The sequence below is a fragment of the Psammomys obesus genome, unplaced genomic scaffold (assembly GCF_907164565.1).
Source record: "Psammomys obesus unplaced genomic scaffold, mPsaObe1.curated_primary_1811, whole genome shotgun sequence".
Lineage (NCBI taxonomy): Eukaryota > Metazoa > Chordata > Mammalia > Rodentia > Muridae > Psammomys > Psammomys obesus.
This window is the reverse complement of record NW_026590405.1, coordinates 4818312-4940207: the sequence shown is the minus strand read 5'-3', so window position 1 is coordinate 4940207 and position 121896 is coordinate 4818312. Positions and strand designations below refer to the sequence as shown.

At 53.3% G+C, this 121896-nt stretch overlaps 5 protein-coding genes and 1 long non-coding RNA gene across 19 annotated transcripts in view; 4 read left to right on the top strand and 2 right to left on the bottom strand.

Moving 5' to 3' along the window:
• Positions 1 to 4832: 4832 nt before the first annotated feature.
• On the bottom strand, positions 4833 to 20256 carry Ppil1 (peptidylprolyl isomerase like 1). 2 transcript variants are annotated; one of them, XM_055607274.1, is made up of 4 exons: positions 20100 to 20256; positions 18008 to 18162; positions 6272 to 6340; positions 4833 to 5758 (listed from the first exon to the last, which is right to left on the bottom strand). In XM_055607274.1, exons 1-4 carry the CDS (start codon positions 20153 to 20155, stop codon positions 5538 to 5540), a joined length of 501 nt encoding a protein of 166 aa, XP_055463249.1. In that variant the 5' UTR covers positions 20156 to 20256; the 3' UTR covers positions 4833 to 5537. The 2 variants fall into 2 exon arrangements, with proteins under 2 accessions (XP_055463249.1, XP_055463250.1); XM_055607275.1 differs by lacking the exon at positions 20100 to 20256 and adding an exon at positions 19990 to 20089.
• A 99-nt stretch (positions 20257 to 20355) lies between these two features.
• Positions 20356 to 24644, top strand: LOC129676738 (uncharacterized). Of its 2 annotated transcripts, XR_008720111.1 has the most exons (5): positions 20873 to 21337; positions 21439 to 21557; positions 23364 to 23952; positions 24117 to 24294; positions 24440 to 24644. It is a non-coding gene; the product is annotated as an uncharacterized LOC129676738 (long non-coding RNA). The 2 variants fall into 2 exon arrangements; XR_008720112.1 differs by lacking the exons at positions 20873 to 21337; positions 21439 to 21557 and adding an exon at positions 20356 to 20751.
• A 516-nt stretch (positions 24645 to 25160) lies between these two features.
• CUNH6orf89 (chromosome unknown C6orf89 homolog) lies at positions 25161 to 56718 on the top strand. Of its 4 annotated transcripts, none has more exons than XM_055607272.1 (8): positions 25161 to 25267; positions 38293 to 38500; positions 38890 to 39097; positions 48724 to 48878; positions 48989 to 49128; positions 51390 to 51519; positions 53563 to 53686; positions 56551 to 56718. In XM_055607272.1, coding segments are annotated over exons 1-8 (1062 nt in total). In that variant the 5' UTR covers positions 25161 to 25265; the 3' UTR covers positions 56646 to 56718. The 4 variants fall into 4 exon arrangements, with proteins under 4 accessions (XP_055463247.1, XP_055463246.1, XP_055463248.1 ...); XM_055607271.1 differs by lacking the exon at positions 25161 to 25267 and adding an exon at positions 25320 to 25840; XM_055607273.1 differs by lacking the exon at positions 25161 to 25267 and adding an exon at positions 29784 to 29863.
• A 19164-nt stretch (positions 56719 to 75882) lies between these two features.
• Pi16 (peptidase inhibitor 16) lies at positions 75883 to 82964 on the top strand. 4 transcript variants are annotated; one of them, XM_055607129.1, is made up of 7 exons: positions 75883 to 76058; positions 78361 to 78585; positions 80513 to 80622; positions 80706 to 80794; positions 81215 to 81883; positions 82067 to 82200; positions 82525 to 82964. In XM_055607129.1, exons 1-6 carry the CDS (start codon positions 75885 to 75887, stop codon positions 82174 to 82176), a joined length of 1377 nt encoding a protein of 458 aa, XP_055463104.1. In that variant the 5' UTR covers positions 75883 to 75884; the 3' UTR covers positions 82177 to 82200; positions 82525 to 82964. The 4 variants fall into 4 exon arrangements, with proteins under 4 accessions (XP_055463104.1, XP_055463105.1, XP_055463103.1 ...); XM_055607130.1 differs by having other exon boundaries at positions 81215 to 81313; positions 82067 to 82964; XM_055607128.1 differs by having other exon boundaries at positions 82067 to 82964.
• Positions 82965 to 85812: 2848 nt separating this feature from the next.
• Mtch1 (mitochondrial carrier 1) lies at positions 85813 to 100167 on the bottom strand. Of its 4 annotated transcripts, none has more exons than XM_055607024.1 (12): positions 99812 to 100167; positions 95745 to 95829; positions 93494 to 93600; positions 93124 to 93201; positions 92847 to 92904; positions 92567 to 92618; positions 91495 to 91554; positions 89398 to 89542; positions 87691 to 87741; positions 87496 to 87563; positions 87275 to 87350; positions 85813 to 86507 (listed from the first exon to the last, which is right to left on the bottom strand). In XM_055607024.1, the coding sequence occupies exons 1-12, from the start codon at positions 100130 to 100132 to the stop codon at positions 86436 to 86438; spliced, it is 1173 nt and encodes a 390-aa protein (XP_055462999.1). In that variant the 5' UTR covers positions 100133 to 100167; the 3' UTR covers positions 85813 to 86435. The 4 variants fall into 4 exon arrangements, with proteins under 4 accessions (XP_055462999.1, XP_055463000.1, XP_055463001.1 ...); XM_055607025.1 differs by having other exon boundaries at positions 87691 to 87738; XM_055607026.1 differs by having other exon boundaries at positions 89449 to 89542.
• Positions 100168 to 111622: 11455 nt separating this feature from the next.
• Fgd2 (FYVE, RhoGEF and PH domain containing 2) overlaps positions 111623 to 121896 on the top strand; it is a 14971-nt gene continuing 4697 nt past the window's right edge. Inside the window, exons 1-12 of one of the 3 annotated variants that reach the window (XM_055607134.1) lie at positions 111623 to 111975; positions 114422 to 114635; positions 115292 to 115372; positions 115843 to 115991; positions 117095 to 117251; positions 117416 to 117521; positions 117999 to 118057; positions 118241 to 118387; positions 118774 to 118866; positions 120886 to 120965; positions 121063 to 121093; positions 121451 to 121543. In XM_055607134.1, coding sequence (XP_055463109.1) covers positions 111908 to 111975; positions 114422 to 114635; positions 115292 to 115372; positions 115843 to 115991; positions 117095 to 117251; positions 117416 to 117521; positions 117999 to 118057; positions 118241 to 118387; positions 118774 to 118866; positions 120886 to 120965; positions 121063 to 121093; positions 121451 to 121543 — 1278 coding nt within the window. In that variant the 5' untranslated portion in view covers positions 111623 to 111907. Of the gene's footprint in view, positions 111976 to 114421; positions 114636 to 115291; positions 115373 to 115842; positions 115992 to 117094; positions 117252 to 117382; positions 117522 to 117998; positions 118058 to 118240; positions 118388 to 118773; positions 118867 to 120885; positions 120966 to 121062; positions 121094 to 121450; positions 121544 to 121896 lie in introns of all 3 variants that reach the window. The other 2 variants (XM_055607133.1, XM_055607132.1) reach the window with 2 other exon arrangements.

Here is a 121896-nt window from a genome sequence, read left to right as displayed (position 1 = left end):
TGCTGCTCTGGGTTCAATCCCTCAGCATCCATAGTTGTCACCTGACACCCCCCCACACACACACACACATACTACATAGACAGACAGACAGACGGATGGATAGATCACAGGTATATAGACCATTGGGGCTTAGCACGAGTGTGGGCCTCTCACTTTGCAGGTAACCTGAGGCTAGGGAACGCCCTCCCACAGCCAAATCTGCCTCAAACCCTGTTCTTTTTCTGAGCTACAGGGAGGAGGAAGCAAAGGATTCTCACTCACGCACACACGTGTATTTCCAGTGTGCAGAGGGAGAAAGCACACCATCGAGGAAGGGAATTTTGCCATCCTGCATTGGGGGTCCAATGGAGCCGGGCAGTACCGCCTCCTACCCCCTGAGCCCACCAACCAAGTCCCTCCTCACTCCTCCTCCCCAAAAGGGAGCCGCACAAACAAAGCCTTGAGGACTGAGCACGGCTGAAGACAACGGCTGGGCTGAAGACAACGGCTGAAGACAACCGTGAACTCTGATTCCCTCTCCTTCCAGGCCGACTGGAATGGTCACTTTCCCTGTCAGTTAATGAGGAAGGAGAGACACGCCTACCCCTCCCCACCCCCCGCCTGGACCAGGTACACAGGGCTCAGCTCTTAATGGAGCTTGGCCGGAGCCTCACGGAGAGGAAAGTGTTTTCCACCGGCTGAGCTGAGTGGTGCGGCCATTGCACTTCTGACCTAATAAACACAGTGATTAGGGTCACGTGGGTCCTGGGCCCTGGCAGCCGGCTTCTGGGGATGGGCTCGTGGCGGCGAAGCAGGCAGGGTGGATGTCCCCTCCTGCGAAGTCAACCTCCCCCTCTATGTATCAAGGGTGGGGACAACTGAAAAAGAGCCAAGACCACGGCCAGAAGTCCCCAAGTCTGTTCCTAAGCTGGCAGCCTTGGGCCCATTATCCCATCTGCTCAGTCACTCTGCTGGGCTTTGTTCTGTTTGCTCATTCAGAATGGGTGTAATAAGCCCAGCTCAGAGGCAGGTGGTGGTCCAGGAATTCTGAGTTCGAGGGCAGCCTGATCTACTGAGAGTTCCAGGATAGCCAGGGCTACAGAGAAACCCTGTCTCCAAAAATAAACAAAAACCAAACCAAACCAACCAACCAACCAACGACAACAAAAAGCCCAGAAATACACAAACTGAACTGTTTTCTCAAGTGAAGTTATTTCCTGGCTGATGTCAGGGAGGGACCCAGATTACCACAGAAAGAATGGCTTCCCTGCTCAGGAAAAGACTAAACAGAGAGCAGAAGCCAGCAAGCTCTTTAGCTCAGGTGTGCACACGGCCTGGCCCAGGCTCCTTCAACCCGGGCATGGGAGCAGCTGCCTAGCTCAGGTGACAGAAGACATCTCAACCCACATGGCTCTCTAGGCTTCCTCTGCTGGGCTCAGTGCTGGTCAGTTGTAATCTGAGCTGCTCAGGAGCGGCTGGTTTGGCTAAGTCATGAAAGGTGTGTCTGCCTCCTGGAGCAGCTGCCAGGCTCAGCTGTATTAACAGTGGCCTCTAGCGGCCTCTAGTGGCAGACTCCCAGAACAGCATGCTAAACGCCAGCTTGGCAGCTGGAAGAATTCTCTAACTGACCTACATTCAGACTTGAAGCTGGAAAGGCCTGTCTTAGCCTGATGATCAAGGAAACTAAATTCTAGGTGTCACGTGGTTCTCCGAGGTGACACAAAGTCCTCGCACTCCTGGATCCGCACATTTTGCCTTGTGGCTTCAGACAGGGGGATCTTAAAGATTTATTGTTTTAACTCGAGTGTGCCTGTGTGGGTTTGTGTGCACCCTGTGAGCGCAGAAGCAGCTGGAGACCAGAAGAGGACGTCCGATGCCCTGGCGTTGACTGGGGTCACAGGCAGTCGTGAGTCACTGCGTTGGAATGCTGTTCCTTTCTAAGAGAAGAGGGCGCTCTTCACCACCCAGCCCTCTCTCCCATCCACACAGGACTCTCATTTTCTTTTGCCCCCGGAGGCAGGGATCTGTCTCACTCTGCAGGCCAGGCTGGTCTTGGACTTGCCACCGCAGGTTTGGAAGGACAGACACAATCTCTCCACGAGACCAAAGCGGCCTTACCGGCCATACTTGCCTCTGCACTTTGCCCATCCTAGGGAACAGACGACACAGAGTGCTTCTGGGCAGGAAGCGCCCAGCTCGAGCAGATGTGCTTGCCAATGCTTCCTCCTCCACACCCTGCAGCGTGGTGCCAGGGGCCTCGGGGAGCCTCAGACTGGCTTGAGGATCGGGGGTAGAAGCCATTTGCCGTTTGTGGGAAAAGCTATTTTGACATACTCTGCAGACACAATCCAAAAATAAATGAAGCCAAGGCCTTCCAGAGGGCTGAGTAGAAAAGGCTTTGCTGTCACGCCAACCAAAGCCAGGGTCTGTGGCTCTGGGCGCAGCTACTCCTGCCAACGAGCCTCCATCTTTTCCTGATGGGGGAGATTTCATTTGATTCACTCAGCAGTAACCTCAAGACCTTACACAGGTGTGGGAAGACAGCAGGGAATGAGAATACGACCAGGCCTCCCTCTGAGGTCAGTGCAGGGAGGGGGGAGCTGTGAGGGCAGACAGGCCTAGAGAAGCAGGGGTTAGGAGGGAGGGGTATGGTTGGTGGTAGGGTTCTGGCCCAGAAAATGGGAGGTTCTGGGTTCTACCCACACTGGAAAGGAACGAACATGAATGAACACACACACACACACACACACGGCTGAAGAGGTATGTAGTGGCTTTAAGGTCCACTGGTACTAGAAGCTGGTTTTTAAACGTTTCCAGTACCAGATCCTGCTGTGAATACACATTCTGCCATAAGCAGTAGTGTGATCATGACTGCCGTGAGTTCAAGGCCATCCTCTGACTCCAATTTTGGCTAGGAGGATCCCAAGTTCGAGGTCATTCCCAGCTACAGAGAGTTAAGGGCTGCCTGGGATACATGAGAACCTGTTGCAAACCACAAGAACCCCAAGACAAGGGCCAGGCGTGGTGGCACACCCCTGTAATCCCAGTATTCTGGGAGCCCGAGGCCAGCCTGGTCTACCAAGTGAGTCCAAGATAGCCAAGGCTACCCAGAGAAACCCTGACTTGGGGATCGGGGAGGAAGAACCTCAAGACATGTTTCCAGGCGGCTTCCTAGGCACCCTATGGTCCCAGAGCCCTCCCTTCACTGCCCCTTGCCCTACTGACTGCTCCACGTCGGGCACTGTGGAGCTCACACAGCAGCCAAGGTGCTCAACTCAGCCTGGGCTTTCTCTTCTCCCCGGGCCAGGAGAGGCAGGGGAGGGTCTAGGAGGCAGACCATGGGGTCACGGACCTGCTCACCCTGGCTGTGGCATCCGGACCAGCGGTCACCATCTCCAGGGGACTGAACGAGGGCAGAGAGGCGGCTCGCCCAGGCCGGGGTATGTGGCACCCCGCTCTGGACGTTCATTTGAAGGCTTATCTACTCCCAACCTCAAACCGTCTCTCCAAGTCTAGATCCTACCCACCGACGGCTGCCTCTCTCCTGTCCTTTGCTGAGCCCCGGAAGTCCCACAGCCACCTTCATTGCTCTCTGAAGGTCCCTTCTCCTCCGCCTACAGTGGGACTGGGCTACCTGTGGCCCGCTGTCACAGCAAGGGTCTGGGGGCTCCTCACCCTGACGGTGTGACAGCTAATTGTGCTGCCCTGTTACACAGGCTCCCTCCCGTCCATGGAGACCGGGTGTCTGTACCTCAGGCTTCCTAGCAATCACTAGAAATCGTGAAACCCTTGGCCTCCCTCTTTTGAGGTTTTGTGCTATACGGAAACAGGCCTGTGCAATTTTCAGGGCTTGCTGGTGGGTTTTCCTTTTTCTTTACTACTGAGCGAGTATTTTCCTAGTTTCTGTTCTCTGATCCATGTAAATAAGATCCTTACGCGTTTAATACGGTGCATTAGCCCTGGACCTTGGAAAGGTCGAGCCTTTCCTGGACCTATATAGTTGCTAACTTCTGTACACTGCTAGGTGCCTTTTTCTCATCGCTGAGAGAAGAGCTTGAAAGTGAAGACCTGTGGAACAGAACGTTGGTCACTTCCCAAAATAAACACACAATGACACAGGCACTTGGCTGCCTTGGGCCCACAGCAGCATAGGAGTGGACCTCCAACTTCAGGGGATGACTGTGTCCCCGGCATAGGCCCTGGTCATAGCTAGTCAGCTTGACACACGGGAGGAAACCTCAACCGAGGAACTGCTTTCTTCTGGCCTGTGAAGCGGTTTCTTGATTGCTGGCTGATAAGGAGGGCGCAGCCCACTGTGGGTGCCGGTCTGGGGCAGCGGGCCTGGGTTCTCTAAGAGAAGGAGCTGAGCAAGCCAGCGGGCAGGGTCTCTCCGTGGTCTCGGCTGCAGCTCTGGCCTGAGTTGCCCTGTCCTCCTGCCCTGCCCTGTCTTCCCTGGGTGGTGGCCTGTGGGCTGAAGAGGAAATCAACCCTTTCCTCTCCAGGTTCTCGAGGCGGCTGAAGAGCAGCTAGAGCGCAGCCAGCTCACCCTCTCCCTCAGAGCGCTAGCACACATCACCTGAGGCTTTCTTTGCTTCTACCTCTTTCAAGCAGGGGCTGATCTTGCTCAGGGGAGGCCGGGTGGAGGTCCTCAACCCCAGCAATGTGGCAGCCCCACTCACCCAAGCGGATGTGGCACTGCAAGCCTTCATCCCAGCACCTGAGGTTCAGTCACTTTCAGAATTGATGGTCTGTATGTATGGAAAGTTAAGGCCAGCAGGTGCTGCCCAGTGACACCCTGTGTCAAAAAAAAAATAAAGCCAATAATCTAGAACAATACCAGATCACAGCAGGGATTTCACCAGCAACAATGCTTTACTGTGGAAATCTCCATGTTTACATAGGTACCAACACCCTTCCTCTCACCCCGACCACCCTGCAAATCCAAAAAGATTAAAAAAAAAAAAAAAAAAAAAAAAAAAAAACTGAATTATGTCATGTATAAAAAGCTCTTGCCTACTTTTTCCAAAGCCCTAGGAGTGTCACCTCCTGTGGGAGCTCGTGCAGGCCTGGCCTTGTACTCACTAGACCGCTGCTCCCTCCCTGGGTCTGTGTGTCTGTGTGTGTGTGGGGGGGGATAGGCACTGCTCTGCTTCCCTTCAGAGATTCACGGCTCCATCATTTCACATTTTCATTCCCCACTCGACACCTTCTCAGCAACTTGCTTGTTGGATGCATTTTTCCTTTGGCAAAAACCCAACATGGCTTTGCGTGGGCTGTTCAGTGTCAGCGGCAGCGTGGCTGCTCAGGCTCTGGAAGGGAAACAGGGAGAGCTGTGTGCGTATTCCTGGAAGTGCGCACTGGAGGCTGGAAGGGGCTGTGCAGTTAATGCGCCTCATCGGCGCTGCCAGCTTTTCAAGTCTGTGACCATTGGCCAGAATACAAATGTTCCCAAAGACGACCCTTCTGCTTCAGAGGAGGTGTGCAAGAAGCACATGGCACTCGAGGTCATCCGGAAGATGGCTGACGAGGACCTGGGTGTGCCCGAGACAGCATCACATCTACCCAGAAGGGTATGCCTTAAGGATCTTCACGTCATCCACGGGACGGTCCTGGGAGTTTGTTTCCACCATGCCCACTCGATTCACCATTCCTATACCCTGGCATACTCGGCCAAAAATGGTATGTTTGCCATCCAGCCACTGGGTGGGGGCCAGGGTTACAAAGAACTGGCTGCCATTGGTGTCTGGCCCTGCATTGGCCATTGCGAGAATCCCAGCCCCTGAGGAGATAAGAGAGAAAAGCATGAACAACGGCCCCTGGCGCCAGCTGAGTGCCAACGCTGTCGGTGGACGCAGGGGACTGCACGCCCTCTCTGTCACCAACCAGGACGCCAGCACCCCTTCCCAGGTGCACGGCGGCCTCGCCTCGACCACCCCAATGGCCTCCGCCTCCATCTCCCCAGTCTCATGTGTTGCTCCTCACTAACCCTGGCCAGCACCTCTCACTCCTCTCCAGAGCGAGGCCTTACTTTGCTCTGAGAAAGCTCCAGACTGCCTTTCCTTCATGACACTTCACACGTGGGTAGACTCCAGAACACAGACCAGTGCTCAGAACTGCCAAGGACTCTCAAGAGGCGCTGTTTTCTTTCATCTGCCAGGGCGCTTGTGGCGCCACGCTGGGCAGCTGTCTGGCAGCACGCCATGGTGTCAGGCACTCACCTTGAATCACAGCCAAATGAGCGAGCTTCAGTATCACCCCCTCCCCTGCCCAGCCAGCCAGATTACACACTCACCAGTGAACTTCAGGTCCGGATGAAGCTCGTCTTCAAACTGTTTGCCGTAGATAGACGCGCCGCCTCGACCTGCCCAACCAGAAGACAAGCAGTGAGCCAGCCGACCTCAGCCCAAGACGAACAGCCTGAGGTCAAAGGACTTTCCAGAGTACAGGGATGGAAGAGGCGGCGGGCGCCTCAGCCCCCAGGAAGGCACATCACAATGTTCGGGCTGTGGCTTCACTCGGGTAAGACAATACCATCTGCTTGTTAAATCAACGTTCACCGTCTACATGCAGGAAGCCAGGACGGTATCCCAAGGGGCAGTGGTACCAGCACGACCCTACAGAGATCCTCCCCTCGTGACTGGCAGGGAACACATTTCTCAGGGCTTTGGCGAGAGTGCTCAGGCCCTCAGCCCAGCGCCAGCACAGACACCACTGACCAACACACTCGTCCCTGCTGTGCTCAGCTCCTGTCCACAAATCCTACCGACCCACCTCTCCAGGCACCTGCTGCACAGGATCCCAGGTGGCTGTTGCCTCCCCTCGGGCAGGTGATGGTCAGGAAGAGCTACCAGCTTAGGGAGGAAGGGACGGTGCTGAGAGACAGGCACAGTGGAACATGATCACACTTGCAGAGTGCACGGAGAAGATGGGGGGGGCGTTTAAAGGGAACACAGAGACTGGGGCCTGCTGGCACCACCACCAGGTCCAGTGTGGTCAGGGCGGTGCCAGGTGCTTAGGCTCCAGCAGGTTCCCTGGCACATAAACGAACGTGGACATGAAAGCCCACACTGTAATTCCTGCATTCAGGAGGCTGAGGCAAGAGGCTGGAGCTCAAGACTAACCTGAGTTACATTGTCTCAGAGAAAAGGAAGAAAATGTGGTGTTCACACAGGAGAAACTGACAGGAGGCAGGCTCTCATGAGTGCTTACAGACTACACAGGCCTGGCTGAGCTACTGGCTTGTCCACGCTGAGCGGCCATGACCAGACATGAGAGTATGTGAGCTGTGCCTCTGAGTCTACGTGCAGCAGAAACCAGGCGGGAAGTAGGGTCTGCCCTCCCCAAGCAGCCTGCTATAAAGGAGCAGGCTACAGCACGTGTCGGTCTGGCTGCCCCAGGACCACGGCTACTGTGTGTGTGTTCGCTGGATTTTAGTTTGTTCTTTTTTGAGACAGGGTCTCACGGTGTAACTGGTTTCTGCCTCCTGAGTGCTGGGTTCAAGGGAATGCACCACGACACCCAGCTTTGTTTTTAAGTCCTTTTCTTCCCCCCTCAGGTGCAAAAAACCCTGTTCTCACACCAAGAGGAAGGGGCAGGAAGAGCCAGCGAGTCAGGGGAAGCCTCCCACCTGGGCCAGTCTCGCTCCACTTCCGGAAGCGAGGGAGCTAAACCCCACTACGTACAGGCTCATCCTGAGAGCGGCAGCCCTCAGGGCATCCCACAGCTCTATAGTCCTCAGTGCTCCCCAACTCGCCTCCTCAGCCCAGAATGAGGTGCTCTACCCACAACATGGCGTGCCACGTTGATAAAACTAGCCAGCACAGGAGCCTGAAAGCTGCCACATCAATGCCACCGCAAACATTAAGATACGGGCTAGTCAAGGGTCAGCGACACAGTGGAGACTTTAAATAACCAAGGAAGGAAGGGGGCAGGGCGAGGCCATTGTAATCACTAGGCATCTTGGGAACTACTAGCTGGGTCTTCCAGAACACCGTTCACTCAGAGCTCGCTCTCCTTTCACCACCCAGTTCAACTCAGACGTTTGCAGAAAAGTCCCGCCGGACACCCCCGAGCAGACACTGCTGCGGGAACGTGGAGCAGGGGAAAGGTGGCCAGACAGGGAAGAGCGAGTATCCTGCAGACACCGATCAGCAGAAGAGCAGGTTCCTGCAGACACCGATCAGCAGCCATAGCCCTGCACAGCCTCCACAGGCTGCGGCTGGCCTAGAGCAGACGGTCCCTGGGCCCAGACTGCTGACCGGACCACACGCTTCTGGCCTCTGTGAAACATGTATCCAACATACAGATTTGACACACACAAAAGACAAAACAAAACAAAACAAAAAACCCATAACAAACTTCAACAAACCTGACCAAGAAACACACAAGCCAAATCACTTCAAGATGCTAGCCCTGCGTCACCAGCATCCTCTCCCAAGGAGATCTCTGTGAGTTATAGGACAGCCTGGTCTACAGAGCAAGTTCCAGGACAGACAGGGCCGCACAGAGAAACCCTGTCTCAAAAACAAACAAACAAACAAACAAACAAACAAACGAACAAACAAACAAATAAGAAGGCTGAAGGCCCAGATGCCGGAGGCCAGGACACTGGTATAAGTTCCTGGACTGTGTGCTACAGTTTATTCGTAAGCCTCAATGGACAGAGAACTTCACCATCTGCTTGCCAAGACCACCCGAAAGACTACCTTACAACCACAACAGCCCACTGGCCCTAAGCTCTGGACCCGTGGCATTCTGGACTAGTTCTGGCCTCACTTGTGGCCAGCTGTAACTCATGTATAATAAATCCTCTTTCTCACTGTCTCAGCTGAAGAACCAAAATCACCAAATAGAGCTATCTCCAAGACTCTCCAGCATCTTCCTCAGCTCCCCCAGTCCCTGAGAGGAACAGGCTGAAGGGCGACACGCGAAGCACAGGCCTACACAACGGTTACTGTGCTGGTGTAACCTGCCCCCATCCTTCCTGTGACAGGCAGCAGCCCGTAAGGAGGACCACATGGGTACTTGACACCACGTCTGATGACCAACAAAAGCCTCTCCTCTCCTGGTGACAAAACCTCCAACAGACACCTCTGGTCACTGTCCCCTGGGCATTCCCAGCCCTTTCTCCCCACCTTCCCTGGCCTCAAAGACAGCTGCTTCGCGGCCAGCTGAGGCGATGGCCCAGTTCTGTCTTACAACACGCACAAGCTTGCTAGGTCATGCCTTCAAGAAGCCAGCGCTTTCAGCATCACACAGACAGCCCTCTCCTTTGCATTTCCCCATAGTCTTTTCTCATCTTCCTTCAAAGGCAGCTGCAGCCCTCTTGCAAGCATAAGACACAAGTCCAAGATCAAAGGCCAAAAGCTAAAAGTGGCACAGAGAAAGATACCTCATGCTCGGCCCTCAACAACTGTGCCAGGAAGTGAGGCAGTGGAAACAACAGCTTCCCCCCAGGGGTGCTTTACATTGTGGGAGAAACAACCCAGCCACGACGGCCGCTACATTTGTCAGAGCCCAAAGCACTACCCGACGAAACACTTAGTGACAGCAGGACAGACTATCTCAGAAGTCGTGTAGGTAGCAGGAAGAAGCACAGAAGCTATCAGGGATGCTGAGCCCACTAACCAAGAAGGCCATGTGCCTCCCAGGGGGCAGCAGATACAGTGAGAGTGGCCAGCAGTCAGCCTGGCCTGGTCCCCTCCTCCACCACTCCTGGCTCTCCTTGCTCTTCAGGTGGCCTGCTTATTTCAGAACTCGGGGTCCTTCCTCCCTGACAACTCCCAACTTCCTCTTGTCACTGATGCTCCCTATGAGCCACTGTCAGATTACCCAGCACCATGTACCCAAGGCCTCAGACGTAAGGAAGCCGGCAGTGACAGCTGTCCTGTCCAGCCTTCCCCTTCCTGCCAGCACTTCATTAATATTTCCTAGTACTACTACTCAGAAGAAAGACCCAGCTCCACAGTCCCTCTATGTCCTGTGTCCCCTTCACAGGATCGCTGAGACTAGCAGTTGACAGGAAGCACCATCCTCATTCCATCCTGATGACCACGCGCGCGCGCGCGCACACACACACACACACACACACACACACACACACACACGTACCCTGGCTGCACCGAGCCCTCAGGCTGCCCTCGGTCCCCAGCAGCCTCTCACAGCTGGTGTCACCCTTCTCCAAGACGTCCCAGTATCCCCCCTCCCTGGCAGCTCCTTCTCCTCTGGCACCGTCTTTCCCAGGGGACCGGCCTATGGTGCCCAGGGACCACACTCTTCCCCTCCAGTTCTCTCCCCTGTAAACCTCTGAACATGGCTGAGTGTCTGTGTCCTGGGAATCACACTAACCCTGGTCTGAACTACAGCCGTCCAGCTCGGCCATCCGAGCCCCTGAATCCCAGCCCTGCGCCCGTCTCCCACAGGCGGCTTCTTCACGTAGCATCTGGAGGCTCCTACCCTGCCCTGCTTGAAATCCTCCGTGTGCATTTCCCCACACTTAGGACTCAGTCCACACCGCCGTCCTGGAGGACAGTCTGTGCTATCATCCCTCACCCCCTGCCTCACTGGCTCCACTGTCCTGGCAAGCATCGGCTCTAAGGCCTCTGACTCTGTGTCCTGCCCCAACCCTGGTACTCAGAGCTCTACTCAGCTTTATCAGAGGTCTTCCATCCATCCATGCCCTACCCCAAACAGCACCACTCCACCCTCTAGCCCAGTGGTTTTCAACAGGGGTTGGCTGTGGCCCCGGGGACACCGGTTAATGTCAGACACAGTTCTGGTTATCATAACTGAAGGGTCTACTATCTAGCGGGCAGATGCCAGGCCAGGCCGGCTGCTAAACCTCCTCCAATGCCAGTCCAGCCCACATCAGCAGTACCTAGCCTCAACTGATAACGCCAAGGTGGGGACACCCTGCCGTCTCCCCTACAGCCACCATTTCCAAGTCACCTGACAGTATACACGGAATGGCTCACCTTCCATCTTATTAGGGCTTTCTCCCTGCAGGCTCCAGCCTGGAGCAGCCAGATGGAGGCATCTGGCAGGTTCCTGTGAAATGCTAAGTAAATTAACCATAAAAATAATCTTCCGAACTGTTTCTGTGCCAAGCCTTTACCAACACGAGCTCACTTAGCTGTCGCCATAACCCTGGGAGGAATGGACAGCCATGCTCCCCACCTGGCGATAAACGCTCTGCAAAGTTACCTAACCTGCATGTGTGACAAGTGACTACGTGAGGCCAGGACTCCTGTCTAAGCACACTGGGGCGCCCATGGCCACCTGGTACCTGGACGTGACCCCACTTTGCCACGGACCCCAGCTGGACTCAGCTTCTCGGGTATTGTTCCTCTTACCCTGGTCACAAGCATCCCTAGTGCCAAATTAATTCTGATCACGCTGGATCAACCTGCACCCTTGGTTGGTGGGATCTGCATTAACTGGCCCCATCTCCTGACCCACACCTTTCCCCACTGGTGAGCAATCTGCCCACACTGCTCCTCTCCTATTCCCTATACAAGCAGCTCAGAGATGTGTGACTCCTGAGGCCTCAGAGTCATTCAGCTACCATCTCAAGAGTGACCGGCTGGAGGGGTTGCCACACGACGGTGAAGCAGAGAAGCCGCTGGCCCCCAGGACAGCAGGCTCTCCTCCACGCTTCCCTGCAGAAGGCTTAAGGGTTAAATTCTACAGTCCCCTCAAGGCCATCCCCAGGTCTCCTCCCAGTAGGCCCACTCCATCGGACCAGGCCTCCCGAGTTACCCAGCCTGCGAAATACACAGACCGCAGGCTGCCAGCACAGAGCTGCACATTCATGAGCTCAGCACCCTCCCGTTTCTTAAAACAGCTTCTTTCCTGTGGAGCCGGGACCTCCGTGAGGAGAGACTATGCCCCAGCGTCCATGCTTCACAGGCCTGGAACAGCACAGGACACCCGGCTAAGCGAGCAAAATTAACAATGGCTTGCTGTTCCACAAAACAAATTACAGGGGTTCCCAGGGCTCCAAAGACAGATGAAGGGAGGAGGCTGCTCGGCAGAGACCATGTGCAATCAATCAAGGCCAAGAGCAGAGCAAGATGAGCTGGGGGGGAGGGGGCTTGTCAGGGTGTCGGGTTCCGGGTGGAGGTGAGCCAGGGTGAGCGGAACAGACAGAAGGCACACAGGAAGCTAAGGATGAGGAAAGGTGGGCGGTGGGGAGATGGTCAGAGGGAGGTACAGGGAGCCAGAGGGCCTCTGAACCGAGATTGCATCTGCCAAGGATGGGTGCGAGAGCAGCCATGCCAAGAAAGGCTCCTGAGAAAGGCAGGAAGAAAGGCAGGAAGTGGAGCTGGAGAAGAAACACCCAACCTGCTGAGAACTCACCTACCTGCCTACCTGAGACATCTAACAAAACCTGTCTCTCCGCTGGCTGGCAGGCGCAATCTACTGGGGGCGGAGGGGGGAGTTCCTGCTTGCTTTTCTCACAGGCCTGCTGGCAGGCTGCGCAAACATTTGTTATACTTGAGGCTGTGGCTTTATTGGAAATCTTTGGAGTGCTTCAATTTCATTAAAAGTACGTCATGGAAATGTGACATTAGGAAAGACGGCAAAGCAACTGCAGAGACCCGGGAGACACTGAAGCAGCAGGTGACCTCTGAGGGACTCCCAGATACCTGAGCATGGGCTCTCGGCGCAGCCTTACAGGTTACAGATTAAAGGTCATTTCATTACAGAAATGAAAGGGAGAAGTGGGGCATGGTGGTGCACACCTGTAATCCTAGAGCTTGGGAGGAAGAAGCAAGTGATCTCTGTGAGTTCAAGGCCAGCCTTTCTACAAAGTGAGTTCCAGGAAGATCAAGCTACACAGTGAAACCCTGTTTAAAAAAAAAAGGGGGGTGGTCAGGAAGGAAGGGCAGACATAAATATCAGCATCGAGCCGGCCCTGCTTCAAGACTCATTGAAACGAACACATCACAAAGATTTTTTAAAGGCAAAACTAAAGGGAGACAAAGAGCCGGCTCGATGCTGATATGCTGAGTGGTGCACACACTCAGCATTCAGGAGGCAGAGGGAGGCAGCGAGTTCCAGGCCAGCCAGGGCTACACTGTGAGACCCTGTAAGTAACGGAAACATATTTGTTTCATTCTGAAGAACTGGCCAAGGAAAGAAAGGCTCTCCCTCACTGCCTGCGAGTCCCACAGGCTGCAGTTCTCAACAGCCAACAGAGGGCGCCAGCGAGCAGCCCAAGGGCAGAAGCCCACACACAGCACGGACGGACGGTGTGGCAAAGCTGTCTGCTGTCCAGTGGGGTACTTGGGAGATGAGGCGGGGCCTGAGGAACCCTGGGACAGAATTCATTGGAATCTGGGAAGACAGGAGAGAAGCTAGCCTTCTCACGAGGAGCTCCCCAATTCCTCCTGAGCTGAGATGCAGTAGAGAGCCAGCAACCTTGAACTCCCAGTGGAAAAGACACATGGCCCCAGACAAATGTGAATAAAAACGACAGGAATCTGCTCACGTTGTACCTGAACAAAACAAGGTAGGGGCACATAGGTGCGGGTACCAGCATCCACAGAAATGGCACGGGGAGCACGGGACAGAGCACAGCAAATGAAGAACAGCAGGAGAGGAGGAGGGGCGGCGACAGCTCTGAGGCCCTCCAGAAATGAAGGGCTTTGCAGAGGCCAGACACAAGATGGGGAACACAGTGAGAAGACACAGCTGGGCTGGGGGCACAAATTGGAACCCAAATGACACTAATAAGGAGCAGACACAGCTGCTGAACAGCGAAAACTTTAGAACACAGTCTGAAAGGGTTTCAGCGAAGGCAGGGAAAAGGAAAACAAACCATCTCTCTAACCGCAGGAAATGACAGATAAGGAAGAGGAAGGGCCCAGCACAGAGGCTTCCTGAACACAGCAAGCTTGACCACAGGCGACCAGGGGTGCTCCCACAGGCGTCTTTTGACTCACTGGACTGGAGGGGAGCACATCTGGATTTCCTGAAACCATGTTCAAACTAGAAGGCAGTGACCAGAATTTTCTAAAAAAGATCCGAAGAGATGAATTCAGCCCAGTATAATACTATACCTACTCACGGTTCTTTAACCACAAAGGCAATAGGCAGGAACAGGAACAAACCCCAAAACATACCACCCTCAGTCCCCGCAATAGAAAGCAAGAGGCGGAACCCTGGCCAGGGAGCCGGTGCCGCGGCAGAGAAAGGGCTTGCCGAGCTCAGTCAAAACAACTGACGTGGTGGTGTGCAGCTGTGATGGCAATACTCCCACAGCAGGATGGGACACAGACACCAAGAATCTGCTAGAGGCTTCCAGGCCAGCTAGACTGGAGTAGGCTATTGCTCAATCTAGAAGATGAGGACCAACTCCAGAGGAGTCCTCGGACTCCACCATGAACACTAACACGCACCTGCGCGCGCAGGCCCTCAGCCCTTGTTAAAATAACTGAGTGGTTGAGCACCAAACCCACCCAAATATAGACCCCACAGGTTTGTTTTGGATGCAGATGGGAAAACAAGAAAAGTAACAACAAAACAGGGTGTGAGGAAACGTGGCTCAGAGGTCAAGAGCACTTGCTGCTCTTCCAGGACCTGGGTTCAGTTCCCAGCACCCACCTCAGGGACTCACATCAGCCTATAACTCGGGTTCCAGGGGCTCTGACGCCCTTTCCCGCCTGTGAGCACGGCACTCTTGTGGTGCACACACACACACACTCAGGGACACACACATGTACCCATTTAAAAAAGAAGAAGAAACCTTTGGGACTGGAGAAGTGTCTCCGTCGCTAAGAGCACCGATGCTCCTCCAGAGGACCTGGGTTTGGTTCCCAGCACTCACATGGCAGCTCACAGCCGTCTGTAACTGCAGTTCCAGGGGATCCGGTGCCCTCCTCTGGCCTCACGAGCACCAGCGTGCACATGGTGCAGAAACATATACACAGGCAAAACTCATACACATAAAATAATAATTTTTAAAAGTTACCATGAATAAATAAAATTTTTTAACCTTTATAAAATGTAGCATGGCGCTGGGCACAGTGGCGCATACCTGTAATCCCAGAACTCAGGGAGGCAGAGACAGGCGGATCTCTGAGTTTGAGGCCAGCCTGGTCTACAAAGCAAATCCAGGTCAGGACTACACAGAGAAACCCTGTCTCAAAAAACCAAACCAAACCAGAACAAACCAGAACAAAATTGAAGGTGGAAGAATAAAAATGAAAAGAAATTTGTAATTACTAACTGCCTCATATTTCATAACAGGAAGTCAGTTTTTCTGTTAAATATACACAGAATTAAACATAACACAAACCTAATTCTTTTTTTTGTTTGTTTTGTAGCCCTAGCTGTTCTGAGCTCTACAGACCAGGCTGGCCTGGAACTCAGAGATCCGCCAGCCCCTGCCTCGGGAGAGCTGGGATTAAAGGCGTGAGCAGTCACACCCCATTCTTTTGAACCTTTCCACTTAGCTAGTTATTGATCCAACCTAGCTTTAGTGTAGTACCTAAACGCCCTCTAGAGAGGCCTCCTGACGTGAGCACTGTTCTTTTCTGAGAGGTGGAATGGAGGACAAGCCAAAAAGCAAAGAAATCTTCAGGATCTGTGTTTCTGAGCTTCCCTCCCACCTTCCTACATTTTGCTTTCCTGAAATAAGTTCAGGCACCGGGAAAACTGAATGTCTCCAGCCATGAAGGGCATCCGAGGGTAACAACAGTCAGGATGAGAAAACCAGGCCTGTTTAAGAGCCAGAATTAGCAGGGAAAAAGCAAGCTGAGCAAAGGTTCTTGAGAGGGTAAGTGTTCTACCAGATCCACCAAGAAAGCCCTTCCCCTGCCTGCATGGTGGCACACCTGTGACCCCAGCACCCTAAAGACAGAGGCTAGGGTTCAGAATACTTCAAAGCCATCATTGGTTACACAGTGAGTCAAGGCAAGCCTGGGCTACACAAGACCCTGCCTTACAAAAGAGGGGTGCTGTCTGAGTCAGGAAAGTGCCTGATGTGGAAGCTTAGAGACTGGAGTTGGGGTCTTGGCACCCATGGGAAGAGCCAGGAATAATGGCACATTTCCATCACCCTAGCACAGGGAGGACAGAGAGATGGATTCCTGGAGCTCCCTGGCCAGCCCATACCAGCCAAAGCACCAGGTTTAGTGAGAAACTCCCTTAAAAGTGGTGTGCAATCCAGGAAGACACCAGATGTCAACCTCTGACCTCCACACACATGCACATACATGAAGACATGCAACCCCCACCCCAACAAACAACAAATGCCAGCTAAGTGTCCGTGACTCCCAGTTCGCCTCTGTCAGATCTCCCTGTAACTCCACATTCATTTCCAACTACTGACTCCCTGTCATCCTGAAAGACTGAAGAAAGACTGAAGAACCCTACAAAGACCAAGCTCTTGACTTCCTGTTCCAGATCTGGCCCTCACTCCACACGAGGCTCAGCCTTCCTCCTTTCCTCACAAGCCAAACAAACGCCTCACAAAAACCCTTGCCCATCTCCGCTCATACCGTCTGTTCAGTTTGTCAGCAAATCTTCACCACAAGTATTGCTGGGCTGGGACGCACGGACAGACAGACAGACACACACACACACACACGTGCAGTGGCTGCCAGCACGTGAACAGGGCCTGGGGTACATGCTTGCACTCCCATTGTGGGAGCAGGGGACAGGACATCTCACGATGTTATCATCAGCCTACTTCTAGTCTGGATGGGGATGGTAGAGTCTCCCTGTTCGGGGCTACATTCTTCTTTTTTTTTTTTCAATCTTTTTGTTAGGTTTGTTTGTTTGTTTGTTTTTTTTCCAGACGGTGTTTCTCTGTGTAGCCCTGGCTGTGTTGAACTTGCTCTGTAGACCAGGCTGGCCCATGTCTCCCAAGTGCTGGGATTCAAAGCTTGTGCCACCACCACCCGGCCTGGGCCTGCCTTCTTTCCTTTTCATCTACCCTCCTAGCAGCAGGCGGAGACCTCTGACAGCGCAGGCAAGATCCCGCTACTGTCCTCAAGCAGAGCAGTGGCTGTGGGCCTGCTCAGGACGGCCAGACTTCTTCCTTCTGTGGTCTACACAGGCTCCTGCCTCGTGCAGCCATGAGCTCTGCTCCCAGCGTCAAGGTTCCAGCTGCCTTTCCAGCCAGATCTCAGCTCCCACAGCAGCACACCATGGAGGCTTCTGGCTTTTCTACAGCTGCCCCCATGCCCGCCTCCACTTGTTTCAGGGCAGCTTTGCCTCTCTGCTCACAGCTACATCCCTAGAGCTTAGTCCGGGACATAAGGCAGGGCTCACATCTGTCAAATGGACAAGTTACAATAAAGGAACCTGAAGCTTTATTCTCTAAGACCCGGGACTGTCTTTTTTTTTTTTTTTTTTAATCTCTCTCACTTCTGACGGATGCAACTCCAGCAGTTATCACTTGCTTTTAATGAATAGCACAGACAGCTAGGAAACTATCATGCTCAGGTGCGACCACTATTCTCCAGTCGGTGACATGTGGCTCTGAGGAAGGTAGGAACTGTCAGCACAATCAGTGAACCAGAGCAGTGTGCGCCTGTAACCCAGCACATGCGAGGTAGAGGCAGGAGGATCAGGAGTTCAACCCGGGCTACCTTGATACCCTGGCAGTGGTGGTGCTCAGGCGTGCATGCGTGCATGCGCGTGCGCGTGCGTATGTATGTGTGTGTGTGTGTGTGTGTGTGTGTGTGTGTGTGTGCGCGCGCGCTCTCTCTCTCTCTCTCTCGTACTGCAAACACAGCTCAATAGGCAGAGGGCTTGTCCAGTGTACTTGAAGCCCTGGCTTCAATCGCCAGCACTACAAAAGCTGAGCAGCACACAGAAATCCCAGCCTGAGGAAGTGAGGGGGTGAAGATCAGAGGATTAGATCGCTCTTGGTGAGTAGGAGGCTAGCCTGGGCTAGGAGACCCTGTCTCAAAAACAAAAACAAACTAGATCCAGCAAACCGAAAAGCAAGCTGCAGCTGCTTTGCCCTCCAGTTCCGACAGTGAGGCGGAAGATGTGTGTGCCGGCTAAACTGTACCTGTCCCTGTCGGGTCACCGCCTTGGATCATGAAGTCCTTGATGATCCTGTGGAATTTGGTGCCGTTGTAGTAGCCCCGCCGAGCCAGCTCTGCAAAGTTCTTGCAGGTCTTTGGGGCGTGCTTCCAGTACAGCTCCAGAACAATGATCCCCATGCTGCAGTGGAACAGATAGCAGAGACGAGTCAGCAAGGTGAGGGCGTGCAGGAGTGGGGACAGACAGCAGTCAGCAAGGTGAGGGCATGCAGGAGTAGGGACAGACAGCAGGGCCAGTCAGCAAGGTCAGGGCACACAGCTGGGAGGGGCTGCTTGGACTCCTGCTGTTCAACCCTGTGAGGCATCTAACTGTGACCGGAGTACTCAGAAGGAAACAACCCACAAAGCAACAAGGCTACGGCCAGTCACCTGGGTGTGACATGCATGACAGCTTCTGGTGGGTGCTCTAAGCAAGACAACCACAGACCAACCAGAAAACCTAAGAGCGTATACTGATGCTCTGAGACCAACCCCAAATACGGAAAAAGACCTCCCGTGTTATCTATGGATGTAATGAGAGGACATTAAAGTGTGAGGAGTTTATGCACAATTGCAGCAGTCTGGGGGTGTGGAGGCGGCATAGAACTATATCACCTGTTAAAACAACACTTAAATAGAAAAATAAAAAGCAGTTTGCATGTTAAGGAGAGGGTCAAACAAGAGCTGGAGATGATTCGTCGTTAAGAGCATGTACTGCATGCTCAGCTCCCAGCAGGCATGTCAGGAGGCTCACAACCACTTGTGCCTCCAGCTCCAGGGTTTCCAACATCTCTGGCCTCTGCACTCACGCCCACACATCCACACATGATTAAAAATCAAATCTAAAGAGAATGGGTAAAACAAATGCCAAGGCTGGTTATCTCAAGTGTCTGCACATACCAAGTATGAGTGCCTTTAAAAAAAAAAAACTTATTTTTTATTTTATGTGCATTGGTGTGAGGGCGTCGGGTCCCCTGGAGTTACAGACAGTTGTGAGCTGCCGTGGGGGTGCATGGGAATTGAACCCAGGTCCTCTGGAAGAACAGCCAGTGCTCTTAGCGGCTGAGCCCTCTCTCCAGCTCCCAGTATGAGCGCTTTTATTCTTACCCCTAGTACCTTTAAGGATAAGACAGAAGCAAGAGGCAAGACACCATCACCCACTGAGCTCTGGGGATGGGAGGACTGAGTTGTTGAGTCTGTATGGCCCTGATTCGGGGGCCCAGCAATGTGAGCTGGGTGCAATGCCTGCACTCAGGAGGCAGAATGAGGCTAAAGTCAGTAGGCCGTCTGCCCAGGCTCCAAGCAAGGTTCCCTCCACTCCCTGTGAAACTCGGGTTCCAGGTGGAGCTGTAAAACGTGGCATTTCTCTGCTAAAACCGGGCAATGCCTTCACGATAGGAGCCACCGGCAATATTAAAGTGAATGCAATCACGCACACCACAGACATGGCAGCTCAGGGCCCATACCCTCGCTAAGCATTCTATCCCAGCCCAGACCTTGAACGTCTGATCCTCCTGCTTCCATCGCCAGAGCGCTAGGATCGCAAGCATGTGCCGACCACACCGAGTGTGTGCGGTGCTGGAGACGGACCTCGGGGGACTCAGGCGCGCTAAGCCAATCCTTGAATGGTGGGGGAAGTAAATCTTCCCCTACTCTCAACGCAGTTTGATCAGACAGCCCTGCCACTTGTCCCGTAGTGTTTACGCGTCCGTCTCCTTCACCGTGATAGACCCTTTTCTCTAGATCCGTGTCTCAAAAGTCCAGGTCCTACGTGCATGGCTTGCGGACTCAACGCACACTTACTCAGAGTGAGTGAGTGAGTGAGTGAGTGAGTGAGTGAGTGAGTGAGTGAGTGAATGAGAGGATTTAAATGAACTAATGAACGGCATGGAGAAAGGACAGCGGACAGAAGTCGCTGAGGTCTCCCGCGATGCTGGTGGGGCTCCCCTGAGGTCCCTTCAGAACTCACAGGCACTCCCGGCCGCAGCTCTGTGCGGTCCGCAGCTCTGGCCTCTCTCAGCCTGGCCGCTGCGGCACGAACCCGCGTCTCCTTGGACAGTCCACCCCCGCGACCCTCACCTAGTCTCCAGGTAGACGTTGGGCGGCTGCCAGGTGTCAGGGGGAATCGCCGCCATGCCGAACGAGGGTATCCCCCTAGCAATCACTACTTCCGGTGGCGTTCACTGGGGACCGGTTCCCGGTGCGCACACTTCCGGTTCCCGCCAAGCTGCCCGTTTGGGTGTTGGGATTTAGGACGCTGGGACAAGGAAGATGAAGGACCCTTCTTGCGAGGGCGGGAAGGGGGTTGCAGCACGAAATACCCGGTGCAGACCCCCAGACGAATGCAAGAGCCTTCGGCGGCGTTTCGCGCGATGCTCCGGAACGGTGATTGGTCTGTTTAGGCACGGGAGGCGGGAACAACCTTCTTCGCTCTGATTGGAGGGGTGTCCAATCAGCGAAGAATTTCTTAGTTCCCTGACCTGGATGGTTCAGAAACGAGCCACGCTGCTTATTGTATATCCCTGGCCGTCCTGATAGACAGGACACCGTGTAGACCAGGCTGGTCTCGAACTCACACAGATCCTCCCGCTCTGCCTCCCGAGTGCTGGGATTTAAGGCGTGCACCACCACGCCCAGCGCACTTTCTTATTTCATGTATTCCATAAAGCAATCCTGTAGATGATAGCAGTCCTGTTTTTCAGATGTGAAAACTGAAACTGAGACCCAGCAGGTAAGTGCCGCGTGGCAAACCTGATCCTCCAAGACTCCAAAAGCAAGGACGGTGTGGAAAGAGGGAAAGAAGGGCAGGAAGAGAATGACAAGGCTTAAAATGACTGCTCCAGGAAGTGGTAGTCCACGCCTTTAATCCCAGCGTTCAGGAGGCAGAGGCAGGCAGATCTCAGAGTTCGAGGCCAGTCTGGTCTACAGAGTGAATACCCATACAAAATGCCAGGCGGGCATGCATCTGTGGCCCCAGCACCAGGGAAGCAGAAACCCATGGATCCATGGAGCTGGTTGGCCTTCCAGTCTAGCCTCAACAGCTGCCTCCGAGATCAGTGGGCCAGGAGGGAAATGTTCGTTGTATGTTAAACATCCCATAATTAAGAACAAAGAAGTAGGTAAATATTTACATTGCTTCTTCAATTCTAAGATGAATTCTCCCTCCCAGCCACCCACTTCCTGCTCAGCAAGGCAAAAACAAAGCAAATGTAAACCCTAACAATCTTTGTTTCCCCAGAAAATTGTGCAAGAGATACTACAGATAGGAAATCTGAACTTTTAGCATGCTCAGGACTTACAAGCCCAACAAAGATGGGGTAAGAGCTTTTGGGGGAGCTCTCCCATCAAAGGCTAGAGAAACAAAAGTGGCTTTTTAATATTACAGTGTGTGTGTCTGTGTCTGGGTTTGAATGTGCAGCTCGGGCACAGGAGCCTACAGACCTGAAGAGCATGTCAGATTCCCCAGAACTGGAGTTACATGCAGTTTTGAGCCGGCACCTGGTGTTAGAAACAGAATGTGGTTCCTCCACAAAAGGAGTGAGTGCTTTTAACACCCAAGCTATCTCTCCACCCCTAAGAATGATGTTTTTCATGATGAAGGAAAATGATCAAAAACAGTCTCGTGGGCGGGGAGATGGCTCAGAGGGTAAGGGTGCCTGCTGCCAAGCCTGACCAACCTGAGCTCAACCTGGGACCTTCACTGCGGAAGAAGTGACACCCCTAAGATGCACACACACCATACACCATGCTGAAGGTCAGAGCACTTGCCCAGCATGCTAGGAGTTGACACTAAACCATCAAAGCAGCCAGCTTCCGCAGCCTGAAATCATAGGTGCTTTGTATCATTTTTTTTTTTTTTTTAAGTTTTTGAAAGTGTCCTGACACATTTTTAAAGTGTGGTGTGTTCAGTGTGTTCTACAACTGTGTTATATTAAGTCAAGCCAGTGTCAGCTTAAAAATCCAGTGTCGAGTCAGGCTCCCGGCTCAGCATCGCACGCAGCCCTTTCTGACCCCCAGCCTACACGGTGCACTGTGTGAGCCTACCCCAAAGCCTCCCCTGTGTTTGTGAGGCTGGGTGAGCCGTCGGTGTGGCTGAGCCACTCCTCACACTTCAGCAGGCCTTCAGGGGCCTTCTCAGAGATTTTAGGGGCCAGGTGTACAAGCTGCTTCATAATTAGACACTCTTGTCCCTTCCTCCTCCCTTCCTTTGTCTGGCCCCTCTTTCCTTACTGCCTTCTTTTCCCTCCTCCTTGGGCATGGCTTACTTTTCAGGCTTCCTCACAGCTACTCTCCCTTGGGAAGAACATAGCAGCACCCTTGGGCTTGAGTCTGCCTGTTTCCAAGTGCCTTTCTTTCTCCCTCAATTCTCATGGCCTAAGTCATTAAAAATAGCGTTACGAAAATCTCTGACTCTGCTTTAAGTTAGTTAGTCCTGAACAGTCTCTGTGGTATCCAACTCTTGACTCCTGTAGCTTGCCTACGTCACGGTCCCTAAAAGATTAACGGGCCAACTTGGACAGTTCAAGGAGACATTGTAGATCCAGGTCTCTGTTGCTTTCACCTCTGCCATCTTGGAGGCTCATTTCTGGGTCCATCTAGAGCAGCATGGATGAGTATCCCTGACCACTGCTTGGCTGATCTGCCCTGTTCAATGCATGGTCGCTTGGTTTCTTTGCTTTTGTTCTTCTGGGCAAATCAGTTAATGTTTACTGGGTGCCAAAAAGGTAGAAATCCCCTAGACTCATCCATATCCTGTTCCTAGCTCAGAGAGAACAGTATATGGCCTTTCTTTGAGGACATCTTCATTAAGGGTGACCCCCCTAGATTTCCTAAAATTTCCACCATCTTGTCTCCAAGAGAGCAGCCAGAGGTACAATGGAAAGAACCTGCCTTGCTCTAGTAAACACCAAGGGAGCTACTACTCCCCAAAGCAGCCGAATTTGGATCCAAAAGACATTAAGAGTGGTCACTTCTGCACTCTCTCTTGGCCCTAAGTTTTGTTTTGTTTTGAGGCGTGTTTTCTCTGTGTAAGCCTTGGCTGTCCTCCCTTTGTAGACCAGGCTGGCCTCGAACTCACAACTCAAATTGATCCACAAGCCTCTGCCTCCCCAAGCTCTGGGATTACAGGTGTGCCGTCTCCAGGGATGCTTACAAACCAGGATAACAGCCTGAGCTTTTGTGACCATCAATGGATGAGTTAATGGCACTGGACGGCCTGCTGAGCCTGCTCTAGGAAGGGCTCCACAGCCTACACTAGGACAGGCAGATGAGGCCCAATCCAAGCATCTATTTTTATCTCTTTCTTTTGCCCAACCCCTCTGCTTTTGGTTGTTTTTGTTCTAGACACACATGCTAGCATGGGAAGGTAGCTGAGCTTAAAAGAGTGACGGCCTAAAGAGACGAGAGGAAATCATCTGGAAGGCATTTCCTCCTCTGCTACTGAGCTGTGGGGCCAGAAAAAGCTACTGCCTGCGTCTGCATGACTAGCCTCGTGTTCTGTGTGGATGAGCATCTGAACCTTAAGCCTTATCATCAGCCAGCTTAGGCGCCAAGGCCTTGGCTCCACGGGAAGCTCCCTACCAGGATTCTAGGAAAGTGCACGCCTTTTCAGAAGGGCACATTTAAGAGCAAGGATCGCTCTAGTGCTCTGCACATGTCTACACACGAGTCTACACGTGCTTGTGGTTTTATCTAGTTTCCTTGGTACCAAACTGGCTTAGAATTAAGTGCTAACGTAAGTTAAAAATCTTAAATTAATCCAGATTGTTTTTAGTTCACAGTGGAACTGGAATTCATTTTTTTTTTCAGATTTATTTTCATATGTATGTGTTCCACGTGCATGTATGTGTTCCACATGTGTGCCCGGTGCTCAGGGAGGTCAGAGGAGGACATCCGAGCCCCTGGAACTGGAGTTACAGACAGTTTTAAGCCGGTATGTGAGTGCTGGGAACTGAACCCCGGTCGTCTGCAAGAGCAGTCAGTGTTCCTCACTGCTGAGCCATCTCTTCAGCTTATGTAACTGTTATCTATCTATGTATCTATGGTCTGTCTATTTATTTATTTATTGGGTTTTTGAGACCGGGTTTCTCTTTGTAGCTTTGGCTGGCCTGGACTCACTCTGTAGACCAGGCTGGCCTCGAACTCACCGAGATCCACCTGCCTCTGCCTCCCAAGGCGCTGGGATTACAGGCCTGAGCCACTGGGCTCAGCTGGCACTGTAATTCGAGGAGTGAAAAGAAAAAGCCGGCTCTAACAGTGTCAGCTAAGGCGGCAGGTAATAACTGGGGTTGAGAGACATTTAATTGTGTCTGTCCCGGGGAGAGCACAGGGTTGCCTGATGGCTTGCCTGACTCCGCCTCACAGTCACAGTGCCTTTGATCGTGTGGCATCAGGCCTGAGGCCCAGTGCTTTATTTGCAGGTCCCATGCAGAAATCAGTTAAAGGACGGGGCCTGAGAGATGGCTCGGCTGTTGAGAGCCCTTGGAAGCTGCTCTTCCGAAGGATTGGCATTCAGTTCCCAGAACCTGCTCGCAACTGTGTGTAAGCCCAGTTCCATGGCAGCCGGGTGCCTCTGGCCTGAGGAAACACGCGCACGCCCGCGTGGAGAAACGCATGAACATAATTAAAAAGAGTAAATACAAATGCATGTGTTTTTAAAGTTCTAACGTTACAGGCAGTTCGCACTGAGGAAGGTGACATCAGACGCTGACTGCCGCTCCTTCTCTGTGAGAGAAATCTCCAAGTTAGCTAGCTAGCTCCATAAACCCGTTTGGCTGGTACAAGGTTAAATGTTGTGAGAATGCTTAAGTTACAGTAGAATTGCTGAAGCAGTTTCGTGAGAGTTCAGAGCTTAGCAGTGCCTACCACAGAATTAGCGGGCAGTAGATACAAACGAGCAAGCCGAGTTTAAAGGTGAGTGATTTGAATCTGGACCCCCCCCCCCCCAAAAAAAAGGAGAGCGAGACCTCAAGGACTGAGAAGGCGCAGTAGTGCGATGCAGGCGCCAGGGGGCGCCAGGGCACCAGCTTTCCCGATACCGCGAGAGTTGCCCCAGCCCTGCGCCCTCGCCCGATCTGTTTCGGAGCGTGGGGCGCCAAGAGCTTTTCCTTTGTGTTCGGGCCCGGCCTTCGGCCTGAGAATCGCTTCCGGGTCGGGGCGCCGGAAGTGGGAAGTTGTTAGCCCGTCCTCCTCGCCCGGCGGCTTGTGTCCCCAAGGCGGGAGGAGCCCGAGAGGGCGCGGGCCCGCATGTGAGTGACTGGGGCCCGAGGCCGGGAGGGGGGAGGCCGGCTGCCGGCCGCGGCCGCCACAGCCTCGCGCAGCCCTGGCTCGCCGCTGCCGCCGTCCCCACCTTGCCCCTCCGCCCCCGCCCCTCTGCGAGAGCCTCCGGCCGCTCTGCTGACCGACGACCTCCCCCGGCCGCTCCCTCGGGGGATCCTCCCTTCTGACATCTTTCGGAGGCTCCGCGGAGGAGAGGGAAACGAGGTCCGCCTCTGCTTGAACTCGGTTCGCAGGCGTCGCGGCCGTGTCCGAAAGCCCCGACCCCGCTCGTCACCTTGTCACGGATGCCTTAGCATCACGAGAGTCCATCCCTGACGCCTTCTTAGATATCTTTACCTAACTGTTAAGGAGGAAATCTTTTTATTTATTTATTTTTAACGTGGACTGAACGTGATAAACGTGGCGTCTCAGATTTCAGAGAGGAACGTGTCTTGGTGTACTGACCTGAGTAAAAGAACTGTTTGCAATCGCCTGTCAGTCCAAGAAAATCACGTGCTGGTGTTTCATCGCAGTTTAAGACTTAACCTTGCAGGCCACATGTCGTGAGTATGCCGTGACAGAAGCATAAAGGGACACGTTTGTCTTTTCCTAATGTCAGACTTTATCATTGGCTGCAGTTTTGCTAAGGATTCAAGATTTCCCTTGACAACTGGCCATTACCAAAAATAGATTATATCCTTCCAACGCTCATTGATGATATTAAGTCTCACGTGACAGTACACATCCCACAGTAATTATGGGTCTATATGGGCTATTGACTTTACACAAGGGCCAAAGAGGCCACAGCAGCGTTCAGAGAAGCCCTACATGAGAATGGCTCAGATGTGAAGAGAAAGACGAGTGTTCAGATAAGGCGTGAAAGCCGCAGAGCGCAGGGATGTCAGAGCTAGGCCTCCGAGTTGAGGGGAGCTTCCGGAAGGAAGTGGAAAATCCAGAAGGGCAAACAGGTGGCCACATCAACAGTGTCGGGAGGGGATCTGGCCAGGCTTGAGCTGCAGGGACAGGTAGGAGTTCCCTGCTGTCAGCCTTTCATGAACACATTCGTGGACAAATGACAGGTCACAGGGGGCTGTTGCTGTTACAATTTTAGAAGTCTTTCTTTTCCTGGGGTCCAAGTGAGGGTATTAGATCTTTGCCTCACCCTAGTGAATCTCATAAGTTGTTTTTGTCTAGCGTATCTGGTGATGGTTGTCCTGATAGGAGTTCAGTACACTCACGTGCTCATAGGGTCCTAATTCATTTTGATAAGTTAAAGTTTGCTTTTTACTTTTAGAAGTAAGTGATTTGTTGGGCCGTGCTGTGTGACGGGTGCACATGTGCCTGCCTCTGCCTTTTCACTTAAAATAGATCCAAATGCTGCTTATAAAATGGAGTCACCTAGCGCAAGGCACAGCTGAAAACTGCTGTTTCACACAGTGTGTAGGAACCCATAACAAGCTACACAGCCTGATTGCAACCTCACAGTTTGTCATGACCTAAAAGCCCGCATGACCTTGGTGTTGGATGTTCTCTTAGTCATCACGGACCTGCTAGTAGAGGCTACTCCTGCACAGCTAGTATTCTGATCCTTCTCGCTGTTCATTTGGTAGTTCCCAGCATGGACCTTTTTACAGCCTTTCTTGCTCTCTCTCGCTTGGTTAGTTTGAAGTTGAGTTGTTTCAGTTTCTCTCTTAAGAACACGCTGGAAATGTGGACGGGGCTCAGTGGTAAAGTGCTGGGCTAGCATGTGCAAGGCCCGGTGTCCAGTTCCCGGTCCTGAAAGGAAACAAAACAGATTAAATACTTAGGAAGGCATGGTGATGGATGCCTTCCCAGTGTTTGGAAGATATGCAGGATCAGGAGTTCAAGGCCAGCCTAGACTACATGAAACTATATCTCAAAACAAAACAACCCACCTAAGCCCTCCAAGCATACATCTGTATGTATAGCACAGGCGTGTGTTTGTGTAGAAGAGTTCACTTAGCTGTCCTGCGGTTTGGGCTGAATGTTCACATGCCCCAACTTGTTTACCACAAAGAACCACGCCCAGGTCCTCTGAAATAGCAGTTATCACGCTTAATTACTGAGCCATCTCTGAAGGCTGCATTTTCTCCATTATCCTTTTGTCTGCTTGGAAACTGCTTTTTTTTTTTTTTTTTTTTTTTGCCTTGAAACAGTTTTTGTGACCCCGCTTGAGCCCCTGTCCTCCCGATCTGCGCTCTAACACACAAAAAAGGTGACGGTGCTGGCTTCCAAGCCTGCCACTCACTAACCCTCAGCAGATGGACACACTCCACAAGGGAGTGCAATGAACAAACCACGAGATACACAGTGCTCAGTGGATCCTTTCTGTGACTTGTCCCTTCACCAGATTCTTAGGTTTTTGGGGTTTTTTTTTTTTTTTTTTTGAGTGTGTTGTTATTTTCTCTATTAAAAAAAAAAAAAAACTTTTAAAGTTATTATTATGTGCATTCATTTTACCTGAATGTGTATCTGTGTGAGGGTGCCAGGTCCCTTGGAACTGGAGTTATAACAGTTGTGAGCTGCCCTATGGGTGCTGGGAATTGAACCCGGGTCCTCTGGAAGATCAGGCAGTGCTCTTAACTGCTGAGCCATCTCTCTAGCCCAGGTTATTAGTATTAATTCTTAATTCCTATGAATGTTTGTGACTCTGAGTGTGTGCAGCACATACGTGCGAGAGGCCAGAAGAGGGCGCCAGGTCCCCTGGGATGGGTTGGAGGTGGCGTCATAGGCAGTTGTGAGTTGTCATGTGGGTACTGAGGACCAAACCCAGGCCCTCTGAACTATCAGTAAGTGCTCTTAATCACTGAGCCATCTCTGCGACCTACATTTTTCTCCATTTATGTGCTTTGAAGAACTTGCAGTGTATTGTGGGAGAGGGAAGAGGAAGTACAAAGTAGTAGAGTTGTGCAAGGTTCAGAGGACAAAGTCCGGGTTGAGGGCTTAGAGTTAATGTATTTGACGAATCACTGGAAAATAGGCTGTTTAGAAAGAGGAAATGATGTGCACAAAGGCAGATAGCCATGAGATAGCATGGTGGTGGAGAAGACCAGGGAAGGTTAATGGGAAAATGAGATGCATCGAGAAGGTGGTGACCGGGTCGTAGCAGGCTACAGCAAGTAGCTTAGACTTCTTTTTGTAACAATTTTTTTTGGGGGGTGGGGGTGTTTGAGACAGGGTTTCTCTGTATAGCCCTGGCTGTCTGGACTCGCTTGGTAGACCAGGCTGGTCTCGAACTCACAGAGATCCACCTGCCTCTTCTGGGGTTACAGGCGTGTGCCAACATAACCGGCTTAACAATTACTATTAAGTACTTGATTTACTTGGGTATTGGAACAAATTTTACATATACATTGTATAATCCTCAACTGGAGTAGTTATAATTACCCCCCCTTTTTTTGAGACAGGTTTTAATGTAGTCCAGGCTAACCTCAAACTTGCTATATCGCTGAATTCCTGACTAATTTCTGAGTGCTGGAATATTATCCCTATTTTATAAATGAAAAGTTCTAAGGTTTAAGCAGGTATCGCTAAATAGAGAAAGCTAGGTAGTCCAGCTCCTTCCAGCTCTAGTTCCTGTGTTGTTAGACTGTGCCCGGTAGAGCATCAGGCATCTTGACTGGTGCCTAAACCCGACCTGCTGTGCTTCAGAACAATAGCCTGTGAATAGGAAGGTTAGGCTGGAAGTACAGAGACGGACTCTAGCTCTGTGATGAGCCAGTAGAAAAAAATTAATTACTCACTTTTTTTTTAGAATAAAGTATCTGTCTTATAACCCTGGTTGGCCTGGAGCTCACTGTGTACATGATGCTGGGCGCAGACTTGCAGAGCTCTTCCTGCATCTGCTGCCAAGTGATGGGGCTTTGGATAGCTCACCTGCATCAGAAGGATTCAGTGGGGATTTCAGTGGTTGAAGGAGGCAGAAAGGAAAGTTTTAATTGAAGTTCAGAGGACTAGGGTCTTCATTTAAAAAAAGAAAGAGAGGGCCTGAGAGACAGCTCAGCAGGCGAAAGCACCCACCAGCAAGTCTGCTGACCTGAGCTCCGTCCCTGGGGCCCATCTGTAGGAGAGCAGAGCCGACTTCCATGTCAGAACACGTACACATAAGAAAGCCAACATCTGAAAAGTAAGTGGATGGAAGAGGGCGCTCACAGGGAAAGACAGGTGCAGTTCTGGACACTTCCACAGTGAGAAACTCGAGTTAGTCCGCTGGGCAAATAAGGGGCTGGCTCTTGAGCGCTGTAAAGAACTGTGGGCTGAAAAAGATTGGAGGCTCGTTAATAGCTGCGGTTGAAGTCATGGAGGGAATGGGAAGGTCAAGGACAGCTGGTGCCTGTTAATCTCTGGTGTGAGAATGAGACAGTTATGCCAAGACTGAGAGGACTGAGGGGAGAATGGCAGCAAGGCCAGGTGCTTCTCAGAGGTCAGATAAAGCAGCCACTGGAAAACGCCCTTCGGACTTGGCACCAGGAGAGCCTGGTGACTGGTGAGCGCCGGCCTAGTCGAGTGGGAGCGCAGGGATATGATTCAGCAGGTCAGTGAAGGGGTGGAGGCCTGAGAAGACGGTAAGTGAGGCTAGCCCCTCCTGGATCTGGCTCTGAAGGGAGGGGCAGAGAGCTGGAGCCGCACAACTCCGGAAGGGACAGAATTTTTTTTTTTTTTTTAATGGTTGGGACAGGAAAAAGCAAGGCTTGGAGAAGAGAGAGGTAAGTTCAAAGATGTGCAGACTTCTGCAAGGTCAGAAGCAAAATAAGTCAAACTAGGAATGTTCTGCGTTGATAGGTCAGAGCCAGCCGACAAGGCTATCCAAGGTCTTGGATCTGTAAAAAGGTATGGTGTGTGTTTATGTGTGTGTGTGTGCGCGAAAGAGAGAATAGAGATTTGATTACATACTGAGTATTAGGTAATGTCAGAGAATTAGTAATTTTAGTGGGAATGTTAGTAAAAGCATATCCGTTGTCACATGAGAAAGTCTTACGTGATGCTGAAATATTTAGAGGTAATCTAATAATGTGTCACAGTTAACATCAAATGAATCTGATAGAAACAAAGCGAAGCATGGTAGCACACACCTTTAATCGCAGCACCCGGGAAGTACGGGCAGTGGATCTCTGTAAGTTCAAAGCCACCTGGTGTGCAGAATTACTTCCTAGACACCAGGGCTTCACAAAGAAACCCTGTATTGAAAAACCAGGAAGGAAGAGAGAAAGGGAGGGAGGAAGGAAGTCAGAAAGAGCACAGATGTGGCCAGTGTTGACAGCAGGCAGGTCTAAGTGAACACTGTGTAGACGTTCACTGTTCTTTCCATTTTCCAGAAGTTTAAAATCTTTCAGAATAGTTTGGGGAAAATACAGAATTGAGGTGTCCATGTGGCGGTTTTTCCTTAGTTAGGGAGGGGTAGATCTGCCAAGAGTGAAGAAATGCTTTAAAAGCTCAAGTCTTGCTGGAGGGATGGATCAGCAGCTAAGAGCTTGCTCCGCCAGAGCTCCTGAGTTCAGTTCCCACACCCACATGGTGGCTCACAACCATCTATAACCATAGTCCCATGGGATTGCCTTCTTCTGGTGTGCAAATGTACATACAGACAAAACAGCCGTATGCATAAATAAATAAATCTTAAAACAAAAAACAAAAACAACTCAAGTCTTGCCACACAGGGGCATAGAAAGAGGATCATTAGATCATATGATAGTGTGCAAAAAAGGTAAATTTTTCTTGATTGTAATATTTTTATAGTGTTAAACTACTTTCTTGGATTTTCCTAGCCCCTACAATTCCCGTTTCACGGTTTGGTTCTGTGTTTACTAGTTCACATTAGTCATGTAAGTGGTACCGTGGAGTATTTTTTACATGACTTAGTTTACTAAGCATTTTCTTTTCAAAGATGAAGTAGTTTTTGTGTTTCTGTCCACCTTCTCCTTGACTAGTGTAGCTCTACTAGCCCATGAGTGGGCTTTAGGGTGCTCCAGTCCCTGTCATTGTGAAGAATGTTGCGGTCACCCTGGGCGTGCAGGCATCTCCTCAGAGCGGCTTCTCACTTCCTTTGAGGAAGTACCCACACTTGGGATGCTGACAGCCCTGTTGTTTATTTCCAACACGTCTGTGTTATTTTCTGCTCTCATGCTTACCAACAGTAAAAGCTTAGTGTTATAAATTTTAAACACTTACAGTCTTAAATTATTACTGTTTTGAATCACATAAATCATTTTAATGTTTTACCAGTTATTTTCCCTTAAGTGTGTTGAGTTTTTCTTGATAGCTATTTGTTTGTTTGTTTGTTTGTTTGTTTGAGGCAAGGTCTCTATGTAGTTCTAGCTGTCCTGGAACTCAATATGGAGACCAAGCTGGCCTCAAACCCATAGAGATCTTACTGTCTCTGCCACCCAAATGCTGGGATTAAAGTCATTCACCACTATGCCTGGCTCCTGGTAGTTTTGAATTACAATCTAACGGATGTGCTGTCAGGCATGAGAACCTTGGGGTGACGCTGGGTGGAGTGTATCCGTGGAGAGTGTGCACCCACACCCCACAGCTAACGAGGGAACTAAGCAGGAGAAAGACTGCCTCCGGATAGTGCTCATCTTAGCAGGGCTGTGTGCTTTAGAGAAACGGGTCAGTATTGCGCCTTAGAGTTGCTGGCGCTGCCACAGCTGCTCACGTCACGGCACCGGAGGGACCAGTGCAAAAGTGACGGATACATTTCTGCTCTCTTAGCTGCTCCTCTGCTGTCAACAAATTTGTTTGGCTTTTATGTGCAACTTATTTTCTTTTATATAGGGGTGTGTGTACACACTGTATTCGTGTAGTGCCCACAGCAGTCAGAACAGGGTGTGAACTTCCCTGGAATTGGAGTTACAGGTGGTCATGAGCCATGTTGTGGGTTCTGGGAACCAAACCTCAGCAGGAGTCCCAAGTGTCCTTAATTGCTGAGCTAGCTCTCCAGCCCCTGTTTGTTTATTTTTTGAATCAGGATCTTATGTAGCCCAAGATGGCCCTGAACTGTAATTAGCTGAGATTGGCCTGGAACTCCTGATCTACCTGCATCCCAGTTCTAGGATTATGGGACAATGTCACCATACTCAGCTCTTCCAAAAACTGTTTGCTGACAAGTTCTGCCCTGGCAGTTCCAGGAGCCAAGCACCCATTCTGCTTCCACAGGAACTGAGGCCAGGTGGAGCTATGGGGACCATCTCCTCAGAGCTGCCCTGCTTCTGTTCGTAAAGAACCCTCTGTGAACCAGCACCCTTGCTCACCCTGACAGGCCTCTCTTGAAGGCGTTTCTTGGAGGGTTTTGTTTCTGTGGGCAAGATTGTTTTTCTTTGTGGGGGACTGCCTGGGCCCTGTGTGGTGTTGGCTCTACCCAGTAGATGCCAATAATTTCTACAGTAACAACAAACAAATAGACCCCGCCCAGACCTTCAGACATCACCAGATGCTACAAAGAGCGGGGTCACTCTTGGTTGAGAGACGCTGCCTTCAAGCTTTTAAACAGGGTGTGCCTTTGTTACTTACGTTTCTTTTATAGTGCTGGGGCTTGAACCAAGGGCTCCTCTGCCGAACCACTGCTCCCAAGTGTGCTTTTTTTAAAAAAAGATTTTATTTATTTTATGTATATGAATGCTCTGTCTGCATGTACACCTGCACAACAAAAGAGGGCACCAGATCTCATTATAGATGGTTGTGAGCCACCATGTGGTTGCTGGGAATTGAACTGAGGACCTCTGGATGAGCAGCCAGTGCTCTTAACTGCTGAGCCATCTCCTCAGCCCCGCAAGTGTGCTTTTACTCAGCAGAGAGGTATGAGAGCTCCACACCCAAAGCCTGTGGGAACTCAGTACTGTACTCTCTCCATCCACAGCTCTCAAGCCTGCAATCTGGAAATGCTCATTGGACAGTTGCAGAAACGAGCAGTGCTATGTTTTCAGCATGCTGAGTAGCACGGGGCAGAGTCTGCCGGGGCAGAGTCACCCTTGTGTGCGTGCCCACCACCTACTCTTTGATAACTAAGCAGTTACCGAAGTTAGCCCTTCTTAAGGCCGTCACCAAAGTTAGCCCTTCCTAAGGCAGTTACCATGTCTGTGTCCTCCACCTCATGTGGTCTGTGTAGGCAGCTCACAGACTCATGAGAAGGGTAAGTACAAGCCATTTGAGAGTGAGACTAGGTTCCTCTGGCTTATTATTAAGAGTGTGCTGTCATTGTTCTATTTCATCCTTACTTATTGTTGTTATTTTACTGTGCTTAATTTGTAAGTTAAACTTACTCAAGGTGTGCATGAGGAAAACCTTGTATGTCTAAGAGTTCAGTACAATGTAGTTTCAGGCTTGCACTGGGGGTCTGAAAACATCTCCCCATCACTAATGGAGGACAACTGTATGTCCAGGGCAGGACAGAGGCATTGGCCTCTAACTCCCCTGGTGACCCTGCCTATGTCTTGGCAGGGTTAAAACACTGTTAAAGAGTCAAGCTCATTCTTCTCAACTTCTCTCCAAGGCAAAGCTCCTTTCTGCCAGGCTGGCCCCTCTTTCTGGAGGTAAATAGATTGTCTGTCATCAGCCTCAGCTGATTGCAGTCATTCTGCTCATGCCCAGGGCCTAGCTGTGACTTTGTGTTTCATGTTTTTAAGTGGGCAAGTTTGTTGTCTGATTAACATATCCAGCTAATATTCTCAAAGTCTCCAGTCTAGACAGAAAAACACTGTCTCTGGAGTTACTGGTCACAGAAGAATCTTATGATGTTATCATATTACTCTCTTTGGCATGCATGCTAGGGGTTGGCCCAGAGCCTGTTCTTGTTCACTGCTCTGAACCCCCAGACCCTCACCCTGTGTCACCACAGCAGCCACTGGACTGCATGACACACCACGGCTGTCTTTCCTTCACAGCTCTCATTCCCTTTGTGCCCAGTGATGCTCCAGAAGAGTACCAGTAGATGTTTTAAGATTATGGAATCATTACAGAGATCACTTCACTTACTGTTCTTGGAAATGTTCCTTTCTTAGGGGAAGGTTTTATGTATTCCAGGCTGGCCTTGAACTTGCATTGTAGCCAGAATGACCTAGAACTACCTGCACTTCCCAAGTGCTCTTTCTCGTAGCTTTGGGTTTGGAACCCAGGACTTTTTGCATACCGAGAAATTGCTCTATTGACTGAGCTACATCCTCAGCCCCCAGTCCTCCCCAGTTGTGCTGGGGTCACAAGGCTTGTGCTACCAATACCTGGCATGGAAACACTACATCTTGATTTATTTAGTTTATCCGTAGAGTGGCTCTTAATGCTTTATAGTCCCTTCTGATTAATGGCTTTATGGACAGAGTGAGGGCCACATGCAGCTGGTTGGCTCAGATACATCTTTCCCTCACCCAGAAATTAAGACATTCACCTGGGTAAACTTCAGATGGTGGTTGTATTCTGCACATGCTAATCAATGGTTTACAGCTAGAGACACATGCAGTAAGAGCCTCTGTTGTAGAGCAGGCATGGTGGTGCATGCCTTTAAAACATCTTTATTTTAGAATGTTTCATTTATAGTGTATGTGGGTGTTTTGCCTGTGTGCCTGTCTGTGTATTATATGCATGCAGTGTTGTCAAAGGCCAGAGAGGGCAGCAGGTCCCCTGGGACTGAAGTTAACTGATGGTTGTGAGCAGGCATGGAGTGCTATGAATCAAACCCAGGTCCTCTGGAGGAGAAGCCAGTGCTTTTAGTCACCAGGCAGTCACTCCAGCCCTCATACATGCCTTTGGTCCCACACAGAGACAGGAGGCTCTCCGTGAGCTCCAGCCCCGCCAGGGCTGTATAAGCCTAGACTGTGTATGAGCTGAGGATTAACTGATCCTCCTGCTTTCACCTTGCAGCCGTGTGGCACCATGCCCAGGTTTATTCAGTGCTAAGGAATGAACCAAGGGCTAGGCAAGCAGTCTGCCAACTAGCTCCATCCCCAGCCCTGTAGATCTTTAAGAGAAGCCTTTTATAATATGTTTTGCCAATCCTCGGCCAGTTTATCGTTCTGTTTGTCACCAAGTATATGCAGATGTTTATTATGTGCAACAGATACAGACCTCTGTTAAGAACATGTGCCCTGTATGTGCCCTGTCCTCATAGGCTTCAGAGGCCTGTGGCTGGACAATAGGAGACAGAGCGTAGTATAGACTAATAAATGCTACAATAGAGCTAAGTTCTAATCCATAAATACATATTAGCCTTTATTAAGATAAAGTTTACTGTGGGGTGGTGGTAGCACAGGCCTCTAATTCCTGAACTACAGATGAGTTCCAGGACAGCTAGGGCTACACAGAGAAACCCTGTCTCTAAAAAAACAAAAACAAGTCCAGTGTCTGCACTATTTTACATCCCTACAGGTAATGTACTGATTTTTTTTAATGTACTGATTTTTTAAAGTTCATATTTCATTCCCAAATAATTATAACTTTGAAACTCACTAAAGTGAGTTTTGTTTCTGTTTTATTAAAAATAAAAATAAGAATAAAAATGGGCTTCCCTATAAAGTCCAGGCTGGTGTGGAACTTGTGTAGCCCAGCCCAGGCTGACTTGAATCTTAATGTCCCTCCCTTAGCATTCTATGGACTAGGATTAAAAGCACTCAAAGGCAGCCAGGTGTGGTGGCTCATGACTTTAATCCCAGCACTCAGGAAGGCAGAGGCAGGCAGATCTCTGAGGTTGAGGCCAGTCTGGTCCCCAAAGTGAGTTCCAGGACAGCCAGGGCTACACAGAAAAACCCTGTCTCTAAAAACAAAACAACAGCAAAAACATTCAAAGGCTGAGGCAGAAGGATCAGTGAGAGAGTGCTTGACTTCATACATGAGGCCTTAGGTTCAGTCTCCAGCATTGCATAATGCCCAGGCAATAGTGTCTTCAGCTAATGGCAGTGGGCCAACAGGATATCCACACAAAAATAAATTTGAAGTGGTCCAGATAAACTAAAATTACAAACCTCTTAGAAGAAAACATAAAGAAAAGCCTTTGTTGCACTGGAGAAGTGGCTCAGTGGTTAAGAGCACTGGATTCTCCTCCAGAGGACTGGGCTTCCATTCCCAGCACCCACACAGGCTCACAACTGTCTATAACTCCAGTCACAGGGGATCTGACGCCACCCTCTGGCCTCTGAGGGCACCATGCACACACAGGGTGCACAGACACACGTGTAGACAAAACGCCTACATACATAAAATAACTTTGAAAATCAAGACGCCTCTGTGATGCTGAGCTAGGCCCCTAAGTGAGGGGCTTCCTGAGTGCAAGCAGCGAAGGAGAAGGAGACGTTGGGCTTCTGTGGAGTTTAAAAGCTGTGCTGCAGAGGTGCCGTCAAGAGAGTGAAGTGGGGTGGAAGGGGGCTCGTACAGAGGACCAAGGTCAGCTCCCAGCACCTAGGCTCTACAGTGCTAAGCTCCCGGCCTCTACACCCACCTGCATGCATGCACATGCATGCGCCTGCGCTCACAGCACAGATGTAACTAAAAAAGCAAAGGCACAAAAGGAAGTCCCTTAGGACCTGGTATGGCGGTGCACACCCGGGGATTGGAGTGCAAGGGCAGCCTTTGCTACCCATCAGGTTTAAGGCTCGAGGACAGCCTTTGCTGCACATCAAGTTTGGGGCCTGGGTTCCACGAGACCTTTTTCAGACAGACAGACAGATAGAATGTTTTTAAAAGAGGAAGAAAAAAGAAAATGAAATGGAGGTAGGCCTTTGGTCCAACTCTAGTTCTGCCAACAGAACTAGGGCTAGCTCTAGAAGTCTGAAGGAAATGTGTACAGTGTCTGATAAGGGCCTATTGTCCAGGACAGAGAACACTGAAAATTCCGACAAACTAAGTAATGAGACAGCCCAATAGAAGTGCACAAAAAAGGGCTGGAGAGATGACTAAGCGTTTAAGAGCACTGGCTATTCTTCCAAAGGACCCAAGTTTAATTCCCAGCACCCATACGGCAGCTCACAACTGTCGTAACTCCAGTTCCAGGGGATCTGACACCCTAACACAGACATACATGCAAGTGAAACACTGATGCACATAAAAATAAATAAATTAAAGAAAGGCACAAAAGAACCAGGCGTGGTGGCGCACGCCTTTAATCCCAGTGCTGAGGGAGGCAGAGCCAGGTGGATCTCTGAGTTCAAGGCCAGCCTGGTCTACAAAGCGAGTCCAGGACAGCCAGGGCTACCCAGAGAAACCCTGTCTCTAAAAACAAATAAATAAACAAAAACCACCACCAACAACAAAAATGTACAAAAGACAGCCCTTCCTGCAGAGAAGGGCTTCAGAGAAATGCAGGTCAGGACCAGTGAGCCGCCACTGCCCATCCCTGGCACGTCTCTGTTCTGAAGTCAGATGGGCGGGGTAGAGCTCCCTCACTGCTCGTCTACCGAGCCACCCTCCGGGGGCAGCATCTTCCTGGACTCCACTGTATCAGTGCTTCTCAGGGTTAGACACACTTAGGGCTGAAGTGCGCAGATAAGAGGACCCTCTGCGTTTAAGGGGTGGGGAGGCCCTAAGCACTGTTCCCAAATGAAAATATTGAGGGCATTTAACTAAAACTTTTTTTTTTTTTTTGAGTCTAGGTCTTTCTGTGTAGCCCAGGCTGGCCTTGAATTCACTCAGATCCACCTGCCTCTCCCCGTTGAGTGCCAGGATTGAAGGCGTGCATGCCGCACACAGCCTAGCTAATTGACATTTTGTGACTCATGCACAGACTGACCCAGTGGCCTGTCACTGAAGAGATTAAGTCAAGAGAACCATGCAGGCCCCAGGACTGTAACGCCGTGAGCAGCATAGCAAGAAATGGTCTCAACATGGAAGAGCAGTCTGAAAGTACTGCACACACGCAGCTCAACAGTCATTACATGCGCTTTGTATTTGGTAGAAACGTGTGTGATGTGGTTTGGGAGGAAAACCAAACAATTTGTTCTCTCAGAGAGTTGAAAGGCAGTAGCCTTGTGCAGGAAGAACTTTAAAGAAAACATCGCTTTGCTTTTGTTCTCAGGGACTTCATTTTGGAAGACATGGATCTTGCTGCTAATGAGATCAGCATCTATGAGAAACTTTCAGAGACTGTTGATTTGGTGAGACAGACAGGCCATCAGTGTGGAATGTCAGAGAAGGCAATCGAAAAGTTTGTCAGACAGCTGCTGGAAAAGAATGAGCCTCAAAGAGGACCACCCCAGTACCCTCTCCTGCTAGCCGTGTATAAGGTAACGTGCTGCTTGGAGAGCCCACCTCAGGCACTTCCTCGTCCCTTCCAGTCACTGCTGGCCAGTCTCAGTCCTGAACTGGACTTTTCTAGTATGAACTGATCGCTGCTGCTCTGGTGTGTTACCAGGAAATGTGACTGTTGTCGGCTGGCACTGAGTGAAAGCTGTGTCTCCATAGTGGAGGTAGCATCTGGTTGTGGGGTGGACTTTGTGGGCCTCAGAGTTCTCGAGCTTTAAATGCCTTTGGAGGTGCAGGCAAATGGCTTGTTTAGGAAGTGGGCTAGCTCTAGCTACACTGGACATAGCCAAGAGGCTCGTTTTTCTCCTCAGTGGTATGGGAATTTCTTTGTTGGGGCAACTCTTAACGTCACTCTCGTCTTTCCTTCCAGGTCCTCCTAACTCTGGGATTAATCTTGTTCACTGCCTACTTTGTAATTCAACCTTTTAGCTCATTAGCACCTGAGCCAGTGCTTTCTGGAGCTCACACCTGGCGCTCGCTCATCCATCATATTCGGCTGATGTCCTTGCCCATTACCAAGAAGTATATGCCAGAGAATAAGGGCATTCCTCTGCGAGAGGAGGACAAGCCCTTACCAGGTTAGGAAATGCGGTGTTTGATTTGTTTTCTTTGAGATAGGACCTCATGTCGCTGAGCCTGTCCTAGAACTTGATTTATGTCTCAGGCTGGCCTGAGACCCATCGGTGCTGGGATTATAGGCATGTGCCACGCTGCCACCTGAAATCCAGTTCTCTTGACAGTATTTGATGGAAAAGGATTATTGGGTCTAATAAGAGACACGTTCCCAGTGCTGTATGGTGTGTCACAGCCCGTACTAAAACTGTGGGATGGGATGAGTTGGTTTGTTCATATTTTACAGACAGGGAAACGAGGCCCAGAGAAGCATGTCTGTGAGGCCACGTTCAAGTTCTTTAATGTTAGGGCACCACGTTAGGGGTGGCTGTCCACAGTGCCTGCCCTCTCTGCTTAGGGTCTTCCCCTGTGTTCTCTGCCCGTGGTGGAGAGCTCTAGCCAGGTCTGTGCACCACTGTTGTCCTGTTGAGCTGGTGTTTGCCGCTCTGCCGCCTTTCTCTGTCTCAGCGCCACGGATGGAGTGCTCCAGGGTGTGACAGTTTGGCCAGCACAGCGAGTTCAAGAGACACTTCAGCCTCACAGATGTGAGGAGGCTTCTGGGAAACAGTGCAGTGTGGCCACTCCAGACATTCTTGTTGAAGAGTAGAGGGATGCTGTCCAGGGAAATGAGTCCTGTGTTCTCTCCCCCTCCTCTTCCCTTTCTCCTCCTCCAGGCTGGAGAGACGGCACTGTGAGCAGTCTATGCTAGACCTTCTGCTGAGCTTACTCCCAAACCCCTTTCTAAGTTTTGAGAAAAATGTATTTATTAGTGTCATGTGCATCGTGTGTGTGTGTGTTACAGGCACACGTGTGCCACAGCACTCACATGTGCAGGACAGATGAACCTTTCCGGATTGGTTCTCTCCTTTTGACTGGGTTCTGGGGATTGAATTTAAGGTGTCAGACTTGCCTGGCAAGTGCTCGCACACAGTGACCCATCCAGCTGCCCAAGCTCTGTTTTTGGTTTTGTTTGCTTTCCTTTCTTTCTTTCTTTCTTTCTTTCTTTCTTTCTTTCTTTCTTTCTTTCTTTCTTTCTTTCTCTCTTTTTTTTTATTGTGTGTGTGTTAATAATCTCATTTGTCCACATTTTTAATAACTTTGTTCTGAAACCTTTAGAATCTAGGATAAGTTTTAAAAATGTTTTCAGAGAAAAAAAACTTGACTAGTGTAAGCTAACTTTTATAAAATCATAGTGTCTTAAGCCCTACTTTATCAGTCATAAAAATCGCCTCTTGGATTAGTCACCTTTGAAGCTTTCTGTGTACATTTGAGGAAGTTATGAATTGATTTCCCAAATTATATCAAAACCAGAGGAAGGGAACATTGTATGATAAGAACTCTGCACCATGACTTTTTTGTCTGTGGGGATTTATTTTTAAACTGACCAGAAATATCCTGTTTACTTATTGCCATACAGTTGAATACAAATTTCCAGTACCACAGTTAACAATTCCATTTGAAAATGTTGACACAACTTTCACAAATTGACATTTCCTCTCACAAGTTTCTGACATACAAGAATTTAGATATTACTGAAAACATTGACACAAAAGGTACTTGCGGCTGCCAGGCAGTAGTGACGCGACCTTTCATCCCAGCACAGGCAGAGGCTGTGACTTCAAAGCCAGCCTGGTCTACAGAATGAGTTCCAGGACAGCCAGGGCTACACAGAACCCCACCCCTCCCCCAAAAAGATACTTGTGGCTGTCTGCACAGGGTGACCCCAGCATCATCCCATCATAAATGAGGAGGTGCTCCTGAGGCCCCGCCCCACCCTGAGGGGCGCTGGAACTTAACTGCTGCTGGGCAGGGGGAGCATTTCCTCCGTGGGGTAGTCACTGCTGCCCGCGCTCCAGTAAATGACCCCACCTGTGCTCACACAGACAGCCTGATTGGACTCAGTGGACAGTTCTCAGTCAAGACACACATGGGCAGTGCAGGGCCTGGGCTGACCCTCACACAGAAGCTGGGTCTTTACGCACACTGATGCTCTCTGCATTCTACACCTTCAAAGGAAGGAAGGCACGGATCCAGCATCACTGAGGAGTTTGGGGAATGGCAGGCCCTTCATTGCTTCAGAACCAAGGAATTAACAAGACTTAAGAAATACTCAGATTTGAAAAGCCTTTTTTCTTGTGGTATGGAGATCGTTCTTGGAGCCTTGTTGGTGCTAGGCGAGTCCTACCACCAAGCTACTCTGAGCCCTGCCTTGCTCTCCCACTTGCAGAATATGCTCACCTTCTGAGACAAGAACTCTGACAAGTACCTCCTGGGTGCCAGGCCTTGTGCTATAGATTCCATGCCTTCACAGCCCCTCATAAGTGTATCCACCTCAGAATGAGGAAAGTGCTGTGCTGACTGACTAACTTGCCGAAAGCAGGAGAGAAGTGTCTCAGGCCAAGCTCAGCCTGATTTTTGACATTTCAAACAGTGGGCTGAGCCCATCCCTGGGGAGAACGTGGAAGACAGGTTGTGAACTTTACCGAGCACGTTTCTGTCCGTTCCCAGGGTGGCCTCGCCTTGCTGCTGCAGCCTGGAATGGCGGCAGCCACAGGCTGGGCAGAAATTAGAAGCAGCATTTTATAGAGCTGAAGGCAGGTTCTGAGCCAGGGTGGCTTGGTTCCCTGGCTGCTGCTGCTGCTGCTGTTTTCCCAGATAGGATTTTCCTTACTGGCATGGCCTCCTGCCATTACTACAGAGAGCACATCAGACAAAACCTTCGTAGGGATGGAGGCCCAGCCAGAGTCTGGCCATTCCTGTACTGTTGGGATACTGTGGAGGATGAACCTGTGCCTCCGTGCTCCATCACAACCCATGGCTGAGTCCTCCTCAGCGGTCTCAGGGCTGTGTAGAAAGCAAAAGTAGCTCTTCCGCTTAACAACCTGTGTTACCCAGTCCTCGAGATTCCTCTCCCTCATCGGTCTGCTCACTTTGCTAGCCATGAGGCCAGCCACCTGCTCTGCTCCTGCAGGGGCCTCTCAAGGCTGTTTTAGGAGAGATTAGCCCAGTCTCAGTTGATGAGACTCTTGGCTTAAGTTTTCCCGATCTCCAAAAACATTTTCACTAGGAAGATACGTAACGGATATGAAGTCAAGGTAGAGACATAAGATTTTGTTTTTAAGGAAAGTACTCTTGGGCTGACAAATTAGCGCAGAGGGTAAAGATGCCTGCCTTGTGAGCCTGTCAACCTGAGTTTGGTCCCCAGAGCCCACATGAAGGTGGAAGGAGAGAGCTGACTCCATAGAGTTGCTCTCTGGCCTCCACGTGCTGTCTGTGGCAAGCATGCCCACACGGGGTCATGCATACACCCAGAGACAGGAAGGAAGGAAGGAAGGAAGGAAGGAAGGAAGGAAGGAAGGAAGGAAACAGGGTTTCTCTGTATATCCTTAGTTGTGCTGGAACTCACTCTGTAGACCGGGCTGCCCTTGAACTCACAGAGATTTGCTTGCCTCTGCCTCCTGAGTGCTAGGATTAAAGGCGTGCATCACCCTTGCCTGACTCAATATACATGAAAGACTGAGAAGCAATTAAAACATTTTCTGTTTCATCTTGGTTTGTTTGTTTGTTTTGAGACAGGGGTTCTCAGTGTATATTTATTTGACCTGTGTAGACTAGGCTAGCCTTGAACTCAGATCTACCAGCCTCTGCCTCCTGAATGCTATGATTAAAGGCATGTGTCACCATGCCTGACTGAAACTTTCCTTTAAAATAAAAACACTCTGCGGCTGGAGAGCTAGCTTACTTACTTGATAAAACACTTGCCCTGTAAGTGTGAGGACCTGCCTTCGCTACATGGATCTTATGGCAGAAAAGCCTGGCATGATGGCACACGTTTATAAAACTGGGGGTGCTGGGGTGGGTGGGAGCCTGGACTCAGTGGCCGCCGGTCTGGTCTGTGTGGTGTGTCTGAGGATGACTCCGGAGGCTGAGCTCGGGTGTCTTCTGTCCTCCATACACATGCGCATGTATTACAGGCACACCTACACACATAGGCGCTCATTCAAATGAAAAGCCCTCCTTCTTAGTGCTAGGGTCGGGTCCGGGGCTTAGCCTTCCCCCAGCCCTAAAAATAGATACTTTAAAAATAGGTTCTCGGGCTGGAGAGAGGGCTCAGAGGTTAAGAGCACTGCTTGCTCTTCCAGAGGTCCTGAGTTCAATTCCCAGCAACCACATGGTGGCTAACGACCATCTATGATGAGATCTGCTGCCCTTTTCTGGCATTCAGGTGTACATGCAGACAGAACACTGTATACATAATAAAATAAGTAAATCTTAAAAAAAAAAATAGGTTCTCACTATATTTCCAGGATGATTTTCATGATATTCTTTGTTTGTTTTGCTTTCAAGACAGGGTTTCTCTGTGTGTAGCCCTGGCTGTCCTGGACTCCCTTTGTTGACCATGCTGACCTCAAACTCACATCAATCCTCCTGCCTCTGCCTCCTGAGTGCTGGGACTAATGGCATTCCCTCCTACCCCCTCTCCCCCCTCTGCTGCCCCCCCCCCCCCACCTGCCCACTAATCTTTATTATACTTTTGCCTTAGCCTCCTCCTAAGTTCTAGGATTACCACAGGCTTGTACCACCACAGTTGGCCCCAAAACGACCTTTATTACACAAGTATATGCATATATATGATTCCTTCTTGGGTCATGTGTACATAAAAAAACTTTACATGTACACTGTTCCTTAGATACACTATTCTTTTCTAATGCCACCGAAACCCAGCATGGCTCAAAGCAACACAAATTATCCTGGAAATCCTGGGAGCTAGGATCCTGAAATGAAGTGTTGGTAGGGCTGTGTTCCCTCCAGAGGCCCGTGGCACCCCTCTAGCTGCTGGTGGTCAGTAGCACCTCTCCCTTCTCTTGCTTGTGGTCCCACTCACTGTCTGCCTCCATCCTCGCGTGCTGTCTTTCCTCTGTGGTTTTGTGTGTCCTCTCCTCTTGTAAGGGCATCGTTCAGATTGGCTTCAGGGCCACTCTATCTGCAAAGGAAGATACTGTCTCCGAGTCCAGACAGGATGGGGCTGCTGTTCAACCCATTGTATTTTGAGGGATTTTTTGTTTTGTACCATCCTATAATTTAGTCTCCAGATTTTCTCTCGCTTCTACAATGTGAGGTGTCTATGCACTTAACCTCTATGTCTGTGTGTCTATATAGACACAGAAATAAATGTGCATGAAAGATCCCCGGAGGGTATCTTTCGTCAGAGAGACCCCCTCCCAAGGATCAACGAGGCCATTCGGATGCAAACAGCAAGAGGCTTTTATTTTGATACTCGGGTACCCGGGGCAAAAAGTCATTCGGAAGACTTCTGCGCCCCCTAGATGGGAAGCTGGGGTTTTTATAGGGTTTTAGAGGCAGAAGCACTGGTACAGAAACGAGAGGGCATGGTTACAGGGGGCTGATTGGTACGTTTACACGAGACCACAATTTGCGTCAAAGTTTGGCAGGGGCACCAAGATTCCAGGAACTGGGTGGTCAAGGGGGGTAGGATGACCCCTTGACGTGGCCCGACACCTGTTATTTTGTTTTTCCCTATCTTAGCTGAAACAGTCTCACAGATATCTATGAGAGTGATTAACACAAACTGTTTTTAGTATGACTGGGGCACCCTGACCACAGATATCCCAAGTGGGTGACACAGCTAGGATTTCTCAGTAATTTTCCAGTTTCTCATCTGGCCTTCAGAGTTTTACAAAACAGTGGTGTCTCACAAAATGGCATTAGCTATGTTTAACTTAGTGTGAGGCTGGGGTCTTTCAGTGCACTCTTGTTCCTGCGCTGTGTGACCCGCAGCCAGGCGTAACTCTGTCCCCGCACCTGGAGGCTGAGACACAAGTTTTACAAGTTTAAGGCTAGGGCAGTCTGGGCTATGTGGTAAGATTCTCTCTCTCTCTCTCTCTCTCTCTCTCTCTCTCTCTGGGCTATGTGGTAAGATTCTCTCTCTCTCTCTCTCTGTGTGCGTGTGTGTGTGTGTGCGCGCGTGTGCGCGCGCGTGCGAGAACAGTGTACATTTGAAGATCAGAGAACAACTTTCTGGAGCCGGTTCTCTCCTACACATGGCATCCAGGGATTGAACTCCAGTTATCAAGCTTGTGACAGAACCACTTTTAACGCCAAGCCATCTCAGCAACCTAAGACATTGTCTTTAAAACCTAAACAGGCCAGGCATGGTGGTGCACACCTTTAATCCAAGCACTGGAGAGACAGATCTCTGTGAGATCAAGGCCAGCCTGTTCTGTATAGCGAGTTCCAGGCCATCCAGGGCTCATTGTACAACCATGTCTCTAAAAGTAGAAGGGAGGGTGTTGTTGCAGATGGCTTTAATCTCAGTACTTGGGAGGTGGAGGCAGGTGGATCTCTGAATTCAAAACCAGCTTGGTCTACATAATGAGTTCTAGGACAGCCAGGGCTTCATAGAGGGATCCTTTCTCAAAAGAAAACAAACAAACAAATGCTAGAGAGATGGCTCAGGAGTTAAGAGCATTTGCTGCTCTGCCAGAGGACCTATGTTCAATTCCCAGCACCCACCTAGCTGTTCACAACCTCTGTAACTTTAGTTCCAGGGGATCTGTCACTCTTTTCTGACCTCTTCAGAAACCTGGCATGCAAATAGTACCCAAACATACATGCAGGCAACACGCCATACAAGTAAAATAAATACAGTAATAATATAATAAAAATCATGTCCTATCTTTTTCTCAACTTATTCCTTAAACTTCATCATTTATATCTTTAAGTAACCTGGAATATACTTCTGTGTATATTGAAAGATTAGAGGTCAGATTACTTTCTTGCAGATAGTAATCCCTGCTCCTTTTAAAAAAAGGTTTATTTTTATGTGCATTGGCTTTCTGCCTGCATGTTTACCTGTGCAAGGTGCCAAATCCGCTGGAACTGGACTTAGGATTGTGAGCTACCATGTTGGTGCTGGGAACCAGACGCCTCTAGAATTGCTGCTAGTGCTCAGCTGCTGAGCCACCTCTCCAGCCCCGAGATTCCTGCTCCTCAAATGTTTTCGGAGTCACCCACCTGTCCACAGATTTAGAAACAGACCCACACATGCGCAGGGGTGCTCCATTCCCACATTCTCTTTGTGCCTTAGCTTCTTGCCTGAGGGGTGTTTTCTCCACTTGCAGGAGACACGTGGCTCTGTTATGCTGTTGAAAGCTGTGAGCTTTAACAGCAACAGCCCATGCTCATCATCTGTAAGATGCTTCTCACCCACACTGGGTTAGTGTGTTGACGCATCGTCACTAGAGGACCCGCAGGGCTCTGCAGTAGTTTTATGGTTAGTGTATAACTGTGTTGTGTCTGCTCCTGTTTTCTTTATTCAATACATGATATTCACTTATTAATGCTTCAGGCAGCAGCATTTTTATTCATGCTTGCATAAAAGTTATCAACATAATTTCTTTGCAAGGCGCCACATACAGCCTTCCAGTACCTAGGAAGACTGGACAACACTTCTGGATCACACTTGAGATTTTAAACAATAATAAACTTCAGTTTCTTGAGCAGTCTTGAGTTCAAAGCAAAATCACCAGGGCAAAGTACAACAGGTTCTCACACGGCCTCTGTCACCACACATGTGCTGCCTCCCTGGCACCCCGGTGTGATGTGTGACGTAAGAGCGGAGCATCTCCAGGGCTGTCTGCACCGGGATTCCCTGCCCAGGCCCAGAGGCGCCGAGAGCACCGTAAAGTCAGTGGCTTCTGTCCCCAGCATGGCATTGACTGTCAGGAACGTAACACGCGTATTTACTACTGTCTTGTATATAAATGCTTTAGTCCTTCCCCCTTGGTAAGTTCTTGTTTGTTATTATGAATCAGGTCATTTTTCCACTTTGGCTTCAGCTGATCTCATGGCTAGACGAGTAAGAAAGCTGTTGACTCTCGTTTGTTTTTGGTTTTTTGATATGGGGTTTCTCTGTGTAACAACCTTGGCTGCTGGGATTAAAGGCCTTTAATCTTTTTTAAGGTGAGGCCTTGCTCTGTGGTCTAGCCTCAAACTCACAATCCTCTTGCCTCAGCCTTCCAAGAGGCTGCTAAGTTGTCCATGCTGAAGTGTGACCTCGTGTACTGACGCTGTGTCCAGCCCTGTTAGTACCGGGGCGCCGCTTAGACTTAGGGGCAGCACCCAGGCTTTCTCTTGGTTCCCAAGTCTCTCAGTGTCCCATGAGTGTCTCCTTGCCAAAGCATCCTCGCCAAAGCCTCTTCACCCAGGTATCACCCCATAATAAAACCTAACAGGGCACAGGCCTAGACTAGAGTGGAGTGCCTGCCTAGCAGGCTCACATCTCAGGAGGTTCCATCCCCAACACCCCCAAACCAAACAAGCCCCAAGTTACAGTTAAAAGTTCATTGCTGCTGCTAGCCACCAACCATCTGTACAGATTAGAAGATCCCCTCTTCCTGACACTCAGCTCTCACCTTGAGAAGATTTTCATAATTAACTGATTCTGACAAAATGGCATTACTGTAGAACAAGTCCGCAGTGTAGAGCTCAGCGTGAGGAGATCGGCAGACCTCCCACAGTGGTGCTCCCCAGACACTGACGGTGCCAGCCCTTGCTGATGCCAGGGAATGCCATGAGACTCTGGCCGCATCTTCCTCACTACCCTTGCAGTCCACGCTTTTCCAGACTGCCACGCCCCTGACTTCTCAGTACACTCACTTCTCATTAGTTGTTCCTTGTCCAACAAAGGTTAAAGCCCAAATATAACCAGGCCTTCCTCCTACTGGCCCCTCTCAGGACATCTTAGTCACAACCTAGAATAACCTTCCTAAAACATCAGAAACCAGTGCTCGAAAGCCTCTGACCGCCCCCGTGGGGGCAGCCAGGCGTGCGTGAAGCCCTTGCGGCCTTTGCCACCTTCCGCTGCAGCTCTGCCCCCGCCGCCCCTGCTGTAACTCTAGTGCTCTTTCCATCTCCTCGGGTGCCTGGGGAATGCCTTATGCACTAGCTCGCATGCAGCGTCTGTTCCGAGAGACAGAAAGGAAGCCTCACACCGAGCACCGCACGAGGCTGAGTGCACGCGGGCTTAGACAGGCCTCTTTCTCATCATTGTAACTTCTCGTTTTATGCTTCACTGTGCATCCGTTACCTGGAAGGAGCTCTTGTACTTTGACAAGAAATCACACCTCTGCACTTAGGAGGCAGATCTCCGTGAGTTTGAGTCAAGGACAGCGAGGGCTGTTACACAGAGAAACCCTGTCTCCAAAACACAAGAGCCGAGGGTTGGGGCCACACCAGAACACGTGCACATGAGGGAGCGCCTGTGCACCGCCCACCCAGTGCCGGAGACGTCAGACAGGCCAGGCTCAGGTTAGAGGCCCGGAGAACTGTGTAGCTGAACGCTCGTTGCCTCTGTCACGCTCTGCTGAGCGGTGTGACTCAGGATTCTTTCCACAAAGTCTAGAAAAGCATATGAAGAAAAGTGTCTCTCTTTCCCAGGACCCTGCCCTCCACACCTCCTTGCAGAGGTCTCCAGAGGAAACTGCTGCTTTGCTGTCTGTGTTTGTTCCTAGGGCTGCTAGGCTCACCACCTGTTCTTCTGTTCCTGTCTGTTCTGTTTCTTCTCTCTCAGACTTGGACCCCTGGTCATCAAATGATTGTGAGCAGAACAAGTCAGAGCCCATCCCTGCCAACTGCACTGTCTGTGCCCAGATATTACCCCTCAAGGTAACGCTCCCAGAGGATATGCCGAAGACTTTTGAGAGACTCCGTCCTCTGGTGATCAAGGTAGGTAAGAAGCCAGGTTTTCCTATGGACAGCCTGCCCCTACAAGGCTGGATCAAGCCCTGCAAAGCTGTGGTAGCTAACTGTGTTCTGTGTCTTTCTGTGTCACCAAGACTGGACAGCCTCTGTTGTCTTCAGAGATTCAGCGTTTCTCATGCCAGTATCCTGAGGCCACAGAGGGCTTCACCGAGGGCTTTTTCACCAAGTGGTGGCGCTGCTTTCCTGAGAGGTGGTTCCCATATTCTTACCCATGGTGAGTGTGAAGAGTGCTTAGCATATGTGGGGAAGGGGCCCGGGCCGGCCAGGTGTCAGAGCAGTGAGAGCCAGCTCTATGCGATCAGCTCACAGCACACCTCAAATAAGGAGGGAAGCCAAGTCAGCCTGCACGAAGCACAGGGAGGCAGGGAACAGGGTGTCTAAGGAAGGACACTGCCATGCAGACGCTCCTGCTTTCCTAGTGCTGTGATAAAACACCATGACCAAGGTGTTTATTTGGGCTTGTATTTCCAGAGCAGTAAAAGTTGATCTCTTCGGGGCAGGAGTGATGGCTCTTAAGCGCTTCTACAGGCTGCTCTTCCAGAAGTCCTGAGTTCAGTTCCCAGCACCACATGGTGGCTCACAACCATGTAAATCTTGTGCCCTCTTCTGGTGTGCAGGTGTACACGCAGACAGAACTTGTATGCATAACAGACAAATGTTTTTTGTTTTTTTAAAGAGTCGTCATCTACACCAAGCAGACAGTCTTTAAACTCTCAAAGTGACACACCTCCAGCAAGGCCACACCTCCTAAGCCTCCCCAAACAGTGCCCGCCTAGGACCAAGTTCTCAAATTACCTGAAGCCATGCAGGATATTCTCATTGAGACCATCATGAGCTTGATTGCATCTGCTTAACCTGTGTTCTGGTGGAGAAGAGCTGGGAGGGTTGAGGGCTAAAGAGAGAGCCTGACAAATAGAACCGCTGCCCCTGGGGCCATGGCGCAAAGCAGGGCTTCTCAGCCCACTTTGCAGATCAAAGGGTAGATTCAGCTGCCCAAGCTCACTCAAGCCAATTGAAACCGGTTTGCTTTCCAGTCCTTTTTGATTTCTGCAAAAAACATGGGCCATCCTTGAGGGCTAAGGCTCCCTCTGGCAAGAAAGGAAGAGCCAGCTCCCATGGAGAACTGGTTCAAAGGAAAATTAAAATTGCACTTTACCTGTTTTGTTGGATAACTTCCTTTTTTTTTTTTTAAGATTGATTGATTGATTGATTGATTGATTGATTGATTGATTATGTGGATGAGTGCTCTATCCAAATATACACCTGCCTGCCGTAAGAGGGTGTCAGATTCCAATATAGATGGTTGTGAGCCACCATGTGGTTGCTGGGACTTGAACTCAGGACCTCTGGAAGAAGAGACAGTGCTCTTAACCTCTGAGCCATCTCTCCAGCCCCAGATAACTTTTTAAGATATTTTTTACATTAAATTTTTTATCACAGTCATTAATTTCTTGTGTGTATGTGTGTGAGTACCATGCTATCGTATATGTGTGGGGGTCAGAGGACAACTTATAGAAGTCAGCTCTGACCTTCCACCCTGTGGGGCCTGGGATGGGACTCCCTGAGCCACCTCGGCACGGCAGCCCCAGTGCTGGACAGTTTCCTTTTCTTAAACAAAATAAGCTCTTACCTCTGAACCATCCAGGCCCCTCAGCTGTGGGGTCAGGCCATCTCTGAGTTGATTCTCCCCCACCACTGAGTGGGATCCAAGGGGGAGCTTTCCTCAGGCTCACACTTGAGTTCCTCTGTCTGCTGAGCCATCTCCCTGCCCCACCTTTTTAAAATTGTCATCTATTGTGTGTAGAATGCCCAGTTTAGCAGGCTGCTGGGCTGCTCACTGCTCCCGTTCTGCGCCCTCTTGCCCCTGCATCCAGCCTGCTGTTACATCAGCTTCAGCTTCTTTCCCAGACAGAGTGCGTGCATTCTTGTCCTATGCATGGCTTCGGCTGGAACTTAACATTCCACCCACACATACAACTAACGGTAGGGCTTCTCCCAGTGCCTGACACCGATTCTGCATGCCCATCATCGTGGCTCTGATGCTTAAGATACGGTCCCGCAGGCTGAGATGACACATGCCAGGACTCCCGGGAGCTTCAGCACTGGGCTGTGGAGGCCCAAGCATCAGGGAAAGGGTCCTCAGCTACAGAGTGAACAGGCGACCCACTAGGATCCAGGAGAGCCTGACCCAAAGAGACTTAAGAGGTCGGACAAGACTGTAGTTAAGAGCGCTTGCTGCTCCAGAGGACCTGGCTTTGGTTCCCAGCACCACAGCAGGGCTCCTGTAACCAACTCCAGGGGATTAACTCCCTCTTCTGGCCTCATGCGGTACCTGTAGCATGCACGCACATGCGTGTGTGTCTTAGTCCAGCTCTTTGCCCTCTGCACAGCAGCTGCTGCACCCCCACTCTGAGCTCCTGCAGTGGGCCAGCTGATCTGGCTGGTGACTTGTTTGTTTCTGTTTCACCTTTTCAGGAGAAGACCTCTGAACAAATCACAGATTTTACGGGAGCTTTTTCCTGTTTTTACACAACTTCCATTTCCAAAAGACACCTCCTTAAACAAATGCTTCCTGATCCAGCCGGCACCTGTGGTGGGTAGCAAGGTAGGACACGCTGGAGGACTTGGCTCTAGAGTTCCCCCCTTTGGGGTGTGCACTGCTGGGGTGAGGCCCTCCCTGCATGCAGACTCATGGAGTCTCCCCACTGCTGCTGGCGCTCTGGCCTGAAGGGACCTTCCCCGGAACTCCTCACCTGCAGATCGTAGCCCGCTGCTTCTCCTCTCTAAAGGAGTAGGGAGTTGCCCTAATGTCCCTACCTCAGATCAGAAGTCGGCAGACAGTAGATGCTCAGTGTGTCATCGTCATGTCAGTCCTTTTTGTAAACAGAGAAATGGAACCTGAGAGAGAAACCTTTTACCCGAGTTTAGCAGCTTTGAAAAACCCACCTACAAACGAGAGTCACGGCAGAGAATTGGAAAGGCCAACACGAGGTCCTGTGACATCTGAATGGCACAGGAAGGCCAGTGGCTGACCCGCCTATCCTACCCTCTTCCAATGGGTCTATCCACTTTGTCTGATTGCTTTTTTTTGAGTTCCATTCCTGAGGAAGGTTTCTGAGTTGGATTGAGTTGAATAATTAAAGGGATAAATTTTCCTTTATTTAAAAAAAAAAGGGTCCCACCTGTGGCTCTGGTTTGTGGTTTGTTTCTGCAGCCTCCTGATACTCCTAATTTGTTCCAGACTTGCTGAACTGTCTTGAAGGAATTTAAAAGCGTATAAAACCCACTTTGTGTAGGAGTAAGAATGACTGCCTGCAGTGTGGGGAAGGGCCGGGCTCTCACCTCAGACTTCACTGTTTTGGCCTGCTGTGTCCAGCTAGAACTCAGGGCTCCAGTATGATTTCATTCTCATAATCATGAGAGAATTCTGGGCGAGGGACTTTATCTTCATTTTCCCACTTGAGTGCTGAAGTGAATTTCCTCAGCTTGCTGAGTACAGGGGAGTCCAGCCAGAGGAATAAATGCAGCCATTCAGATGGTTATCGAAGTTGTCTTGTGGGGTGTTTTGAGAAGGGAGTGGCCGTGGAGGCAGAGATCCTGAGGGCCCTGTTTCTTAGAATATGTGTATCCCCACCCTGGCCTGTGGCCTCACTACTCCACCCTGCTGTCCTCCTCCCAGTCCCTGGGCCCTGGGAAAGCCGTGGCCCAGTGTCCCAGGACAGTCTTAGGATAGAGAGAAATAGAGTCTGGTCACTATGCAGCCCCCCCTTCCCTAGTCCTCCGTGTTGTCTGGGGCTGGCGCTCAGTCTTCCCTGCATCTGAGCCTCTGACACTATGAACAAGGGGTGCACCTACCTGGTTGTGGTCTTGTGGACCTACTTTCAGGTAGTTAGTGCCTGCTCCCTTCAAGCCAGCTCAAGCTAAGAGGCCACCTCGGGTGCCCCTGGTTGCCATTGAAGTGGCTTCATGCGGCTTGGAGACACACTTGGGAAACTGTCTGCTCTCTCTGTCACCGAGGATGTTGCCCAGTAAATCACACAGTTGCTCTGAAGAGCCCATCGGTGGCTACAGAGAGCCTCAGTGATTATGAAGCCTTCTGCTCTTACAGAAGAAGACCCAAGTTCAGTTCCCAGCACTCACGTCGGGCAGCTCACGGTTCCTATGACTCCAGCTCTATGTGTTTTGGTTCCCTGTTTAGCCTCTGAGAGTATCCACATGTAGATTCACAGATAATAAGATTTAAAATATTAAAAATAATAAAGAACACATAGAAGAGATTTTACTCTGGTCTCAGTTCCAGGAGATGTAATGATTTAGGAGAGACTCTTTGTTTTGTCTTTTAGTCATAATTATAAAATTTGTTATTAATCATGTTTTTCTCATTGCTCTGCCTGCTGGGAAACTAGCCATATGGAAGGCCAAGCATTTGGGCCTTTAATCTTAGCACTCAGGAGGTAGAGGCAGGTGAATCTCTGTGAGTAAAAGGCCAACCTGGTCTACATAGAGTTCCAAGACAGACACACCCTGTCTCAAAAAAAAAAAAAAAAAATTTTTTTTTTTAATTAAAAAAGGCCAGTATGTGTTAAGGATTTTGTCTACTAATTGCCTGTTCTTTTTTCTTCTTTCTCTTGTACCCTTTTTACTCCAGATGCATAAGGTACATGACCTGTTTACTGTTGGCAGCGGGGAAGCCATGCTGCAGCTCATCCCTCCCTTCCAGTGCCGGAGGCACTGTCAGTCGGTGGCCATGCCCATAGAGCCTGGGGATATTGGTATGTAAGGTTTCCGGAGGACAGAGACCGTATTTCTAAGTATCAAACGCTGCCTTCAGGAAGGTTCTGTCCAGTTGCATCAAATGTGACAGAGTCAGTGTGTGCCTAGAAAGAGAACGGATAAGGCAGCAAGGTGAGGTGTGTGCAGGGACGTCATTGTGAAGGAGGATGCCTGTTGGTCACAGCCGCTTCAAGTTAGAAGGGCGTCTGGAAGTTACTCAGAATAATTAATCACTTCATAGATGAGACTCAGATGACCTTCCCAGTGCCCTACCATTAGGTCAGGCAGCCTCCCTCTGCCTGGCACAGGCAGGCCAGGGCACAGCCAAGGCAAGGCCAGAGGAAACCTTTAGAACTGTTTTGCACATAAGACAGTGGAGGGTGAAGGGCCACCCTCACATGGGGGCATGTCCTCTGTGTGGGTCCCACAGCCAAGTCCCAGCTCACACTGATGACCGCCCAGTATCCTCAGAATCGATTCCAGAGTCCGTCAGCTGGCAGCAGCCCTCTGGGCAGAAGCAAAGCGGCAGCAAATGCCACGGCTGCCCTGTTTGTGCTGCCTCTCGAGATCTGGTAAGGTCTGGAGCCCCTGCCAGGCTAAGGCTAGCTTCTAGTTGGGTCCTTTTACTGTTGGCCACCAGAAGCCATAGGATGCCTAGAAAGCTCTCACCTCGGTAAGGGCCAGGAGCTGGCACTGTGCCAAGCTTAATCTCCACACCCCAGAGCCTTTGTTTTAGTGTCAGGATGGGAGTAAGTATGGCACAACTGAGTAATAATAATGGGGTCCAGCTGGTGTGGCCCAGCCATGCAAAACTATGATAAAAAGTGGGTGTGTGCATGGAAACAGCAGGCCCTGCTTCCTAGAGTGGAGTCATCATTCATTGAGGGTGGCTGTTACAGAAAACAGGATTTGAGATTTGTGGCTACACTTAAACAGGTCTCTCTGTCTGTCTTGTACAAATGTTCAGACAACTACAGAGCACCTTAAATTTTCCCAGTTCCAGATTTCCAGCTCCCACAAGCATCCAGATTTCCAGTTATAGAATTTGAAAAGAAGAGGTGTCTGGCAACTGCAGAGTAGGCATTGATAGGGGAGAACAGCCTAGAACAGGCCAGGCCCCTGGCTGGCAGAGCCTGAACAGCCGGTCCCATGGCAGGCACAGAAGAGGGGCAGATACTGAGGCAAAGAACAGGCCTGGGGGAGCAGTGGGAATGGAGGCGCCATTCTGGGGGAGTAGGGGGAATGGAGGTGATGGCACTCTGCCACAGGTGGGAAGGGCTGGAGTCAGACCTGCTGGTGAGGAAGAATAACTTGGGGTGTAGCATGGCCACTCAGGACCCTTAAGAACGGCCCTGGGACAAACCTGTCCTATGATCTAGTTCTGTTTTTACTATTTACCAACACGGTGTTGAAGCTGGAGATGGAGGGGAGGAGGTATAGATGAGTAGGAATTCTGGAGTGGAGGCATTAGCAAGGACAGGTGCTGCGCACAGCACCGGCTGTCCTCCGGCAGGACCGTGTGACCCTCCTCAGCCAGCAAGTAATGGTCAGTGCCTATGCACGCAGGATCTAGCCTGGCACCAGCCTTCACATTCTAGACACTCCGGACCAAGACTGCTTAATCTTGTGTTTAGTTTGAAAGGAAGTTAGCCTGAGATGATTGTAATTACAATTTTGAATTTTTTGAGGCAGTCTTGCAGTGTAGCTCTGGCTTAGATACTGCTGTGTAGCCCAGACGTGCAGTAATCCTCCAGTCTCTGTGCCACTGCCTCCAGCCTCCCCTTTTATTTATCTACTTAACTTGCTGTTGCTCTTTTTGAGAGGAGGTCTGGCAGCAGCATCTTGGCTGGCCTCAAACCCGAAGTCTTTGTGGCTCGGCCTTTACCACACTAGGAATGCAGGTGCAGCCTGCACCCAGCAACAGAGCTACCCTGCTTCACGCACAGGACAGTACTAGAAGCCACAGGCTCCATGCTGCTTAGGAACAGCATGTCAGCTCCCTCGCATACTCAGATAATCCAGGTCTGAGTTTTCTATCACATAACCTCAGGAGTGAAAACAGGAGCATCCTGAGAAGGGCCTGCCGATAGGCTTCCTGAGTCAGGGCTTTGGAAACAGCTGTTCACGCACAGCGGGCAGGATGTGCAAAGGCTGAGAAGCTGTGGAAGAGCCGTGGAAGGCTCTGTCTTCAGGGTTTAGAAAGCCCGTTGGGAAGTGCTGACTGAAGTTAATCTGTTCATGCTGTAGTGAAATCATCTTAGAATAACCTCGTGCTCCCCACAGAACCCATCCCGTCTCGCTGAAAGCATAAGATAAAGCCAGTCCTGGGTATCGTCACATAATCCTAGTGCTCAGGGAGGCAGAGGCAGGTAGATTACTGTGAGTTCGAGGCCAGTGTGGTCTACAAAGCAAGTCCAGGACAGCCAAGGCTACACAGAGAAACCCTGTCTTAAACAAATAAACAAACAAAAAACGCTGAGGCAGGAGGATCCCAAACTTGAGGTCAGCCTACGCTGATCACAGGGACCTATCATACGCACACTTCTGCAGCAACAACCAAAAATCAGACTCTCCACCTGAGAACTGACGGCTCATGCTGTCCTCATCTGAAACAAGCAGCCTTTGTGACCAGCCAAAACATGATTAGGTTGCCCAGGAAAGGGTAGGGAGTGTCTCTTTTTGAACATCAGGTCACAGAGTAGTAAGAGCAAGGAATGCTTCCTCGGGTTTCAGAGAGCCCAGAGACCTTCAGAGCAAGAAGCCCGCCATCCGAGAGAGCAGCTGAACTGCAGACCCGTGCTCTGGCCACAGTGTCCCCCGCTCCCTGCCGTTCACTGCTTTCCTGTTGCTGTTTCCCTCCAAGGCTATGCCGGTGCCGCCCACTGGAGGGCCTACATTGTAGCCAGAGGGACGCAGCCTTTGGTCATCTGCGATGGAACCACTTTCTCAGAACTATGAGAAACAACTGCCCGAAGAGCTGAAAACCAGGCTGAGAAGAGTGGGGAGGGGGAATAAAGATGCTGAAACACTTCCCATGGCTCGGTCGCTCAGTTACCTGCCCTACATGCCCTGGCTGCCAGCTGTGTGCTGGAGACAGTGGCTTGGGCCTCGACCTCTTAGAGACTTTGCTCACATTTACCCTCCCCCAGGCCTTTGGACCCCAAGGTGTTGGCTATAGGCTGGTGGCTCCTTCCAAGTGTGTGGACATGGTTTCTCTGCTTGGCGGTGGAGGGGCTCTGCTTCTTGGCATGGAGGGGCAGCAGTAAGCCCTGATAGCACATCCTTCCCCAGGTTGGATCAGTTTGTCGACTTTTCCTGGCCAGAGCACCTTGTACTTTGTGGGAAAGCCATAACTACCTTTTAAAATTCACTACAATTTGACGGAGAATGAATTAGAACAATGTGGGGAGGATCAGAAAGCCAGAATTTTATTTTTTAAAGTGGGTGCTACCACCAGGTATCATGGTACACACCTTTAATCCCAGCACTGGGGAGGCAGGTCCGTATCTTTATGAATTCTAGGCTAGCCTGGTCTGCATAGAGCCCCAGGTTTGGCAAGGGTTACATAGTGAGGTTACATAGTCTCAACTCCTCCCCACACCCAAAAAAACGTGTCTCCTAGGTATAGGGCTGTGGCTCAGTGGTAGAGTGTTTGCCTCGCACATGTGAGCCCTGAGTTCAGTCCTCAGCATCACCTAGAGGAGAACGGAGAGTGCTCCTCTTTCATAATTCCCGGGACCTGAGTTGTGATGGATGCTGGTGCCTGGTTACAATCCTGAATACTACCAAATCCTGGGCCCCTCAGCCACTGGCCATCACATGTGTTCCTCAGAAGTTCAGCCTCCCCTAGCCGGCCAGCACCCTCACTGCAAGCAGCAGAGTAGTGTGCCACATCCCCTTCAGAAGGAGTGAGTTAGAGCTGCTGGCCTGAGGGAGATGGCACCTCCCTGAGATTGATCTTTAGGCCTGGCTTTCTAAGGAGATATTTGTCAGCAGCCTCAACGCTGATGTAGTGTGGCTGAGGGAGGAGCTGCAGAGCCAAAGCGTGCTGTCAGGTCTGCACCTCTGCAGCTTGACTCATGGCCCTGTCTCTGCCCTACCGTGATCCTCCCTTTCGTACCCTGAGGCAAGGTGAGGTACTGGTTTTGCCCGGATACAGGATTATCCTAACTTGTGATCTACTGTGCTTATTGCTCCCCACATGCTTTTGGGGTGTTCTCATAAAGCTGCAAATAAGGATGTTCTTTTTGCTTCCTCTGCCCTCCTTTTTGTTCTTATTTAGACAGGGTCTGGCTAGCCTCGAACTCAGGTAGACCACACTGGCCTCCACAGTGCTGAAACGAGAGGCTGCGGTGCACCACCGCTACACCCAGCTTCCTCTGCCCTCCTGTTGCTCCTTTATTGACAGGACTAGGTACTGGCCGCTGACCATGCCTCACACGGATGAAGAAAAACCAAGCTGCGTGGCCTTTGGTTTCCAACTGCAGAAGTCAGATGGCTGCACAGTAGGTCTATCTAGGCCAGGGCAGCCAGTGGTGATGGAAGTTGTGAGCCTCTGTGGGGTCTCTGCCATCCTTGGATGGACCCTGTACCTTCTCCCAGGCCCTCAGCCCCTTGAATCTCATGAGCAGCGGTGGTCAAAGAGGGCTCTGAGGAGGCTGGGACTGTCTGTGGGTTTATGAAGGCAAGCCTTCGCAGAGCTCAGGGTGGACTGGCTCAGAGCCTTCTTAAGTATGAACTGCGCCCGGGGGAGCTCTTCCTGAAAGAATGGCCCCTTTGTGCGGCAGATGGAGGAAAACAAACCTTTGCGCACATAAGCGCTTAGTTAGGGTTTCAGGGGCTGTAGCCAGAGGACCGTGCAGAGGCCAGCTCTGAGCTGCCAGTGGCCTTCCCTGGTGCCTGTGGGATGGGCTTACACTCAGGCCCTGGGTCCGAGGCTGCTGAAATTTGACCCTTGGAATTAACCACAGACTTCACCTCAGAGAGGAGGCTCAGAGGTAAACTGCAGAGCCACTGTCTCAGCCTGGGGCTTCCCTTGTGTTCATTCCCTGTTTGACTCCATGTTTAAACTCAGAACTTGAAAACTAAGAAAGCCTTGCCTGGATTGGCCATAGGGGCCACCTGGGAAGCCCTGAAAGTCCCAGGCTGCTCTGCAGTTGAGCACAGCAGGACCAGAGCTCTCTCACCTCACGGGATTCTGCAGGAAGGGCTGAGGGTTGCCGGTGGGCTTTCTCCAGCCAGCTGAGGCCTGGCATCAAGCAGCAAAGCCTCCCTCACGCCCCCCCCCCCCCATGCCTGGTGCTAGAGAAAAGAAGGTAGGTGATGAGGAACTGGCACTGGGAAGGGCAGGACCAATCTGACCATCTCACCTCAAGTGTCAGTGGGAACCAGCAGTGGTATTGTCCACAGGTTCATGGAGTGTTTACTAGGCAGTGACAGGGTGACATGTGTGAGTTAGGTTCATTTTCCTGTGGGACTCCAGGCTCTAGAGTCAGCTCTCTGGGGAAGCAAGAATTGTGAACCAGTTTGAAGCCATTTGAGTCTAAGTGGCCAGAGCTTAAGCAGTCGACTCTTGAATGGGCACCACAGCTGTTGCAGTTTGTGGAAGAGGCAGGGCCTGTCCTCATCCTCCTCTGGATTTTAAGGAGGATGGGGGGTGACAATGATTTAGGAGATTGGCATACACCAAGTTGGTGCAGTTCAGAACAAAGTTGGGGGTGGTTTGGCTAATTTAGTTGCTTGAGACAGGATCTTCTTATGTAGCCCTGGCTGGCCCAGAACTTACTGTGTAGAACAAACTGGCACCAACTCACACAGATCTGCCTCCCAAGTGCCGGAGTTGCGTAGTTTATTTTCTAAAAGAAAAGAATAGGGCTGGAGAGATGGCTCAGAGGTTAAGAGCACTAGTTGTTCTTCCAGAGGTCCTGAGTTCAATTCCCAGCAACCACATATGGCTCACAACCATCTATAATGAGATCTGGTGTCTTCTGGAGTGCAAGTGTACATGCAGATAGAAGAATGTATATATAATGAAAATAATAAAATATTTAAAAAATTTTAAAAAAAAGAAAAGAAAAGAACTCCCAAACCATTCTTGCCTCCAGTGTACCTCAAGCTACGATGCTGTGCTTTACCCATCACATGGGCCTGTGAAGCAGAGGCTGGTCCCCATTTCACAAGGAGGCAAGAACAGGAAGCGCACCCTTCTTGGCCAATAGGTGTGCCCCACTGGGGTGGGAGACTGGCAGGAAGGTCAGCAACACAGGAGCTCTGTGGGAAGTTACGTGCTGGAGGAAAGAACATCATATGATCTTTGTGAAAACCCTTCCCCTGTACGCCTCCCCACTTGAGAACTAATTTTGACAGCATGTAGCTGGAGCCCAGCTGCATCCAGCCGTCTCCCCATCACTGTGTTTCCAGATGTGTGTCCAGTTCCAGCTGTGGGTCCCTCTGGAGTTGCATCACTTGTTTTTCAGTTCTCTGTTTTCTAGTCTCTTCTTCCAAAACCCAGCACAGGCCTCAGTGTAGGAGCTGTTGTTTGAAAGGCAGTTTGGGTGATCCTTCCCCGCAGGTGACCTCAGCCTTGTCCCTGTGGTCTGGATGTGTTCAGCCCATCACTTCCACAGCAGCTATTCAAGTGTCCCAGCTGAGGCCAGGCTGTGGGGGGAAGAGAGGGAGTTGAGCCAGCACCCAGCCGGTGACTAAGCATCATTCTTTTAATGTGGTACTTCAGAACCCATGCATGCCCATGAGGAAGCTGTCCGTGCTTATGGAGACAGCGCATGGCAAGTGGAAAATGAGACTCTGGGCAGGCAGTCTGCCCGCACCTAGTCTGCCAGTCTTCCAGAAGAGCACGGCAGGAAGATGGACAGGTGCTCACCCTGTGCCCAAGCCTGCTTGCCCGGGCACTGCGTGGCTTCCAAGTTCTGGGCTCTGGAGAAGCCTCCAGCCAGCTTGTCGGCTGTCCGAGCCCCTTGGTGTCTGCTTTCCTTGCCCTGCATAATTTCAGCATCAGTGCTAAATGCATTTGTCATTTTCCTCCCTCTAGAGGCTAGACTGTCCAGACTCTAGAAGCCCAGCCAAGAGCGAAAGAATGTTACATAACCAAGCAGGGACCCTTCGGCCTCTGCTCAGTGCCTGTCAGTCAGTCAGTGGTCACTAGTCCAAGAGCCACAGCTGCCAACATCCTGCAGAGAAGGGGACCCCACCCGCTGCATCTAGAGTTTCAAACAAATTGAGGAGTCAGAACATCTGCTTTGCTCCAAGCTTTACTTGATTACACCACAGCCACTCTGGGGTGGGGTCCTCCTGGGCCTCCATCCTTACTCTCCACAGTGTCCCTCCCTCAAGCTGGACTCGGTGCAGGACCCCATGGACATGGGCACTTCCAGAAAAGCCTGTCCCACCAAGGCAACTTTCCACAGTCATGCCCAGCAAGGGGCTGACAGTGGCCTTTTACCCCTCCCTGCCTGTCTCCCTGACTCCTGTGGAGAGACCAGTGACAGATGCCCAGAGTAGGGGAGGAAAGGCACAGGGTAGGCAGGGACGCTCAAACATGGGCCTTCCTGCTGTCCCCAGGGGCCAGTGCAGTCTAGAAAGTCAAGGTGTGGCCTCTGGGTGGGCCACATGAGGAGAGAGGCCTTCACCTGCCCTGGCCACAGGAGCCCAGAGAATACCGTGCCAGCAGCAGTACGCTGCAAACTTGGGAAGGTAAAGAGCGGGTGTGAATTCAAGTTTCACGTGATGGAATTTTTACTTTTTGCAATTAAGAAAGTCTATGTTGCTTGGTTGAAAATTATCCTGTTCTTGGTGTCCTTTAATTTTCCCATTTTCTCTTTTCCCCAGGAAGTGGGTGGTGAGCAGACCCTTGAGGCAGGTCTGTGACACTCTCCTGAGGGCCGTCTGACTGGCCCTGCTCTCTGTCTCACTCTCCTAGGGCTGCGCTTGCACGCACAGCCCTCCTTCCTCCCGCAGCCTGAGGGCGTCTCATCTGCTTCCCCCCCCCACAAAGTCCAGAGTCTCAGCGCTTTGAGCTCTCCCTCTCTTGTCCTTGAGCTTTTTACTCAAACCCCAGGCATCCACACAGAGCTTCTGTGACCACATGCCCTCAAGGGTACCCCACTCACAGTGGCAGAGGTGGAGGCCCCAAGTCCCCTGCTGGCTCAGGCCAGCTGCCACCAGACAAGTGGCACTCAGTGGAAAGTGGCTTTGAGTTACGTCATTATGTGCATACGTGTGTATATGAATATTCATGTATATGTATGTTATATATCATGATTTCTTTTTTATGTAAATGTGTAATGGGGCCATTTTTTTTTTCTGTCTCTTTGTTGTTATTGTTTTGAGACAAAGTCTCTATATGGTCCTGGCTGGCTTGGAGCTTACTGTGTAGACCAGGCTGGCCTCTAACGCACAAGGCTCTCTGCCTGTGTCTGGCTCCCAAGGCTGACATAGGGATACACCACCATGCCCAGCTCCAAAGCCACCGTTTCATTTCTCTTATTACTTGCTGTCCTTTCCCCTCTTCCCCACCCTGCTAAGCCATGCTCTGCTGTGGATCTTTTCGGGGGCTCCGGTCACATGGATGGGGGAGGGGCACTGCTTTACCGTGGATGGATTTTTAGGTTGAGTGGTCTCATGTGACCCGGGCTGGCCCTGAGCTCTCTCTGTAGCTAAATATGATCTTGGCCTTCAGATGCCCCGCCCCCACTTTCAGGTACTGGGAGACTACAGTCAGGTACCATGATACCTGGGACGGAAGCCAAGGCTGCAGGTGAACGACATCACTAGTCCCTCGGAAACGGAACCTCCCGGGGGCACCCTGTACCTTACAGTGCTCAGCTCCTTGCGGGGATCCCCTGCAGGCTGCTGGCGTGGCTTGCTCTCATTCTTTCTTAGTGGTGTGTGGCTGTGCCTGGTTTCTCCAGCCCCTCTGCTATTGGTGAGGCTTGTGTTGTTTATACGAAATGGACGGTATTGCTCGTTAGCACCCTAATGTTCGTTCTCCAGAAGTCTTTGTCCGTAGTCATAACTGATCTGCCTGCTCAGAATTAACCGTTTAACACCTCTGCCCCACTTAGCGTTTGGTGCCTGTTGAAGGGAAGAGAGGTAGACTGCTCTCGGTGATAATCAGCCCTTGGGAGCACGGGAGAGTGACCTGATGGTTCCCCTCCCACCTTCCCCCTCCTTTGGGTTCTCACCCTCATCCCCTCTCCCCCACACAGGCCTCTGCTCTGTCACAGGGCCGTGGAAACACGGCCTTCCCTTTGCTCTGCCCTTGGACTTGGCTGGGAGAGCTCCCTCAGCCTTCCTCCAGTCTGCTCGGCAGTGCACAGCTCTCCTGAGGCTCACCTGGGCACCCAGGGGCCCAGAGCTCATCCCAGCTGCTCTGCAGCCCTCTCCGTTACCAGGTCCACAGTGACCCTGGCTGCCTGGGAGGGTCTCACTCATCTGCTCCTCATCAGGACCACATCCAGAGGAATCCAGCCCCAGCTCCGTGTAGTTTTTTGATCACCGGTTCGTTACTCTGTATACTCCCCAGCACCCCAGTTCTTGCTCCAGCAGGCTGCCACAGCAGTCTCTGTAGAGCCGTTTGTTTTCCTCCTTGTTCCCTATGACTCAGTGGCCTCCCAGCCAGCCTCAGTCTCCTCCCACCTACTCTTCTCATGCTCACCTGCTGCGCTCACCTCTGCCAGACCGTTGGGAGTCCAGGCTGAGGCCTTGGTTCTCATAAACTATTTTTTTTTTTAAGAGCAGCTTTTAGGTTCACAGGGAAATCAAGTGAAGATGGGGAGTTCCCCCACATCCCCTATCACACCCAGCCTTCCCACATCCCAGCGTCCTGCGACAGACTGGAACATTCCTTACAACCGTGAGCCTGGGCTGACCTCGTTCCCACCTGTGTTTCTGAGACAAGGTCCCTCTGCGCAGTCCTCAAACTCACCGTTCGGGTGCAATCGCCAGGTGTTGGTTTCGTGCAGACTCGATTTCAGTTCACGTGGGTATACAGTGGCTGGCTCTACAGTAAGGGCAGTTAATGCTTATGAAACCATCGGATTTTCTTCCTGAGTGGTTGTGCATGCCCAACAATGAGATGGCATTACCGGATATCCCTTGAGTTCCGTGGGGAAATGACGGACTCCCTTCCTCAGCTGGGCTCTCTCCTCTCTGCCTGATCTGGGGACCTCAGATCCTCTAGGGAGTGTCACACAGCTCTCGGGGAGATTACAGGCCCAATCCTTTCCCGATAAGAAGCCTGTTCAGTGTGCCCCTGGGGATCCCTGGAAAAAACCTCGGTGCTAATGAGATATCTCTGTACCTTAGCTTTCAACCAGTGACCTTTTCCCTTTCCCGGAGTTTCCCCTCCCACCCCCACACCCCGGCACGCCTAATATCAACCAATCAGACACATTCACCCCTGAAGCCCCGCCCACTGCCCAAGGTTTATAAAGCCCTGTTCTACATGAAATAAACCGGGCTACCATCATCAATTCACCAGAGGTCTTCTGAGACTCGTCTTTTAGTCTTGGAAAGGAAGGGTTCCCCCTCCTCCCTGAAGGATTTGCTGCTGTAGCCTGGGCTTGACTGTCAGGCAGCCACGCACCGCTGGCCACCTGGAGCTTCAACCACTCCCGGCCTGTCCACAGGGATCGCTGCCACACCCCTCCGGCCACCGCAGTGCCCATCTGTGAAGGCGAGCAGCCAAGCTGTTCTCGAAGCAGCCGCCAACTCACCCAAGTCAGGCAAGGCCCTCACTGCCGCCTGTTGGGATTTCTGTCACCTGAGCACCTTTGATCCTGAGGTTCATTCTTTTCTGTCCAGAAACCGGAAACTGACCTTCCTGCGATTGAGCGCTCACTTCTGGTTCTGGCCTCCACGGGGCTGAGCTTCCTGGGAGAGTACCCCAACTCTCCAGGTCCCAGGCTGCCCCCGGATGCAGAACAACAGTCTGGCGGTTGTTTTTGGTTTTCGGCTTTTAATTCTTTGACAACTTCATACACGCATATAATGCGGCTTGGTCACTTGCACTCCATTTCCCTCTCGTATTACCCCTCTCCCATCCCCACCGACGCTCTTCTTCCTAAGGAGTTCTCCTCCTAACTTTTCGTGTTTTGTTGTTTGAATTAGGGTTGCCTGCTGAGACACGGGTGGGGTTCTATCTCCTGGCGTGCGGACCCCGTGCACTCAGGCTGCCCCCAGCTCAGCAGCCATAGACTGCTAACGCAGTGCCTCCAGGCCCCTCTCTCACCCATGATGGAATATTGGCAGGCCCCAGGCTTTCCACAGGCTTTGACTGTCATAAGTGCTGTGGTTGTGTCATGTTCAGAAGCCAGCATTTCACAGCCCTCCTGTCCATCCTCCAGCTGTTATTATTTGTTGGTTTGTTTTTTGAGACAGGGTTTCTCTGTGTAACCTTGGCTGTCCTGGACTCCCTTTGTAGACCAGGCTGGCCTCGAACTCACAGAGATCCGCCTGCCTCTGCCTCCCTGAGTGCTGGGATCAAAGGCGTGCGCCACCGCACCCGGCTAGCTTTTGTGTTCTTCTCACTCATCCGAGACTACCCTGAGCCTTGGGTGTGGATGATATGACTTGGGGCTCAGCTCCCAACAGATGTTCCGGCTCAGCTCCCAACAGATGTTCCGGCTCAGCTCTTGACCAGTCACGCGTTTCTGTGCTCACTCTCCGCCAAGTAAGGAGAGATTTTGTTGCTCTCAGTCTCTGCCAGCGTTTGGTGACGTCCGAGGTTGGATCTTGGCCTTTCTGTCTGGTCTGTGTTCCTGGTATTACCATCTTATTGTTTCAATTTGTGACTCCCCAGTGACTAACGGTGAACAGCACTGTTGCCATTTGCCATCCACGTGTCTTCATTAAGAAGTGCCTTCCGGGTCTTTGGCCACTCTTAAGGTAGGTTATTTGTTTTCTTGTGTTTCGTGTGAGAGTCCTCTGTATGCTTTGGTGATCATCTCATATTAACTGTGTCTTTGTGTGTATTTCCTCCAGTCTGTGGCCTGTTTTATCTCTTGACATTGCCTTTCTAAAGCAGAAGTTTACCCCTAGTGTATGTGTGTGGTTTTTCCTGAAAGAGTTCCACCGAAGCCCAGGTTAGCCCCAAACTCTCAATCCTTCCTATGCATGGGGATGACAGGTCGGAGCCACCACACCTGGCTGTGGTTTTCGGCCAAGCCAGCTTATGGATTGTGCCTTTGATGTTGGAAGCAGAAGTCTCCCCCACACACACACCCCCAGGGGCTGGAGGGATGGCTCCATGCTCTTTCAGAGTTCCGTTCCCAGCACCCACAGGGTGGCTCAGAATCATGTGTGGCTCCAGAGGATCTGACCTCTTTTGGCCTCTATGGGCATTGCACAATGTGGCAACGTATATGCAGGCAAAACATCCACACACATCAAATAAAAATATTTTCAAACACCACCTCTGTACTCAAGGTCACCTTGAGTTTTTAGTGTTTTGCTCTGTGGAATCTATTCTGTGGGTTTTGCCTATTTTCCTCGGTGCTGGGGACCAGACAGTTCACAGGTGAAAGGTCCTGGTCAGCCTTCTTGTTTCTGCCTCTCGTTTCCCTGTCATCCTGGCCCTGTTCATCAGAAGGCCATCCTTGCCACACAGTGATGCTTTTGCTCCCTGCCAGCCACCACCGTGTGGCATCGACACAGCTCTCTCTCCAGCCCGCTCCTGTGCTCCTGTGCTCTCTGTGGTGATGCTGTGAGACTTCTGTGGCTTTACAGAATCCTGATGCCAGCTGTTCCTTCGATAGCGAGTGGGGCCTTCTGAGCTTTCCGCCCAGTGTGAACTTGGGAGTCAGCTGCGGGCATCTACAAAGCAAGCCTCAGGTTCGGCCGGGGTTTCATGGGATTTCATGCTGTAGAATTGGATCCACACACAGTGGCTGGAGGAGGAATGTGCAGTTGTAAAGTCAGAGGACTGGAGATGCAGGCCGTGACCGGTGTGCTGGCTACTGTCATGTCAACAAGCAAGGTCATTTGGGAAGAGGGAAAACCAACTGAGGACATTTCCCTGCACCCTGTTGTCTTGTACGGAAGTCTACAGGGCATTTTCTTGAGTGATGATTGTTGTGGGAGGGCCCAGGCCGGTATGGGTGGGGCCACCCCTGGGCTGGTGGTCCTGAGTTCTGTTAGAATGCAGGCTGAGCAAGCCATGAAAGCAAGCCAGTGAGCAGCACCCCTCCATGGCCTCTGCATCAGCTCCTGCCTCCAGGTTCCTGCCTTGAGTTCCTGCCCTGACTTCCCTTGATGATGGACTACATCTGTAAGCTGATATATACCTTTTCCTCCCCAAGCGGCTCTTGGTCATGGCATTTGTCACAGAAGTAGATTTAACTGAGACACCCAAGCATCCACAAAGACCTGGGTTCAGTCCCCAGCACCGTGAAAACTAGGCACAGTGCACGCAGTAACCCCAGTGCTCACAGTGGAGGCGGGAGACCAGAGGTTAAAGGTCGTTCTTGGCTGCTGTCATTCTGGAATATAAGGGTGTCTTAAATCAAAAAGTAAATAAATAAAAATAAAAGGGAGGACTGGAGAGGGGGCTCAGGGATTAAGAGCACTGGCTGACCCAAGCTCAGCTCCTAGCACGCACACAGAGACTCAGAACTGTCATGCCAGTTCCGAGAGATCTGAAGTCCTCCTCTGGCTCCATGGACACCAGGCATGTACACGGTACACAGACGTACACAGACGTACACGCAGACAAAACACCTACACGCATTAAATAATCTTAAAAATTATTTTTTAATTAGAGAAAGGTTGTGGTGTTGGGCATCAAACCTGTAGCCTCACTGGTGCCAGGCACTTGCCCACTGCTGAGTGGCATCCCCAGGCCATTTTAACTAGAAGTTACGGTTCCCACCCCGTGATAACATTTTTGAACGTTAGTATGTCCTTTGTTGCTCAGTGTAAGCTCGTTTTACAACTGCACATTCCTCCGACATGACACGTTCTGTAGACTTTCCTAATAATCCCACTGACGAGCCTCTAGACACTCTGCTCAAAACAGATATTTCACCAAATGTCTTTTTTTTTCAGCATAATAGCTTATTTTTGTCAAAATCACACATTCCTTTATTTTTAGTTATTTTTGTGTGTCTGGGTGCTTTGTCTACATGCTCACATATGCACCGTGTGTGTGCCTGGTGCCTGCAGTCGGATCCCTTGAGACTGTAGTTACAGACGGTTGTGAGCCTCTGTGTGAGTCCTCTGGAAGAGCAGCCAGGGCTGCTGCCGGTCAGGAACCATCTCTAGGGTGCATTCTTTTCTGTATGTAAATATATATTATGTGTCTGTGTGTTTATTGTATCATGGGTGTCTGCAGGGGCCAGAAGAAGGTGCTGGATGCCCCGGAGCTGAGTTTACAGTTGGCTGTGAGCTGCCTGACATGGATGCTGGGAGCCAGGCGTGGGTCCTCTGCAGGAGCAGTAGCTGTCCCTAACTGCTGAGCTGCTGTGCCTGCCTGGACTTGTTTAATGAATCCCTATTTTAACTTCGTCAGGGCAGCTGCTTTTGGGTGTATCTATATAAATTATTCTCTGTGTTAAAACTCTGGCCTTTAAAAAAAAAAAAATCTCTTCACTGACTGTGACTGTCTCAAGCCTTCTATTTAAATTATTTCCCCTGCCTGGCGGTGGTGACACACACTTTTTTGTTGTTTTGTCCTGGACTCGCTCTGTTAATGGCACACACTTTTAATCCCAGCACTCCAGAGGCGGAGGCAGTGGCAGGAAGATCTTTGAGCTCAAGGCCAGCCTGGTCTATAGAGCTAGTTCCAGGACAGCCGGGGCTACACAGAGAGACCCGTTCTTTCCCAGCTGTATCTGTGTGTCTCTTGCTGTGTCTCTGGCTCCAGCTTTGTAAGGTTCCCTCCATGTGCTCAGTGCTCAGCCCTGTTCTGTTTCTTCTTGGGCACTTGCTTTCCGGAAGCCCATGTCATTCTGCTCTGACCACTCAGAGGGCTGCAGGGAGTGTCCTGTTCCTCCTGCTGAAAGGTTTTTGTTTTCCTCCATCAGCTCAGCCCTTTTCCTCCGTTTTTGTCCTTCAGATGTTGCTGCAGTCATTCTCCCCCCTCCCTCCCTCCTTCCCTCCCTCCCTCCTCCCCTCCCTCCATTTTTCTCTTTTTCTCCCTCTCCACCCACTTTCTATTTACAATCTTTCTTCCTTTTCTTATTTATCTATTTATTTTTAATGTTGTGGCCTTTAGGTTAGACCATGCCAAACACAGACTGTACTGAGCCACACCCCCAACCCCCATACCCTTTCTTTGAAAGGACTTGAGCTTCCTGTGGTAGCCGGGGCTGGACCTGTTGCTTCTGTGTAAGATGGGTACACTCTCCATTCAGTACCCAGTTATTTTGTAGGTATGAGGTTTTTTTTTTTTTAAGATTATTTTATGTGTGTGTGTTCTACCTGCGTGTACACCTACAGGTCAGAAGAGGGCACCAGATCTCATTATAGATGGTTGTGAGCCACCACGTGGTTGCCGGGAATTGAACTCAGGTCCTCTGGAAGAGCAGACAGTGCTCTTAACCACTGAGCCATCTCTCCAGCCCCAGGTATGAGCTTTTGACTGTGTGTATGGAGGTGCACCACAAGAGTTTCTGGGGCCCACAGAGTTCAGGGGAGGGATAGAAGCGGGTACCGGACCCCCTGGAACTGGAGTTTCAGATAATTGTGAGCTGCCCTGTGGGTGCTGGGGATCGAACTTGGGTCCTCTGCAAGAGCAGCCAGCACTCTTAACCCTGAGCCACCTCTCCAGACCCCATTTTATCATGTTTTAAAAGCATTCACTTACACAGCCCACCGTCTCTGCTCTCTGATAACCAAGGATTCTTTTCTGACCTTCACCCTTTCCTGACCTTCCCTAAGGCTTCACTCTCCCCTCACAGGGACTGGCATTTTCCTAGCTGCCTACCACTTCCTGTTCCCTTCCCCCCTCCCCCACCCTCTCCCCTCAATCCTTATATCACCTCCACTGGGAAAATACACTGAAAGTGAAATGATCAAACCCAAGGAAAAGGGCTGTTTGAGGTGGCGCAGAGGGTAAGGAGTGGCCACCAAGCCTGACTCCCTGACTTCCGACCGAGGGACCCACATGTAGGAACAGCCACGCCTGCCGGTGTCCCGAACACCGAGCACGTTCATTCCACCCTGTGCACATCGATAGGAGTAATGAAATTTAAAGCGAGACAAAATAAAACAGAAATACCACGCCTGAGCCAAGCCCGGCTTGGCACGCCCCTCTTTTCTATCGCTGAGACCCACACAGGACCACAGCCTCCCCGACGTCCTCTGCACAAACCTCACTTTGGTGACTTTGGGTTCCTCCTTGCTAACCAGCTTGGCTCACACCTGCAGAGGGATGGGACAGGCCTCGCTTCTGCCCTCCTCCAGGGACAGGCATCCTTCAGCTTCCAGAGCTGTCCTCCAAGCCGCCAGTGGACAGAGCTGGCCGGGGCTGGCGAACAGACCCCGACTCACAGCTCTGAGCCCTGTTTTTTCTGCTCTGAGAGTACAGAGCTGAGACCTAAGCTGGGCCAAAGCAGGGGCCTCTGATGGCCTCAGCCTTTGGGAGTGGTGCCCATTTCCGTAGCCTGGCCCCTCTCTGGCCTCCCCCATGCTCCCCACAGCCCACATACACCCCGAGCCCTGGAGACCTCCCCTTGGGGATGCTCACTGTCCCTGCACAGCCCAGCAGCAAGTGGAGCCGCCATCCTGCTGAGGACTCCCAGCACTGACTGTCCTTTCCCTGCTGGCCTAGCTTCAAAGAACCAAGACAGACTTCTTCCAGGGCTGGCTGAGCCTTTCGGCACTCTGAGGGGGCTGGGTCTCCACTTCTCTCCTGCTCCCTGTGTCCCTCAGGCAGCCCACTTGACGACAGCAGCTCCATTCTCCTGGATGAGCACCCTTGCCACCCAAGAAGCTTGAGGGAGCAGTCCTGGCCCAGAAGACGCCTCTCGGCTCACAGCCGCTCCTACTTTTATCATCATACTCTTGGTGCCCAGAAGCCTGGCCCCTGCCTGCCTCTGGACACTGTACCAGAGGCTGCCTGCCCCGCTCTGTCTAGCTGTGGCCAGATGCCTGACAAGAGGCGCCTGAAGTTAGGCTTTGTTTTGGACCACAGTTTAAGAAGGAAAGCGATTCATCGTGACAGGAAGGCGCCACATTGCATTTTCAGTCAGGAAGCAGGATGCTGTCTGTGAAGGAAACCATCCAACAAGAGAAAATCAGAAGAGTAGACACAGAGCCACCTTGAGGAGCAGAGCTGGATACGGCTCGCTGGGAATAGAGAGCCATTAAAGACCCCGCCTGCCAGAAGAGGGGCAGGTGCTTCCAAAGAAGCTCAGAAAAGGGACATCCATGTAGGCAGGAAGAGTCCTCCAGGTTGACATAACCGTCCTGGGCCTCCTAGGCCAACTCCTGACAAAGGAGCCTGCGATGCTGTGACTGAAGCTCTACCCGAGGAAAGTAACTTGTTGCTTATAGTTTACAGGGTTCTTGGGGTTCCATCACAGGAAGAGGGAGAGCTGACAGAGTGGAGCAGCTCACCACAGCAGCCGGGAAGCAAGAAAGGAGGCTAAAGGAACAAGGGGGAAATGCAGCCTCCAAGGACGCTCATGTGGCCCCCCTTCATCAGGTCACAGTAATGCCACTCAGGCGTCCACTTTGGGAATGGATCATCATTTGTCAGTTCAGAGCAATGAGGCTCTAATTGTGTCTGGAAATGATGGGCACATGCCTGAAGAGGCCTTCACCACTCTCGGCATCTCAGTCCAGTCAAGCCGACAAGAAAACCATCACAGTGCCAAGGGCTGTCCAGCCTGCCACCCGCAAGCCTCAGACTCCACAGCCCCGTGCTCTCTGCCACCTGCTCACTAAGCTATGTGTCTGCTCTGGGCTATGGTAAGGAAGCACCTCAGCACCTCGGGAAGGATAGCTCCCAAGCAGAGATGTCCTTAGCCGCCTGGACGTCAAGGCTGAGGAACTGCAGCTCTGGTGCGTGGTGAAGGCTGGCTTCCTGGCTCAGGGGTGGCTCTGGCATGTCCTTGAATGACAACGGGCTCCCTCAGACCTGCCTTAGAAGAAGGGGGATACCCCACGTTTTGGAGTGCTGTCTTCATAACCTGATCACCTCCCAATGGCACTGCCTTGCTGGTTTCTTTCAGTGTGAGTTCTGGAATGGCACATAAACATTTGGTCCATAGCAGGTGGCTTTCTGTGTGGTGGCCTCTGGGACAGACGTGCAAATCTATACAGTGACAGTCCTGCTTTTGTGAGTCAGTCTCCCAGCACCTCCGGACAGCAGTGGTGGTGATCGCTGAGAGCATGCAGGCCAGACCCATGCTGGGACTCTCACCGCCAGGCTCTCTCCAAGTCCTCGAGCCATCAACCGCTTCAAGCTTCGCATCACGGGTGTGTAGGGGACTGGACAGAGACAGACGGATGAATTTCATCACTGTCTGATCTGAGGGTAGGGCCAGAGAGTGGGGCCTGGGGCCCGCAGAGGGGCTCAGCACAGATGCCACAGGCCATTGGAGCCATTTTGTGTCCCTGGGAAGGGAGATTGCCTGGAAATGCTGTTTCTGAGGTACCGGTCCTGCCAGGTGGGCACACGGAGACCCGGCTGGCCAGGCTGTCAGGAGACCTAGGTTTGGGGTCCAAGATCGTCCACCACAGTAGGCAACAGAAATGAAGGCATCCAGAAAACCCACAAAGATATGTGCAAGGACTCTTGGATCAGGCGGCATTTGTATGGGAGGCACGACAGACGTCTACAGCAGAAAGATGGACAGATGGCGATGTGTGAGCGCGCAATGGAACGCTGCACAGCGAGAAGAGTTCCGAGTGTAGATCTGTATGCCTTGACACTGACAAGCCTCAAAAAAACCAAAAACCAAACCAACCAAACAAAAACCCCCACAGGTAAAGGGAAAAAGCAGCTCCACGAGGACACAGACCGAGCTGACCATGTGCGGCAGCCGCGAGGGCCTCTGTAAACCTAAGTAAGTGAAGTCGGAAGTCCAGCCCCTCAGCCACACTGGGAACGTTGCACGGTCACCCACAGCCCTGTGCCTCGGGCATGGGCAGCTCCCGAAGGGGGGCGCTCACGTATGCAACACCCGCTGGACGGCGCTGGGGCTTTAAGACCTGGCCATATGGCACTGATGTCCCATGCTTAATGGCAGAGCCACAGAGACTGGCAGTGGTCAGGGGACAGACTCAGGTCTCATCGAGGCAGAGGAGCATGTGCACTGTGCCTCTGCTGCTGTCTCCCGGGCTGGACATGTGCACGGGGGGGGGGGGGGGGGGGCCTCTGCTGTCGTCAGCACTTCCTCCGACTCCCCTGTAGTCTTAGATGGCTGTATATGAGCCGTATAGGAGGGAGAGTGCCTTTAAGAGAGGCAGGAGCAGCCAGGCGTGGCGCTGTACCCTTGGGGACCCAGAGCTTTGGAGGCAGGAGGAGCGAGAGTTTGAGGGCATTCTCAGTTACGTCGTGAGTTCAAGGTCAGCCTGGGCTGCACAAGACCTTGTGTGGAAAAACAAAAACAAAAAAGACAGGCCACAGTGCCAGCTGTCAGTAGCTCTAGCTTTGTCCAGTCACACACACCTGCTGGTGGCACACCCTCCAGGTCCCTGCTGCCTCTCCAGGCACAGCTGTGTCCTGACAAGCGCCCCCCTCCCCTCCCCCGGCATGCCCAGACCAGGGCCTAGGATTGTGTTTCTTGAAGAAGGCGGCTTACGCTTGACCACATCTGTTCTGTGAGGCCTGGGACAGTAGTCCCGCCTCAATACTTTCTCTGAGCCCCGACAGGAAGTCACGGGAGGCCTGGCACAGGTGCCCTCCATCTCCCTGCTGAAGGCGATGGGCATGTCGGAGGGTGGCGAGTCTGAAAAGAGAGGGGCCCCTGCCTGCATGGTGCCGGTGCCATGAGGGGTAGACCCGGCTTAAGATTTGGGGTTACCTGGGCAGCCAGGTCCTCCCAGGGGCGTGCAGTCTTCTGGGGTCCCAGCTGCGAGATGAGGTCACTCTATCCAGGAGCCAGGGACCCAAAACCGGGAGGGCAGTGGGCCCCTTTGTTTTCCCAGGCCTCTGGGAGTCTTCCCCTCTTCCCTCCTTCTCATGATACCTGTCCGGCGCCAAACTGTGGACAAAGCTCAGGTGAGGGGTAGAGGGCCTGCTCTGCTGGGGGGTGACAGCTGGGCTGGAGCTGGTGGTCGGGTCTGGCTCAGTTCTCCCTGGAACTCGCCCATTGTGGCCCCCTCCATCCCTCAAGCACTCCGGGGTCCTGGCGCTCACTCCTCCTCCCCAGCCTCCCTCACCCTGTCCAGTCTCCTAGGCTCCTCTTCCCACCTCCTGCCTGCCTCCTGAGCCAAGTGTCAACCCAGAGCTCCCAGTCTGAAATGAGCTCAGTCAGTTTTAACTATTTTTCTTTTAATTATGTTAAATTCCTCTGCCTGCCTGCTTTTGCGGTGGTGACCTGCTGTGCTTGGAATCAAACCCCTGCTCTGACGAGCTCCACCCAGCTGTTGTCTGTCTGGCTTCTTAGGTCAGATTTGCATGTGACCATCTCCCTCTGGCAGTCCCCCAAAGGAAAAACCCTGGGCTCTTTCCTTCTCTCCAGGGGGAGGACACAGGTGCGACCTTGCAGAGTATTCTTCTGCGGTCTGCACTCCAAGGCTTCCGGAAGGAAGCCTGTGGCCCTCGGGAGCCAGGTGTCCCCTCTCACGGTGGCTCTCTTGCCCGAGGATCCACCCCGCCTGGCACCATCTTAGCCATCTCAGTGTGGCCATGTGGAGAGGGAGCTAGAACTGCCTCCGGGAGGAAGCACCTGGAAGGGCCACGCCATCCGTCGGTTCGCAGGTTCGCAGCAGGCCAGCAGGCCGACAGAAGCGCTGCCGGTGGCTGCCGTGGTGCCCTCAAGAGCAAGCAAGTGCCTGAGCGGTGGTAGCACAGGCCTTTATAATCCCAGCACTTGGGAGGCAGAGGCAGACAGATCTCTGTGAGTTTGAGGACAGCCTGTTCTACAGAGTGAGTTCAAGGACAGTCAGGGCTGCACAGAGAAACCCTGTCTCAAAAGAACAACAAAACAAACCAAAAAAGCAAGCAAGGGTCTAGCTCAGTGAAGGTGGCAGAGGTCGGAGCAACTCCACCACAGCAGTGGGCCATCATTTTCTTCAGGCGATTTACATCACTTTGGGAGTGGATATGTCTGCCTGGCCCCCATTTCTGGTATCCTTTCTGTGTGTGTCTGTTGAAATTCTATTCATTCTTGTGCTGCCAGGAACTTCCCATGTGATGTGTCCTCAGGAGAACATCTCTTTGGAAATGCAGTGGTAGAGGATAGTGGTTAGAGAGCAGCTAACCTGGGCTACATAGTGAGGAGAATGAGACCTCCACCCCCCACCCCGGCTTCGCTCTTTTTTGTTTTTGTTTTGTTGTTGTTTCGGTTTGGTTTTGGTGTCTTGAGACAGGCTATCTCTGTGCAGCCCCAGCTCTCTTGGACTCGCTTTGTAGACAGTCTGGCAGCTTCTTTCTTGTTCCTGTGGATGTCCCCAACCCTCTAAGAAGGCTGCTCTGGGTAGAGCAGCAGTTAAGAGGGCCCACTGCTCTTTCGGAAGACCCTGGTGGGCATGTCCCACCACAAACACTGCAGTGGGCAGGACCTCAGGGTCCAGGCACCGGACACATCACCTCCTCCTCCTTGCTCTTTTGACGGCCCGGCAGCCTCCTGTCTTACCCAGTCCTGTGGGGGCAGACGTGTACGGCCCAGCTCCTTCCTTGCCCTGTCCCCAGCACCTAGCGGGTGTGAGCTGGGTGCCACAGCCGCAGCCCTGCGGCTGTTTCTGGGACGGTGTCCCCTGAGGATCTGTTCACGCCTCAGGAGGGACCGTGGTGCTCCTACAGCCGTTGGCCTGGGCCCCCCATCCCCCTACCCTCCCACCCCCGTGTTGGAGAGAAAGGAGGCTGTTGCCAAGGACTCCGGGGGAGTGGACTCAACCCTGGTCCAGACCCAAGGCACCCAGCCCTCCTGGAGACACTGTGTGAGCCGGGCTGGGACTCCAGACACAGCCCCTGCCGCCCCACCCCAGCCAGGGTGGTGCTTCTGTGGGAAGGACTTTAAGTCCAGCTGCCAAGCCCCTGATGGGAAGAGGCAGAGAGGGCTGGCCACCATGCACAGCTCCCGCAGCCTCTGGGTGATGCTGCCGCCGCCGCTGCTGCTGCTGCTGGTGGTGGCCGCTGGCTCCACCATGGCCCTCACGGTGGAGGAGAAGCGCAGTATGGTGGAGCTCCACAACTTCTACCGCACCCAGGTGTCCCCACCGGCCTCAGACATGCTGCAGTTGGTGAGTGTGGCCGGGTGCCCACCTCCAGGGATTGAAGGGGGGCCGGGCATGGCCGTCTCAAGCCCCTCTCGACCCCTGTCCTCGCCTCTGGTCAGTGACAGAGAGTCCTTGGTGGTAGAATGCTGGTCCTCCTAAGCAGCCCGTCCTCTAGGTAAGAAAACGAGGCTCCAAGGAACTCACTCAGCCTTAATCCCTGGCTCCCCACACCAATGGCCTGGAGGGGAAGCTCTCGGTGGACGGCCTGAGAATTCCCACAGAGGAGAAAAGGAAGAGACGGCAGAGCCTGGAGAGGGCTGGGGAGGGGAGAGCAGGCCCGGGATGGGCTTTGGGGCTCACAGGTGCTCCCTCCAGCGCCAGGACTTGTGGTTTAGGACACATCTGTCACCAGGTAGACTCTCCTCCATAAAATGAGGTCACGGCACGCCCCTACTCCCGGGCTCAGTCTCACGCATGTAATACTTCATGCGGTGAGATAGAAAAACACACATATAACACAAACGCCAACTATGCAATAATGAGGGAAATGTCCAGTCTGGCGGAGGGAGTGTTATCAGATGGCCGGCTCGAGGCAGGCAGGATGTCTGCTCCGGTTGCAGCTGATAAAGTGAGAGCCCCTCCCTCTCTGTTCTCCCTGAGGTCTGACTGGTCCACCCCACCCCAGCCCCAGGAACCCTCTGGTAGCCAGGAACCCCCGAGCCAAGTCACACCTGGGAAATAGAGCAGCCAACCTGGGGTCCCAGCGTTTAGGTGGTAGCCCCCGCTCGTGTCCTGTGGCTTGGTGAACCCCGAGGGGAGCCTCTTCCTGATGGACAGTTAGGTGCGGACATCCCTGCCCTGCAGGTCAGAGAGGCTGGCTGAGAACTAACTGCTCCCCAGCACCGCATCCATTCTCAACCCGGCTGTCCCTGGCAACCAGGAACCTCTGCCCGGTCGGAAGCCTGGATCTTTTCAGTTCTGCTGCCTGAGAGCCAGGCTCACCGGCTCCCATCTGTAGATGCAGCTCGCCCTGCTGTCCAGGGTGTGCCTGGCTGGGGGTGTCCCCTACCTGGCTAGCACCTGGTCTCTCTCTCCACCCTCAGCCTGGCTGCACGGCCTTCCTGTACCCCACAACCCAGGTGCCACAGTGGCCATGCCCCCCGAGGGACTTAGGAGCTCGTGAGGCTGGGTTTCTTGGTTCTTGCTCTCGCTCTAACCTAGTCTAGTGCCCAGGACCATTGAATGACAGGGCGAATGGACCTACTTCCAGGAAGAGAACCACGGTGCTTGCCAGGCCACAGGCTGAGAAGTCCTGGTGCTGGGACTCGGGCATCGTTTGGAGGTTAGAGTGGGGACGGCTTTGAGCTTGTCTCTTGATCCTAACTATTGAAAGTACCCACAATACCCAGCATGTGAGAGTTGGAGGTGATGCTACTGCCTGTCCCAGAAGGGGCATGTCTGTCTATCCCGGGGTCCTGTGGGGCGCCCTAGACCCCCCTCATCCCGGTTTCCGCTCCCAGCTGTCCATCATGGCCAGAAGGAGTGGGCTCCTCTGGCCTTGATGCAGGCACAGTTAGGCACGCAGGTGCACACCTAACAGTAAGTACGAGGTTAATTTCTAAAAACTTGAATAGAGAGAGAAAATTGACTAACCCAGGAGCAGCAGTGGCGTTGTCCCATCTCAGGCTCCCTGTGAGGGTTCGGGCACCAGGACAGAGTTTAATGGGATCCAGGCCTTCCTCCTTAGTCCCTGGGGTCAGATGCCTCCCTGCTTCCGTCTCCCACGCTAGCTCCCATGTCTGCTCCCTGACCCTCAGAGGCTCTCTAAGCCCAAGCGCCCTTCCCCAGTGTGTCCCTGCGATGGCCGCGATGAGGCACTCTCACTGGAGAATATGGACCTGGGGTCTGACAGCGTGGGCCAGGGCAAGGCTCTGATGACTGCAAGTGAGGCGCCTTCGAGGGGTGCCCTTGGGGAGGAGGGAGCCGATGAAGGGAGAGCACCTGTTGGGGAAGCCGGAGGGAGGGCCCAGGCGGAGGGGTGAGATCCAGGGACCTGAACACAGCGCCAGCCTCCCCCCCCCCAACGTCTCTCTGGACAGCTTCGGGTGTCCCAGCAGTTCCAACAGCCCAGGGGGCGTCTGAATGTAAGACACTCAGTGTAAGATCACGCTTGGCCTCAGTGGCATCAATTCTCCCCCTCGCCAGAGGGGCCAGAGGTGGCGCTCTCCCATCCCTCGGGCAGCCCGAGGCTTCCTGAGGTCCCGGGCCACCCGGCCTGCGCTCACCTCCCTGGCCTCCCTCTCCCTCCTCCCTCGCCGCCCTGCAGAGCTGGGACGACCAGCTGGCCGCCTTCGCCAAGGCCTACGCTCGGAAGTGCGTGTGGGGACACAACAAGGAGCGCGGGCCGCGCGGGGAGAACCTGTTCGCCATCACGGAGGACGACGGCGTGGACGTGCCGCTGGCCGTGGCGAACTGGTACGAGGAACGCGAGCACTACAATCTCAGCACCGGCGCGTGCGACCCGGGCCAGATGTGCGGCCACTACACCCAGGTGACGGGCGCGGCCGGGGGGCGGGGCGGGGCCGGGTGTGACGGAGGGGCCCCCGGGGTCGGGGAGAGCCACCTGTGCGAGGGGCGGGGCCGGACCTCGGGAAGCGTGGAGGTAGGGGGGGGGTGCTCCCCCACCGCGTGATTGCGCGCGAGCGTGAGTCCGTGGCTTGGTTTGCACCTGGGCCTGAGGTGGAAACGTGCAGGTTGGGCAGGGCGGGCGGGATCTCCAGGTGGGTGGAGCCACGTGCCGGGCCGGGTGGGGTTGTTTGTGGTGGTCAGAATCTTACCCCACCTTGGAGCATCCCTAAGTAATCACGGCGGTTGGTGCGCAGCCAGAGGCCGCTCAAACCGTCGTTTTCACCTCTTTTGAAAACGTGGGTCACCCATTTGAGACTGCTCAGAGGCAGGTGTCACCCCATCCTCCTTTCCTGACACTGTCGCTCTTGGCATTTTCATGTCTAAATTTCTGCTCCTAATCTGCCAAGCTGAGAAAGCAAATAGACACACTTGTTTAATTCTTGCTTTAGAAAAAAAACTGCAAGAGGGCGGCAGGCAAGATGGCCCAGTGGACAAAGGCAGTTGCCACCAAGCCTGAGTAGCAGCTCCTCTGTCCCAACTGAAAAAAAAAAAAAAAAGTTTCTAAAAATCACTGTGTAGGCAGAAAGCACGTGGTCACTGGAGAAAGGTTTCCGGAACCTTCTGACAGCAATTTCTGGCCTCTCCCGCTTTTGGAAAGTTCAGTCTTACTGAGTGGCGTTTGCACTGATGTCAAAGGAATTGTATTTGTATAAATGACATTTACAGCAGAAACCAAAGGGGGGGGGAACAAAACAAAAAAAACAATACCACCCACATGCCCTCCTCCCACTTTCTGTGCCTTTTCAAGCTGGTATTTTTAACCCTAATCTTAAGGAAATAGAAGACCCGCCCAAGGTGGGAAGTTGAAGGTCCCAGCACCCTCCCTGCTGGGACATCCTGGCTCACCCTCACCCAACACCCTCAGGCCAGAAGGACCGAGCTATCTCTGGCTCTGTCCTAAGCTGGGAGCCATTTTCTGCCTCAGCTGCACCTGCTCAAACAGGAGCCGGAGGAGCCATAGCTAATGGGAGCAGCCACAGCTAAGGCAAGGAAAGCACTGCATTCTGCTCCTCCTGCCCCCCTCCCCCGTGGCAGGACACATCTTTTTGTATTGTTGCTGTTGTTGAGACAGGGGCTCAGGAGGTAGCCTTGGCCGGCCTGGGGCTCCCCCAGAGATCTGCCTGCCTCTACCACTACCGTGAGTGCTGGGATTAGGTATTTAAGGAGAAGTTTTTCTAGCAGCCAGGCCATTCCCCAAAAGAGACAGAACAAAGGAGTTAGATGAGATGGGGAAAGTGTCAAAAGAATTCCTCCTTGGACTTTCCTTTTGGCTTGGGTTCCCCTCTGCCACTGATCATCTGCACAGACCTCTGTTTAAAACCTGGTTTAAAAGGACCAAGCCGGGGGTGGGATGGGGTGGGGTGGCCTTTGATCCTAGCATTTGATGGCAGAGGCAGGCGGATCTCTGTGAGTTTGAGGCTAGCCTGGTCTACAGAGAGAGAGAGTTCTAGGATAGCCAGGGCTACACAGAGAAACCCTGCCTCGAAAAACCAAAACCAACCAACCAAACAAAAACCTAAGGATCTGTGGAAAGAGGCCACAGGGTGTGCCAGGGCTTACGGGCGGAAGGTGGGGGAGGGGAGGACTGAGAGGGGCCTGGCGACTTCTGTGTTTGGCCGAGAGGGTAAGACTGCTGCCTCCTGCCTCTAATCCCCTGAGCAGTTTCGGCCCGAGGCCACAGGTGTTCAAGGCTGGGTGACCAGGGCTAGAAAGAAAGCTGGCTTAGAGCTCCACAGGGATGGACTCGTCACCCTGCCCAGGACTAACCTGCTGGGTTTGCCCTCCTTTAGGTAGTCTGGAGCAAGACTGAGAAAATCGGCTGTGGCTCCCACTTCTGTGAGAAGCTCCAGGGGGTGGAAGAAGCCAACATCCACCTGCTGGTGTGCAACTATGAGCCCCCGTGAGTGCTGAGGGGCCAGAGCCTTGGGGGGGCACAGAACATGGGGGCGGGGTGCTTGCCTACAGCAAAGCCTTCTCCTTCAGGGGGAACGTGAAGGGGCGCAAGCCGTACCAGGAGGGGACTCCATGCTCCCAGTGCCCCCTTGGCTACAGCTGCGCGAACTCCCTCTGCGGTGAGTGGCAGAAGAGGTGAGGTGGGGTGGGGAGGATGCAGCCCAGCGTGACTGGCTTAGAGAATCCGGGCTCCCGCCCTGAGAAGCAGAAGAGGGGCCTACGGGATGCGAAGGCGGGGACCCTCTGCCACTTTCTGTCTCCGTCCCCCCCCCACCCCGCTCAGCTTTGGGACCTCATTACCCCAAGTGGCAGATTTCATCCTGAAGTCCCCACAGAGGGTTGAGATCCAGAGGCTCTGCGGTGCAAGGCGAGGGGGCGTGGCCGAGCAGGAAGGCCAGGGGTGGGCGGGGCCTGCGATTCAGTGACCTTACTAGAGGGGCACACCGCGGCAGAGGGGCGTGGCAGGCGCATCCCAGTGGGATACTGTGCGGCCGGGTGGGGTCCCGTTCGCAGCACTAATGCTCGGCCTTGCCAAACAGAGCCCACGAGAAAGCCGGAGGAGGCGGAGGATTCGCCTCCGACGGTGACCGAGGTCCCTTCCACCCTGACAACCGAGGCCCCAAGCTCCGGGGAAACCGGTACTCCGCCCCTAGCAACCTCCTTGGTAACAAATGTCGCGGGTTCCCTGGCAAAGGAGTCCTCACCTGCAGCAGAAACAGATGTCCAATTTTCCATAGCAGCGGGAGGCCACGACTCCGTGGCAACAGAGACTCAGCCTTTGTCAGCTGAGGTCCCCTCCGTTTACCCAGCTGAGGTCCCCTCACGGGATGAAGGGCCAGTTAACTTCCTCCCATCAACGCGTAGCCCTGTCCCCGACTCGGTGGGCCAAGTCGCCAGCGCCACCTCCATGAGTCCAGAGAAATCTCTGGATTCCAAGAAGACAAAGAAAGTAGAGCCCCTACCCGAGGTCCTGCAGGAGGCTGCACAGTTACCTACAAGAGACCCAGCGTTCCCTGAGGCAGGGGCAGAGTCCAAGCTTTTCAGTGAGGCATTGGCCGCAGCTCTTCCAGCCCAGGATGGTGAGGTGCAGGCCTCACCGAACCACGCTGGCCACCCTGCCTCCACATCCCTGCCTAACTCCCCTAGAGGCTCTGCCTTGGCTAATGCCACAGGTGGGCGAACCTTGGCCCTACGGTCGTCCTGGACAGGTAAGGCCCGAAGCCTTAACTTCCCTTCCTTGCTCCAGAATGCTGGTACCCTGCTGGTGCCAGCGGCTGGGACACGGTAGAGCACGTTCTTCCCTGCCTGCAGCCTGCGCCTTGCATGGAGTGAGTGGAGGGTCAGGAGAGGCTGTTTGCAGGCTTGAGGCACACACCGCTTCCTTTCTGCAGGGGCAGAGGACCCTGAAGAGGCCGGCTTGGATCTGAAGAATTCTGGCCATGTCTGGGGTCCTTTCCTGGGATTGCTGCTGCCTCCCCTGCTTATGGCTGCCATCTTCTGAAAGGGACACTCAAGGCTAGGCCTGGTGAGGAGACAGGCCTGGTGAGGCCTCGTGCCCATTCTGGATTCTTTCCCCAAGTTAGAAGCCAGACCTTCTGGAGCAGGTCCTGCTCTCTCTGCGTCCCTCCCCCAGCCATGCAGTGCCAGCCCAATACCCCACCTGGGAGTGCTTCTTGACGGGGTGGAGGCAGGGGACTGCCCTCAGCCAGCTGCAGGCTGTTCTGAGCAGGGTTCTAGTGGCCTAGTGGCGTATGTGCTTCGTTTAAGGACAGGGGACCTTAGCCTCCTCGGGAATGTGGCCCTTCTAGTCCCTTGGGAAGAGCTGCAGCAGTACCTACTGCCTTCCCAGGGAGAAGAGGTCAGCTGCCCAAATGCTGTGTCCTCCATGCTGTCCCCGGCCCCCAGACAAGATGCTGCCTGGCTAGAGGCCTTCTGGAAGGGGAAAGCTGTGGGTCCAGCTCACAGTAACTGCACACCAGGCCCTTCCTGCCCCTTACGGCAGAGTCCTACAGAGGGCCCCACAGGATGGGGTAGGGTAGGGTGCTGTCTGCCTGCAGGCTCCTGACCGGAGTCCCCGGGAGGCTTGGACAGCAGACCATGAGGGGGCAGGTGAAGAACAAGCCCCACCCAAGTGGGGTTCTGTGGGTGGGGAGACAAGGAGCAGGCGCCCGAGGCAATCCTGAATAAAGCCTGTCTGAGAGCCAAGTCTCAGTGCTTGCAGAAGGTGGAGCATTGTGGGAAATCAGGTCTGCCTATCCGTGCAACGTGTAACTCTTCCCTCTTTTCTCCTCCCTCTCCTACTCTCTGAGCCATCCCTTTCCCTCCTGTAACTTCCTCTCCATCCCAAGCCACAGCTGGTCTTATACCAAAGAGAGAGAGAGCGGAGGGAAGGCCCAGGGAAGGCTGTCTCTCCCAACTTCAGAAGTTATTAGTGGGGCATCATGAGATGGCTTTTGGGCTCAGGACATTTCCACAAGGACGCTGATGCTCAGGCCTGTCCTGGCCACAAGTTTCAAAATGGCAAGGTTTGGGCAACTCAGGTGCTTGAAGGATCCCCGAAGCAGGGTCCCAAGGCCTAGAAACCTGTGTCGGGCTCTGAGGACATCGATCTTGAGGTGCTGTTGCCATGAAAACAAGTGACAAAAGGCACCAAGTGAGAGGTTGACTTGGGCTAGGGAGGGGTCCGGGCCAGGCTAGTACTGACCTGCACCACGGCTAACCCTCTCAACAAAGACACAGACGTCACCCCTTAAAATCATACAACATGGGGGCAGTGAGAAGGCTCCTGGGTAAAGGCACTTGCTGTCAGGGCAGTGGCCCGGGTTCAGTCCCCCTGGGCCACACGGAGTCCTGAAAGGTATCCTCCAACCACCACGCAGGTGCCATGGCACTCATACCCCACCCCAACCTCTTTATTTGGGTGTTTCTGTTGTTTGAGACTGGGTCTCCACGTAGCCCCTGGCTGTGCTGGAATACTGTATGAAGACCAGGCTGGCCTCACCCACCTCCACCTGCTTCTGCCTCCCGAGTGCTGGGATCAAAAGCGTGAGCCACCAACACCTGGCTGAAAAAAGATTCTGAAGCAATGCAACTCGGTATTTCCGAGATTCATTTGGTGTCTCTATAGGACCCGGGTGGGCATGATGACGCGTGCATGGGGGTCACAGGACAACCTGCAGGGATATTCTGCCATGTGAGTGCCGGGGTCAAACTCAGGTTGTCAGGCTTGGTGGCAAGTGCCGTTACCCACTGAGACAACTGGACAGCCCCACCCTGACGGTTTCATTATACTCATTCTCGACCTGTGGAACTCTCACCAATACCAACACTGCACCTTTTCATTCCCCAACAATCGCCATACCCACCTGCGCCCATCTCCACCTGAGCCCCTCAGGCAAAAACAGCAGCTCATCTACTTCCCGTTTACCTTTCCTGTTCCTTCCTTTGAATCTGTGCTAATGGGCTCACTGAGGTCAGTGGACCTCCTCTCCCTCCGCCCTGTGTCAGGCTTGGGAACAGGCTGCAAAGTTTCACTGTGCGCACGTCTTGTGCGCACGTGTGAGGTCAGAGGTCAGTCTTGGCTGTCACCTTGTTTTTGAGATGGTGTCCCTCACCGATGTTTTGTGAGATGATTTGGCTGGGATGGCTACCCAGTGAGCTTCGGGAATCTGTCTCCAACCTCCTCCCACCCACCCAGCTTTTATGTGGGTGCTGGATCAAACTCAGGTTGTCATTCTCCTGCTGCAGGCATTTTACTGACTGAACCTTCTCCCCCAGCCCCAAAGGTGAGATTTTTTTTTTTTTTCCAGGAATGCCATTTTGTTCCTTGTCTTTTGAAATATTTTCTTGGGAAAGGGTGCTGGCTTTTCTCAAAGGCCTTCTCTGTGCCTAGAGATGGTCATGTGGTCAGAGTCCATGACATCAGCTGATCTTCAGATGTTAAAGCAACTGCATTCCTGGGAAGGTCTGTTTTCTTGAGCTAGGTTGGGCCTGAGTGGTCAGGGATGGGGCCTGTGGACCAAGCAGAGCCCCCAGAGGCCCAAGCCTACCCTGGTTTCCCCGTGGCTCTTCCTGACTCTTGCCTAGCAGGGATCTCTGCTGGCACTTCTGTCCCACAAACGTGCCGAAGGTCAGTATGGGACAGGAAGGTTGCAAGAGCACAGGCACCAACAGGGCGAGGGACAACAGCAAGGCTGAACTGTGTTCAACAGAAGACAGAGGGCAGCACCCAGAGGCCTTGAGGACCTGAAAAGTCTTCTCCCTAACTGTAAGCCATGGCTTCTGGGCCTCTTTGTGACAAGGGCTGCTGAAGGGGACAGCTCGGGTTACCACGGTCTCATCAGAAAGTCTCAAAAGGCCTGTTGCAGACCCTTCCAACTTTCCCTAAGAATAAGGGTACCCAGGAGGCCATCACTGGCTCCCTCAAGGACAGTCCCACTCTATCATCCCTCCCTGCCCTGCTCAAGCCTACCAAACCTCTTCACAGATAGCGACCCTCGCTCTAGCTCCCGGGAAAATACCTGGGAACCGAAGGCCCTCCTGAGCCGAATGGTCAGACCAATGCAAGCCTCACGCTTTAAGCCAGGCGGCCTCTCGGGCGTCTGGGACACACAGCTCAGGCCTATGCAGCTGTGAAATGAAGGGTTCCTAAATAGGAAGGTCACTGTACAAAGACGGGATTGGAGGGAGGAGCAGGAGGAAGAAAAGGGAGCCCAGATCACCGTCAATGTGGTAGGAGAACCCAGGCCGACATCCTCCGGGCGCTGATCTAAAGATGATGTGGTGAGGCCTGGCCTGTTCGAGGTGTGGGATACTTCTCAGATTGCAGCTGTCTGGGGTGAGGCCCTCTAGCAAAGCGAATATAAACACAAGGCTCCAAAGGCTTGTAAACAGTCATCTTCAAAAGGTGCCAAGGTGCCACTTGGTGGCTTGAGTGGAACTCTGAAAGGGCTGCCACCTCTGCATAGAAGGCCCAAGTGCCAGTTGCTGCTCTGTGAGGCAGTACCAAGCATCAACCCCGGGGGCAGGGGAGGACGTGTCCATGTCACACCCCTGGGCCCAGGCTGGCCACTCACAGACCTAAGACGCCAACACAGGCTCTGGCGGAGCTCACAGAAATAAGAGTCTCCCACAAAAGTCCAAATCACCACCAATACATTTATTCGGAGATGGGGTCTATCTTACCATGAGGGGAGGACCAGACATTGGCCTATGTAGCCTGTGCGTAACCACACACCACACAGGTGATGGAACCCTCACACCTGGTGTCACCATTACAGACAAGCAGATGAGGGGGGAGGGTCTGAGGAGTCACATGATTTCCCAGTCAGGAGAAGGCACTGCCTTGTGGCAGAAAAGTAGTGTTGAGAACAAGGGCAGAGCACAGTGCCAGGTTGCCAGCACAGGCCCAGGCATGATGGTGCCCTATTTACAAAGCAGGAGGGGGCGCTTCTGGCGGAGCGGCAGGATAAGCGGGGCTGGAGGTGGAGGGAAGCCTTGCCTGTGACCTCTGCCTCCGCTGCCTTCCTCTGCCCTTGTACAAGACAGACTCAAGTACCGCTGGGCAGGAAGGGGACCCACCTCAGCACGGCTCCCCAGGCCCCAGGCGGCCCACCTCCACCAGCCCACATCCGGACAGACACATGGCAACTATGGACATGGAGCCAGGCTGGGCTGGAGTCACCCTCAGGCATCTGAGATGATGGGTCCTCACCAGGGCCAGGTCAAGACCCCCATAAATGTTTGGTCAGGCGACTTAGACTACTCCATGGCAAAGCATGAGCCTGACGACACCCTCCGGAAAAGCAGGCTGGAGCCACGGAAGAGCTGGCCCTGATGGGGAAGAGTAGCAGTTAGCGCCACAGAAGGGAAAGCTGCCTTTTAATCCGCTCCACCCTCCTGGTAAAGGTTTTTCTTAAACGTTTTTACTGTTACTGTGTTCATGATGGGGGTGAGGTGTGCATGCGTTAGGGTTCACGTGTGGACGACAGAAGGTGACCTCGATGACTTGTTCTCTCCTTCCACCTTAATGTGGGCTCTGGGGCTGGATCCAGGGTGTCAGGCTTGTATGGCAAGCACTGTTACCCACCGAGCCACCTCACTGGCCCCCATCAAACCTATTCTCAACCCAAAGGCCACTCAGCACTCCAGGCTCCTCTTCAGGCCAGCACCTCATTTGACTCACTTGCCAGGAAAAGGCAAGCACCCGCTCCTAGCCATAAGCCTGCTCCCTGACCACTGGGCCCCAGGAATTGGCACCAGCAGCCCCAAAAGCCATGGATGGTCTGCCAGGCCCCCACCAGAGCCAGCTGAACCCAAAAGGGTCCTATGGGAGAGTCTGGCTGCACACATCCCGGACACCTTGTTAACGGAGCGTTTGGGCGCTGCCACCTTCTGCCCCGAAGGAGCCGTACCCCTTGTTTAATCCTGAAGGTTTTCCCTCTGCTGCCCAGGCCGAGCTTCAGCCTCACCAGACTCTCCCCTCTGCCAGAGCCTCTGGCAGCACATACTCAGCATGCTGCAGCTGTTCCGGAAGGTGAGCAAGAACGCCTAGAGCAGGTGTCACCCACCCCTCCCGCTCACCCACCCCTCCCGCTCACCTGCACACTCAGGTATTTCCAGCAGTGGATCCAGGACTTGAACACAGGGGAGTAGGGAGGGAGCCCAGCCTGCAGTCTGTGGAGGGACACGGGGATCTCAGAGGAGCCATGCCCTACGCCCACCCAACCCCACGCCAACCTCACAGGTAGAGGGGCTGGGAGGGCATATCTGGGTGGCCCAGCAGCCTTGACAGGGCCCAGGTGGAAGGGTACACACATACCCACAGTTGTTCACGGCCATGAGATCCCCAACGAGCAGGAAGGGGTAGGTCAGCATGCTCACTGCAATCTGAAAAGCAGACAGGCTTCAGGGCCAGCACGCTACTGCTCCCATGGGCCCAGAGTGGGGACAACACCACACTTCCTGAGCTGCCTCCCGCCCACCTTGGCCCTTAAAGGCAGTAGGCGGGACTTACCCCCATCACAAACTTGGTGTAGCTGCGGATGGCCAGGGCCTGGCTAAACTGCTGGGACAGAAAGGAAGCAAGGTTTACCACAGAGACGTCAGGGGCAGACTTCAGCCCAGTGGTACCCTCGCCATGCCTCATCTCACCCTCCACACCCCCTTTCCGGGACAGCTCTTCCTGTGTCCTCCCCATTAGGCCGGCTGAAGGGGAACCGGAAGGGCTCTGGGTAAGCAGGATCATTTACCACCTTGTGTGGCAACCCCACAGGACCCAGAGCTCCCAGAACTGTTTGACACCTCTCCTAGCTTGGCGCGGTCACAACCCGGTGAGAGATTCCCAAATGAGAAGATAAGCTTCCACAGAGCGTCCTGGGGCAGAGCCCAGTTCTGGGCATGAAGTGCGCCTGGACCATTGCCACCCCCACCTCTTCATGTGACCACAGCGCCTGCCCACCCACAGGGCCCAGGGTAGGACAGAGCTGCTGGCGTGTGTCAACATCACTGCAGATGAGGGTGCATTTCCACAAACCACTCCAATGCGCAAGCACCGAAGGGCAGGGAGATTTCGCCCACACAGGCTACAGGGCTGCCAGTCTCCTCACAGGCCACCCCTGGGTTGCTAGCCCGAGCCAACAGACACCCCCTGGACCACGAATGACCCCTCCCCTATTCCCCCAGGCCTGGCCTTCCCGCTGTCAGAAAGCCTGGCTTCCAGAAACCCTAACCTAGTGAGGGTCCCTAATCTTTATCTTGGTGGCAGAACTCATCAGTGTGCCCAGGCTTTCCGACCCATACAGGTGAGGTCTGCAGACCCCTGCAGCCAGAGCAGGCTGAGGCCAGATGGCACCGTCCTGGCCCAGGATCTTACACCCGTGTTGTTCCCCTTAACAATCAGAGCTGCCAGGACCAAAGGTCATGATGCTCAGGAAAGGCATTGTGGGTGATTTTGCTTTTGAAACCAGAGTCTCCATATATAGTCTGGAGTGGCTTTGACTGTACAATCCTCCTGCCTCCACCTCCAGAGGGCTGGGATTACATTGGCTGACCAGTGGGTTTTTGTTTGTTTGTTTGTTTTAATTATTCATTTTCATTTTATGTGCATTTGTGTTTTGTCTGCATGTATGTCTGTGTGAGGGTGTCAGATCTTGAAGTTACAGATAGTTGTAAGCTGCCATGTGGGTGCTGGGATTTGAACCTGGGTCCTCTGGAAGAACAATCAGTGCCCTTAACCACTGAACTATCTCTCCAGCCCCGGGTTGTTGTTGTTGTTTTTTTTTTTTTTTTTTTTTGAGACAGGGTTTCTCTGTGTAGGCCTGGCTCTCCTGGAACTCACTCTGTAGACCAGGCTGGCCTCAAACTCAGAGATCCATCTGCCTCCGCCTCCTGAGGGCTGGGACTACAGGCGTGCACCACTACCATCCAGCTCACAGGGGGTTTTAAAAGCACAGACTATGATGGTTAAAACTCGGCTATTAGCCACCCACTCTCCTGTACTGAGGAGTTTCAGATAAACCGAGCCCCACTTTTAACACTTCAGGGACGGAAGTGTCTTTAACTTCCCCTCAGGCAGGGGTCAGTGTGATCTCATCTCCCCAGCTCCAGGGACAATTAGGGGGCCCCTCTCATCCCTGGGTCAAGAAGATCCCAAAGCCCCAGCCTGTCCCAGACCCTGGCCATCAGCACACAGAAAGAAAGGCAAGCCCTTGCTCCAACCAACCTGGGAACCTGGATTCTGGTCGTTCCCCAGCCCCCCGGGGGTGTCACTCACGCTGTCGTCCACCAGGTAGGCATTGATGAAGTGGGCCAGCAGGTTACAGCCCCACAAGAAAACCACATCGCCCAGGAGGTGCGGGATTAAGCCGCTAAAAAACAAGGTGAGCAGAGATGAGCAGGGGAGAGACGGAGAGGCGGGCAGGCTTCGCCCGGCTGACACCAGCAGCACCGAGGCCCAGAGTCAGGGAGGAGCCCGGAGGGAGCAGCTCTGGTGGTCCTCCTCCCGCACGGAGGTCTCAGGTCACAAACTAGTGAGGGGTGTCGCAAGCTGTTTTCAATCTGCAGAAGCCCTGGTGTCCCCATGTGAGAGCAGTCACACCCGGCAAATGCAGATCACAAAGGAGTGCCAGCTTCTCCTGGTCTCCACTCCAAACAAGTCTCAGGGAGCTGCCCAGGGCCTGTCCTCTCTGTCCTGGGCGCTCCACCAGCCACGCAAGTGCTTGCAAGGACTGCTACCCTGCATGGCGCCGGCCTTGAGGGCAAGCCACTCTCTAAATCCGGATCCCAGCCCCGTGAGGGTGGCCAAAGAGGTGGCCCGGCAGTTTAGAGCAGTTGCTACTCTTGCAGAGGGCCTGGCTCAGAACTAGCCCGGGGCTCTGAGGCTTCCTTTGGCCTCCGTGGCTCCCGTGTACATGTGGTTCACATAAACTCACACAGGCACACACATAAAAGCAACACACACATATTTTTTTTTAAATCCCTTATCTCAAAGTCCAAAAGAGTGTTAAGCGGTGCCACACCTGTGTTCACACATCTTGGTGGATGCGCTTCCTTCTCCAGGGGGTGCTCTCCGAGGCTCTAACCTATGTGCGTCCCTCCCCCGTCACCCAGAAGTAAGATGTGCTGGGTGGGCCGCCAGTCACAGAGCTGTCATGCCTGGGCAGCGTGTCAAGGGCCGCCATGCCAGGCATCCCAACCCAGGTTCTTCCGTGTATGTGGATGTAAAGAGACGGGAGTCTCAGCCTGGCCACTGTGCTCATTCGGAGCCATCCTCCGCACTGAGATGCCAGCAGCGGCCAGGCTGTGTCTCAGGCCAGTTCTGCACTCCTCAAAATGCTAACAATCCCAGGGGCAGAATCACCTCCACTGAGAAACATACTCTCTGTCTCTCTTTTCCAAGTCATGTCCTGACTAACCCACAGATCATAGACCATCTGACAAAGTAGGAAGATCACGGCTCAAGAATGGTTAGCGTGGAGCCTGTGTCAGTCTGCTGTGCGCATGACCTCTTAGGCCACTGCCTAGACCTTCAAACAGTGAAACAAAAGCTGCACCTGTTATCCTGGCTTCTCCTGAAGCTCATTCCTTCTGAACAGTCTTTACATTCTGAACTTTCTTTGTGGGGAAGTAAGCTGGGCACAGAGCCAAGAGGAGCTGCTCTGTGGCCCTAGGGAAACCATGTACCCAGAGACACATGCCTCTGCTAACACAGGGCTTTTCTGACTTGTCAAGAGAAGCCAGGAACATGGATTTCTGTGCAAATAGTCTTGACCATTCAGTGTCCGATGACTGTCAAAACAGAGACCACTGGCTGGAGGCAGCGTGTGGCGGCCAGGGCCCAATCCTTAGTCCAAGACCCAGCTTGACAGCCACCTGTGGCAATGATGTCAGGGACTATGCAGTGCTCTGACTTCTGAAGACCAGCTCTGCGTCCCTGGCAACCCCAGGCTTGGACGGGCCTGGCAGGACTGTGTAGCTCACCTCCTCAGCATGGCAAGTGTGTGTGTGTGTGTGTGTGTGTGTGTGTGTGTGTGTGTGTGTGTGTGGTGCTGGCTGCTGAGCCCAGGCCCTCACGCACACCAAGCACACACTCTGCCGCCAAGCCTTGCCCAGGTCCACTGTCACTTAGGCTGTGACCTGAAGGGGCTGGGCAGCTCTGGTCCCTAATATGCTACAAAGCACATCACAGCTGGCTAGCAGTCGCTCCACCTGGGGCACGCTCGCGTGTGGTTAGTCGAGGGCAGCAGCTGAGCTGAAGGGAGGGAGAACACACCTGTTAGTGGAGCCACACATGGCTGTGACAGGGGATAAACTCACGTACACAAAGAATCCCAGCAGCCCCTCCTCCTTGAAAATCTTCCCAATGGAGCTCAGCACGCCGCTGGGGAGGAAGACAGAGACAAGGTCACCTGGTCACCCAGCAGAAGGCCACTGTGCAGCCCTACTCAGAGCAGCAGGCGCTAACCAGGATGGGGAGTCTGTCACCAGGAAGAGCTCGAGGGGATAAGAAAGAGCTTTCTTCTGGGGTGAGGTAAATTTATACCACTTGTGGAGACTGGACCTAGGACCTTGGATTCCCTTTCCCAGCCCTGGCGCTTATCTGTCATGAGCCAAGCAAGCTCCTAGCAAAGGCCCTGATGGCCAGTGACACCAGGAAGGTTGGAAGGCGGAAGGGACCACCTACGCACACTGCAGCTGAAGGCCTTGCATCCACCCAGGAACAAAGACTCCACCCCCGCACCAAGCCTGGGGTCTAGAGCCCTGCAGTGCAGCCTGCTGGAGGTGAGAGGGCAGGCTGTGGCTTCCCGGCCCCATGCCCACGTCTGTGACCTGTGACTGGAGAGGTCGTCCGGCCCACAGAGGCCCTGTGAGGCCCAAGTGGAAGCAGCAGGCACATGTATATGCCTGGCTGGTTAGAGCTGGTCCCGGGCTCCTAGCCTCACCACACCCTGTGTTCTTCCCATGACAGTGGCCTGACCCACTGGGGTTTCAGCCAAGCTGTCCCCTTGGGCCATTTACCAACCTTGTATTTCAGTCTGGAGAATCAAGCAACTCCCGTGAGTGAACCCAAAGCCAAGCATCCTGGCTTCGGGAAAACAACCGAAGCCAGGAAACGGCAGAGGAAAAGGCTCAGGCCTCTTGGCATGTGAGGAGTCGGCAGCTTCTCAGTAGAGGGTGAGAACAGGAAGCCAGGTTTGGGGAGCCCCCCCCCCACTCACACCTAGCCCAGGCAGACTCCAGCACAGGCCATCGAGGCTCTGCGGCCCCTCTGCAAGGAGCCACGGCTCACTTGGAGGATCAAGTGAGGGAGGGACAAAAGAAGCCTCCCAAGTGAGGCAGCGATGGAGCGAAGCCCAGTGAGAGGGCTACAGAGACATCCAAGAATTACCTACCTGTACTTGGCTTCCCGTCCCACAAACTGCACCATGCAGCGCATTGAGATGACTGAGGAAGAGAAAGCACTGGGGTGACCTGGGGGCCAACAGCTCAGCACCCTGACCCTGGGTGTCCAGCGCAAAGTCGGCCTTTTGCCACACAACTCGGAGGAAGGCCCAGCGCCATGGCATTACCTCTGCCCGGGGAGGGCACCAGCCAGTCTCCTATCACCCCCTGCCCCTCCCCAGCCATCCACCCCCAACCGGGACCACGGCGGGCTCGCTGCAGCGTCCTTACCATGTAAGGGGTGGGCCAGCATGCGTGACACACACTGCATCATCATCTCATAGGATGTCTGCCGAGGAGGAGGGTGGGTGCCATCAAACCTCAGTCTACCAAGGGTGCTGCCCACCCCCCCTCTCTGAGGGGTGCTGCCGCCCTGGCCAGAGCTGCTTAACACATGTTAGGGAGGGAGTCCCCTGCAGGGTCCAGCTAAGTAGTCTTGCACCTAGGCAAGCATAAGGGCCCAGACACCCGGGGATGAGAGCTCTCGTCTCTGACCCTTGACTCTCACCTCCTTTACAACTTTCTTCAGTGAAGTCTTCATGTCATCCTTGTTGGAAACCTGCTCCATCTCATCTGGGGGGAAAACCTGACCACAGACATGCCATGAACCCCAGGGGAACGCCTGAGGGACACTGGACACTGCGTCCATTGTCTGGGCTGTCAGTAACCACCAGGCTTGGGGGACCGGGTGGGAAAGGCACCCTCACAGCTGCCACAGCTATGGGAGAGAGGTTGGAATGTGGGGCAGCGGGCCTCCCAAGCACGAGCCCAGGCCACGCACTGGGGTCTGCACAGGGAAGTGGGACCCAGGCCGAAGGCTGCATCTGACAGCGACTGCAGCCTGGGGGGGGGGGGGGGGGAGCCCTGCAACCTCTCACCTTCTTCATGCTGCCCCGGGTCACAGCGGACAAGGCGTTGGACATCAGGCGGGGGCTCAGGCCCCGGAACAGCCCTATTTTCCCATCCACCTGCACGATGTACTTGGCTGTAAGAAGGCAGAGGGAGCCGGGGTCACACCCAGCCCAGGACACCGCTGCTGGACCACACACCCAGACCAGCGCTTTCCCAATCACTGCGGAGTGCAGCCAGGGGGAGTTGTGTCCAGGGCCCGACATGGGCCAACTCCAGTCCCAAGTGTCATCTGACCTGTCTCTTTTGGTAAAACGTCCCAGCGTTCTTCTGACAAATAAGCCCACTGGACTTCTTGCTTGCTTTCTTTCTTTTCCTTAGCTTTGAAAACTACTTGGCAAACTCAACTGTCGTTTCTCAACTCAGCAGCTGGAATGCTGTAATCCAAAACCAATTTCAGCTGCTTATAAAGTGTTTTCCTTGGGGTGGGGGTGGGGTGCCCACAGGCAGTGGTGACCTTCCCTGCCTAAGGGAGGGGGAAAGGAAGGGGATGGGAAGGCAGGCCTCAGAGGGTCTCCAGGCCACACTGTGGCCAGGACACCCCGCCCCTGGCACCTGCTGGCTCCTGTTAGTAAGGAACAAGGCAGAAACAGAGACAAACAGAAACAGAGTGGCACTGGGGGAAACCCTTGGTGGCCAGGTGGCAAAGGGGACTTCCTGTTCCACTGGCGTGTTTCACATCCAGCGTGTAACATGTCTGGCACTCCCTATTTTACATTTGACCCAAGTTCAAGAAGGTGATGTGTCTCTCTACACCCAGGAAGCCAGAAGAACACTCCCTCAGTGTGATCCTCTTTCAGGCCCGTGACGTCAGCAGTGACGAGCGAGCACACGTGCCCTTTTCTCCTCTGCAGTGTCTCTGCCAGCGTGACTCCATGTCACACTCAGCAGGGCCTTCCAGGGACAGGGCAGTGCACCTGTTACCTGTACAACAGCTTCCTGGGAAGGGGGCCAGGGAAGAAAGGACTGGGGAGGGGGGAGAGGCCTGAGGGCTGGGGGCCAGGCAATGACTCAGGGCAAGGCTGCCCTACTCTAGACTGAGGGCCAGGCTCAGCAGAGGCTCCGACAGAACCAGCTAGGATCTGCCCACTTCAGTGAGCTGTTAAGTGGAAGGAGAGAGCACTGTCCATAGAGGCCCTTTCAGGAGCACCCCCGTCCCACCACCCTAGGGCCAGAACCTGCAAACCCCTAGAAATTGCAGCCTTACACCACAGAATGTCCACAGCTGTGGGGCTCTCCACAGCGCAGGGCAGGGAGCAGACACTGGCCAGACAGTCCTAGATGGCCAGACAGCCGGGCACTTCCTGACTCAGGCGCAGCCGGCGTCCAGAAGCGCCCAGCAGACATCTGCTCTTGACACCTGACCTGCAACATTTACAAAGCCTGGGTGGGGGCGCCTCAGAACCTGGCTTATGCTTACAGGAGGCCCTTGGATGAGGTCAGGATGGTCCCATGTGGGCAGGCATGACCGGGAGTCCTTCCTAATGGCGCCACTGTAGGCAGATCTGAGAAGGCCAGGTCGCCACAGGCCTGAGCTCATTATCTCTGTGCACAATGGTGGGTGGGGGCATTCTATTTATACCGTTCCCCTCTTCCCCTACACCAGCCATCTTAAAATAAATGCAAAACACATTTCCCCACAAAATGGCCCATCCTGTCTGGCCCTAGACCGCACACTCCGAACTGAAGGCAAAATTGGAAAAGAACCCGAGCTGTGATTCTGCCAACAGTGAGCCTGCGTGCTGGAGAAGGTGGCTCAGAGGTCAGCCACCAGGTTATGCAGCAGGGAGACTTTCAGAGAACATTCTAGACTAGCCAAATGGGGAAGAGAGGAAGGAAAACAGCAGAGTGGGTTCAGAATGGGGCTTGGGCAGTGAACTCAAAAAGGCACTTTAAGGAAGTGCCTAGGGGAGACCCCTGTGCCAGCAGAAGGGGATAGGGAGACAAAGCTATGGCAGACCCTGCCATGGCCTAGCCAGCTGTCACCCACAGGCCTGGGGACAAGAGCGTAGACAGAGGTGGGCGTCTGGTCAGAGAGCTCCCCGAGAGGACTTGGTGAGGAGCCTGAGCACAGTTAGTGCGGCACAGTGGCACTGAGCACCCACAGGCTCCCACCGGACTCCTGCTGCCTTGGGCCACTCTCGGGCCCCTCCTGGGAGCTGGCTCCTGGCACAGGACTGCACAGCAGCTTCCTGGGGCGGCTGGGCCTGTGGCACTCACCATAGGTGAAGAAGCTCGGCAGATAGAGGACCTTCCTTCCCAGCACATTGGTCCCAAGGGTGGGAGGCATCGGCTCATGACCCACCTTCAGAATCGACAGGAGACAAGAGGAAGGGTCACTCGCTGCTTCCGGGCTCCATCTCCCACCTCCCGGGAGCAGCAGCAGCTCCCTTCATCAATGCCTGGTCCTGGGTCTCAACCTGGCCTCATTCTAAACCCCGCACCGTGCACAACCTCAATGCTGGAGGGCCTCAGCACACAAACGCCCTTTCATTTTATTATTGAACAGCCTTTACTAGCCTATTTCTACGCACTATTACTGTGTGCACGATGGGCGGTGGAGCATGGGACACGTGCATGTGTGGCCGGAGGAAAACCATTGCTGAGCTGATGCTCTCCTGCCACCCTTAGGTGGGTGCCAGGGATAGAACTCGGGCTGCTTTATGACATTTTGCTTGTTTTATGTCCCTGTTTGTGTTTGTGCATGGGCACGCACATTCATGGCGCGCGTGTGGAGGTCAGAGGACAACTTGCATGAGCTGGTTCTCTCCTTCCACCTTTGGATTCAATTCCAGTCATCAGGTGTCTTTGGCAACAGGTGTCTTTACCGACAGAGTCATTTCACTGGCCCCAAAACACACATTGAAAAAATTTTTTGACACTAACTGTTGCATATGTGTGTGTCATGGCATGTATGTGGAGGTCAGAGGACAATTTCCAAAAACTGAGTCCCATTCCGTCCTGTGGGCTCTAGGGATTTAACTCAGGCTATCCATCACATTTGACAGCAAGTGTCTTTACCTGCTGAGCCAGTTTGCTGACCAGAGGCCCCCATTTTTAAGGGCTTTGTTCTCCTCTGAGAATAAATCTGCTACCTCTCATCTTCAGGACAAAACCTTATTCCAACCTAAGTCCCAACACAGTGACTGCGACCCAGACTTTCGGCCCCAGGCTTCAGACAGCTCTGCAGCCACCTACCCTCAAATTCTTCTAAGCCTATTGTAAATACCTACCCCACACACCGTCCCTGCCAGTCCCAGGCTTGGCAAGTGTTGCGCTAAATCCACCTGCAGGGCTGTTTTAATCTCAACCGCCCTGTATCGCTGGGACAAAATGACCCTCATTTCCACAGCCTCTATAGCCCTTCACTGGATGGCAGCGCGTTATCACCGAGTACCTGCCAATCCCACAGATGGGCAGTTAGAGGGAGTGGGGTGAGGGCAACCTCCCTTGGCACAAGGGAGCACAAGAGCCTTGTGCCCTCAGCACAGGTGGGAGCAGCACTTGCTGGACGCAGCAGAGGACAAGGCCCGCAGGGTAGTAGGAGGCCTGGCCTTGTGGCCTGCGCTGGGCCCTTTGCTGGCTGCTGCTTTTTTTTTTTTCCTTCATTAGCAAGGTGTTCCATCAAAGTTCACACTATTCCTGTGGACACTGAGACACGCTGAAGATGACCAATTGTGAATGTTTTCAGTCTTATTATTATTACTGTGTATGTGGGGATCAGAGGACAACTCTGGACTTGGGTTTCCTCCTGCCACCTCTGTTGCTTTATTATTTATTTATTTGTTTCTTGTTTTCTCGAGACAGGGTTTCTCTGTGTAGTTCTGGCTGTCTTGGAACTCTCTCTGTAGACCAGGATGGCCTCCAACTCACAGAGATCAGCCTGCCTCTGCCCCACAAGTGCTGGTATTAAAGGCGTGCACCACCCCTGCTCGGCTGCCACCTCTGTTCTAAGTGCCAGGGATTGAACTCACACCCTCAGGCTTGAGCAGCAAGTGGCCTACCTGCTGCTAATCCATTCACAGACCCAGGCTGTACATCTTAAAACCCCTTTATTGTGAGGTCTTTAAAAAAGAAAAAAGCAGCTCATAAGGGCTTATCCAGAAAAAGAGTCAGGTGACCCAGGCAGACAGCTCTCCCGTCTAGAGTTTTTCTTCCAGGTATGAAGTCAACATCATCTTCTTAAGTGGTGGGTGCTCCTTCCTTTGTGCTCCCAAAGTCAAGCCCCAGGCCTTGCTCTTGTGCTGTCCTCCCCAGTCTTACTACAATCCAACCTAACCCTGAAACCCAATGGCCTCAATGGCACATCCTCATGGCTCCCAAATCTGCCGAGTCTATTTTCTTACTGTCCACTGGGTTACCAGGGCACACTGCTAACCATGGTCAGATTCTAGTTGACTTGTTCCCAGATCATGCTCACCCAGATGTGCCTCTAAGTGCCCTGACCATAGGCAACACTGTGACCCGGCACCTAGTACCAGCAGATCCGGTTCACTGCCTCCAAGCCTGCGCCTTCCATCCTAACACCCATGTGTTTTGATCTAAGGTACATTTGTGTCCCTCAACACGGGCAGACCCCACCTAGCACTGCTCACATGCTCCCTGAGAAAGACAGTCTGTCACTGTTATTACTTTGTTTTCAATGTTGCTAGGACTGACAAGAGCTCTATCCAGTAAGCTCTCTCCATGAACAGAGCTCTCCGGTTCAGGCCCACACACCCACCATTTGGTTCTCATCACCCTTTGGGCTCCTTCTCGCTCTCCGGATCCTTTTCCAAAGCCTTTCACATCAATCTTCTTCTCAACTCAGCTTTCTAACGCCACCGTGGTCCCAATGATAAACCGCTCCCCCATTGCCCCCCCACGCTCCACCTGCCATCCTAAGGTCCAGCCTCCAGTTCTCACCCCATCAGCTCCCAGCACCCCTGCAGCCCAACTCAGGTACCTCCAAAGCCGACACCTGCTGTGGCTGCAATCCTAATGTTGTAAACACACACCCACGTCACAGACAGGTCAGCCAGCTCCAAATCTCAGGCACAATTTGATACCCGATGGCCCTGACTACATCTCCTCATTCCTTGTCACACTTATAGACAGACTCTTTTATCTATTACCCCCAAATTCTGTATCCCCATTCCTCAGACCCCAGGGCTTCAGTGACTCCCACTCTTGAGGCCCTCTCATTCCAAACACATTTCTAATCCTCTCAGTTCTACAGCAAGGACAATAAAAACCCACATCCACTTGCTTTAAATCAAACCTCAGAGCTCAGCTGGGTCTCCACCTCAATTCCCACCACCCATCCTCCACTCTTCTGGAAAATTCTAGACTACGTCTTTGGATATCAGTCTGAGCCTGAACCACGCCAATCAAAACTGTCCCCACCTCCATCACACAGACCCAATTATGCCAAATGCACACCACCTACCAATCCAATCCCTCCTCCCCTCTTCACCCTCCCCTCATCCTCTTTTGGACTGAACTGCTGGAAGCAGGCAAAAGCCTTAGGTGCCCAAGCATCCTTGGGTCCAGATGTCCCTACCTTTGCTCCAGCCTTTGCCAGCCCGTATCTATTGTGCCTGTCCCCACTCCCTCCCGCTCTGCCCATTCCCAACCTGGGCAGACAGCATCACTGCAATTCCTCCCTTCCTCCCCTAAATGCGTCATCCCCTTCCCCCTAAAAGCCGCCTCCTGGCTCCCCTCTCCAGGCAGCTCCACTCCCCGCCACTGCGGAGGCCCCTCCTCCCGGCAAATCAGTCGTCGCCATCAAGGCCACAGGCCCCTCACAAGTAAACCGATAGCTCTTCCCTGCTGCATTCTTTCCCTCCTAAATTTCTGGCCCTGGTGCCCACTCCTTTGTCCCTCAAAACACTAGCATCCACCACTATAAATCCAGAGTCGGCGGTCTTCTGCCCCAGATGTAAACACTTGGCTTCTGTCCCGAGCCTTCCTCTCTTCCATCCACCAGAACTTCCCGGCCCTCCCCGCAAACCCATTCATTACCCTTCGGACTCTCAAGCTCACTGCCTCCGACAATTTATCTCCTACATCTCATCACCCCTCTCTGCACCCCCAAATCCCTTCCTTCCCCACGTCTGTCACTTCCCTCCCTCCCTGCACCTCCAAATCCCTTCCTTCCCCACGTCTGTCACTCAGGTCCCTGAGCCCCCTCCTGCACCCCCAAATCCCTTCCTTTCCCACGTCTGTCACTCAGGTCCCTGAGCCCCCTCCTGCACCCCGACCCCGCACACCCCATCGCCATCCTCCCGCGGCGTCCTCGGCCCCACCTGGATCAGCAGCTTCACGTAGAGCAGCGGATGGCTGAGAGCGGTCACGCCCGCGCCCAGCGCCACGAACAGCGCCTCGGTGGTCGGGGCGTTGTCCCCGGGGCCCGGGCCCCCCGCGCCGCCGTCCATCCTGCGCGCCGACGGCTGAGCCGCGGGCCGAGGGTGGCGGGGGTGCGCGCGATGCGCCGGCGGAGGGTCCCGAGCGCGGGCCTCGACTCCCGCCGGCGCGCCGCCGCGAGCTCCCGCACCAGCTCCGGCTCCCGCCATCCCCGCGGCGCCGCCGGGAGCCCAAGGCGCCACTTCCGGGTCTGAAGCCCCCATGGCGCCGGGCGTCGGGGTCACTCCCCGTCACGTGGTGGCGGCCACGCCCCCTCCGTCGTCAAGGGGCGGGGCCGGGCAGCGCCGCTGGCGTGGGAGGGAGGGGGCGTGGCGGGCGGGCGAGCGGGACTGGGCGGAGCCCCGTGGCCCGGCCCCGCCCCTCAGGGCCTCTTTCTCCGCAGCTCGGGGCCCGCCCCTTTGCGGATTGGGCCTGTCACCGCAGCTGATGGGGCCCTGCGGCCCGCGACCTCCCTCTGCACCCCTCCAGCGCGCTCCCCGGCCCGAGCAGAAGCCCCCTCAGGGTTGGGAACACTTCTTGCTGGGTACTCGCACGGGCGCCGGTGCTGGGTGCGTTTATTTACTAAGTAACTAGGCCCGGAGTAGCTCTGGTCGAGTGCCCGCAGCACAGTGCTACGCAGCTTCTTACCGCCACCTGCTCCAGCGAGTGTCCTGTTCCCGCCTCTGAGCAAGCACCGCAGCCTCTGCTAGTCCTGCGCTGCCCAGGAATAGAGTTTTCTGGTAAATGCACCCTAGAGTCAGCAGGGATCCAGACCCCGTGCTGCCCTTATCCTGTTGCTAGTTCGGGAGGAAGGTCTTTAGAAGAGTCAGAGGTCTGCATCCCTTCCTGATTACCCATGGGGGAAAAAAACCATCACCAAGCGCGGGGGTGGTGGCAGCCTACACCTTTACTCCCGGGGCCAGAGACAGGTGCATCTCTCTGAGTTCGAGGCCAGCCTGGTCTATAGTGAGCTCCGGGCGAGCCAGAGCTGCGCAAAAAAAAAAAAATTAAAAAAGAAATAAAGAGAGAGGAAGAAGCCACCATCCCTGCCATTTCTGACAAATGTTGTCATTTTCAAAACCTTACAGTTTCCTCTCATAGTGGGTTCCCTCTATCCCCAATTCTATCCCCATCCCTCTATCCCCCAACCCAGGCTTGTTCCCCCGCCCCGGGGTGGGGGTAGGGATTCAGTTCACTGTGTCATCAGATCTCCTATTCTGTCCCGGAAGGACTTCCTCCTGCCTGGATTCTGATTTAGCTTCTTCATGGGGACTTTAAACTCAAGTTCACAGCACAGTACTATACCCAGAAGCCGGGGTTTCCAGGGATGGGGAACGGATTTACCTCACCTTCCTGACATTTCCCCACAGGCATCCTTTCCTTCCGGAGGCTTTTCCTCCATGTTTTTCCCCACCGCCTTATTTTTCAGTCTGAATTTGACTGTCCACCATTGGACCCTGTTTTTTGTCTGCCCTTTCAGACTGTGGCTCCCTGTAAGGGAGCTCTGTTGTATTGTCTGGCATTAAAGTCTATTTTGCATAAAAGCATATCTTCAGGACTCAGGAGGCAGAGGCCTCAGGGTCAGGCGTTCAAGGCCAGCCTCGGCTATGCGCTATGCTACTTTAATTTCCTTGACTGCAATTGATACTGTTTCTTTCATTGACATTGTAGTTACTAATATTAACTCAAGATACAAATCACACTGTGTGTGGTATACATGTGTGTTACAGAATGACTTCAAAGGGTCACAAAGGTTCAAGGATCTGAAAGAGCCCTTACGGGAGGCAGAGGCAGAGAAAGCCACTTCCGAGGTTAGCTATTAACCAGGCCATGTGGAGGAAGTTCAGAGCAGGGGAAGGGCTGCAGATCTAGCAGAGCAAGAGAGCAACGGAGTTGCAAAGAGTACAGGCAAAAGAACAAACGGACAGATGGATGGGCAGTCCAAACAGGCGGTGTCACACGCTGGGGTCCCGGGTGAAATGAAACCCCTGGGACTGGCAGGAGTTCTCTGTCCACCCCGTGGTACATACAGAGTGGTCAAATGACAGGGCTGCCGGCCAGTGTTCTGTGTCCTTCTCTTTATGAGGGCAAGGTGAGGGTGTTTCACCCTGCTCTGCTGTGCTACATTTTGAGGTTTGTTTCGTTTTACTTTGTAGCATGAGTGTTTTTGTTGTTGTGTTTTTTTTTTGTTTGTTTTGTTTGTTTGTTTGTTTTGAGACAGGGTTTCTCTATGTAGCCCCTGGCTGTCCTGGACTCACTTTGTAGATCAGGCTGGCCTCAAACTCACAGAAATCCACCTACCTCTGAATGAATGCTGGGATTACAGGCGCGCGCCACCAAGCCCAGCTAGAAGTTGTTAATAATTAATTTCTATTTACATGCATTGGTGTTTTCGCCTGTTTCACACATGTGTGTCTATGTGAGAGTGTCATATCTTGGAGTTACAGACAGTTGTGAGCTGCCATGTCAGTGCTGGGAATTGAACCCAGGTCCTCTGGAGAGGTATTCTCTTAACTGCTGAATCATCTCTTCCGCACCAGCCTTAGTGCATGAGTGTTTTGTCTGAATTTGTATTTATGGGCACCAAATGTGTGCCTGGTGCCCAAGGAGGATGGTTGGTTGCGAGCCGAGACCTGAACCCAGCTCCTCTGTGAGAGTGACGAAGGTGCTTAATGGCTGGGCCACCTCGCCAGCCCTTGCTATGGTTTCAGTGTGCCCATGTGCCTGGAGGTTCCCATTCTACTTTGATAAGTTTCCAGGTGGTGGTTTTTGTTTTTGTTTTTTGTTTTTCTTCTCCAGGTAGGTTTCTCTCTGTAACCCTGTGTTACAGAGTGTCCTGGAACTTACTATGTGGGCCAGGCTGGCCTCGAACTCACAGAGATCTGTCTGCCTCAGCCTCCCTGGTTTCAATGGTGTGTGCCACCATTTCTGGCTCAGGTGTTGACTCTTTAGGTTTAGGAATAAGCTATTCATCTTTGTCATGTGCTGCTCAGGCACTGGCCGGAAGATCTTGGAGAGAGCTGGCATTCAAGAGACTGCTAAGAAAGATTATTGGGAAATAAGGACTTCATTAGAAATGCTGTCTTTGATCCCAGCACTCTGGAGGCAGAGACAGGCGGATCTCCATGAATTTGAGGCCGGCCTGGTCTACAGAGCAAGTTCCAGAACAGCCAGGGCTACAGAGAGAAAACAAACAAACAAAGACCGCATTGAATGTTGAGCTCCTTTTGGGGAGAATGAAGAAGAAAATCTGGCATCTGCTCTTGACAACCACAGCTTATTGCAGTAGAAAACCTGCCTCCTCTTGGGGAGGCCTGCAGGCAGGGGCAGGAGGAGGGGAGGCAGGGGACAGGATGGAGGGAGGACTCAGGGACTGGCTTCTCCACCTGAGAAGTCCATCCTTTGGACCGAGGCCAGTGTCGTTACCTGTGGGGTTTCAGTCAGCATCGCCTAGGCTGTGCGCCTCTGCGAACTAGTAATGACAAGGTCTGATCTTTTTTCCTTCAGCAGTACTGCGATGACAGGACCCAGGGCCCCACACATCCTACACGATCAGCTTACCCCTGAGACATACTCCATGCCGGGATGGCTGTATGTGTGGGTGAGCCGAATTCCACCCATGCACTTCCGCAAGTTCTCATGGAGACAAGCCAGGCTTGTGTGCCCTTGTTCACTCTGGGCGCTCGGTGGGACCTGGGACACCGAGAGCCGCTTCCTGACCACGACATTGTCCCGACACCCTTGTTTCTGATTGCAATTATTAGGATCACCAAAGGATGAAAAAGGCAGGACACACACAGAAGACAAAGAAGTAGGAGAAGGAGCAAAGGAAGAAGAAGAAGAAGAAGAAGAAGAAGAAGAAGAAGAAGAAGAAGAAGAAGAAGAAGAAGAAGAAGAAAGCCAGGCGCCAGGCACAGCGGTGCATGCCTGTAATCCTAGCACTCGGGGAGGCAGAGGCAGGTGGATCTCTGTGAGTTTGAGGCCAGCCTGGTCTACAAAGTTAGTCCAGAGCAGCCAGGGCTATGCAGAGAAACCCTGTCTCAAAAACAAACAAACAAACAAACAAACAAACAAACAAAAAAAAACAGGAAAAAAAAAAAAAAAGAAGCAGTGCACACAGCTTGAATAGAATTGGTGAAACCTTAGGTTCAGCATGACAAAAAAAAAATCAATTTAATTAAAAAAACTAAAAACCGCTCTCAAAAAGTATTTAAGATGTATCTGTGTGTGTGTGTGAGAGAGAAAGAGAGAGAGAGAGAAAGAGAGATGTATGTGCCTGAGAGGCCAGAAGAGTTCACTGGATACACTGGAGCTGGGGTTTCAAGCCGATGTGGGTGGCCTGACATTGTTGACCAAACTGGGGTCCTCTGGAAGAGCAGCCCATGACCTTAACAGCTGAGCCATCTCTCCAGTTTCCTGAGTTGAAATGTAAAACGTCCAGCTCAGGAAATGGAGAGGAGGCACATTCACAGGTATCCACGATCTCTGTCTCTCTCTCTCTCACACACACAGACACACACCCTCGGCCCAGTCGGGTGCTGTGTGCTCCCCTGTAATTGTCTCAGGCTGACTCAGGAAGAGCTTGAGCTCCAGGCCAGCTTTGGATAGTTGTTAGTTCCCCACCTGAGGTGGCTTGATTGGTTCCCATAGGCTCAAATATTTGCACGCTCAGTCCCCAGTAGGTGTTTGGAAAAGATTAGGAGGTGTGGCCTTGTTGAGCAGGTGTGGCCTTATCAGATGAGGTGTGTCACTGGGAGTGGGCTTGAGGTTTCAAAGGCCTGGAACCGACCCCAGGGTCTGTCTGCGGCCTGGGAGTCAGAATGTAACACTCTCAGCTTCTTCTCTGGCAGCAGGCCACCTCGTGTGATGATGACGGGCTGACACTCTTAAACTGTAGGCCACCCCCAGTTAAATGCTTTCCTTTGGAAGAGTTGCCTTGGAAGCTGGCATGGTGGCCTGTTGACCTAGATATTTTAACAAACCTACTTCATTTAGGGTTATTAAACGCTCTACCTCCCTTCCAATCCCCCAACACCGGGTAGGAGGGAAAGAAGGTTAGGGGGGACAGGGGCGGAGTCGTCTCTGCTACTTTCCTCTGGGTAGGGTTGTAGGATCCTTTCGGGGGCAATACCAGTTGTCCAGAAATCCAGAAGCCCCTGTGACCAGCAAATCAGCAAACAGCACACGCAGCAGCAGGATGAACCCGCAGCAAGCAGCCCCCCCTCCTCCAAGCAGCCTCGCCTCCTTCCTCTGAGCTGTCACGTTACCCCTCAGAGTCCGCAGAATTCAACTAATTCCACCTGGCAAAGACCATGGCTCTGCAGGAGACACTTAACAGGTGTGGACAACTAAAACCCTGAACTTGGAATTTTAACAAAAACATGTTTATACATCATAAACCAAAACATCCACAGCAGTGGCGCTCGCCTTTAATCCCAGCACTGGGGAGGCAGAGGAAGGCAGATCTCTGTGAGTGTGAGGCCAGCCTGGTCTACAAAGACAGTCCAGGACAGCCAGGGCTGGTTGAGACAGAGGAACCCTGTCTTGGAACTTGGTCATGGAATCTCTTCATAGCAATAGAACACTAAGACACCATCTCAAAAATAATTAGATAGATAGATAGATAGATAGATAGATAGATAGATAGATAGATAGAAAGATAGATAGATAGAGGGATGGATGGATGGATGGATGGATGGACGGATATATAGATAGAGAGATAGATAGGAATGGTGGCATGTCCAACACTAAGGAATTGAAAGCAGGAGAATGAGAAATTCAAGACTAGCCTCAGCTACATAGCAAATCTCAGGCTTTTGAAAACAATAATAATGGGGCTGAAGAAATGACTCAGCAGTTAGCAGCACTTGCTGCTCCTACAGAGGGCCCATGCTCAGTTCCCAGCACCCGTGTGCGGCTCACACCCAATTCTAGTGAGTCTGATAACCTCTTCCGACACCCGAGGGCATCGGCTCACACATGCAGGCAAACACGAAGACAAAACACTCATACACATACAATTTAAAAAAGAAAAAAAACTTTTAAAATGGAATCTTATTCGGTTACTCAAAGGGGTGAAAAATTGTGTCATATGATGGAAAAAATGATGCAACCAAAGATTATCGTGTTAAGTGAATTAAGTCAGACCTAGACTAGTATGTCGTATTTTTCTCTCATGTGTGGATCCTAGGATTTATACAGATGTATAAAGTCATGTCTGCATAGCGTAAAAGGAGAAACAGAACTACGTAAGAAAATGCAGAAGGGAATAGAGGTGGAGTGAAATTTGTATGAAATTTTTAATTTTCTTTATGAAACCTAGCCTAGTATTGTCTATAAAATAAATAAGCCAATAAGCTTTTTTGTTTTGTTTTGTTTTTCGAGACAGGGTTTCTCTGTGTAGCCTTGGCTGTCCCGGACTCACTGTGTAGACCAGGCTGGCCTTGAACTCACAGCAATCCACCTGCCTCTGCCTCCCTGAGTGCTGGGATTACAGGCATGTGCCACCGTGCCTGGCTTCAAAAAGCATTTTTTTTTTTTTTAAAGGAACTTCGGGCCAGTTATGGCGGTGCACCATTGTGGTGGTAGGATTAGCTGAAGGAGGAAGAGGCAGACTGGGCTACACAGTTTAAAACCAGCTGTGGTGGCACGTTCCATTACTCCCAGCACCTGAGAAGCAAAAGCAGGCAGCTCTCTGAGTTCAAGGCCAGCCTGACTACACAGCAGGACAGGCGGAGCTACACAGAAAAAACCTGTCTAAACCACACACGCACACACACCGAGGAGCTTTGAGTCAGGGATGGGCGTATGTCTTTAACCTCAGCACTTGAGAAGTGGAAGAAACGGGGTTTGAGGCCAACCTGGTCAACATGGAATGCTCTGGCCGGTCAGGGAGACTCAAAACAAAAACAAAACCTTTTTATTTGCTGGCTTCTCGGGAGGAGCTCAGGACCGGTTTAGGTTACATGGATTCCAGGGCAGCCTTGGCTACAGAGCAGGGCTGTGTCTCAGAAACAAGGAGGGCCGGGAATGCAGCGCAGAACAGAGTGCTCCCCTGGCAGAGAGGTGAGCTGACACACGCCTCCAATCCCAGCGCACGTCAAGTGGAGGCGGTCACCTCTGGGTGCGTAGCGAGCTTGGGACAGACTTAGGGACAGACGTGAGGCCCTGTCTCACAGAACGAGGCCAGGAAGAACAAATAAGCTCAGGCTACCGTCCAGAGTGTGGAGCTCCTGGTGGTTCTGCCCAGGAGCCAGCCTTGACCCCGGGCTGGAGACCGTGCTGGTATGGGGACTGGTGCTGTCCTTGGTATCTGGGTTAACCGGTCACTTCTGTATTTCTGACTGCCCAGCCCATCCTCAGGTTGGAGGTAGGAGGTGGAAGAGAGAGAACGGTCCTTTCTGCCCCCTTCTGGGGGAGTTCCGTGCCAGGAATGCTGGTTGGCAGGCTCTTAGCCAGCCTCTGGGGACAGGGAGATGTGAGCTATGTCCGCCCTCTCGGGGTTTTGTGTGGACTAAAGCCACGGGTGGGTGTCCTGCTGTCGGTTTGCCAAATCCCTAGTTCTGATGGGGCCCAGGGCCCCCCACAGGCTGGGCAGGCGCTGCATCCCTGCGCTGTGCTCGCCTCCAGAAAGGGCTTCTGCTGTCTCTCGTGGGCTTGCTTATGTAGCAGCTCTCTCTCCCTGAAGGCCCTGACACAGGCCTTAGTAAGGTGAAAAGGATGACATGGCCGGGCTGAGGGAGGACTCTGCTTCCGATTGCGTGCGAAGCCCGAGGAGGGGCATCCTGGGAAGTGGGGGTGAGGGGGTGGCTGGCGGCTGGATATCTGGGAGAGAAATCGGCTGTGGGCCGGGTGGACGGACAGGCAGGAACAAGCTGTCCTTCCTTCGCTTGGAAGCCCAGCCACTCCTCCCCAAGCCGTTTGGGTTTCTTCTTGAGCTGCTAAGGCTAAAACAGTCAGAAGCCCGAGGTAGGCTGGCCGACCCACGTGCTGGCCCCGTGTGGGGCTCGGGGACCTTCTCAGGCAATGTCTGGCCCCTCCCCTGAGATCCCTTCCGGCTCTGCCTTCCCAGGCCCCGCTCCTCCCTTAGAAAAACAATGCTCCCTACTTCCCCCGCTTCTAGCCGGCTCTCAGGCAGACCTGCCAGCTCCGCAGTGTCTCTTGTCAGGCTGGCCGGCTGCTTGATCCCCAGGCCCAGGCCGCCTCTCCTGGCCCCCAGCCAGCCAGGAAGCCACCTCTCATGACCTTGAGCTCTTCCTGAGGACCTGGCACCAGCTTTGCCAGGTCCCAGCCAACTCTCTTGGCTTTGGAACCGTATAGTTGACACACGGGAGAATAAAAGGCGTTTATGCGGCCCACTGACGAGCTGCAGGCGGCCAGCCGTGTCAAGCCTGCCCACATAGTTTTAGGTCACTCATCACCAAACCCCGGCCCCAGGGCTTTCCCCCTCATTGTCCTCACAGGGATGTGTGACTGACCAGGCATGGGCAAGTTCCTGGGAAAGGCAACATCGTGGAGGCAGAGGGACCTTTGTGCCTGCCGAGGGGACACCAGCTGCAAGCCCTTCCTCAGGAAAAAGCCTGAGCCAATGGTGGCGCTCCTGGTGGGGAGACAAGTAGAAAAATGTCCTGGCCATGTCGGGGAGGGGTGGGCAGGGTGAGCAGCAGTCAGACTTACTGGATAGGCTGGTGTTTTCCCCTCCCCTCTTCCTCCCTGTACAGCCTGGGCCTGGTTTCCTGGGCACCCACCTGCGCACTAGCAGTGGTCATGAGTGGCCCTCTGCCTGCAACCAACCAGGCGGCATCACCCACCGCCATCCGCCCCCAGGGCCTGCCAAAGAGCAGGAGGGCCACAACAGTGCTGAAACCACAGGGCCGGCTGTAGGTGTCAGCCTCCTCACTGGCTTGTCTGTCATTTTGCAGGTGCCCTGTGACCGTTTGGGGTTGACAGCGGGATCAGGGCTGAAGAGGGGTCTACAAGACACACCCTGTGCCATCCTAGGCCTTGTACAGGTCAAGCGGGTGCCTCCCCTGGAAGCTCAAGGCCCTGACAGATGGTCTTTCTGGGCTTCCGGGGTGATATCAGCTCATTCTATGCCACAGGTTCTGGGAGTGGCGGGAAAGGGACAGGACTATGTGGTGAGGGGCTCGGAACTTCAGTGCCCAGCCCCTGGCACACACTGCTGAGGCAGAGGATGAACCCTAACAAAGAGGATTTTCCTCAAGACCAGGAGTACCCTTAAGGATGAAGTGCCCCAGACTCTGGTTGACCTGTGACAGAAATACCCCAAGGTATGGCATTGCCCGTGGAGGGACCCATGAGGTAGCAGCCTGTGTCCTCACCAGCCACAGGAAGAGAAGAGAGTGAGCCAGGAGGAAGGTGGGGCATCCATCGCCTTGGACCAGGAACGGACTTGAGCCTGCTTTCTTTTTGAAAATAGGATCTCACATAGCCCAGGCTGGCCATTTAGCCAAGGACCTTGAAACTTGCCAAACCTCCTGGAATTCGGCAGTGGCAATATTGTTCTATAATTAATTAACTATACAGTATTCTGCCTGCAGGCCAGAAGAGGGCACCAGATCTCACTTATAGATAATTGTGAGCCACCTTGTGGTTGCTGGGAATTGAACTCAGGACCTTTGGAAGAGCAGCCAGTGCTCTTAACCTCTGAGCCATGTCTCCAGCCCACGTTCTAAGTTTTTTTTTATGACAAAAAGTACAAGTGGGGCTGAGGCCAGTGCACGTTCAGCAGAGCGCCAGCCCCGCCTCCTCAGGCCTGCATAAAACTGGCATTTCGAGGGCTGCAGAGATGGCTCAGTGGTTGGGAGCACTTGCTGCCCTTGCAGAGGACCTGCGTTTGGGATTAGTGACATTCAGGCCTCAGGACTGGGCTGGCCTCCGGTGGGAAACTCAGCTGAGGGAAGCTTGGGGGAACAAGGTTGCCAGGCAGGAGGCTCCAGGCCCGCAGCTGCCACAGCATGAACTGTGCCAGGCGCTCTGGGCTCCGGGATGACTCACACTTGATCCTAGGACAAAGACTAGCTTCAGTGGAGGGTCCTGGCTGGGGACCCACGGGGCAGTGATGGATGAATGGCTTTCCAGCTTGAATGAGCAGAACAGAGGCGCTGGTCACATGACCCAGAAGAACTGAGTGACAAGAGGCTCCGGATTCGGCAGGCAGAGATTTCCCTAGGGTTCGTTATCAGGCGTACACAAAGGTCATCCTCCCCGTCCCCCACATCTCTGCCAGAGTGACCTCAGGCAGGTGTCCTGGCCTCTCTGAGCCTCCGTTTCTCTGAGCTGGTCATAGAGCACACTGCATAACACAGCTTTGTGAGTAACTATGAAGAGACTCCTTAGCTGGTGGCACGATGCCATTATCTTCAGCTGCTCCCACCTGGGGCGCCAGGGTGTCATCAACACCATGAAGACAAGAGCCCCCAGAGAGGTGTTGGGGACCAAAGGGCCCCTCCTGCATCTCCTCACAGTCTGTGGTTTGTTTTAGGTTGTTTGTTTGTTTGTTTGTTTTCCAGACAGGCTCTCTCTGGGTAGCCTTGGCTGCCCTAGAATTCACTCTGTAGACCAGGCTGGCCTTGAACCCGGAGATCTGCCTGCCTCTGCCTCCCAAGTGCTGGGACTAATGGTGGGCATCCCTAGCGCCCAGTTTGTGATTTTATTTTATTTTATTTGCAATTTTTTTAGGGGAGTTCACAATGGACACAGTGTGTGTGAGTCAGATCCAGAGGCAACTTGACAGAGTCTGTTCTTGGCTGGAGAAGATGATTCAGGGGTTAAGAGCGCTTGTTGCTCTTGCAGAGGACCTAGGTTTGGTTCCCAGGAACCCACAAGGCAGCTCATAGCCACCCCTAACTGTCGTTCCAGAGACTCCAACACCCTCTTGTGACCTGTGAGGTCACCAGGCATGCCTGTGGTGTGCATACACTCACACGAAGGCAAGGCCCGTAAAGATAAACACAGAGAAAGAAAGCTTATTCTCTCCTTCCACCAGGAGGGGCTCCAGGACTGGACTCAGGCTACAAGAACTCTTACCTGCTGAGCCATCCCAGTGCCTTCCCACCCCGGGGTTTTGAGACAGGGTCTCTTGTAGGCCAGGCGGGTCTCACACTCATTATATAGTCAAGGGAGACGTTGGATTTTGTTCCTCTGACCTCCACCTCCCAAGTGGGTGCCAAGACCCAGTTCTGCAGATAGAACCCAGGGTTTCCTGGATGCCAGGCAAGCACTCTACCAACCCAGCTACATTCGAAGCCCTGTGAGCCCATTAAAAAAAAAAAAAAAAAAAAGGTTTTATTTATCTGTTTTTCGTGTGAGTGCTCTATCTGCATGTGTGCCTGCATGCCAGAAGAGGGCACCAGATCTCATTCTAGATGGTTGTGAGAGCACCATGAGGTTGCTGGGAATGGAACTCAGGGCCCCTGGAAGAGCAGAGAACCCTTTAGCAGCTGAGCCATCTCCCCAGCCCCACCTGTGAGCCATTTTTAACTTAGAAGCTGCTTTCTTAGAGCTGTGAACAGAGCCAGACACAGGAAAGACGCTGAGATTGGTACCAAGTTTAAAAAAAAAAAAAAAAAAATCCCCGACCCTCGTACAGACTGGGTGTTTAGTGGAGTGGCTAGTCCGGGCTCCAGCTCCAGAAGGGTCCTATGGCCCCGGTTGCCACTACTGGTGCCTTCTCTCATAGGGTAGGAGCAGGTAGACCTCTCCAGGAGGTAAAGGTCAGAGGCCAAGAGGGCAGGGCAGAACTCTCCAGGCTCCTCCCACAGTAGGGACAGCCGGCCTCTCCTCCGGGTCCCTGGTACCACTTCCTCTTTTTTTTTCACTCTGAAGATAGGAACTGCCCTAAAGGGCAGTCAGAAGAGATGGGGGCAGATTCCAGGCTGCCTCACCCCGAGGCCAGGGAGTGCTGAGTGCACAGGCTGGTGGCCTCTCTCCCTGCTTCTGGGGAAGCTGAAGACCCCACAACCCCGCGGGCTGGCAGGATGGAGCAAGCCAGTGAGGAGAAGCAGAGCTCCGTGTGCAACCTGGTGGCTGTGTTTGAGCCCGGCAGGTACAGGTGGTGGGGGAGGGGTTCTGCCCCGGGTTAGGGGCTCCTGTCTAGGCAGCACCCGGGTCCCTCCATCACGGCTGACTGGCATGCAATGGGAGACGCGCACACACCCCAAAACACACACACACATCCCACTCAAACTAGGACACAGTTAAATGGGAGCAAGAGGGCAGGACACAGACGGAAGGGGGCTAAATGTGGCAAGGCAGGCTCACCACGGCCCCTCCATACCTGAGGTCTTGCCCTCATAGCCCTAGGGTGTGTCCTGTTCTCTTCCCATCTTTAACGACGAAAGAGGAGGCACGGGGGCCGGGTTCTTTAAGTTTCTGAGCTTTGGGGCTGTTTGGAGGCTTGCGTCTGAAGGGGAAAGATGAAGCCAGGTGTGGAAGGTGCTCTTGGGTGGTCCGGGAGGGGTGTGGGTGTGAAACATGAAGCTGCTTTGCAGGCCTGTGGTTTGGGGGTGTCTCTGGAGGCACACCCTCAGGAGACTGAGGCCGTGAGGAATAGAACCTGAAAGATGGAGGAAGGAGGGAGACAGGTGGAGGGAGAGGCTGAGCCCTGGTTTGGGCTAGGGAGCACCAGCGATGCTGGCTAGCACCCAGGCCTCCGTTGCTAGACACTAGGCGAGGCAGCAGCTCTCTTCTCTGGAGTGAAGTTCCCAGAGAGGGACTCTGCCAATAGGTAACCCTCAGCCACCAGTGTTCCCAGCCCTAGGGAGCCAGGAGAAGACGGTGCCGTGCCTAGAGACACCTTATGACACGAAGCTCTGTCCTTCCACATTGCAAGGCTCTGCACGCCCTGAAAGGCCTCCATGCAGGGTTGGGGACCTTCAGGCCAAGGGAGGTGCCTGTGGCCTCCAGGTGGAGTCCTACATTCACCCCAGCAGTAGTTTCACTTCCAGCGCTGAGCAGCCCGACCCTTCCTCCCCAGGGGCTCCACTAACGCTCATCCTATTCAGCACCGGGGACAGCTCTTGGCCACCACCCCGATGTGGACCACCAGACCCAGAGTGCTGGAGGACGGCTAGGGCCCACATGGGTGCCAGCACTTGGGCCACTGAGCTGTGTCAGCCCACACCTCACAGGTGGGGTAACCCCGGACAGGAGCAGGCCATAAGGGCCGGCCTATGGAGTGAGGAGGGTACCGTGCAGGCTTCCGTGGGGCCCTGGGCACCTAGCTGACCCGAAACTGAGCGCCGAGGAGGAAACAGCCACAGACCTGCGCGCTTAGAAATGCAGAAGCTGGAACCGAATGTAGAAGAGAAAACGTGAGACTCAGCACATTCCACCCACCACCTCTTCCACCGCTTCAGCCTACCCCGACCTGGCTGCAGGCCCTGAGGCCAAGGAACTCAGTTTCTGTGCCTAGAATGGGTCCCGATATTCCTCCCACCTCCGTCAGGCCCCCTTGACCTGGGCAATCACCTCAGCTGTCTGGGTCCTCGTTTTCCTTGACATCGAAAGAAAAGTCAGCTTAGCGGGGAGGTTTGGACCCTGACCTTCCTCATCTGTACCGTTTCTGAGCTCCCGTCCTGTCTGCCTCCGTTTCCACAGCTGCAGCATGAATGCAGGGATGTCCTTCCTCTCTGGGTTTTGGAGGCTTGGCACCTGTTTGTCTTTCTCATGGTGTACCTGCCCAGTGTTGCCACCCTTGTCTGTTTCCCTGCACATGCCTGGCAGGGATAGCTCTCCCAGTGCAGGTTTCTCAGGCCTGCAGCACGGCCAAGCTGCCCTATGAGGGCCAAACCTGGGGCACGGGGGCTCTGCTTCCCAGGCTGACTCTGTCCCCTGGAAATGGTGTGAAGGGCCTAGGTCTAACCCCATGAAAAGGCCCTGTGTCCTTGTCCTGGCACTGCTCTGTGGACCCTACCTTCCCTTGATGTATGTCAAGAGGGGTACGGAAATGAAGACATGGCTAAAGCTGGAGGTGGGGGTGGCCCTGAAGGAGCGGCTGAAGAACTTCTGTGTGCCAAAGGCGGCTCTCTCTAGATTCGGCTGCACTTGAAACAAGGAACTAAACAGTTCCCCAGAGAATAATGACTCATTCAGAGGACAGATTGAGTTTCCTTCCAGAAGGGTCCTGGGGGGTATGGGTGGTGCCAGGGTCATACCTCAGTTGGTAGGTAGTGTTTTCTCAGCACACACAAAACCCTGGTTCCGTCCTCCGCACCGCAGAACCCAGGCACCGTGGTTTATGCCGATAATCCTAGCACTAGGGAGGTAGAGGGAGGAGGGCCAGAAGTCCGAGGTCCTGTATAAAGAGGGTCAAGGCCAGCCTGTGACACATGAGACCCTGGCTCAGAAAAAGAGGGGGGAGGAGGGCTGAGGAGAGATGTGAAAGTCTTGTCTTGTCGATTCCTCTACTGTGCCAGGCACCCGAGAGCCCAGAGCACCAGCGGCTGACGCCAGTTACCCCGAGGAGACCCTCAAGTGTAATCTGTTCTCAGCAGGCCCCCGGGAGCAGTACCTGGACCCCACAGCCCTGAATGCCAGCCGCCCCTGTCCCTGCAGCCTTGGGAAGAATCTCCTGTCGGGGAGGCCTTGAAGTCTGGACCTCGGCCAGTCAGCAGGACCTACCTGAAGTCGCTCAAGAATAAGCTACCAAGTGGGGATTGGAGGAAATCTTGCCAGCCTGGGGACAGCCCAGGGCCAGAGACTCAGGTGAGGAGTCAATCTCAGGACGGCTGGCTCTGACTAGGGGACGGGTGAAAAGACCCTTCAGCCTTACCTCTCTCTTTCTTTTTCTCTCTCCTCTCCCGCTTCCCCTTCCTCTTCAATTCAATCAGGCTCTTACAATGTGGTCCAGGCTGGCCTTAAAAGTGTTTTCAACATCTACACCCCCTGGTGTTGGGACTACAGGAACGCTCCCACAGGGCTAACTCTCCCTCCTCCTTATACTAACCACAGTGGTTTGTGGCCCTGTCCTTATGGCCTCATTGAACTTCGATGCTCCCCTAGCCTCGAAGAGCCAGAGGATGGCTCAGCTGGGACGCTAGGCCCCTTCTCTTCCATGGACCTTCCTCTCTCTGGGTGTGGCCTCCTAGAGGGCTCCCCATCAGGCAACCAGGTCTCTCCCACAGCGACGCGTTGGCTCCTGGCTCCCATGAAAGCCCAGAGAGAGGCTGCCAAACCTTAAGGCTCAGCCCTGGAACTGACCATTATTCTAGGCTGTATTCTAGAGTACAGCAGGGTCCAGCGCCAGACTTGGTGTGTCGTGGGAGGGCGGAAATACCAGACAGTGTGCTCACGGGCAGAGCCGAGTTGTCTTCTGAGGAGTGGTGAGCCAAGATGTCCGCCCTTCTCCTCAACCCCCGTAGGAACCTGAGGAAAAGAGGGTCGTGCAGGAGCTTCTGGAGACGGAGCAGGCCTACGTGGCTCGTCTGCATCTGCTTGACCAGGCCAGTGGGGGGTGCCCAGCCTCCGCTCCCCCATCTCAGGAGTGCCGACACCAGCCCAGGACTTGGCTTTATTTAATTCAACCCACTGACCCTGTTGGGTGGAGTTGAGGCAGCACCAGAACTGATGCCCTTAGCATAGCCCGTATGGCCTTTGTTTCTGGCCGCCTCAAATATGGCAGGTTTCTCCTTTGGTTGTCCTCACAAGATGCCTCTACTTTCTTACGGTACTTCAGCCAAGGAACGGCCCAAGGCCTGGGAAGATACAGATGAGGCTGTTTCCCTTGTCCCCTTGGCCAAGTCCTAGGGACGCCTGGTTTGTCTGCCCATCTGTAAAGCATTCCCCTGGCCATCTCGCCCATGGGTGTGGCCTGGCTCTGCTGGAACTGTGCTGTCCCCCTGGGCCTGTGGGGCTGGTGGGGATCGGCTCCCTCCCAGGTGGGGTGTGACCTGGCACCGGTTCCCCCACACAGGTGTTCTTCCAGGAGCTGCTGAGGGAGGCAGGCCGCAGCAAAGCCTTCCCCGAGGACGTGGTCAGGCTCATCTTCTCCAACATCTCCTCCATCTATCGCTTCCACGCACAGTTCTTCCTTCCAGAGCTGCAGCGGCGCGTGGGTGACTGGTGAGGTCCCGGGCCGGCTTGCTGTGGGGTCACGGAGCCGGGGCCTGGGAAGCCCGTGTGCTTGCGTTTTTACTCTGGCCAGGGCCGTCTCCTCCAGGCCTCTCCCCCCTTGCACAGAGGAAGAAGGGGCAGTCTAGGCCCCCCTGACTCACAAGGCCGTGGATGTCATTGTACCGACTGGGTCTCTGGCCTTGCTCCTGGTTTTCCCAGGCTGGTTTTCCCGGCCAGCTGTGTGAGGTTCATGTCATTGTCATATAAGAAGCCCCATCCCAGCACCTACACATTGACTCACACCCATGTGTAGCTCCACTTAGAGGGGGTCCGGGCACACGCACACAGGATATGTGCATACGGGCAGGCAAAACACTGATGCGCACAAAATAAGTACATCTGAAGAGAGACGGGGACGGAGGACTAGCAAGATGGCTCAGAGAGTGAGGCGCTGTTGAACCAGCCCGCAGACCTAAATTTAATTGCTGGGGACCCACGGTGAAAGAAGAGAACTGACTCCCAAAATTGTCCTCTGACGTCCACAAGCGTGCTATTCACAAGCACCCTGCCCCACCGCCCCCCTGCCGGCCACACAATGATACTAAATAAAATAAACTTTAAAAAGAGAGAGAGAGAGAGTCAGGTGGAAGCCAGTCTGGTCTACATAGCCATTCCTGGTCTGCCGGGGCTACATTGTCTCAAGCAAAAGGAAGGTGTGTGTGTGTGTGTGTGTGTGTGTGTGTGTGTGTGTGTGTGTGTGTTGGGGAGACAGCAGCCTGTAAGATCACCCAACATCATTTTCAGGACCCAGAGAACCTCTGACACACAGCCAGAATACCTAGGGCTGAGACAGGCAGCCTTCCTGGGCAGCTCTCTCAGGCAGCCTGTACTGTCAGCTGCGCTGTGCCTTAGCAGTCTCGCCAGCCAGGCCTTGGTGGGTCTCACAGGGAGGCTAGCCGAGGACCAGGGGCTCAGAGTCTAAGGAGGAGGCAGACCCCTGGGGTGCCGGGCTCTCTTCAATTGCCCGAAGGGTACCGGAAAGGCTGGAGGGGGCTGGAGGGGCTCTGGCTCCGGAGCTGAGACAGGCTGAGAACCTCCGCTCCCCAACCCAGGGCAGCCACACCCCGCATTGGGGACGTGATCCAGAAACTGGCCCCATTTCTGAAAATGTACGGCGAGTACGTGAAGAACTTCGAGCGGGCGGCGGAGCTCCTGGCCACCTGGATGGACAAGTCTCAGCCCTTCCAGGAGGTGGTCACCCGCATCCAGGTGAGGGGACTCGGGGGAGGAGTCCACCCGGCCACCCGGCCACCTGGCGAGCCTGCCCCATCCCCTCCCCACCCTTCAGGCCCCACAACCCCCCTGCTCTCACCCTTCCACCCCTGCTCCCTGCCCCCAAGCGCAGCGAGGCCTCAGGCAGCCTGACCCTGCAGCACCACATGCTGGAGCCTGTGCAGAGAATCCCGCGGTACGAACTGCTGCTCAAGGAATATGTGCAGAAGCTGCCGGCCCAGGCCCCGGACCTGGAGGATGCCCAGAGTGAGGACCCCCTGGGCCCCGGGGAGCCGGGGAGGGCCGGCTGCTTGCCCTGGGTACTGAGGACTCAACTAAAATGGTTCTGGTGACCTTCTAACAGCGCATCAATCGTTGGCACTTCACAACGTGTGGTTATCCACACCACAGCCACAGTTATAGTAAGGCAGGTGGACAGACAGACAGACAGGATAGTGAGGCCCAGGGAGGTTAGGCACAGAGCTGGGATTTGAGCTTAGAGAAAACCGCCCAAGTCGTGCACCTAATCACATGGCTTCCCAGTGGCCCCAGCGGCCCCATCCTGAGTGGCTCCCACTCCTGGACACCCACTAGGCTCGGTCAGGGCTGGGACACGGGCAGGGCTGTGCCCGGCGGCGGCGGCGGCAGGGGTGTAAGGCAGGTTTCCCCAGGCCATATATAGCGGAGCTCCAGCCCGAGGCCGCAGGTCCCCGGGAATGACTGGGCGCCCTGCTCCCTTGCCAGAAGCGCTGGACATGATCTTCTCAGCCGCACAGCACTCCAACGCAGCCATTGCAGAGATGGTGAGCAGCCCGGCCTGGGCATGGGGGGCGGGGGGCGTCCCGGGACACACCCTGTCCTCGGTCCTTGTATCCACCCATCCTGCCCAGGGTACCGGTCCCTCGTTGCCTCCGCGCCTTCGGCTTCCTCATCTCACCCCTGCCAGGCCCTGCCCAGCCTAGGCTGAAGGTGTATCCCATCTCCAGGAGCGGCTACAGGGCCTGTGGGAGGTATACCAGCGCCTGGGCCTGGAGGACGACATCGTGGACCCCTCCAACACCCTGCTCCGAGAGGGCCCTGTCCTCAAGATCTCTTTCCGCCGCAGTGACCCGATGGAGCGCTATCTGTTTTTGGTAGGGGCGGCTGGGCAGCTGGCTTTGCAGCCAGGGGCGCCCTGAGAAGCAGAAATCGGTGTTGGAGCTCTGGTTGGCTTTAAAGCCTGTGCTGCCCCCGTGAACGCCAAAACAGCCCAACAGGTGGAAGCTGAGTTAGCTGCCGGGAAGCTCTGCCCGGCGGACTGGAGGTCTGTGCCTCCTGTAGACTCGCAGGCGCCTCGGGATGCTTTGGTCCCCTAAGTGCTTCCGGCAGTGCCGTTAGGGCCTAGACAGCCACGTTCAGCCCCTTCCCAGGTCACCTGTGAGGAATGTGACCGGAGGGGAGGGGAGGGGAGGGGAGGGGTCAAGGCCAGGTCACACGGGGGACTCTGAGCTGCTGCCCCCCCCCCCCCGCCTCCTCCCAGTTCAACAACATGCTGCTGTACTGTGTGCCCCGCGTCCTCCAAGTGGGCGCCCAGTTCCAGGTGCGGACCCGCATCGATGTGGCCGGCATGAAGGTGAGACACCTCCAGAGGGGCCCAGGGTGGGTGACAGCAGGGGCCGAGGGCTTGCTCTGGGGGCAGGGCGCTTGCTGTCTGCACCACCGCTGTGGGGATGGCAATGCGTGGCCAATGGTCTAAGCCCTCAGGTCCAGGTGGGCCTAGCAGCCTGGGGACGGAGGGCGGGTGCTCTTCTGGGAAGGGTCCCTCTACTGTGTCTTGCTGGGGATGGATCCGCTACCTTGGATGGTTGGCAAGCACTCTGTGGTGCATTACCCCTGTCCCTGGGGCCCTGCATTTCTCGGCAACCCCAAGGGACGCTGATACTCCTGCCCACATGCCCTGAGCAGGATCGGACAGTAAGGCTGGCCCCGCCCCTGGCCCCACCCCTGCTCAGATGCGTGGGGCCAGCCCTCGAAGCCTCCCATCAGACCCCTCCACAGCCCTCTGATGTAGGATATTAACCATCCTTGGATTAGGAGTCTTTCTTTTCTGAGGGCTGTGGGTGTAGCTCATTCGGTAGGAGGTTTACCTAACATTCACAGAGCCCTGGATTAGATCCCGCAGCACCCAATAACCCGGATGTGGCGGCACACGCCTGTAATCCCAGCACTTAGCAGGTGGTGGCAGGAGGGTCAGGTTAATGTCAGCGGAGACCACGTGAGACCCTGCCTGGGGTTGGGGAGCGGGGAGGAGAAAGGAGACTAAGGCGGCCTTGTATTTCTCCTGTGCCTGGTCCTTGCTGCCACCATCTGGCAAGCCCGTCTCACTAGCTAGTAGCCTCATTGCGCCCTCTGCCGGATGTTGCTGGGCATGGAGGGTGGAGCGCTGTCCACACCGAGTGGAAACCATTTTCCGAGCCAGGTTGGAAGGACAGACAGGCTTAAACCGCCTTGGTGGTTCTACAGGCCTGGAACCTGGTGCCAGGACCACGTAATTCTCGCAAGGTGATTGTGTCTATGCTCTCAGCTGGTCCTTATGTTTGGCAGCCTGAGAAGGAGGAGGGGTCACTGAGGTTACGGAGGCTCGCCATTCAGGTGGCGCACGGCCCAAGAACACCCCACGGCAGAGGAGCTATCTGCAGCCACCCGTGATGATCATAGATTGCGTACTTATAGTGAGGGCTGGCCAGCAGGTGGCAGTCAAATGTCTTGTTCTAACAAAATCGGGAGCTGTGCCAGTTGGCCAACAGATGTCAGGAAAGCCTTCTGAGGCAGGAGAGTGCTTTGGTGATGAGGGCAAAGAACTGTGTAGAATAGAAGAGCCAGACCTAGAGAGGATGGTTGAGATGGCCCAGCAGAGATCCAAAACCTAGGGGCTCTAATGAGAGCCCCTGGGCTTCTTGGAGTCTGGGCTGGGAGCTCCCTGGGGTCCCCCTTTCCTCAAAGCTCTCCAGTCCTCCCTGCCCTGGCTTCAAGCTTTGGGCCTGCATCTGACCCCTCCTCTGACAGGCCTATGACCTGGTGCCAGGGCCACGTAATCCTCACAAGGTGATTGTGTCTGTGCTCTCAGCTGCTCCTTACATTTGGCAGCCTGAGAAGGAGGAGGGGTTGCCCGAGGTTAAGGAGGTAGCCTAGCCCTTCCCGAACGACAGGACAATATTCATCCACCATCACTCTTGATGGCAGAAACCCAATGTTAGGTGTGTCGTTGTCGTTTTGCCCCTCGAGTGCTGTGTGACCTCAGGCAGGTGTCCAGCCTGTTCTGAGCTTTCAGATCCAGCGCTGTGTAAGTAAAGATGAGACCCACTTGCCAGGAATCCTGTGAGAATGACGGTGGCTTCTTACTATGGAAATATTTAAGCATGGAAAGAACCCAGTAAGCTTTCACAGGCTCATCTTACCCTGAGGTCCAGTTTCTATCTCTGGTGACCCTCTGCCACTGTCCCTCCACTTCGGCCCTGCTGACGTAATTCCGAAGCCTCCAGTCCCATCTGTGTCCCTGCCTGGCGGGGTTGTGTGTGTGTGGGGGGGGAGGAGGACCGTTCCTGTCTGCCGTGCTGGGGTGTGAGTCTGACCCTCCTCTCTTCGCTGGCAGGTTCGGGAGCTGATTGACGCCGAGTTCCCACACTCCTTCTTGGTGTCTGGAAAACAGCGCACGTTGGAGCTGCAGGCTCGGTAGGTGCTGACTGATGGGCTGGAGCTGCAGGGGACCAGCGGGCGGGTGGGCGGTACCGCCCTCAGCATCCCACCTTGTTCTCTTTCCTTCCCACAGGTCCAGAGAAGAAATGGTTTCCTGGATACAGGTATGGGCGCTCCAGGCCTCCAGGGGGATATGAGCCTAGCCTGCTTGGGAGGAAAGGGAGAGAAAGAGGATGATTTTGTGCTCTGACATTTGGGTGTGCCCAGCTGCTCCCTCTTCCCGTCGAGTTTGGAGTCGCCCTGAGTTCAAATCCTGCTGTGCCTCGCTGCTTCAGGGGGGTTGTCTGAAGCAAACCCTAACCCTCTCTGAGACTTGGTTTGGGCGTGTCTGACCTGGAGCTTACAGCTTCTTGCTCCGGTAGTTAGTCTGGGGCCCACTCCCGGCCTCGCTTAGGAAAACGTGTTGGATATAGGCAAGGTGCCCTGACCCCCTCACCTGCCACACCCGCACCTCCCCTCAGGCCTGCCAGGCAGCCATTGACCAAGTGGAGAAGCGGAGTGAAACCTTCAAGGCTGCTGTCCAGGGACCTCAGGGGGACACGCAAGAGCCCAAGGTAATAGGACCTTCTGCACCCCAAGGCCCGGCTTCAGGAGCAGAGTCCCTCGTGTGACCCAGGGCCAGGGTTTGCTAGTTAGCAGTTCCATCTGGGAGCCGGGTGTGCTATGACCCAGCAGTCAGGAGGTGGAGGAAAGAGGACCAGAAGTTCAAGGCTGTCCTCTGACACATAGTGAGTTCTAAGCCAACCGGGGCCACATGAGACCCTAACTCCAAAAGAACCTTCAGAAGTAAAGATAAAAACATCTGCCTTTAGCTAGGCCTGACATCAGGCCTTTTATCCCAGCTCTGTGATTCTGAAGCCAGCCTGGTCCACATAGTGAGTTCCAGGCCAGCTTTAGCCACACAGCC

Coding starts and splice junctions, on each gene's coding strand:
- Ppil1 (XM_055607274.1), bottom strand. CDS start 20,155: ATGGCGGCGATTCCCCCTGACACCTGGCAGCCGCCCAACGTCTACCTG. Junction 6,341..18,007: donor CGGTGACCCGACAGGGACAG/GTACAGTTTAGC, acceptor CTGGTTGGGCAG/GTCGAGGCGGCGCGTCTATC. Junction 5,759..6,271: donor TCCGGACCTGAAGTTCACTG/GTGAGTGTGTAA, acceptor TTATCTCCTCAG/GGGCTGGGATTCTCGCAATG.
- CUNH6orf89 (XM_055607270.1), top strand. CDS start 29,964: ATGGTTGGGACAGGAAAAAGCAAGGCTTGGAGAAGAGAGAG. Junction 38,501..38,889: donor TCCTGCTAGCCGTGTATAAG/GTAACGTGCTGC, acceptor CTTTCCTTCCAG/GTCCTCCTAACTCTGGGATT. Junction 53,687..56,550: donor CATAGAGCCTGGGGATATTG/GTATGTAAGGTT, acceptor TTTCCCTCCAAG/GCTATGCCGGTGCCGCCCAC.
- Pi16 (XM_055607129.1), top strand. CDS start 75,885: ATGCACAGCTCCCGCAGCCTCTGGGTGATGCTGCCGCCGCCGCTGCTG. Junction 76,059..78,360: donor CCTCAGACATGCTGCAGTTG/GTGAGTGTGGCC, acceptor GCCGCCCTGCAG/AGCTGGGACGACCAGCTGGC. Junction 80,623..80,705: donor GTGTGCAACTATGAGCCCCC/GTGAGTGCTGAG, acceptor CTTCTCCTTCAG/GGGGAACGTGAAGGGGCGCA.
- Mtch1 (XM_055607024.1), bottom strand. CDS start 100,132: ATGGGGGCTTCAGACCCGGAAGTGGCGCCTTGGGCTCCCGGCGGCGCC. Junction 93,202..93,493: donor CCCGGGGCAGCATGAAGAAG/GTGAGAGGTTGC, acceptor GTCTGTGGTCAG/GTTTTCCCCCCAGATGAGAT. Junction 92,619..92,846: donor GCTGGCCCACCCCTTACATG/GTAAGGACGCTG, acceptor TCTCTTCCTCAG/TCATCTCAATGCGCTGCATG.